General features: G+C 39.4%; 6 protein-coding genes and 1 long non-coding RNA gene across 15 annotated transcripts in view; 1 reads left to right on the top strand and 6 right to left on the bottom strand.

Moving 5' to 3' along the window:
- Positions 1-2,087: 2,087 nt before the first annotated feature.
- Positions 2,088-19,860, bottom strand: tpo (thyroid peroxidase). Of its 4 annotated transcripts, XR_007382169.1 has the most exons (15): positions 19,733-19,860; positions 19,350-19,449; positions 18,823-18,904; positions 18,557-18,723; positions 15,478-15,610; positions 13,770-13,899; positions 13,128-13,334; positions 10,731-11,240; positions 8,207-8,465; positions 7,890-8,060; positions 7,228-7,465; positions 6,557-6,765; positions 6,169-6,342; positions 2,615-3,060; positions 2,088-2,287 (listed from the first exon to the last, which is right to left on the bottom strand). XR_007382169.1 is itself a non-coding variant. In XM_048973935.1 (14 exons), the coding sequence occupies exons 1-14, from the start codon at positions 19,733-19,735 to the stop codon at positions 2,274-2,276; spliced, it is 2,397 nt and encodes a 798-aa protein (XP_048829892.1). In that variant the 5' UTR covers positions 19,736-19,860; the 3' UTR covers positions 2,088-2,273. The 4 variants fall into 4 exon arrangements, 3 of the variants coding, with proteins under 3 accessions (XP_048829892.1, XP_048829890.1, XP_048829891.1); XM_048973935.1 differs by lacking the exon at positions 2,615-3,060; XM_048973933.1 differs by lacking the exon at positions 2,088-2,287 and having other exon boundaries at positions 2,515-3,060.
- Positions 19,861-23,567: 3,707 nt separating this feature from the next.
- sntg2 (syntrophin, gamma 2) lies at positions 23,568-64,949 on the bottom strand. Of its 2 annotated transcripts, XM_048973941.1 has the most exons (17): positions 64,488-64,949; positions 52,376-52,513; positions 51,840-51,896; positions 50,757-50,814; positions 49,644-49,687; positions 49,369-49,410; positions 49,065-49,152; positions 45,947-46,038; positions 40,907-41,034; positions 37,754-37,883; positions 35,966-36,004; positions 35,495-35,608; positions 34,132-34,203; positions 30,720-30,929; positions 25,434-25,526; positions 24,123-24,233; positions 23,568-23,943 (listed from the first exon to the last, which is right to left on the bottom strand). In XM_048973941.1, the coding sequence occupies exons 1-17, from the start codon at positions 64,554-64,556 to the stop codon at positions 23,815-23,817; spliced, it is 1,614 nt and encodes a 537-aa protein (XP_048829898.1). In that variant the 5' UTR covers positions 64,557-64,949; the 3' UTR covers positions 23,568-23,814. The 2 variants fall into 2 exon arrangements, with proteins under 2 accessions (XP_048829898.1, XP_048829899.1); XM_048973942.1 differs by lacking the exon at positions 51,840-51,896.
- LOC125707079 (uncharacterized) lies at positions 37,014-38,411 on the top strand. Its single transcript, XR_007382171.1, has 3 exons — positions 37,014-37,075; positions 37,819-37,901; positions 38,327-38,411. It is a non-coding gene; the product is annotated as an uncharacterized LOC125707079 (long non-coding RNA).
- A 10,445-nt stretch (positions 64,950-75,394) lies between the features above and the next one.
- On the bottom strand, positions 75,395-81,782 carry LOC125707066 (alpha-1,6-mannosyl-glycoprotein 2-beta-N-acetylglucosaminyltransferase). Of its 4 annotated transcripts, XM_048973954.1 has the most exons (3): positions 81,713-81,767; positions 81,080-81,158; positions 75,395-80,063 (listed from the first exon to the last, which is right to left on the bottom strand). In XM_048973954.1, exon 3 carries the CDS (start codon positions 79,863-79,865, stop codon positions 78,627-78,629), a length of 1,239 nt encoding a protein of 412 aa, XP_048829911.1. In that variant the 5' UTR covers positions 79,866-80,063; positions 81,080-81,158; positions 81,713-81,767; the 3' UTR covers positions 75,395-78,626. The 4 variants fall into 4 exon arrangements, with proteins under 4 accessions (XP_048829911.1, XP_048829912.1, XP_048829913.1 ...); XM_048973955.1 differs by lacking the exon at positions 81,080-81,158 and having other exon boundaries at positions 81,713-81,782; XM_048973956.1 differs by lacking the exon at positions 81,713-81,767 and having other exon boundaries at positions 81,080-81,679.
- A 12,182-nt stretch (positions 81,783-93,964) lies between these two features.
- Positions 93,965-107,960, bottom strand: LOC125707055 (calpain-14-like). 2 transcript variants are annotated; one of them, XM_048973937.1, is made up of 22 exons: positions 107,809-107,960; positions 107,255-107,506; positions 106,508-106,577; positions 105,975-106,093; positions 105,741-105,874; positions 105,435-105,609; positions 104,832-104,906; positions 102,802-102,887; positions 102,035-102,109; positions 101,680-101,837; positions 100,958-101,121; positions 100,696-100,707; positions 100,056-100,264; positions 99,482-99,518; positions 98,628-98,690; positions 98,457-98,514; positions 97,963-98,021; positions 97,644-97,712; positions 97,467-97,545; positions 96,601-96,717; positions 94,793-94,845; positions 93,965-94,617 (listed from the first exon to the last, which is right to left on the bottom strand). In XM_048973937.1, the coding sequence occupies exons 2-22, from the start codon at positions 107,489-107,491 to the stop codon at positions 94,591-94,593; spliced, it is 2,076 nt and encodes a 691-aa protein (XP_048829894.1). In that variant the 5' UTR covers positions 107,492-107,506; positions 107,809-107,960; the 3' UTR covers positions 93,965-94,590. The 2 variants fall into 2 exon arrangements, with proteins under 2 accessions (XP_048829894.1, XP_048829895.1); XM_048973938.1 differs by lacking the exons at positions 106,508-106,577; positions 107,809-107,960 and having other exon boundaries at positions 107,255-107,403.
- A 10,208-nt stretch (positions 107,961-118,168) lies between these two features.
- LOC125707070 (complement component C1q receptor-like) lies at positions 118,169-120,768 on the bottom strand. Its single transcript, XM_048973960.1, has one exon. It carries the CDS (start codon positions 119,808-119,810, stop codon positions 118,776-118,778), a length of 1,035 nt encoding a protein of 344 aa, XP_048829917.1. The 5' UTR covers positions 119,811-120,768; the 3' UTR covers positions 118,169-118,775.
- A 144-nt stretch (positions 120,769-120,912) lies between these two features.
- The window catches only part of LOC125707058 (complement component C1q receptor), a 2,195-nt gene continuing 74 nt past the window's right edge, over positions 120,913-123,033 (bottom strand). Inside the window, exon 1 of the mRNA XM_048973940.1 lies at positions 120,913-123,033. This exon is cut by the window's right edge and continues 74 nt beyond it. Within this exon, the coding sequence (XP_048829897.1) occupies positions 121,147-122,877 (1,731 nt within the window). The 5' untranslated portion in view covers positions 122,878-123,033 and the 3' untranslated portion in view covers positions 120,913-121,146.

The raw sequence follows: 123,033 nt of genomic DNA, 5'->3' as shown, positions 1-123,033 counted from the left end.
AAAAGTTTTTGAAATATTCCTCTGCAATATTTGTTGGTGAGCAATGAAAAATGACTATGGAAAAAGGGAAATAGCTCAGTAGAACATTATTCATGATTTCTGAGAGCTTCATAACGCCTTTACGATGCAAAATAAACATGGATATAATGTGTTATGCCTTTTTTATAAATGTTTATAGCCATGTTTATAATGCTTTATGAATGCAAAATAATGTAATTTGAATGTTTATACAGAAGAGTATTTATAGATTTATAGTTCTGTCATTAATAGAAAGTTACCAGCTGTTCATTATTTTTACCTCAGAAAAGAAATAAAATCCACAAATTCATTTGCTGTACTTCCTCACATGACAGTTTTTTCAATATCCAACATATGAGTGTTATCATTTGTAGCTGTAAAGGCATTTTGGTGAGTTATTGATTGTCAAATAGGAAGTTTTTTTGCATGAAACTGAAAACATGGAATGTTCATATTTCTTATATATCCATTCATCCATCCATTTTCCAAACCGCTTATCCTACTGGGTCGCGGGGGGGTCCAGAGCCTATCCCAGAAGCAATGGGCACGAGGCAGGGAACAACCCAGGATGGGGGGGCATTCCTACGGGCAATTTAGCAAGTCCAATTAGCCTCAGCATGTTTTTGGACTGTGGGGGGAAACCGGAGTACCCAGAGGAAACCCCACGTCGACATGGGGAGAACATGCAAACTCTGCACACGTGTGACCCCGGCGGAGACTCGAACCCGCGTCTCAGAAGTGTGAGGCAACAGTGCTAACCACTGCTCCATTTCTTATATATATATATATATATATATATATATATATATATATATATATATAATTTGTTTTTATTATTATTTATTTATTTTTACACATGCACACACACACACACACATAACTTTGGGATTTCATGGGAGGTTAACCTTCAATCTTATATGCATACAGAAATTCAGTTCCTTTAAACTAAAGACTTTTGAATTAACGGCAACTTTCAGGGTTTAAAATCCTGGGTGTGAAAATAACAGTAAACCCCTCATTTAAGCTTTCAGTTGGCAGGATCAATATTCCCCCCTAAACCCCGTCTGTTTGACGGACAGCTTTCTAAGTCAGCTTTGCCTTATGGAGTGTTTAGCCTCTGATGGAATGCTTGAATCTGGCCTAAAAAACAGGAAACTCTATATGTTTGAATTTTTTCCCAAGTTTAAGCCTGAGGCAGTTAAGAAACAGTCATCAAAGTGAACAGATTGTCTTCTTGCTCATATTTAGTTACTGGTGAACTCATGATGAACTGAATTCCTTGATTTTGCCTTTGCTTTGTTATTTTTTCCAGGTTTTAAGGTTTCGTCCTACACTTTTTCTTAATCTTTTAATTCAGCCTTTCCCCTATTTTATATGCTTGTCATTTCACACTTGACTGATCAGTAGATTTCCTTGCAATTTCCCCAGTCAATCATACACAAAGACAATATTAAGTGTACTCCTTTTGTGCTCAAATTATTTTTGTCTTATCATATCAATACTGATTATAAATTTTTTTCTAATCTGCAATGCGTTTCTCTTCAAGAAGAATCTCTGAAATTAAATAATACATTTTTATTAATGATTAATCTACTAAATTGTACTTTGTACGATTGTCCTCTTATTATAAAGACAGCCTACCTTTGAGAATGATCATAGCGGTATGATTCAGTAGTGTGCTAGTATCTGAATATTACAAAGCATATTTTACATAATTTACGTATTGCAGATCTATCTGCCATAAGTCATTTCACTTTATAATAGCTAGAATGCATACACCCACCTCTGTCACAATGCACTTTTTTCATAATGAATATCCCTGTGATAAATATCCCTGTGAGCTCGATGAAGTTTAAAAATCAGGGTTATTTTGTATCAGTGTCCCTGGACACCTGTTTTCCATATAAGGAACTGAAATATTAAGGCAGTATAAATCAGCTGCAGAATGAAACCAAAAATAAATAGAATAACATGAAATTGCCACAAATAAGGAAAAGAAAATAAATGCACTTTATAGTGGGATTTGTAGTCTTTGATTCCATGGTTTAAGGGCTTATTTTATTAGCATGACATATAAACAGTGAAAACCTACTTTTACTGTTAGATTAAGAAGTACAGTAGCCGTTGAGATATGCATCATAGCTGTTGCATCAGCTATGCACAGAATCCATGTGCAGGGGAATCTTTCAGACGTCACATACTGTACGTCTTGATGCCGTTAAAGATGGTCTTAGTGTGGACATTACTGGATGTGGTCAAACATTTACATCTGTGGATAAAAGGAAATATTGTTGAAATGTTGTTGGAACACATACGATACTCTTTTATAATATAGTTGACCTACAATTAATAAACAATGGAATTCTTCTGACGTGTGAAATCAGGCATGGACTGGCCTTTGGGAAGTTGGGGAATCACATCATGGCCGCTCTTGCTCCCTCAGCACTGGCATTATGTAGCAGATCGCAAGATGTGCCCCCCCCCCCCCCCCAAATTACAAATAGGGGGCACGCGCAAATTCATGATCTGCTTTTTAATGCCAGTTCGTCCTCAGCGTTACTCTGGACACAGTGGACAGTTACTTTTCTTTACTTACCTTCTGAACTGAAAAGGTATCTGCTGCTGCTGTGCTCAGCCTCCATGGCCACACTCATCTGCATTTCATTCATAAGGCTATTTAAATTCATTCTGGTTAATACAACTGGCTCAGTCTTGAGCTTTAGTTATTTCTAATCACTGATTTTTGACATGAATTTTTCCTACAGTTTCCTATTGTTCCACTTAACCCAGACTCCAAGACTTGCAAGAAGTAGGAAACCTGCAAGTGGAGCAGTACTCCCAAGTAATTGTTCTACGTAGTTCCCGGTTCCTGTGTGCTTCATGATCACAGCTAAGATATTGTGTGTCTCAAGATCACAAGGCAATTGAGATTCCAGTTGAAGGTTTCATTCTGGTCCTTATGCAGATTTTAAAGAGGTTCTCAGTAAGAAGAGCACTTCAGATCCTTCTCCTCACAGACTGAATGACTGTGCGGTCGATCTCCTATCAAGGGATGTAAACACATGTCAAAAAGCTATGGAAGCCATAGTTCATCTGTCTGTCCACTGCTCCCATAATCGACAGCTTCTTTTTCTTGGGCAAAAAGAAGACTGTGGTCCTGTTTGAGTCATGAAGGCCATCATGAAATCACAATTAAAAACTGTTACCTCCTGCCACTTATCCATTGAGAAGGTTCATTTGCCCTATGCTAAACCTTCTCAGTGAATGCGATCACATGAGTGTGCATCAGCTCATGGAGCTGGTTTACCCTGGGGGGGGGATCATTTCTCTTTTCACAAGTTTCCTGCCATGAGTGTGGTGATCTTCCACATCCATACACACCCCCAGATTGCTTCCTTAATCAGCCCTACCTGCAGTCAATTTCTCAAAGTATTTCTCTCAGACTTCCTCTGACGTACCTTGTGCAGTCTTGGGTTTCTCTAATTCTTGCTAAGTGTATGTCTCTGGTTCTCTTGAATTCATTTCAATGAATGTCTGTCTGATTGTGTTTGGTTGTGTGACTTGGACTTGTTCGGTTTGCTCTCTAGTTTATTCCTACTTACCTACCAGTTACAACTTAGCACTTGAGTCCATCTTAGGCACAGGGTGTATATGAGGTGGCTAACAGGACTGATTACTTGGAAACTTGCCTGTCGAAGAGGACAGGACTGACAAGCAGTAGACTGGGTGATACAGGCAATTTAGGTAAATGTACCTTGTTAATTCAGTTGTGTATTCTTTAACTCTGTCCCAGTGACAGACCACAACATATTATGCATTAAATAGTTTGCTATTTAATTCATATGAGTAAAATTCCATGAGCCGGTATATTCCTTTCAAAATATAAGACAATTTAATGCTTGGCAATCACTTTAACTATCACGAACCTTCAGGAGTAATTCAAATCTGAAATACCAATTAGCTGCAGACAAATAGACACCCAGACCAAAATCTACATCGAGTTTGATGTCATGCTTGTCATTTTACATCTGTAATCATCCCCTTTGTTTCTGTGCGACCGGCAGCTGCAGAGTAGCCTGTTTGTCTGAGTCGTTTAACGTCAAGGCTCCCCTCTCCATCTGATCAGTAATGGGTGGTTTTCCCATGCAATAAGATGGTGTGGGACGTAGTAACAGGGTTCCTAGCTCTGGTGATGCGTTTCTTCGAACGAACTGCCACATGCATCCGGTTTCAGAAGCAAATGGAGCAAATTACAATCATGTTTTTTGTTTTTTTTCCATGTGTATCTGTCTTCAGGCTTTAATGTGCGCTCTAATGTAGTACACAGCATTGTTTTATAAACAGAACTAATATGCAGCCCCTGGAGCAGAGCTAAGCAGCACTGCAGGCCGCAGCCCTTCCTTAGCATGTACCTTCTGTGAAGCACCACACTGCACAGGAAACACCCGACAGGTCCTGCTTGACTTTTTAGCTAGTTTGCTGCTGTCCCCCAGACATCCCTTCATTCAGGAACCCATAACAATAGAATAAATAAAATTAAATTAATATAATAAAAAAGCCAATATATGGAAATATTTCTAAAGCAGTATTATAAATATTAATATAGTAGTATTGAATTATATTAGGTTAATATTAATAAAATATCCTGGTGAAATATTGTTTTTCACTATGGCTTTGGCAATGCTATATTATACTTTGCTTGAGTCTAAAGTAAAGAAAAAAAGGTTAAAAGCTAAGGCAGCATATTGTTACTATCTAACACCAGACACTACAGGCAAGAAAAGTAATATGCATCATTATAATGAGAACCAAGATAATTTTCACATTTTAACATCATGCTTTCGCATTAAAAATGAAAAGGATCTCATTATATCAAGAATTTTTCTCTTTATAATGATAAACTGGGCTTTTATTGTAATGGTGGCAACCAATTTGCTTCTGTAAAAAGCACCAGTAGTATGATACTTAATATCTATACAAGACAAAATTCATTATTGTCAGTTTGGTCATGAATACGTGAATGTCGTTACAATGCACCTGCATGTTTTTCATTATCTGTGACTTACAACACTGGGCCTGTCTCCAGTTTGACCTGCATTAAAACTGGTTTGGCACTGGATGCCCCTACATGTAGCTACCTCCAGGCAGATACACCAATTCTGATGTATTATCCTTGACGGGTAGTAGCCCTAAAGAGTCTGGTAAAATACCTCAGGACTATCTACTGTATGGACAATCATGTGTCAGTCTCCATAAACCCATGCCATTTACAGTATGAAAAATATAGATAGGTACAGTACACTATGAGCAAAAACAGTCATATATAATTGCTCATTCACAAAATTAGAGGATGAGGTTTGTTGTCTGGAATAGCTTTTGAGGATAATATAATGAAGACATTTGCCTTTTAGTTAGCGGACAGTTTTATCTAAACTGACATACATTTCTGATATAGCAGGGTCAACCAGTCCCTGGAGTCATTGGGGTTAAGGGTCTTGCTCAAGGGCCCAATGGTGACATCACTCTGCTGACCCTTGGATTTTAACCGGTGACCTTTCAATCAGACACAGCATCCTAACCTGCTGGTCGACACAATGCTCCCAAACAGCAGAAATATGGTATTATACAATACAGCAATAAGGGTGGTGCTACAATGGGAAGCAGTGTGGCTTCACAGCTCCAGCGTTGGGGGTTTGAATCCCACCTTTGCTGTGAGTGTGGAGCTTGCATGCTCTTGCACAGGGTTCCTCCTATAGTCCAAGGATATGCAGTTCGGCTAGCCGGCGTATGTAAATCGCCTATAGAGTATGAGTGTATGTTCCCTGTGATAGACTGACATCCCATCTAGAGTGTCCCTTAGCCTTGGGCCATATGCTGACTGGAATAGACCCCAGGTGACCCAGACCAGTATCAGTGGTTGAAAGACGAATTGGTGAATATTATTGAAGGCTTTTCCACAGCCCATCTTTAGACACCGAAGAATGATTCCTCATCTTATTTCAATCAGCTCAGAAATTTCCTGAGAAGATATTCAATTACTGCGATGCATTTTTATGGATCCTTAACGCCAGAGGAAGTGTCACCATCTTCTGAAGCACAGCAGTGAAAAGGGAAGCTGAAGAGGCTGAACCCAGTCGAGAGTCTCTTTACCTTTGCAGATGGGAGGTTGGCTGCTCCAGCCGCGTTCCGTGCAGAGAATTTCCTCCTGGCCTTCCAGGCGATACCCATGGCGACAGGAGTAAGCAGCCACCAATTTGCCAGATATGGAACAAAACACAAAATCCCCATTTTCTAGCTCAGCGGGAGAACCGCAGGGCATCAGCTCTGTAATTTCAAAAAAGAAACGGCAACATTTCCAACTCACACAAACATTTACTAATTACTATAGCTTTTAATGCCACATCTAGTGCAAATCAACCAATATTTGTGGTTCTTGTTCCGCATAATCTGTAATCATTTAAATCAAGAGAAGAAAAATATCATCACCATAGCAATATGCATGTGGGTAGATAGACAGTATAGCTGATGTTTATCTAACCTTTACTGAGATCTTCTTGCCAAGCCTTCAGATTCATGGTGGGTAAGTTCTTACAGGGCTGAAAGTCTTTTGGGTATTGTTTCAATCTAAAGGGGTCAGTGGGGACTTCGTTCAATCCACTGTTGTCACAAATTACCCGAGAAAGAGAGTGCCTTTGGATTTCTGCCCTCTGAGCATCTGTAAACATGCCCTCGTTCTCCCACCAGAACCTGTAAAAAAAAAAAACATGGAAAAATACAGCACTTCTGATCGTGTTCTTACTGAAACCTACCTTTCAAATAAGTGATTGCCTGTAGTTATTATACGATTTGTATTTGGTTAACAGTAGATGTGTAGCTTTTAAAGAGTGTTGATATGATTCCATATTTTTAGATATTGCGCAAAAAATCTAAACTTCATCGAATAAGATTTTCTTAGATGCTTGTTTATGGTGAACAGCCTATATTATAACAGTCTGTATTACTATAATGCTGTTTTCACACTATTTGATGCCACAAGGCTAAACATAAATTTTTGTTGTCCTTTATTAAGTTTCTTCAGAATATTTATTTTATCTTGGTGCATTTACAACAAGTTTAGCTTCGATAGAGCAGAACTCTTTCAAGAAAACTCAGAGACAACACTTCGAATGTTGTCTCTATGTTCAAGGTCGTCAGGCACAGTAGGCTGACCTGTCACCTTCTCGAAGCATTTTCAGCTGCTTCCCAATTAAACATGCAAAGAGCGGCCCTGTCCTGGCACCAGGCAAGAGGTCCTCCACCAGTCCGGCCAGCCACACGTCAATGTTCCTGGGATGTTGGTACAGCTCCATTATCTTCTGAACCAAACTAGCATCACTTATAACTCTGCTGAGTTCAGCTTGGGTCTGTATTCTTTCATATCCACAGAATTCCCTCCATTTATTGTAGCCTGAAAAATCATGCCAGTGTGCTTATGGGTGCAAAACTGAATACAATTAGCAATGCTTATTTTTAATAAAATTTGATTGAATTAATGATATATCAACGACAAATTAAAGAAATCTTAATGTCATTGAGGTGGACTACATTATTGAACCTTACGAATACAAATTAGGTACCTGAAGGTATATAAATTAAATTAACAAAATAAATAAATGCAACATATATTCATTTGACCCAAATCGAACTGCAGTACTAGAAGCGCAGTAGTAAATTTAGTACATTGTCAGGGGCGAGGTTGAGCTGCATTTAACTCATTTCATAGTTTATATTTAACAGTATATAAACTTGACTCTTCCACTAAACACCTGGTTATGTTTCTTTATTGTGTGGCGTTATTAAAATTTGGGCTTCATCCTCGTTCTTTAACTGACCAGGGAGCCCATGGTCGCGGCCACGTTGCAAATTAAGGGCTGTGAGGTCCAAATCTCCAGGGCTTGAAAGAACTATTAGCCTCTCTGTCAGCTCCTCTGTCATCAAGTGGTCTGTTGTCACTGCGATCGCTGGCCTTCCCAGCAGTCCTCTAAGAATAGGATCCAGTCCGCCTAGCAAACAGGACAAGTAAGCTGCATTGTAGTGATATCCAGTCTTTACATTGAAATTAATTTGACACCGTGGAATCTCCTTACAAGACGTGAAAAGGCATGAAGTTGATCATAGGCTAGAACCCGACAAAGCTAAAGATAAATACCTTCTTTAACAAGTCTCCATGGACTGAAGAATGTATCATGTAGACTCACAGGGGAGTGGCGCTCGTGCTCCTGAAAGCTCTCATTGAGCCTCAGCACCACCGCTGCAATGGTGGCATGGCCAAAGCGAAAGGCAGCTGTGGCAAATACGTTGGAAACCGTGGGGTTGATGGACCGATCGTATCCTTCGTAAACCCCAATGTATTTCTCAAAAGCCTCTCTTCCAAGGATCTTTGGGGCATAATCCCTGAAAGTTATGACCTTAAGAGAAACATACAATCAAATTAATAAACTCTGAAAGTTGCTGACGCAATTTTTATTATGCATTTTTATATATATAGTGATGACAGTAGCTTATGAATTGATTAATGCATTAATCGCCGTGGATAAGTACAGTTGTCGGTGGAATGGTCATACAGTATGCAGTAAATAACCCAAATTTTATATATTATTTATATAACAGTGCTTTATATATCAGTATTACGGCAATCTCTGCCTCAGGCCGAGTGTGTTTTGAGCTCCATGGTCACTGTATTGATGTACTACATAAGTAGTATTTATGATGTATGTATGGATAAGTGGATACACTACCTTTTTTCGCAAATAAAACTGTAATAAATCATCTTACAACCAATGTGCACATTTATAAACAAATTTCATACGTCTGACAACACACGGCAGAATAAGAGACATCTATGAAGTAGGATGTACAAAATGTCGTTAAAATATTCACTTCATGAAGGATTAAAGAAAATGGTATGAAAGGTTGAAGTAAAGTCGTAAGTGCAGTCGCGGTCACGCCTAGGCGACTGTGGTTTTCGCTTAGCGACCATTTTGCTTAACAACCTGAACATTGGAATGGAACTCGGTCGTTAAATGAGGAGTGGGTGTACTTCTTTATAATGGTCAAATATGACAGGTATAAAAAACACAGGACTGACCTTATCGACTCAGCCTTTACTTCTAGTTTCAAAAGCCTTGGTTTGACCATCTAATTTCTGATAGAATTATGTAATTACGTAAACCGACTCTTTACTCATCTTTAATGGTTACAATGTGTCATAAGAGCTCTAGCCACTCTGGATGGAATACAAGCACTTTTCATAGGAGTAACAAAAACCTTTCACTGGAGTATCTTCATTTGTGTTTTCTCTGTTGGGAAAACACAGAGCTTCACTTTGAAAACAACTGCATTAACTGCATAAATTCTGGCACTGGATTCATCTAATGGATAGAAATCTTCAGAATTCAGTTATAAATGATACAAAAAAAAACAATATCAGCAGACCCAAAATAACTTTATAATTATCATCTCAAGGTCTCAGATAAAGGTTATAATTATACATGTACTGTAGAATTACACTGCAGGTTCCTTAGTTGCGCAAGCAAATGAAGCCTTTTCTCTTTCTGTCTCTCTTCTCGATCCTACATGTTACCCTGATATTAACTGCTGTTCAGTTATTTTCTCCTTTTTTAAAAAATTTGCTTTCATGTATTTTTTATTCATACACCATCGTCTTCCCGTGCAGAGATTTACGAATTTATAAGGGAACATATCTGGTACAGGTCGTCCTCTTCAACTAACTATTTCAAAAGAAATAGATTTATTTATATATAACTATAATATCTTAACTCTCGTGCTGTTGAAGGCAGTTTTGGTGGCTGCCGCTGCCATGGACACTAACATTACAGTCAATGCCAAAGCTCATGCGGTAAGATTCTAACCTAAACCCCCAACACTGCATAGCAATTTTCTGCTCGCCCCACAGAGGGCGCTAGTGCTTATAGGGGTATGAGGAGTTTGGTGAAGTCTGCTGGTTTCACAGCAGGTCGCACCTGAGGTGGCCGCCTCTGGATTGGCTGGTACTGATTACAGCTATTGTGCAACTTATCTATACACCAGTCAGGATAAATTGGAGCAAATTATATAAGCTTTTAGGTAAGAGCCTGTTTGGGGTAAATGGTTACATTTTACTTGACAGGGCACAAATAATATATCATTCGCTTACTTGCATATTAATTAACCACAGACAAAGTCTAAGTTACGTACTGACCTCATGGTAATTCATCATTAATGAATAGTGATGTATCTTTTATCTCGTTACTATATTTGTCCATGATTTGTACTTCAGTAGTAACTGAGTTATTACTAAGTATTTGAGGCCCTTCAAGTAAAGTGTTGCTGAATAAATGAACCATCCTTAAACTATATTGAAAACTGTGAATATTTTTAATGAAGATATTATATAAAATAACAATAGCTAATAATTGTTAGCTAAAGTAATAATAGCTAATTTATTTTATATCGGTTCATCAACTTTACAGTTGAATAACTGGATTCTCCACCTATCTCCACCTATTCCACCGAAATATTAGTGTTCCATGACACTTGTATTTATTTATTTTTTTACCTCTTGTGCCGTTAAAGACACAGGTTAATTTTTATGCGGGGGGGGCATCAGGAGTACCTGGCAGGAGTAACTGCCGCTTCGGCAGTTGTCATGTATATTTATCATGTCGACTTGCCTGATGTAAAGCGCCGACAATTTTCCGGGCTTCTTGGTAGGTTTGCTCATGGCTCCAGTGAGCGTTGAGCTCTTTCAGGCCGGCGGCGATACGATTGTGCTCCCTCAGCCACAGCGTGTGCAGGGCAGACAGTGGCAGGATCTCGCTGACTCTGCTGTCTCCCGCCAAAAAGCACTCCACCCTCTCCCCCCGCAGGTCGCCCGGATCCTGGAGGCATCCCGAGGGGATGCTGGGGACAAAGGGTAAGTATGGGAAGCCCCCATCGGAGAAGCGGGTGTTGACAGCGAGCAGGCCCTCCGCGCTGGACAGGTCACGGAGCAGGCCCTCCAGGGCCGGCGTGTGACCGTAAACCGTGGAAGCATCTAGGAAGGACGTGATGGCGTTCATCTGCTGCCGCTGTGGCCTCGCTGGGGGGTCCTCACCATCCGTGTGCGGAGAAGGACAGGCCGGAGAAGAGCGGAAGAATGGCAGACAGCTTCTTTTCCCAGACAGTTTGTCATTCCGGGGAATCTGCGACGACAGGAAAACAGTGAAGGAATCACTTCAAATTGTAGGCTATGATTGTCTCTCACTGTCATTTGTATGTTTTTGATTTTTTTCTTATGTGCCAAACAATGTGAGAATATGGAATGTTTTATGGTTTAAAAATGGAATGAAATTGATAGCAATGCATTTCGTCTATGTGCATAATTAAATGTATTTTAGGTTTATATGTAATAGAGATGCGAGTGTTTTTACAGTCGCGGTTCTAGGGAACACGGTAAAAGCATTTACTCTGGGCCATGGTTGCACCGTGGTTCAGTGACTTATCCTGCTGTCTCTCACCTGCACGACTCTGGCTTTGAATGTGTAGAGCAGGGTTCCCCAATTCCGGTTCTGGAGGGCCAGTCCGCAACAGTTTGCAGATTTCCCTGCTAAAACACAACTACTAAACCTAGGACTTAACTGGTGAGCTGAATAAGGCGTGTAGAGTAGGGAAATCTGCAAACTGTGTTGTGGATTGGCCAAGCAGGACTGGAACTGGGTGACCCCGGTGTAGAGATTGTATTTGCCATGAATTTCTTCTGGCTACTCTGTGTTTCCCTTATAGTCCAAATGTGTAAATTGCTGCCTCAGCCCATAGGGTTTACAAGCAAGTGCCTTGTAATGGTGAATGGAATGTTGTGAAGAGTCTCCCCCTCTGCCTTGTACCCAGAACCCCCCCCCCCCCCCCCCCGAACCCTGTCCTGTGAATGGAAGATGGCTTGATCTGCAAGTGAAGTCCAATTTGGCTCTGTCGTAAAGCAGAAACGAAACGCAGAAAACTGCTAATAGTACAGAATAATTCTCAAATCTGCTTCTTCTCAACCAACAATGAACTCTGTCCGGGTCCGAGCAGGAAGAAATTTTGAAAATACAGAAAATCTAATAATTATCCCTGCATATTTAAATCAGAGTGTATATCTCCTTGACACTCGGGAGATATTCAAAACAGTTCACAATGAATTCTGACAATATATATATTTTTTTGAAACGGCTCATCCTGTGTGATTGAATGAATGGGAAATCCGGTCCAGCATTTGAGGCAGAAAGTTATTTTTCCCCCGTCAAACTCGTAACCTCAAAATGTGGGACGGTTTTAAGTTGCCTAGGCTGCCTTTTTTCTAGCCTAAATAATGCATCTATTATACTGTTTGACACCTTTTTGAGGGCCACCTGAGCGGCCGTGGAAGAAAAACAGGCACAGAACTTAGACAATGTCTTGTGGTGTGAATGGGAATTATTATACTTTTGTTATATTAATAATATGCCAAGTCTAAATACAATAAAGTGATAGATGCTGAGATGTCAAAATAAGTCATCTTTGTAAGTGCCTCATTCGTTTAGAACTAATGGTAACTGATCCTCCAGTGTCAGAATGCAACATAATACTGGGCCATTGGCACTCCCATGACGTCAGCCATTGTATGGCATTATTGCATTTCTACGATGGCGACAATCACGCATTGTCACGGATAACATGAATGAGTCACGTAAGCTTGAAGGAAACGGGAAAAATATTATACTTGTTGCAACATTATAATTCTATAATTTGTTTATTAATTTGTTTATTTTCGGTATTACTCACTATTATTCATGATGGCTCGTATGATTATTAATTTCCATTCATGATTTTGCGTTTAAAATGTAATAAAAGCGAAATTAAACACTGGCATAGGTTAAACGTATATATAAAAGACTGTATAGTGTGGAAAACAGAAACATATACAGTAGTTCTCCCCAGAGCGGTTTACACTTTCCCCTTAATATACAAAATGCTGAGGATCTGTGTCACCAGCTAACCCACAATGGGTACATCTGGCGATTTCCTAAAACTAAAAATAGCGAACGAGCTACCATTTCCAAACGAGCAAATACCTTAATCGGGAAGCAGGGATTAATGTTTTCACAGGTTTCTAAACAGTCCGGTCCTCCAAGAGAAGCAGCCTTGACTATACACTGTGGAGTGAATGAAATGTCATGGTCGATGTACTGGCCCCAGTCCACCAGCATCTGGGAATATGCATCATCCTCCGAGACATGCTTGCTTGATCTCTGCATAATTTTGTTGCTGACTTCCCGCACCTGTTTACATATTCATACATTCAGCTGTCAGAACCAGAAAATAAACAATCATATGTCATCTTCAAATTATTATTTAAATGTTTTCCTTTTGTAATAAGAGAAGCATATGTTAATTATTAATATATTTTTAGTAACCTTAAATATTTAATTATATATGTATATGCATATATACTGTATATATCCATCCATCCATCCTATACTGTGCGATATAGATACAGGAATATAAATACATTTACATATAGGCAAATATACTTGCAAGATTTTCCTGAAAGATTTTTCTAATTACATTACATTTTCGTGAGGATTTAGTTTGTTTGGTTCCCAGCACATACACTACTGTAGGTAAATTGTTGTGATGTAAACAATGTATTTTAAAAAGTTACTTGTATGCTTTTTCATTTATTTACTTATTTACCAGTGCACCATATCACTCACGAGAGGTAAGCGAAAGCCATTGTGTAAGTGCCCCGGGTTCCAGCCCTTGGGTTGACCCTGTTCATCCTCATACTCTGCTGGGAGCCACCGTGAGAATGCAGTGTTGGCTGCTCCCCATAATGGATTATGTCTGAAAAGAAGAAGAATTTTGAATGCTCATGAATTACAGAGCTTTACAAATATTGCAACATTACAGTACAATCAAATGCACTGGAATGTTTATTGTATTATGTGTGTATAATGGTCCAAACATCAAAACACTACAAATGAATCCTATCTTCCTACACATAAATAGATGCTCTTGAATTAAATATAAAAGCTGAATATTATTAATAAAAGTGAGAGCATTCCCTACGTAATGATGATTAGTCCAGTATAAGAGAAGAGATGTTGTGTTCTCATTATTGTGAAAGCATTAGTGATCATGTGACAGATGTAGATTTACCACCTGATCAAATGCTTTTCCGTGAAATTCAACTCTGCACGTCTTTGGTGACAAAGTTATAGAGAACAGGAGGAGTACAAATAGTGGTGGTGTGCATATAAACCAGAATTTGAAATTGAGTATCCTATATCTGACCTCCATTATGCAGAACATATGCAGCGCAACATATACATTATAGATGAGCTAAACCAGCACCTTGGTACCAGAGTCAGCATCACGTGACTCTCTAATCTTCCACAGAGAGAGAGTCAGCTAAAGACACAGCAGCTCTGGGATTTTCAAAGACCCATGAAATGATTCTTACAACTGTGCTGATTGTAAAGGTATCACCCCCTGAAGGAACAGACTTCCTTAGCAGTGAACGGTGTCCAATGTAAATCATCTCTGCCTGGGTCACACGTGTGCAGAGTTTGCATGTTCTCCCCATGTCGTTGTGGGGTTTCCTCCGGGTACTCCGGTTTCCCCCCCACAGTCCAAAAACATGCTGAGGCTAATTGGAGTTATGGGCTGCGATGGGCTGGCCCCCCACCTTGGGTTGTTCCCTGCCTCGTGCCCATTGCTTCCGGGATAGGCTCCGGACCCCCCGCGACCCAGTAGGATAAGCGGTTTGGAAAATGGATGGAAAGATGAACTAACACTTCGTTAATGGTGAATTGATGCATTAAGTAAGTATGTATTACTACATTATTTCTGTCCCAAAATGTTACCTACTTTACTTTTTCAAATAAAAGATGTGTCATGATTCATTAAAGATGCGGCTCAGCTTATGCGTTAAAAATCTGTGCCTTCGATCCGAAGGTCACTAGTTACACCTGTGGGTCATGTCTGAGCAAAGCCCATAACCCCCAGCTCCATGGGCACCGCTGCCCTTCACTGCTAAGCTACATATGTGTCTGTGTGTCATGGAGATTTCATGGCATAGGTAAACCAAGGATTTCCCCATGAGGAACACTGAAGTACCATTAACAAACTTTGTTTCTCTTTTGTCATTCATTACTTGTTCCTTAAGTAGTTACATATTTAACAGATATAGCAACAAATATAGTGTCTGCTGGAGATATAAGACATGTATCACTATTCATTAATGGTAAACAAACACAAAGGCAATATGTAACTAAGACTTAGTTTGTGGTTAATTAATACATAAGGGAATAATTCTATGTTATTCATGGTCCCTCAAGTGTTACCATAGACTTCACTGTTTACAGTCCATTGAAAATATTTTTTCCTTATTTTTCCAAAAGAACTTATTTACCTTCCTACCTGTTATTGCAGATTCCAGAAATTGTCCGGTACTTTTCAGATAGACAGCCGTTGGGGCAAATTTTTGACTTCGTTGGAGGAGGACAGCCGGACAGGTTGGCAATAGCCTCAATTTCCTCTAAAGTAGGATCATCTTGAAATAGTGATTTAGGTAAAAATACATTAAAAAAAAAAACTTTTCTTAATGAAATCATGAAATTCAGCTTTGTAAGTATCTTAGAATATTGCACTTCTTTTCAAAGACACGTAATGTTTTTTCCCCCATGACTTAGCTTATTACCCATCTTACTAACTGCTTAGCCTAGTAAGGGTCCTGGGTCTCCTACAGCCTTTTCCAGGCAGCACAGATCACTAGGCTGTGCTACACCTTACACAGGATACCAGTTCATCACAGGGCAGGAAATCACACTCTAGTCATACTCTATAGCTGGGGCAATTCTAGGATTTGAAAACTAGAGTGGCTCAGCCCCTTGAATAAATACAAGCTACACATAGTAGACGTATCAGTGGGTTTCAGTGAATTAATTTAGGTAAATATTAATATAAAATGTGTGTTTTTTTATTTTTTATTTATTTCTATGTTAACAGATAAAACTTATGAACAACGTAGCGTTAACCCAAGACTGAATTTCCCATAGCTTTATTTTGGTAAAATTGGGGTTATATTTCAAATATTTTTAGATATCCTGAGGTAATGGGAGAATCATCTACTATTTGTGTGTTTTGCCACATGTGTTCAGTATCATGTTACTGCATTGGCTACTTAAAAATATAGTTTTCTTTTTCATATTATCAAGTTTTTTAAAGCTTCATAAATTTCTCGCTTTGGCTAAAATTGTTGTATTAATATATATGGAGGGTGAAACGTGACATGATGTGGCGTTATCGTCATTGTTTGACTGCGTCGTTCTGCATGTCATCCCGATGTGTCGTCTGCCTGTGCTGTCCTGCGAGTCGTTTTCATATGTTGTTCTCTAAACGACTGAAGCCCCCCTAAAACAGACCTAACAATGCTCCTGCTCTTTAGTCAGTTTCGAAACACCAATCAGCCTAACGATTAGTCTTTGGACCGTGAGAATAAAGATATGAGGATGGTACATGCGCCTCATGCCACCTCAAGCCCACCTACGAAGAGTCATCCTGACTGGGCATCGATGGGAAGACCGCTTTGCTTCTTATGAAATATGTAATTCACCCATTATCCAGAAAAAAAAGTCAGTGTTCAGGTCACTTTGCTGTTAATCATCTTTTATGATAACGAAGAATCCTCAAGCAGCATCAACATCCATTCATTCGTGTTCTGTAACAATCTGTACTGTTCACAGTAGCGGGTCGAGGTTGTGTTACACTTCGGTTTCTCTCCTTTGCTTATTATTGCTAAATGACAAGTCTAAGGAATCACTTTTAGCTGCTCGGCATACAGGATCTTCCAAACAGCTCCAGCTTGACTATTCCCAGTGGGCATCTCATTTATCTGATTTTTATCTTGTGTTAATATTGATCTTGCACTGAAGCTGAAACAAGCGCAGCTTGCAGAGAGACTAAAGGGCAAGCAAACGCAAAATAAAGTTACAACTCAGATTGTAGCTGTGCCGCAAGCTGGAATAGACTGAGGGAATAATGCATAATTTTTTGATTTTCTATCCCTGAACAGAGCTGGCCGTCCTGCATGTACATTCCTATAAGCAAGCAAAAATGCGCTAAAAAATCCCATAAATAAACCTGGCAGCTGCATATATTTAAAACTTGAGGGCATCTCATTGCATGTAATTACAGATCATATCATTTTACTCAATCTAACCATCTGTTAAACTCCCAAATCCCTCATAGTGAGAGTGAGTACATAAAACTGTATTTAAAAGTTATGTTAATTTTATAATTGCTTCAGTTCTACACTGAATATGGGTTGGCGCTCCATCCTGGATTGTTCCCTGCCTTGTGCCCATAGCCTCCAGGATAGGCTCAAGAACCTGCAGGACCCTGCGTCGGACAAGTGTTTACGATGGATGGATGGATGGATGGATGGATGGATGGATTTTGAATTTCTGTGTAATCTTTGGTTAACTTTACCACTTACCCTACAGTATGCCCTGAGTACTGTATGTACTTAGCTGATTTCTAAGTCTGGCTAAATGAAATGGAAATATATAGATAGTGTAGCAAAAGTATATCATTGCAGTCACAAAAGTCATCTTTCAAACTAATATCTTTCTACAGCATCAAGCATAACAAACCGACCACAATGTTAACGTTTTCTACATCCTGCCCTTTCCGTAACATTTCAATTAGCTTAGGAACAGCAAGAAGCTTAATGTTATTTGAAATATTTCAGGGATCAAGACCTTTTTCTTTTCCTTAGGCCTAATAAACTGTCAAGAATTATAAGCTATCAACATTCACTTAACGATAAAAGTCATATATGGAAAATCCACAGTGGTCGCCCCAAAAATATATCCAACCTTGTGTACAGTATGTTACCAAATGTAATGATTCAAAGCGATTCATATATTAACCCAGTAGAGTTTTTAATATGTATGTAAATGTGTGTCTGTGCCCTGCGATAGACTGGCATCCCATCCAGGGTGTATCCCTGCTTTGTGCCCTTCTGTTGCCTGGAATAGCTTCTAGGCCCCTTTAGGACCCTGTACTGGATAAGCTTTGGATGGATGGATGGATGGATGGATACATTTTTCATTTATATTTCTTTACAGTATATTGGACTTATGCTGTCCCATCGAAGTGTATTGAGAGATGCATAACTAATTATTGATTGTTGACTTTGATTGCGTTGGATTGAAACATCGGTGCTATGAAAATTACCACTTTACAATAAGACTACCCTTCTAAAGCAATTACGAATGGTTTATAATCAGGTCATTAATTCGGTTGTAACACTGTGTAAGTTATTAATAGACAGTTATAAATAAGTTATAATGGTTTTCTTTTCTTAATGAGTTACTAGCTTTTATAAGTGACAAATGGGAGCCTTAATATAAAGTGGGCTTTTGAAGTCATGCCCTCACAGTTGTGTCCTTGGATATAATAATCTTGAACGCATGCTGCCCAAAGGGGCGTTTACCTGTTGATTTCAGGTCCTTCTTTACCCGTTTGGCTGCTTTCCCCTTTAATGACTGCAGAGCTATTTCCTGAGCTTCCGCAGCTCTCGCAATGGCTTGGGTCTCAGGCCCAGCCTGGCGGAGCAGCGTAAACATGTGCAGTGATGACTGGGGGATTCCCTCTCTGTCACTTTAAGAAGAGGCAGATTCAGTAACACAAGCTATATTAATAACACCCATCAAAGACGAAACAATTAAGAAGGACACAAAACGACTGGCCACCCTTTACCTGTTCAGAGGGTGAGGGGAAGATATGGGTCCGTTTTGAAGACTGTCTTGGAATGAAGAGTCCTTGTTCATTTTAATTTCTTCTGGAGATGATGAATATAGCACACATACCATCACATGATCATATGAAGATATGATTTGGCTTTGTATCATGGTTTGTTGTATATTTTGACAATAAAAAAAACACTCAACTCTGAACAAATATTGGAGGCTCTCAATAATGAATTTGGCCCCATATGGTGTGCCCTATATCCTAAACAGTAGAACGATAGACAAAACCAGCCAACCGGTCATCTTCAGTTGATATAGTCAGCATTACATTTATTTTTAAAAACCAAAAAATCAAGTAACCACTAATAATTTCCATTAAATATATACTGAAAGTATAAAATTACACAGCAAATAATTGCATAGTATAAACTGAGATTTTCGATGCCTGATTGAATTTATTTTCCACATGAATGAACAAACTGTATCAGCTTATGCCCACTGGGAATTACAGAATTATGAAAGATAGAGGAATCTTACTTTTGGCTTTTCCCACTTCATCCATTTGTAAAGATGTGAGGAGAACACAAGCTAGCAGGGCCGATGTAACAAACCTTAAATAACTGGGCATAACTGCTTTCTAAAAAAAAAAAATAATAATAAAAAACACAGCAGACATGTTTGTATCCTCTTGCATGTACAGCATCACTGCAGCAAACCAGAAGAAAAATACTAACAACTAAAAAAAATGTTTTTCCAGTTTAAAATGCAGCATAGAATCACAGAATGAAGACGAACAGCCCACACACAGTATATAAATATTTTGAAAACCACTTCTCACTCAACAGAAGAATTCTCCGCCTCAGATTCATCATCATAAATCTGCTGTACCGGATGTAAAGGCATCACACAGGATTTCTCACCATTAGATGAATTTGCCCACAAATTCCGATGTGCTTCTGCTGCAGTAACCCTGCTCACTGGAGGGATTTTCTCACTGGAGAGATTTTCTCTTAGAGATGCTAGCAGATCTGCCCTCAGTGGCCCTGCGCCTTTGATAGAGTGCACTTAAACCCTTATTTTAAATGGTTCCTGGGTCTTCTTTCACTGCCTCTCAGCACTGTAATGCCCCGGCATGCATGATTTTTTTTTTACTCGCGTGCTTTTACAGCGGAGGCATACAACTCCTCATGGTTCTTACGTTTTTATGCAAACTCATTTAAATTGCCTTCTGAAGTAATTTTGCTTTTGGTTAATTTGGTGTTTCAGTTCTAAATTAAAGGATGACTTAAGTTCATTGCGTAACATCATTTTATTAATTGAGCAAAGACTTTTGTCCAAAGTGACATATATATATATATATATATATATATATATATATATATATATAATTTTTTTTTTTTTTTTTTTTTTTTTTTTTGAGGCAGCAATTGAGGGTGTTGCTCAAGGACCTAATGGCAAAATCTCTATGCCGATCATAGAATGCGAGCCAGCGACCTTCTACTGACAACCACAGCATCCTAACCTGCTAAACCACACACCCCCATAAAGAGGTTTCTTTCTCAAACCCTGAAGCTCCAGGTTAAGGAGCCTGCACTCCACTCCCTGCTGCACTCTGCCACCTTAAGCTACCTTAAAGAGATGAAGCTGGGCAACATTCAATTAGAAGGGCCCTGAAAGTGCTTCTTGTTAATTCAGCTTAAGATAATGATGGTTACTTCGAATGGCTGTATGATTCTGACTAGTTAGAACATTGTTACGGGTTCAAGCTTCAGTTGGGACTGGGATCCCATCCAGGCTGTACCCCAGTGCTGCCTGGGATTGGATCCCGGCCACCCAGTCTCTGACCAGAAAAAGCATTGGGAATATGGATGGATGGATTTAACAGGTGGCTTTTCTATTGTTGATTAATCTTAATAATTACAATTACTTCTATTAACTCTCCAGGCATTAACATCTAAATAAGCAATGTAACGAAAGTAAACTCTCATAATTCCTAATTACATTAAAATTCAGCCATGCTAATTGTTCATAAATCAGCTAGCAGAAGTATCCAACACAGTGTATACCAGGGACCAGAGTGCTTCCAACAAGCAGATTTATATTATAAGTATCAATAACCAACACAAGAAAAAGCGTATCGACTTGTGGCTCATAATATGAATAAATACAATATTACAAGCATGAATATACAAATCTGGACATTTTAAATTGCTCTCTTCTGTTATGCTTTGCATTTTGCCTAGTAGGAATGTTTTGAGAGGTTAGAAGTTCATTGACGTCACTGGAGATGCTTGTGCAAGCTGGTCAGAGGAGCACATCCTCCTGATGTACATGACTGCAGTCTGAAGTGGATAAACAAGAAGCCTTTGTCAGGTCTCGACACATGCTATGATTCATCTGTGATTTAATGTACCTGGTAAATCTGAGGGCTTTTTTTCTTTCATAATCATCTGTATTTTTCTAATGCACTTAAACGTAAGATTATGGTCTAAAAATATGTATTTAGTCCTTTTCTCCTGCTCCCCTGATGTAATTCCTGAAAGCAATACATTTGCTTTGTAATTCTTCAAAAAAAAAATCTGCATGAAAACTGGGTGACCCTCTCCTGTGTAAAACAACTATTTTGACCTTGCCCATATAGGTGTGATAAGTGTGACACAAAATCTGATCACCTTAAGCAGACGACCGATTGGCATAAACGCTCAGCAGCACATTGAAAATTGTAAAACTATGGTAAAATGTTTGTGGTGCGTGACTCTATTGTATGATAAATAATGCAGGAAGGAAGAAAACGGCTTATTGACTGCTCCTACCTCGGAGGATGTGTGGGCTTTCATGACTTAGTTAAAGTTGCACTGATAACGGTTCCCGGGGAAGTACACCAAGGAATAGCCAGAGAAGAGTTTTGTGCTTGGAAAGTGATTCATACATTAACTCAGTTGAAGTGTGACAAGGTGAAAATCTAGAGAGGGCAGAGCAGTTGAAAAGGTTTGAATTTGAAGAAATTGCCAATAGATGCTGCAAGACTGATTATTAAGTTGTTTGTATTGTTTATGTATAAGAGATGCAAAAGAAATACTTTCAAGAAGCTAAATTCTTTAGAAGAAAAATAAACTTTTCACTACCAAGAGCAACAAATCATCTTTTTCAACAGACGTCACCTTTCTAAGAGTGAAAGCTCCTTGAGTTTCTTGGTATACCATGTCTATACTTAGGAACCTTATATTTCCAACACAATGGTAAAGTCTAAGTCGAACTCTAAGTCTAAGTCTAGTGGCTCATTGGTTTAGGGCTACAGTGTTACCTCACAGTCCCGGTGCTGGGGGGGTTTGAATTCCACCCCCACACTACTTGTGTGGAGTTTGCATGCTCTCCCCATACGGCATCCAAGTTTCCCATTGTGTGTCCATGTATCTGCTCTGTCATGAACGGGCTTCTTGTCCAGGGTGTGACCGAGGTCATATGCCCTACGCTGCCACACTGAGGACCCTTCCACGGGGAAAGAGGTGCAAGATATGGTCACCATGGCTTTTTTTTAAAGAATATGTTAAATCTTCACTGGTGCTGCATATGCATTGAAGACAAAACCTGAAGTCTTATAAAGTGCAAATGTCCCTGTTCAAACAGCTCTTAGGCTGTTGTGGTTTATTAACTGAGGAAGGGTATGATAAAAATGATCCAATACACGCGATCCCCTCTTATGATAGCTTAAGCAATCCTTATATATTTTATCCTCAGTATCTTGCAAAGAAAAATCAGCTCCTGTTTTGCAGTGTGATTTATTGCTGTGATTGGCCTTGACTTAGACCTCAATATGCTCTGGCTTGTACATCCAACAGTCTTCTCCTTTAAATCTCTTATAATGACCTTTAAAGTCTTTGCAAACATTACTCACCATTTTCCCCAGTACAACCACTTTGAAAAAAAAATAGTATATCAGTATAAAAAATCAGTATAATTTTCTTCCTTTATAGTGTCTGTTCCTTTCTAATTGTGTATGGGTGTGTACATAAATGTATTTACAATATATGAATGATACTAAATATATATTTTGCAAACCCATACTAAGAACTCACAATCAAGTGTGGCAATTATTGGGTTAAGATTAATGTCTGACAAGATTAGGATCCTTAATCTCTAATTAGGTTTGACCAGAAAGATTTTGATATTTCTAAAGACCCCACTTGATCTACTACGGGTGATTATCCTGTTAAAGTCCATTCATTTTTTTAATGAACTGAGTATTAAAGGGTGTTATTGCGTATTTTTTTTTCTAAAATCATACTATTACAAGCATTAATCACCAATCATTCAAAATAATTGAGATTAATCCCCTTCGTATCTTAGCCTTAGATGTCAAACTAATTTAATTCCTTTCTCTGGGAGCTACTTACCACTTTTGATAACTATTCATGTCACAGGACATATCCTTCACTCAGGTATGTAATTCAACTAAAATATCTGCTTTATTTATGTATTAGATAAGAGTTTTAACTGAGAAGTCATCATTTCACTGCTTAATCTGATAATTACATTTAAAAAATGCATAATTTAAAATATTTTGCATGTTTTATAACATTTTATAGTGTAAACTGAATAATGCAGAATAAGGAAATGAACATTTAGGCCAATGACAAATGCAGTCATTTAAATTTGCATAAACAGTAGTGGAAAGACTTTATTAATTGTTGTCTTTCGATGAGTTTTAAAACCTTTCAACACACATTCCACCCTCCCCCCCCCCACCCACACAGACAGATCCTAGGTAGCTCTACAGTTTTCTACAGGGTCATTGTGTAAAATGCAACCAGATTTTGAAATGATTCTTCAATCATCAATAAAAAAAACTCCCTATTGCCAAAATTCATTCATTTTAAACATTTTCTCCCTAATCTTTAAAGACTTATACAAAAATAAAAAGGAATAAATATATTTACAGACATAATATTAATAAAATAGCAGATCGGCTAGAAACAAGTGCAGAGGAAAAGTCTGCTGAGTCCTAGCTGTGTGTGTGCTTCCTGCTGACGTTCTGACTGTTGATGAAGACGGGGTCCATAGAGGCTACTTTGGCAGCGATGAAGGAGTGAACACAGTGCAAGACAGCAGTCAGGTTTGCAAACTCCAGCTCCTGTGGGGCAGGAGGCAAGCAAGGTGCAGGCAAAACAAGTGTTATCTAGTGTAGATGACAAACTGTTGCCTTTTTAATACTATATGGGCATTTTGTATAACCACAGTGCTGCTTTTTAAAATATGCAATGTTCTTTAAATCACTATATATAGAAAAACAGTTTAATCAGAATATTTTACCTTCATTTCTATTTGCTTGTTTTCTGAATTCTGGAAGAGGAGTTTCACGCGCGTCTTCCCGTCGTCGGAAGATCCCTTCAGTTGGGAAAATTTGTACTTCCAAACGATATTCTTCGAGAAGTTCAAGGCGAGGCGCAAAAGAGAAATCAGATTGTTAGAGGCAGAGCTGGTGCAAAACCAACATCCAATAGCGACTTAGGGAAATGCATAGTGGAATCAAACTACAGCTCCAGAATTAATGTGTAAAAGTTCCTAGCCTGTTAGTCATCCTTACAAAAGCCTCCTGATTGAGGCCCTCTGCCAAGGTTCTATTAAGATTTGAAGCTTTTATCCAAATGACATTTAACTGGAGATACAGGGAAAAAAAAACAACAGCTTGCAATCTAGAATATGAAATGGTCCATTGCAGGTTTCCCCCCACGACAGCCCTGCAGATCCAGCAGGCGTGCAGAGAGAAACGTCTCCTGTGATGTCTGTTCTGTCAGACACTCGCTAGCTTCTGCTCTGGAACTGCAGGCATCGTGAAGCAATGTAACACACTTAGGGACCAGTGCCATTTGCTCATTTCCCAAAGCAGGCAGTAGATGTCGGCGTAGGATGGCTGGAGCAAGAGCAACCAGCCGTCTCACCCAGCCAATGGAACACAACGCAATCTGTGTTCTCTGGGCCTCCTTTATATACAGAGCTGGACTTAATCCTGCCTCCTTCCTGCAGGTAGCACCAATCTCAATATTAAGAGTAAAAATCCACCTGAAAATAATATTGAAATGATTTCCTCATCAACCAGTAATTTTATCCAAATAAAAATGCATAATATGCACCGATAATTGTATTGTTTTGTCTTGAACAATCTAACCCTGTGATATATGCTGTATATTATATGGAAAATAAAATATGCGTGTTTTTATATAGGCAACTGGGGTCATACTGGGGGGTTTTAAAGAAGTTTTTGTCTTTCCGATTGTGAGCCCTGTACCCACAGAGGGATGTGATTAAAAAGGCTCAGATGTCATAGATAACTCTGCAGGAAGAGGAACAAACAGGGTCAGCTGGGTGGAAAACACAAAGGGGGCTGAGAGAAGGAGAGACCCGTGTGTCACACAGCAACCTCAGTGCCGGTGTGGGGTAGCACTCTTTCAAAATCACTTCGCAAAATCAAATTCATTTAGATGATGTCAGTGTGGATAATGATAACATTAAGAATTTACAAAGTACGGCACTCAGAGTGCTTAAACTAATGCAGAAAATTAACAGTGCCCTGAATACAAATATTTAAAATGAGCCTTTTACATTCTTATAAGTATCACTTACCTTTGTGCTACTTTCAGAGCATGTGAATCCAGACTCAAAATCTATAGTGAAACAGAGGATTTTTCCCTGGTTGCTACACAGGTAGGTCTTTGACTGTTAGAAAAAAGAAAACAAAATCCTTCTGTTAAGTACCAAGTGGGGCAAAATAAAATGTAACATCAGTCCATAATTTCCACTTAAAGATTCAGATACATAACCAGAAACCAGAGAACAGAGAGACTGAATTTCAGCCTAGCCAGAAGTAAGAGGGGTGTAAGCATGGAATCCGGGGACCGCTGAGGAAACGTCACCTTGCATCCCCTGACACATAGTATCTATCATGCCACTAAAACTACACGCGTGAAGTGGTCCTTACTCTAATTCTGGAGCAATTTGGTTCTCATGGAAACACATTATAACCCACCACAGCTGCCGTACATCACGATACAGTAACGCACGCTCTGCTAAGTGAATCCTCACCATTTTTAAAATGTTTCATTTTTGGGCCTATAAGTTTATCAAATACACCCGACTATCCATTCTCTCTGTAACTGCTTATTAAATCAGGGCTGCACTGATGGAAAACACACCGTGGGAAACACGAAAAATAAGCTAAAGTGCCTCCTGCAGGGGACCACAGTCCATCGGTAGAGTAAGTCAGATAAGAATCTTTATTGTCACAATAAAAAAAGCAATGTTATGCAGCAGCACTCCAGCCAGCGGTATAACATATACAATGGCAGTGAGGGGTGTCTGTGCGTCTCATGGAGGGCAAGGTGGGTTAGGCCGAGAGAAACACCGGAGTGTTCCTGTGCTCGTATGTTTAATTTCATCATATACAATATATGCAAATACGTGATCAACGTGGAAGAAGATGGGGATAGATATAGAAATGTACAAGGCTAAAAATACATGAAACTGGAAAAATGTGCACTGCATTTGTAGAATAGTGCAAACGGTAGCAGTGCAACATCAGAGACGCGCAAATCGTAGTTTGGTAACGGTCTCTGAGACGATACGGAGATGCCAGTTCTTAAACTGCATGTCGCTGGCCTGTGGGAAGATGCTGGCACTGTAAACTCACATCATGAGCTGAGGGCATATTTATGCTGGAGGTATGGCGCTCGCTGTCACACCCCTGGTATAAAACTGATGGCGATGGTAGCATGTGCTAACGCTCCTGATTACGGTCACTGCTCGGGGAGCCCGTGGCTCCCCCGCCAAGCTGTGCCGCTGTGAACAGAAGCAGGAAACCGAGTGGCGCGGTCGAGGTGGCACATCGTCTGCGTGTACGCCGAGCGACACGAAGCAGAGGAAGAGCCGCTCGGCAGAAAATGTGTTTGAGATCCGGGGAGAGAAAATCCCCAAGTAGGTGTGTGATTTTTCCATTTCCGAGTAAATGATGAAACAGAAAGTGCATAAGCTTCGGCTTAGGAAAGGTTTTCCAGGAACAAAATACTCTGCCTTCGGTGGATTTTGATAGTGCTTTTCCATTTCATTAAGCCCTTTTATTTTAGCGCTGTCTTCGGCTTGGTGGTAAGATTCTCGGTGCCTCGTATTCCAGCAAATGCAAACCTAATTTGACATTGTTTTGAGGTCTCCAGGTGATGCTGTGGAAGGAGGATGCCGACGTCAAACGGCCCATTCTGTACCACATACACTATTTTAGAGTTAGCCATGTAATGGTGTGTATTATATATAATTTTATATAGGCACTCGTGTAAAATACAGCAACAGGAAGCAGTAGTTTGATGTTCCCTTGTTGATACTCATACCAAAATGGGCTGTTAATTAACAGTGCTGATATGTTGTACATGTCCTGCCTAGACCTGACATCCCATCCAGGGTCTTCTGTTGCCTTATCCTGGGATAGACTCAAGGTTCTCTGCATCTGTGTATTAGAAGCAGCTGAAAGATGGATATAGACAGATGCTGTGTTGTATAGAGATTATTTTTGTTCCCTTAAATTCTACATACAGCCAGGATAGTGATACTTATTTGCAATTATGGCAAAGTTAATTAAGAAAACACGATTGCTTTCTAATTCTGGATTTATATGCTTCCACAAACCGTTAAAAGTTTCCATAGTGCAGAAACAGTAATTATAACACTGACAATGCATATAAGTAACAATAATAAAGAAGATCACTCAAGTAATAGTCAAATTTCAGAAAGTTTACTTTATGATTTTAGGATGAAGGTGGAGAAACACAAAACATCCAGATAATCATTTTCCAACTGAATTTTGATTTGTTCACTAATTATCTCTCCTCAACATTCTTTCAGAGCACACTGAAGGAGTTCTTCACACTAACAAATGCCAGACCCTAATAACCAGCACGAGAAGAACATTAATATGTTTGCATTTTAAATTAAAATATCTGTTGGCTTCTGTTTGTCGGCTTCATTTCTCATTGTGGGTTTCTTTCAGAGTTTCAAAGGATTAATTCCCATGTCTTTCACAAGCAGAATACTCATTAGGTTTTTCTGAAAACAAGCTATTGTGTCACATATTTCTTTAATGTTCCTCAGAGACCTCAGTTCAGTTGTGGAAAAAATGCAGTGGCATAGAGTACGTATTATTAAAAGGAAATAAAATATTCTGCCAGAAACATGCTTGATTGGTTTATAAATTCAAGCTGCTAGTAACAGTAACCGAGCTCAGCGCCGGTGATATGACAGCTCCTATGGCTGATGCTAGTGATTAATGTTCCATTAAATCTCCTCGTTATTTGGTAAGAGCCTCAAAATATTATAATATTAAACATTCTTATACTGCAGTGATATGTAGTCAGGAATGAACCTGCTTTTTTCATTGATTAAAAATGATCTTTTTATCAATCTTTTTTTAGTCTTTTTTATCCACTTATACATATCGTATGAGCCATAAACAACACTCATAATCCTTATCAGATCCAGTCAATGCTTTTAACTAATAGATTTTCATAAACTAGGAATACTGTACATGCTACTATAAAAAATTCCAATAAATGTACTTTCAGTTCTGTTCCTTTCAGTCACCAGGATTCATGTCCCGCTGGTGTTACCACTTCCGGAATTTGCTAATTCTAAAATTAATAATCAGAAATAATCCCGATCCTAGAATTACGAGCTTTGACATGTCATCACAGCTACTCATAATATATTACAAGAGGACAATTCATAGTACAACCAGGATTTAAATACCCATGGAGCATTCTGCCGGAACACAAGTCTGCCTCCTTCAATGTTAACTTTTTTGTTAATGTGCCAAAATGTAGCAGAAACTTAAGGTCAGTTCTGTGCTAAAAATCACATGTTGGATTTTGACTAATTTCATACACCGGTCACTCACACAAGCACATCTACAGACAATTTAGTAATTCCAGTTAAAGTCAGCATGTTTCGGACTGTGGGGGGAACCCGAAGGAAACCCCACGACAACACAGGGAGAACATGCCAACTCCACACACACAGACACATGCCCTGGTCCCAGAGGTGTGAGACAACAGTGCTAAGCACTGCACCACTGTGCTGGCCCTCGTTTGATGTGTGCAATACTCAAAAAAATAAACTGAGAAATCAAAAAGTTATTTGGTATTGCACAGAGCAGCTTATTAACAACCCCCCCCACCCCACCCCCACTATTTACCTGATGGGGCTCCCCCTGATTCAGATTTAACCCCTCTGTACAACAGTTCAAGGAATATAAAAATATTTAACCTATCCATAATATTTATGCTGCCTGGAAATGTTCTGAACTGCACTGCAAACATTTAGTACGTTGTGAAGCAGAATGGAATTGTCCAATCTAGGAAAATCATATTTTTTTCATTCTGCGTCTCAGCCCTGAGCTCATTTAATATACTGCAAAAATTTAGTACGTTGTGAAGCAGAATGGAATTGTCCAATCTAGGAAAATCATATTTTTTTTCTTGCTGAAATGAGTTAAATCTCATCTGACAGCTCCATTCCATTGTATTATTTATACTAGTTATGGGCTTGAAGTATAATTGCCCCAGGGCCTCCAGACTTTTATTGCCGTCTGTTCTGTTCACGTCCCTTCCCGCGCCGCCAGACCCCATCGGCACATCCAGCATGCGTCTCCCTGTCCGGCCCCCTCCCCAAGTAAGCACATGTCACTCCCTCCTCACCCCAACCCCACCTACCAGCTGCAGCTAAGATCAGAATTTCAGCCCCAGTTCTGGGCCCCCGCGCTAACAGACGGCCCCGCCGTATGCTCTGAGCAGGATGTCAGGGCTGCCTCTTTTACCGCCACACTTCATAAGAATTGGATGTTGCCCTAAATGATCTGCCTCAGTTGTCGGTGTGACCCTGAAAACACACACTGCCATCTGCGCGATTCCTGAACCAGAAAACTAAGGCACGACAAAATTAAGAAATACAATGCTATTGTTTACTGTTGCCATATTTTTCCTGTAATTCATCTTAATCTGTTGTATTTTGATGCACAGCAATACAAATATAATGACCAAGTAAATAAATTAAATTTACATTTTCATGCATCAGTATAAAGTTTAAAAGTAAAAGTAAAAAAGCAGTTTAAAACTCCCCATCTGTGTACGTAAATCCAAATAAATAATAAATAATATACCTCACCACTGGTGGTGCAGTGGTTAGTACTGTTGCCTCACACCTCTGGGACCCGGGTTCGAGTCTCCGCCTGGGTTACATGTGTGTGGAGTTTGTATGTTCTCCCCATGTCGTCGTGGGGTTTCCTACAGGTACTCCGGTTTCCCCCCACAGTCCAAAAACATGCTGAGGCTAATTGGAGTTGCTAAATTGCTCATAGGTGTGAGTGAATAGTGTGTGAGTGTGCCCTGGGATGGGCTGGCCCCCCATCCTGGGTTGTTCCCTGCCTCGTGTCCATTGCTTCCAGGATAGGCTCCAGATCCCCCGCGACCCAGTAGGATAAGCGGTTTGGAAAATGGATGGATGGGTGGATAATATATTGTATATGTAGGTAGTCCTGGATCTGGTCCACACCCCAAACTCAAATGGGTTGCGGAACACTGGGGACGGGTTTATTTGTGCATCCGAAAATCTTTAGGTGGAGAGGTTGGCTAATTTTTTCAATTTTTTTAAGACCCCTCAAATTTGTGTGTTTTGTTCACATCTTAAAAAAATGGAAATGGTCAAAATCCACCATCGATTTGCTGCCACCCCCCAGGTCGTTTTACCAGCTCACTGAATTTCTATATGACGTAGAGTCTGGTCTGCGAACGTCAGAAGTTTGAGAACCTAGTAAATGGCATATTCAAGTAAAAATCTCTCGCATCCTCATAGACAAAGTAAATTTGCACGTACCCTTGCTCTCTGTACCTCCATGAATACCGCTCTTTGGAAGGAGTTCTCCCATATGGTGAGATCACTGCCCAGCTCGACACTGAAGGAATGACTCTGGCCGTGCCCCAGCAGGACACTGAAGCTGTAAGGCTTACTATTCTGTGACTCACAATCGTGATGGTGACTCAGCTGAAGCTTTGACTGGATCCAACAGTCCTCTGCAATCCAGAGCTGTGGAAAAGGGTAAACAGAACGGCATGTAATTTAATATTCTGTTTAGCAGACTATTCAAACAATCATTTCTGAGAAGTCCTGATGGAAGGAACTCAAATTTACTATTCAGCATGTGGCCATGAAAGTAAGTAAATGTGCATCTATTTGTGTATTTATTAGATATATTAATCTGTCACAAATTACCTGCAATTTGATGTCTCACAGCCCACTGTCTAAAAAGTATGTTGGACAAGAGCAAGAGAGTGAGAAAAGTTTTAAATTTCTTAAACATTGTATTCCTGAGTTGCCCATGCACACCTCTTACAGGGGCGCCTTGCAGTCAGGTACACACATCATCTAAATTAAACAAGACACTCATATATCCTCAGCCATAAAAACTAGGCAGAATTGTACTTGTATTCTTCAAGTCAATACAGATCTCTTTATTCTCCCTGGGGAGGAGGTTCCTGTGCTTTCGCTCATAATTTATTTGGTGAGCAAACTGCACCACAACAGCTTGTCTTCCACCCAAGCCAGACACCCCTCCCTTCAGGACCTTCATGGGACATTAGAGAACCCTTCTTGATAACTTCCTGTAGTATAATATTGAACGAAATACTCTGGAAGAGCTTCAAACAATTTCCTGGCAGCAAACAATCAGTAGGTCACATGTTTCCCGTCTTTGTTCCTTCATGCCTCAGATATACACCAGGGCCTACAGCACAAAACCGTTAAAGATGTGCATCGTCCATCAGCGTGGAGTAAAGCCCATAGACTGTACGGACTTCACAGTTGCAATGACTATCAACAAGGAATTTCTATTGTTATGTCAGACGTTATAGTCAACAGGGTTATACACAATAGAATCTTTGTTTTCACTGTAAATATCTTAGCCACTAAAGCGTTTATTGTTTCATTTCCATGACAACGTCTTACATTGATCTAAGTACTAAGTATCGGTTTTCACAGAACAATGTCCGCCTTGTTGTTGTATCTCTATGGTAAAGATAAATCCATCGGCATTCTCAAAAACAAGCTTGACGTTACAAGCTACACACGTGGACAAAATTGTTGGTACCCTTCAGACAATGAAAGAAAAACTCACAATGGTCACAGAAATAACTTTAATCTGACAAAAGTAATAATAAATAAAAATTCTATGAAATTTAACTAATAAAAGTCAGACATTGATTTTTAACCATGCTTCAACAGAATTAATAAAAAAAAAAAACTCATGAAACAGGCCTGGACAAAAATGATGGTACCCCTAGAAAAGACTGAAAATAATGTGACCAAAGGGACATGTTAATCCAAGGTGTGTCCACTAATTAGCATCACAGGTGTCTACAATCTTGTAATCAGTCAGTGGACCTATATATAGGGCTCCAGGTAGTCACTGTGTTGTTTGGTGACATGGTGTGTACCACACTCAACATGGACCAGAGGAAGTGAAGGAAAGAGTTGTCTCAGGAGATTAGAAAGAAAATTATAGACAAGCATGTCAAAGGTAAAGGCTATAAGACCATCTCGAAGCAGCTTGATGTTCCTGTAACTACAGTTGCACATATTATTCAGAAATTTAAGATCCATGGGACTGTAGCCAACCTCCCTGGACGTGGCCGCAGGAGGAAAATTGATGACAAATCAAAGAGACGGATAATACGAATGGTAACAAAAGAGCCCAGAAAAACTTCTAAAGAGATCCAAGGTGAACTTCAAGCTCAAGGAACATCAGTGTCAGATCGCACCATCCGGCGTTGTTTGAGCCAAAGTGGACTTCATGGGAGACGACCAAGGAGGACACCATTGTTGAAAACAAGTCATAAAAAAGCCAAACTGGAATTTGCCAAACTACATGTGGACAAGCCACAAAGATTCTGGGAGAATGTCCTATGGACAGATGAGACAAAAATTGAACTTTTTGCCAAGGCACATCAGCTCTATGTTCACAGACGGAAAAATGAAGCATATCAAGAAAAGAACACTGTCCCTTCTGTGAAACATGGAGGAGGCTCTGTTATGTTCTGGGGCTGCTTTGCTGCATCTGGCACAGGGTGTCTTGAATCTGTGCAGGGTACAATGAAATCTCAAGACTATCAAGGGATTCTAGAGAGAAATGTGCTGGCCAGTGTCAGAAAGCTTGGTCTCAGTCGCAGGTCATGGGTCTTGCAACAGGACAATGACCCAAAACACACAGCTAAAAACACCCAAGAATGGCTACGAGGAAAACATTGGACTATTCTAAAGTGGCCTTCTATGAGCCCTGACCTCAATCTTTGGAAAGAGCTGAAACATGCTGTCTGGAAAAGGCACCCTTCAAACCTGAGACAACTGGAGCAGTTTGCTCATGAGGAGTGGGCCAAAATACCTGCTGAGAAGTGCAGAAGTCTCATTGACAGTTACAGGAATCGTTTGATTGCAGTGATTGCCTCAAAAGGTTGTGCAACAAAATATTAAGTTAGGGGTACCATCATTTTTGTCCAGGCCTGTTTCATGAGTTTTTTTTTTATTAATTCTGTTGAAGCATGGTTAAAAATCAATGTCTGACTTTTATTAGTTAAATTTTATAGAATTTTTATTTATTATTACTTTTGTCAGATTAAAGTTATTTCTGTGACCATTGTGAGTTTTTCTTTCATTGACTGAAGGGTACCAACAATTTTGTCCACGTGTGTATGTACAACTGACCAAGTTGACAAAGGATTATCAATATAGTTGATAATAAACAGAGTTTGACATATTGCCCTTATCGGAGATGTTTTCTAAGACTACAAAAATCCCTTTTCAATAAGTTTGCTTTTTGGAATTTATGTTATAAGCTATTTAACTGTAAACTATTCGGAATTTATTTTTAAAGTAGACAGTACACAGTAAAACAACTTCCTACACTGGATATCAACGTTAAATTGTACATATATAACTCACTGCCATCATATTTATCTCTAGGCAATAGAGGAAATGTGTACCTTCAAAACAGGTTATTCTGGGTCTGTGATGTAAAGTGTACTGCAATCAGGTTTGGGTTTAATAAGTTTTTTTTTTGTCCTGCAGCAAATCCCTGCTTTTCCCACACAGGTGAATACTCATATCATTTGACAATCAGGTCACTGGAATGTGCTTCCAAGGCAGGGCTGCTATTGTCTGCCCTTGTAAACTAATGCCCAAAACCTAATGCTTAAATCATTTAACCAATTGGAACAGGAAAACTGTTCTTTGTTACCTTGTGAGTCTTAAAGAGAACTTCACAGAGGTTGTGAATCGCCTCAGCTCGTCCCCACTCCAACGTGCTGACCTAAAAAGAAGTAAAAAAAAATATATACAGTATATATATATATATATATATATATATATATATTTGCACACACATTCAAAAAGTCAACAATTGCATTGATATGAGTAGTGCTCAGTATGCATTGACATATGTGGTATTGTTACTTAGTGCTAGAAGACAATTCTGAAAGCACATGGATTCCTGACCATGGAATATACTGAAATACAAGTGATTTTGTGGCACCCAGTGCAAAGTGCTGTGCATCACCAATCCCTGCTGTGAAATATGGCCGCCTTTCATACCCAGGGAAGTGGGAGCCCTGACAGGGCTATAAAGGGGCTAATCCTTGAGGAAGACCTGGGTCAGATTTGAAAAGATCTAACACTGGGATGAAAATGTACTTCTCAGCAGAAAAAGCACCCAAAGCGCAGAGCCAAAGCTGCAGCTTAAGGAGCAGGAAAAGACCCAGTTCCTGAAGGTCATTTACCCGCCAGCGATCTTCACCTGGCCTGAAAATGTTTGTTAAAGAGAATATGACATAATCCAGAGTTACAAAGCAACTGACCATTACTTTCATCTGCTGGTTCTACTGGCTACTGTCTATGGATGAAATGTTTATGTCATCTCAACTCACCTACTAGTTTCTAATGGCACTGTATGGGTCAAATGTATAGATAATAAGGGAAATGTGAGTTATCCTCTTTAGTTCTGTATTTTCATAGAAGTATATGATGTAGATGCCATTACTTATGTTGATGACAACTGCAATTTACATTCTAAGTTGCTGAACTATGAAAAGATGCTGTTTTGGTTGAATTTTTATATGCTGAATGGTCATTCTATATCACCATTCAATTACCTAAAATGCAATAATGATTTCATTCAGGATTATTATGAATTCTCTTTATTCAGTTAAACTAAAATTTTAAAAAGCCTTAAATGGTGTGATTTTCTTAGAAATATTGTTTAAATTTGCAATGAATAATGTCAACGTAATCAATAAATACTGGTAGCATACTCCCGGGTTTTTCATGAAACTATGTTAAGCAGAATGCCACGTACAGGAAAGATGGATTATCTTTAAAATATCACTGTGCTCTTAGCTAGTAATATATATTTCAGGTTCTTAAATTGCATTTGAGCTATTGGTATTCGGAAAGCATGTACTTTAAATGTTAAGCAGAGGGCACCTGGAGTGCCAGTAAAAGCCCTTGGGGAGCCCTAGGCAAATCTGCCCCCCCCCATCGAAAACGGCGCCCTAGGCAGCCGCCAATGTCACATACTGTAATGGGTTGACCGGCACTGATCTTACTGGGGGGGTCCTGAAGATGTAGAGAGAGGAGCCTTTTAATGCAAGAAACTTGAAGCAGTGAGGTGGGGAGTCGCTGGATTGTAAGTGGTCACACACCCATCCCATGTGGATGATCTGAAACGGAACATATTCAAAGGATGAAGATGAAATCCTCCTGGAAATGAAGGAGTTTAAGAAGATCTTTTCTCCATATTTCACAAGAAAATCAATAATTTATTCCAATTTGCCAGTTGCCGAAACAATGTAACAAACTATGCATGCACATTGAGATTCTGTATCAAAATGAATAGCTATATAATACTTTTACATTTGCCCAGTTTAGCAGATTTGCATTTTTTAAGATTTTATACTTTGTGTATCTCATAAGTATGAAACACTATTTTTTTTTTACAAACTAATGATCCAGCTAGCTGTCTTAAACAGCAACCTGCATATACACTGTTTTTTAATATGTTCTCGTAAGTTACATACCTGGTCATCAGGTGCAAAGCATTTGTTAATCGTTTTCATCTGTATAATAAATGAATAGAAGCAGATGAGCGGTATTTTCCTCAGTAATGTTTCTTAGACATTTATATCTAATTGAAAACATTTCACCAACTGAAACCTGACAGCTGAACATTTCAAAAGTGCTGGAATACAGTATCAAAGCAGAAGAGGGTGACAAATGCCTTGTGTGCCTTCACAGACCTGTAGTGTTTATAATGTCATGTGTTATACCCGTTTCTGTTAGTGTATCTCCATGCCTGTCTGCACTTCATAACTTCTGTAAGTCGACGTGTCTCAAATACTGTAGAACTAAAGGAAACCTTCTGATAAAGTACGGAAGTCTACCAAACAGCATACATTTAAGCTATCAAGCTGCAGACCAAATGTTTTCTATTTTTAGGTTTCAGGTCACCGAGATGTCCCAATTCTGTTCCTGGGGCTGACATATAATGATTTAATTGAACATTTAGCAATCAGAACCTGTAATTAAGTGATGCAAGTGAAATAATTAGCTTCTAAAAAAAACATCTGTATGCAAGTTCATGTTTGTATCTTTAATAAAGGAGTTTTGGCACCATCTCCACAAAACATCAAATGTAACCCATAAAGAGGAATCCTTTCACAGGGATCTCGTAAGATTCGTTTGCTAATTCTATGAACTGCAACCTGCAATTGCGACGTAATTACCAGTCCCCACAGTAATGCATTACCGTCATGGAAGGCAATGCATTTCACCATGACACTAACGTCATTCTGCATGCATCACACAAATTTCACAAGATTGTATAAAATCTACATAAATCATTTTAGCCACTTTAAGTTAAGGAAGTTATCAATTTTTCCCCCAAAATGCATTAGAGTATTGTTACAACCCCTCTCATTGTCAGCCTCCATATTCTAATTTTTAATAGCAGTAATGGAAATATGTTCAAGTATCAGTGCTATTTCATTTTATTTCTCTCTTTTTTTTAAATATGTAAAAACATTAATCTGCGATGCATGAAATGATAACACCTGCCTTTGTCACCAGTGCATCTTGCATTACCTCTCTGAAAGCGTGACCCGCAACCCAGTGGGGAATACTACCAATCTGTAAGTGACTGAATTTCATTCCTCAGAAAGGCTTCTGATTACTATGAGCTATATGTTACATGTCACCTCGATTTTAAAGCAGGCACAAGCAGGCAACTAGTTATCAACAACAAAATTAGAAAATATCTGAGGCAGTCCAGAATGTATTATATACAAATGTGCAAGAATAGTGTAGTTTATCATGTACAACTATAGTATTATAATAAATAAACATCTTAAAATTGGTCGTCTGTATTGTATAGCTAAATCCATCCATCCATCCATCCATTTTCCAAACCGCTTATCCTACTGGGTCGCAGGGGGTCCGGAGCCTAACCCGGAAGCAATGGGCACGAGGCAGGGAACAACCCAGGATGGGGGGGGCAGCCCATCGCAGGGCACACTCACACACCATGCAGTCACACATGCACACCTACGGGCAATTTAGCAACTCCAATTAGCCTCAGCATGTCTTTGGACTGTGGGGGGAAACCGGAGTACCTGGAGGAAATGTATAGCTAAATCTCCCATGAATAATGACATGCATTGAGTGTATTATATATATAAAATACATAATATGTGTATATATATGTGTGTGTGTGTATATATCTATAAACATATTATATACCACATATCAATATGGTATATATTATATAAATATATAAATGTGTAATATATAATATGTTTACATGCACTCACATTTTCGAGTGTTAAGTTGTTGATGTTATTCGATATTGACTGAATCCAGTCTGTGCTTTCAGCAGCCGTGCAAAACTGTAGAACACTGGAACGTTCCCCATTTAAGGCAAGAACTTCAAAGCAGTTGGACCTGGAACAAACGGGAAAAGTGAGTTATAACTGGAGAATATGCGCAAGGTGCCTTATTTGTAAAAAAAAAATCGTTACTGCGCTGATTATACAAAGATCAGTAAATGTATCCGTACGTCACAAATATCCTGCCATTCCCTTTCAGTGACTGGCCTGTTGGTCCACAGTGATTTTCTTGTTATCTGCCTTGTTATAATTGGTTTTCAGTCGTCACATTTCTCACACCGGCAAAATTTCAAGAGACTATAAAATGAATTACACCCATCCCACATTCATTTTCATGTGTTGATGGATAAGTCTGGCCTTTTCATGTTTCTTGTACGCCATGATGCCGCAGAAGCCCGTGGCAACGAGAATTTGTTATTAGCATCAATAAGCTAAGTGATTGATTCATAGTAGCAACCGTGCACCTTCATCTGCGTAATTTACACTATTATTCCCAAGCAGGACGCTCCTGTGAGAGTATTTCTTCTAAAACAGATGGGAGCCAGGAGAGCCAATCCTTCACCGTTGTTTTTAAAGAATCCATCAAGGGTAGGAATGAGATAAGAAAATAAAGCTTCGGTTTCACAATCCTATTTTTTCGCCATCATAAATCTGCCTGGAGAGGTTTAATCAGTTAGGCTTCATTACTGGCCTGGACCTTGACTATTATTTGCTCCTGTACTTCCGATATAAGAAGGAGTATCGGAAGATGCTCACAATACATTCTGGGGTTTAACACAATTTTATTGCTGCAGTATAGCACATAACTATAACTTTGAAGTAAATATTACATCTTAATTTATTTTGGAATTAAATGCGAAAGGATTTATGCTCATTTATCAATTTATTTGCATGCTTATAATTTTCACTTGCCTGTATGATTTTTTTTTTAGTTTTTGACACTTTACTAATAACAAAGTTTTGCAAGTTCTGTCATCTGTTCCATATAATAGAAGATAATTCACTGTTTTTACTTTCCTTTTAGGAAAATTACTTGAAATGGCCATGGAATGGATTTTAATCACAAAATATGTTAATAACCTGAGTGCTATGGAAAGGTTAGTACTGTACGTGTCAATCGTAAGTTTTACTAATTTAAAGTACAAATGTTTTTCACAACAGTGCCCTCCAGGATCCCCGCAACCCAGAAGGATAAGAGGTTTGGAAAATGGATGGATGGATGATCTCCAGGATAGGCCTAAATAGTGCAAGCAGTTACAGAAGATGGATGGATGGATGGATGAGAAACAAGCATAAATAAATGCCTACCCATCAATACATACATAATATAGCTACGGAAGCCATATTAAAGCTTTTTATTTGTTGTTCATTTCCTACAAGTGCTATTTCTTGTTTTAGCTGTATGATTAGTACATTTAATTGCATACATGATACTACATGTAATATATTTTTTAATGGAAAAGCCACATCCAGTCATTGTAGCCCAGACCAGTACCAACAAATATGTAAATGTTAATTTAAGTAAATATGATAATAAATGAGCCTGCACTTCCTATTCCGGCTCATCATCAGTCATATGCAACAGTACCTGCTAATGAGCAAGACTGAACAAAGGTGTGAAATACTGCCTTCACTGTAAGTGAATACAACCCTCCGATATATTCCAATGTCACAGCATGGCACGATGTAAATGAGAAAATAAGGGTGACGATCAGAGGTGGAGATTTCAGGTCCGGAAAGTACAAATCCAGTCCAGGATTTTGTTTCAACCAACCAGTTGAGTGCTCTGTGACTTGTGACTCTTTATGCTGAACTGGTTGGTTGAAACAAAATCCTGGTCTGGATTTATACTTTCTGGACCTGAAATCTCCACCTCTGGTGACGATCCATTGACGGATGCAAGACAAAAGTGGCTAATTAACAAAACTGAACACTGAGGAGGAAAGCACAAAATAAAAGGGACCAGGAGGGGTCAGAACTTAACACAAGAAAAAAAAATAACTAAAAAGAACAATAAACTAGCATACAACGGAACTGCGCAACACTGGGAATAGAGCTAGGAGAAACAGCAGAGTAACAAAGCACAATGACTCACTAAGGAAAGGAACAACCAATCAGCAGAGACACAGGACAGCAAGCAAAAGGTAAAGCAACTTACAATAAAGAAGTACCAAGCTACGGAACCTTAACAAACACAGTAACTAGGAAACATTAATCACACACTAGGAGTAACTCCAGGATAATAAAGGCAGAACAAACAGAACAAGCAAACTAAACAAAAGCAAACTAAAACAAGGAAACGACAAGCACTAGGGAAAAGAGAACCAAAAAATATGAAAAACAGGTGAGTTTGGCCTACAACCCGTGAGCTGAGGGTTCTCAGCCTCCAAGGCCACAGACTCAGCCCTTGGAGATATACAATGGCGTGGGGATCAGGAGAAAAACACTAGTAACTTAGGACTAAGACAGAGGAGGGAACGGGATGGCCAGCAACCCCTGCTGGCCAAACGGGGAAAGACGACCATGATATAATGTATGTGGTCCATAACCTAATAACAAAAACAAAGCAACAAATAAACTGCCTCAACATTTCATTACAGGTACATGGAGATGTTCTTCTGTACTTTTTTACCTGTAGGCCTATATGTAAACGTAAACATACATTGATTCCAAATCATTCAGGTCTATATGTTTTCCATATAGACACACAGTCAGATGGATAGACGGACGAAATAGCATGCAAAAATTGTAGAAACATCTAGCATTTTTGGAATTACGTTTTATTAATTACAATATAATGCTATTATAATGGCGATAATGTTTATAAACAAAGAATATATACAAATATCCTACATTGGACAATTAAGTTCAGCAATCTCTAAAAACTGAAAGCATTTCATTATCATACTACCTCGCCGGTCTGGACATAGTCAGTCACCTTTTAGGACAATGCATGTCTGTGCATAGATAGTGGGGTTAACATCTTCTTGCCCATTAAGAATTTTCCCACAAAACCAACAGTCAGCTACAAAAGAGTCTGTGTCTTGGAGGTAAATAGCATCACGCCGGATTAGCTACCTTAATTTATCGGTTCCAGCTCTACACCTGGAGACTCGGGCCATCAGCAGGGGTAGGGACACGGCACCCACCCAGCACTTCTTGTACTTTGGTTCATTAGCTGAGGGTGACGGAGGTGAAGATGGGACCTACACAGAATAAATGAGGAGCGTGGTTAACGGTGCCGAATGCGGCCGTCGATGAAATCAGCCAATCAGGTATCGATGGCAAACACGTCCCACTTCACAACAATGTTCAAAGATTCAAAAGTCAGTTTTTCATCCCAAAATGTTCTTTTTTATTATTATTATTATTTATATATATATTTTTTTTGCCAGACTCCCTTGCTTTCCTCATTCAACATGCTACTGAAAAGTAAGCCATGCCTTGGTGACAGTGATGAGCTTAGTCACACATTCAAATGATATTCGATGATTTTTATCCTTTGTTTTCTCAACCACCTTTTTCAAAGACAAAGGGGAATAAAACAGGCCACAGTGCATTGTACTGTTTACTAAAACTCACTATTCTACATTTATTTCAGCATGTATTCATTTTGCATTTGACCAGCGGCATCCTGTAATTTGAGCAATTCTATCACGGACAACTCGGAATTAAACGGAAAGAAAAGGTAATTTTGTTAATGAGGTAAACCAAATAAATAGCTCCGTAAGAGATAGTGTAAATAGGATAATGAACCATAAAGGAAAGAGTGCTTCTCTGGGGGGTGAACTGGTTCTACACCACATTCAATTGTTCAGACTTCAAGGGTCACACATTACATGATGTACATCACATCACCAAGGTGATCTAAGTGCCCATCAGAATTTGTCAGGAAATTCATGGCTCGAAAATGGGAAGATGTTCCTCAAAAAAACGCCATTGAATAGTTACCGACTGGAGCATTTAAATGAAAGACAGAGGGCTTTTTTTTCCTTAAGTGCTCTTTTTTCACATAAGATAAAGAAGAAATGTCTGTACGTATCTTTCAGGACAGCTGAACATAACTCCAGACAATGTATTTCAAGTTTAAGTATAGTACTGAGGCGGCAAAATGGTTCACTGAGTAGCACTAAAACATCGCTCTTCCAGTAATCTTTTTCTTTTTAGTGCAAAGGAAATATAATGTTATAACTTTTAAAAACTTAACTTTCCAAACAGAAATGCAGGAACATGAGTCCTACGCTATAAAAATCTGTCTTTATTGTTTCCTAATCATATACGCATTCTTGTAAACTGAATTTATTGCCTTGATAAACAGACTTAATTACAATAGAATAAGTTTGTCTCACCACATTAAATTGTTCCTTAATGTAAAAAATTAATTATATTATTTAACTAATTATGTAAAGACAAATGCAGTTATAGTGACATCTACAATGTGTTATCCGGGGTCTGCAGGGTTGCAGGATTAGCCTGGAGTACAAGACTCACAGGCATATTTTCAGATGCACAAATAAACTCAAACCCAGAATCCAAGGCAGTATTCACACCCCTACTGTGGGTGTCTATCCACTGAGCCACTCTGGACAAGCATGAGTAACTTTTCAAAAAAATACCGTTCACAGTCAAATTATCATCCCGAAAATACATAGATAGCACAAATAAAAGCAAGGCTTTCATTATTGCACAAAACAATAACAGGAGCATGACACAGTGCAATATCATATATTGTGATGATATGACAGGACTGGAACTTTAATCCGGAGCTGCAATAAGTATGCAGACTGATATTCAGTAATTAAACTTGATTTGACTCCGAGGTCATGCTGTGCCAGATAAAGACTGAGATGACAAGGAATAAAATATTGTCCACATGTCAGAATTGATTAGAGAGACAAGGTGTCCATTTTCACACAGGTATCTCGCCACACAATAATTGAGGAGGCAATATTGTCCTTCATGCCATTTACCCTTTCTGCACCTCAGCTGGTGGGAGATTTGGGTCATGTAAATGAATCAATAAGGATGGTCTCTTATGTGGCTTGAAATGAAAGCCCTGCCTGGCCTTAGGAACTAGTCAGGATTTCTGCATTTGAAACTTGTGAATTCTAGGTATAAGAATAATCAGAGGACAAATCTCTATTGTGCTTAATTAAAGGATACAATAATCACCACATGAACTGCTTAAGTATCCAGTGCAAAAGACAAGGAACTGTGACCACATCATGTCCTAGGATTAAACTCATCCAAAAATGTCTAAGATGCCCAGAATAATGTGTCTTGCTCTTCTACAGTATGTTCTGTATAGGATTTTGGTAAATTTTTGAAGTGTAACTATAGACCAAGACTGCTGAAACCATGACAGGAATTTCTGCTCTTATCAACTGCACTTTGGTCCATTCCTGTCAATTCAAGCTCCTTCTCTCTAGCTGAATGACTATAGTCTAGCTGAAATTACTATTTTATGAGCACTAGAAATCATTCATCTGCTATTAGGCAACAAATGACCTACCCTCTCCATACCTTTTGCTCTTCATGCCTCCATCCAGCCCAGATGTCTTCCATTAACTGATCGACGTCAGCACCAGTGAGATACATCTTGAGATGCCTTTATGTAGTCATTGCAATCATCCACAACTTCAATTCTGTCATCCAGACAGTCCATTCTAAGGCAATTCTGGATCAGTGTACTTTGGAATGATTTGTCGGAGACAGTACAGACCTGAAGTTATCTCCATATTTTGAAAAGTTTTATTAGATGCTATTAATAAACATTATCCCTCTGAAGTTTCACAACCATTTTTCAAAGTAACATTGCGTGAAACCTTTTATATTGCATCGGTCTAGATTATCTCCTTCCCCTGTCATCTCAAGGTCTTAAAAAGTGCGTTTGGTTTTAGAACTACACAAACAAGCACATTGCCTTATTTCGCTTGCCTCAGCAGAAATCAAATTTAAGATTTGCCAGCAAAGGTACAGTATGCCCCCATTCAAAACCAGCAATCACAATTGTTCAGTTTTACTTATTTTAAAATCTCAAGACAAACAGCCAACTTGAAAACAACCGAGTCAAACTCCGTATTTACTTAGGATTGTAAATTCTTGAAGTGACATCTACAATGGCAGCTGCTAATGGTATAATTTATGCTTATTCACTACAACCACTGAAGCCTGTTTAATCAAACCAGTAACGCTTCTTATGCATTTACTGTATGCAGTCTCTAAATATGGTAAATGCTGCTAATGTTATTGATTTGTATTATTTGCATGGAATGCATCAAATTACAGCAAAGACATACATTGTGAATCACATAAATAATTTGTGTCACGCCCAGCTCGTCCGATCCTCGTGTGTGCCACACCCCCCTCATCATCCACGTGTGCTTCCCTGATTGTACCCAGCTGTTCCCTGTTATTTCGCCCTGTCTTGTCTGTATCAGTGCACGTCTTGCCCTGTCTGATGTCCGTCATTAACGTTATGATATGTTGCCTCGCCGTTGTGTACCCGGTCTCCCCGATAAATCCCCAGTTTTCTCCGTCTTTTGCCTGCCTGCCTCGTCCTTCCCTGCCTCCTGCCTGCCAGCCTGCCCGTCCAAACCCGCAGTTCATAACAATTTGAGCTTTTATTTATGTCACCGCTTACAAAAAACTGAACTAAAACTATAAGGTGGCAGACAAACGGCGCATTGGATAAGTATGCTGCAGTATGCTGTAGTATGCTATTGATTTACTATGTGTGTGTTTTGTTTTTGTTTTTTTTTAGAGGACGAGAACATAAATAGTGCAAACATTGGCTGCCATCAAAATGTCACTTGCGATGTAAATTTTTGCCTTCGTAGTGACTCCATATGGAAACAATCCAAGGTTTAAGTCCAATAAATCCTCATCACCCAAATCTGTAGGCCAAACGCTGGCAGGAAGGGCAAAGGCAGAAGATTGCCCAGAATGGCACCCTCTGAACGGGCACCAATGTAGCAAACTGCTTGTGCCCCCCCCCCCCCCCCACCCCACTCTAACTTTCGCTGTCACCTTGACGCAAACACAGAAACACAGATCACAAGACAAAGATTAAAGAAATCCAGAAACCAAACAGCTGTCATGCATGAAAAAAGTAGATCCTAAAACAATGACTGATACTCAGACTTCTAGTGTGACTGAATGAGTAGATGCCTTGGCTGAAGCAGTGACACACACTGCGAAACCTAAATGTGAAAGGCGCAATTTAAGGGGGACATTCTAGAACTCTAGAATCTGGATTTAAAACCTTAATGCGTTCACATATTTCATATATTCAAAACGAATTTGTTAGCCTCCTGTGCCCCTAATTTTATAATTAAATTGAATTGTACTTTATAATCCGCTGTTATGCCTCAGCTTAATTTACCGCTGTCAGACGGTAGCCAAACAGACAGGAAATTCAGCCTGTATTTGCCCTTTATAGCGGCAGTCCAAATGAATGTGCTTCGAGATATTTCCCCTGTGCCAAACCAAAGCTACAGGGTTAGAAGGTTCCCTGTAATCTCCAGGCAGACCTCCATCAGCTACCGAAGCGAATGAAAATGTCACCGCAAAAGGAACGCTGAGCCAATCTAAGTGCGGTTTTGGCGAGCAGATTGATATGCTCGTCAGCCATGCGTCTGTCACCTTTCTTGTCAATTCACCCCGCTATGAGTCCAACGTCCAAATCGAAGACAAGTGACACTGGGGCTGCATCATCCCAGAGCACCTGTGCCGAATTGTCAGTGTCTTCTTCAGGGTCTTACTCAACTTTATTAGTCCTTCAGAATTCTCGTTTGCGCAAACATTCCATACATATTCTGGATATTTTTTTAATTTTAACTCCAGGGTACAGCTGACTGATATAACGAAATAATAGCATGGGTTACAAAACATGTCCAATTTTAAAATCCAGTCCACAACTACCACTTGTCAAGAAAACCAAACATGCTGAATATCTTAGATGTTTATTGTTAAGTCTGTGTGTCAGCTTTTTCACTTGGGATTTGTTTGTGTATATGGATCCTGGCTTTTATCGATGTAAATAAAACTGTTTTATGCAGCACTTTATTTCAATGAATTCCACACAAATATTTGATATGACAAATGTAAAAAGCTTACTCTGTGATTTGAATTTCCATTTAGATGAAAACCACTGTCGGACAGTGGAGATGATGTTCTGCTACTGTGATCACTGCGTGGTTCAGGAGAGCCTGGAACATAAAAAGCAAATGGGAAATGCTGCAAAGGTGTGTTTCCTGCTAAGATCTACAATTAATCATGTTGCATTTCATCACTTGTTTAATTCAGGGGGCTGAAAACTCCTGAATGATGTTCTCAGAATGTTTTGGGGTCTTTTTATTTTGTCTGCCAGGAAATTGATGCGATCCAGGTTGCAGCCATGTTTAGCGTATTCAAAAGGGACACATCCATCGATCCATCTGCTAACCGTTCATTCATTAAAGGATCGACGAAAGTGTTAAGCTCATTCCAGGAAGCACAGGCCACCAGTCAGAGAGTATTCAGTGAACCGGACGTCAGTCTGTCACTGGTTACGCTAAGTTGCATTATTGATATGTCTAACTACATGTCTTAGGACTGTATGTGGAAAGGGAAGGAAATCATGCAGACTTCTCAAGAAGCAGGGATTTGATTCAAACCACCATCCGTGAAGATGTGAAGAGACAGTGCCACCCACTGTGCCGCTTTGCCACTCCAAATGGTGAACATCCATCTATTCATCTATCCATTAACCCATCCATCATCCATCCATCCATCTTCAATAACTGCTTATTCACTGAAAACTCATGTGGAAATATACTGTTAGGTTTAATTATTTAGATGTAATTCAGAAATGGAGAAGAGACGTAACCTGTGGCATTTTGAAATACCGCTGGTTAAAAATAAAGGCACAAAAATATAATCTTTGAATAAAGATTTGTTTTTACCTGTGATATTTTTGTAAGCGGTTTTAGAAAAATTCTTAAAATATTTTGTAATACAGCAAAGAAATAAACTAAAATCGGAATCATCAATGTAGCTGTTTCTGCATGAATATATTTGTGAAACAAGTACTATGAAGGGGTGGCGTGGTGTCTCACACCTCTGAGACCCGGGTTTGAGTGTCCGCCATTTCTCTATGTCTGTGGAGTTCCAGTGTTCTCCCAGTGTTGTCGTGGGGTTTCCTCCAGGTACCGTGTATCAACAGTATTCCACAGAACATGCTAAGGTGAACTGGGGTTACCAAATTGCCCACATGTGTGCGTGTGCCCTGCGATGGGTTGGCACCCCATCCTGGGTTGTTCCCTGCCTTGTGCCCATAGCCTCTGGGATAAGCTCCGGACCCCCTGTGACCCTGCATATAACAAGTGGGAGCAGAAGATGGATGAATGGATGGATGAAAATACTATGAAGATATTAAATTGTATAATTGTGTGTACATACCTTACTGATATTTTAAGACTAGAATATCCACCCATCATCCAAGGCACAAGCAGAAGTACACCCTGGAGAGATCTTGAGTCCTTCACAGGGCACACACTCAGACAACCACATGCTATGGACAAATTATAGCTGCCAAACATGCAAACTCCAAGAACCCAGCATGGCAGCAGGATTCAAACCATCACCTCAGAGGTATGAGATGCAACTGTGCCATCCATAGGAATGTCACGTTCCCAGAAAAAGCTTTATTGCCTGCCTGTCTGGATTATCATAGTTCATAATAAAATTCAGATTTTGTTTGCTGTTATTACAGGTACACAATCAGTGCCTTAGTTAGTCTCTTAAAAATGCACGTCGTGACCTGTGTGTCTTATCTGTTTCTCAATTTAGTATTAAGTGGGATCTCAAACTACTCGTAGTCCTGCATGAGATATTACTTGTTTGTCTAGAAACTTTAAGCATTTTCCATATCCCCTTAGTCATTATCAAATTATCTCCAGGGATGGAAGCCTGAATCCTGTCGCTGACTCTGTGCGCATCTTTCAGTCATTTTGTTTCCTCCCACAGTACGACACACATGTATTTAGCTGAAATACTGCCACATTTAAGTGTGTGAGTGGGTGGGTGCCTTGTCATGGACTGGTACCCAGAGTATCCCCTGCCCTGTGTTTCCTGGGATAGGCTCCAAGTAGTGATGGGCAAATGAAGCTTCATGAACCGTTTGCTGTATTTTTTTACCCCACTAGATGGTGCTCTTTGCTTGCTTTGAGGCATGCTTTGAGCCCTTTTATGAAGAGAGAGCACCATCTACTGGGGTCAGAAAATATAGCAAATGGTTCATGACGCTTCATTTGTCCATCATTAGCTCCAAGCTATCACAACCCCATACTGGATTACAGGTTATGGAATATGGATAAATATCAAAATGGATTTACCTATTATGATTGAGCAAACAGTATCAAATATAACTTGGTTGACCATAGTACAGAGGAATCTACTAGTTTATTTTTAGAGCTACTTTTACACAGCACCCCCAACTAACAGGGAACACTCCCAGAACTTGAGCCAACATTATGTGAAAGTCTTCTCCAAGTTGGCAGAGAACTTTCTTACTGTAACATTAATGGGAATGTTATATGCATGTTTGACAGAGCCTTTGTTAAAATGTAAGTGTCAGCATGATAACATTACTTGAAAATCCTTTTAATGAAATTAATGAAAATATTAGTTTATAATAAATAAAATATTTAGTAAAAGTGGTATATGTGTACATGCCATCCTTCCTTGTTCCCATGACCTCTGAGACTAGTGTTACATACTGCTCTGTCACGCCCTTCATATGTTTCCGAACCTTTACTTTACTCCTTTACTTTCACCTACATTCATTTTTGAAACAGGTGGAAAATGCAGGCAGGTTCTCAAAAGGCACCAAGTGAGAACCAGCCCAGCACCGGCTCTGCCTTGGTGGAAATGAGGCATATGTGATGGTTTTTAGATGCACCTGTAGAGCGGAGTGATACAGCTGATAGCTGAGTGCGGTTAAACTCTAATAGCTGTACTCACAGAAAGCCTCTTGTCCAATCAGATTTCTTGAGTGGAACTAAGCGTTGTATAAATGCTTTTATATTATTCATATTAGTTGTAGTAGCAGTGGTATAACGTTCTGGGAACATCAGGAACACTAGACACTTTGAATGTTTCCATACCTTAATCATAACATTCAGTAAACGTTCCTAGAACGAAACATTTTCAGTGGTGCTGTAGACTCAAGGACATCAATATTACCTAGTCTTACCTAGTGGAAGCTTTAGAAATGATGGTGCATCCCTGAAGTACTGAACAGTAATTGTGACTTCGTCTCCAGCATTGCGCAATAGATGCACCTGCCATAGTAGTAAATTAGTGACAGCTCATCTCAATACATGAAAGACTATGTTCTCGTCCAAATTTTAATAATTTTTTGCGTTTTATTAATAATGCTTATAAACTGGTAAGTCATTACACTTTTCAAATGCTTATTTGCTATTGTTTCAGACAGAGTCTATTTCTGACCCAAGAAATGTTAGACAGCTAGACAGCTATATATTATTAATACTCACAACTTCTTCATGTGTAGAGTTTTCAACACTGATGCCATTGATCTAAAAAGACATAGTAGGTAGGTAAAAGATTGTGTTTTCTTCAAAATCAAGCTCAGTTGAACGAAGATTTTTTTATTACAAATGCAACAGAGCCTAAGAGACCAGATTCTGACCATAGCTCACTTTCGATAAAAGATGCAGCCATCGTGTTTCGTACGGTAATGCAGCCACCTGGTTTTGCTGGCCATATAACCGCGAGAGTGTAACAGCAGAAAGGAAATGAACACACTGACCTGTAACACTGCGTCTCCAACGAACAGCATTCCTGTTTGATCGGCTGTTGAACAGAAGCAGGTTAATGGAATCTATAGAATATAATTACACAATTCATGAATAGTAATGGGTTTCTGTTATTAATCAAGGGTCACATCTGCCTATCTTCCATTGATACCCAGGGCAGGTGGATACCTTTGAGTACGGCTGTGTTGAATTTACGAAATGGCCAGATAAAAGGTGCCAAAAAGCCAGGGTTCATTTTCCTGCATCAAAGAACCTAAACTAATTCAGTATCTCCATTTAGCATGTGCCCTTCTTATTGCACCTGGCATTACTGCCGCCCATTTACAGGTGAGTCAGAATAAATTCACTGGAATTTATTCTTATATATGTTACATATGCATGTAAATGATTTATATATGGTAAGACAAAAATACCTATGGTGGACAGAAATGAAAAACAGTCGACTGGTTGATATAAACAATACAATTATTAAATTGTGCATTAGGCGTAGTCTGCTTGAAACATACCATTATTGCAGAATCACGTAAGTCTTTCATAATTTGATTGCATTGTTGAGAGTGAGTGGTGAACGGTTCAAGTCTTAAGTTCACCAAACATAATCTATTCTTAAAAACTTGCAGTAATCTGAAGGCATACTGAAAAAAGTGATTCTTTCTTTTTGTAATCTTGTACATGCTTGACATGTTGAAGCATTATTCGAAGCATTATATTCAATATAATGCTGTACTCAAAGTTTGCAAAGTGCAAAGGTTATAGTTTTTTTTTCTGTTTTTCAGCCAGTACTTTGCATGACACCACTGTACAAATTCAGAAAATAAAATATGCTGTTTCATACAGGATACTATCCGGTACCCTTTAACTGAAAAACAGATGCAATTACAATAATAAACATTATGGAAACATTATAAAGTTCAAAATATACAAATTGACAGTGTATGAATTATAATTAATGACTGTCATTACTTAATACCATATATGACTGGGTAATGATGTACAGTGCATATATACGATAAAACTGAATAAACATCATAAATATAAAACTTATTCACATCTGTGTGGATAAGTTGATTGATTAATGGATTACTCCACCAGTGTCATCACCTTACCAACTTGATCTTTAAATATCTTTGAAATGACCACGGACACTTTGTGTTCTGACCCTCCCTGTAAGACACAAAGAGAGAGATGAGGAGCCTGCAGTACATCGCCGCACCCACCACAAGCCAAACAAACGTCTGCACTCAGGTTCTCATCCCTGAGGTGGTTTTCTTGTCAAGACACAAAGTTCACCATTAATGCAAGAGACTTTTTTTCTAGCAATGAAGCTCAATGTGCCTTCCGGTGCATTGAAACTCAGGTACATGCATTCAAACCTTCTGATAAGAGGTGCTACGATTTTTGGAAAATAATGATGAATACACTAAGGGGATAATATGAATAGGGATTTTTAAATAGATTTTCTCAAAAAATAAATGTTTTATATGCATAACATGCTTTGAACAAAAAGAAAAGAAAATCATACACATAAAAATGACCAGCTACATTACTCTGCTCTCAAAGGTGTATATATTCTAGAAGCAAATACCCTTTCACTATGATTAAGTGGGAGTTAAGTTTCCAACAATATTCTCCATTGATTCCTTATCCTGACTGCCAATTGAGCAGAGCTCTCTGGCCCATCGAAAGCCTACCGGCTGCACTCCAGCATATATTAAGAAAATCAACATAACCTGACCACAATTCTTCGATTGGAGACAGCCACATTTTAAAAGTTGACTGACTACTTCCATCCATGCAATAATGAGCTTAAATGAACAACCTTTGACTGGAAGCTTTTAACTGGCAAAGGACAATTACATCATAAATTGATATACAGTCCTTACATCGATGCTGACTAAATAGTATTTCACCTATGATGCATTAAGCTTAACTGAACCATTTGTGCTAACGACAACACACTAAGGATCTTCGGATGACCATGCTGCATGCTCAAAGCTGTAAAGATATATTTTTGCTTCAAAAATGTAGATAATAAATTTTAGACAGGGTTACCACTATAATAACGAATAATATTAAAATCGAACAATTGCTTGGAGTGAGCTTGTTTTCTATATATTCATATATAAGCTGAACTGAATAATCAATGAGCAAAAAATTATGCATTTGTGTAACAAAACAATCAAACCTACTTTGATGCTTAGACCCAAGCCCCCAACAGCTTGCCTCCGAAGTACAACGGTTCTGTGCTTTAAAAATGGAAATTTAGTATGTAAAACAATAAAGAGTTTTCAAAGCATTATGACAGCATTTATGACATGGCCAAGACTTAGCATGCGGAGCTAGCATTAGTTTGTTTCATTATATTATACATTGTATCATTTAACGCTAAATGTATTTACACTATATTTGCACAACTGTTAGCAAGACACCTCTTTGCCCCTTTCCTTCCAGCTTTAATGTGCGACCTTTGGTTCATTGATAGTCTTCCATTTAGTTCTGGAGAGTTAATCCTGATGTCTTTGTGCAATGCTTTCTGTTATTATATGCCCGAATCCTCTATGCTAGTCCCGGCCACAATATAGAAATTACCATTTGAAAAAAGGACTAAAGTTTAAATTACCTGCTATTTTAATATCCGACAACACAGAGAACAATTCACTTTGTAAAACAGAAGCTGGTTCCATGTACACATGCTTGGTGTATTATTTAAAGTCCCGGTACTTACATCTGAATGGGATTCGGCTCCGCCGATTCGGATCACATCCTGTTTTTGTATGGTTAATACTTCTTTTGTTAGCTTTAGACGAATATCACAGGTATTATCGGTGTCTTTGTTGTACAGCAAGGCTATTCCAGTTTTAGTCTGTTGATAGAAGATAAAAAATATGTAGCATTAATTTAAATATTAAGTGGATTTATGAAGACCCTCACATATAAGTTAATCCTTATATTTGATTATTGGGGTTTTCCTTATATTTAAATTTCAGTTTAATATTTAGCTCAGTGACCTTTTTGTTTGAAGATACCAGTAGACTTGGACCATAGTGAAACAGTCTCTGATGATCGAATGATCAATACCTCAAATGATAACTTTTGACAAGAAAAGTATTAAACAGAGTACACAGTATATGTGCTTAAGACTCCAGATCACATTAGCAAAGCATCCTGTCGTTATTATTACAATTATTATTATCACCACACCATTATGTAAAAACTGTCACACCCTTGTAATCAGGTAATTGAGTCCCGTCTGTGTGATTGTGTGATTGGTAGTTAGCTCTGAATTTAATTTAACACGGCACTGAGCAACGCTTGCTGCTCAGTCAACATCTCTGCTCTTGGAGGGTAGGGCTTAGAGCGTTATTTGGTACAGATTCCAGTTTGTGGGCTCTGAACCCCAGTTTATGGGATTTGTATCTGTTTCTCCTGGGTTTCGGTCAGAATTGCCAGCACCGTCACTGGATTCATGCTTCAGGGTGCTGGTATTTATGTTCCATGCCCGTGGTTCTGGATGGCTAGCATCTCATCTTGAGTTTCTTCATCCTGTTTAGCTGGCGTCCTGTTTCTGGGGTTCCTAGTCATAAGTAGCCAGAGCTGGGGCCTGTATCATGAAGCAGGATTCCTAACTTAGCCGGATAACTTGTCGGATTTAAGGTAGTCTGGGCTAAATGTAAGTGAACAAATATAAAGTCCATTTAAATTGTGGTACTTTAAATCTGACAAGTTATCTGACTAAGAAAGAAAATTGGCTTTGTGATACAGGCCCCTGCAGGGCTGGGGAACAGGCACCGTGTTTTTAAGTTTGTTGTAAATATCCTGTTTATGTGATTCGGCCCCACTTCCTGTTTCCTGGGTCCTGTTTCCTGTTTTCCATCCCTTCCTTGGCACCTCAGCTTAAAGCCGCCCCGCCAGGCATCTGTCCCAAGTCCCGCAGCGTGCTGTTCATTTGTCTCAGGGAGCAGCAGGAAGAAAGCCTGGCTTTGAGGATCGAGGGCCAAATCCGTGCTGCTTCATCTTTGGAGTCCGGTTATGAAAGTCAATACATGTATTTCAATTTAGCAATTGAAAAAAAACCTGCTAATGACTAATTTTGATGCTCATCATGTCTGTAAAATAAGCCCAAAGAACAAAAAAAAAAAAGAATAAAACAGTTTAAATGACCCTTGATTTATTAATGCACAAATAAAACTGCATGGGAATATGGACAAGAAGCACATAGCTCATAACAATTTTTATTTTAATTACCCTTCCAAACTTAATTATTATTAATCATACAGCCAGAGGCATTTGGGGGGGGGGGGTACCTATCCAGAATAAGGTGGCCAGCACTCAACAAAATTCCCGTTGAAAATCTGCAGATAACCCCCACCCACCCCACTACCAAAATTTACAACTAAATGAAAACTATAAATACTGCTTCAAAAACTAACTATCAACTACTTCCCATTACCATTTTTTATTACTACTTAGCTACGGTGATTATTCGTTTATCTTTAATTAGCATTATTAATACCTGGAACATGTCTCGCCCATTTTCAGGACATTAGTACAAAATGTTCACTGCATATTCATGTTGGATTCTCTAAAGACTAGGCACATATAATACTCTACAACTTTCACTGTAAACCTAGGAATAAAATTACTAAAACCTAAACTAGAAGCAAAATTCAAACAGAACATACATTTAAAATAAAAACAAAAAAAATAATAATATAATCACACTGAAAACACTAAACTGGATTTCAAATGAAAATTGAAAGTCATATAAAAAATTAAAGCTAAATTAAAAAATAAAAATCTAAACTATAATAACACTATGTGGGACTTGTAATTCATTAAACTGAAGGTGGGGGGGGGGGGGTGGGCAAGCTGACATTTTGTCAAGGGGCTCGGAAATTGCACTCCCCTGCAAACAGACGGACAGAAAAAATAGAGAATTCCGAAAGACACAGGAAACAGGTAGGAAATGCAGGGTGTGTTTGTCGCATGTCTGACTGCAACATTCTGGAAGGATCCCACCCAGCATATGATCTCTCATATGAATATAATAATGCTGGAGACTGAGATGGGGTGGAAGGTCATTCATGCATTGGTAACTTTGGGAAACCATGAAGGTTTGTAGCTGCTTCCTTTTCCTTCCTCTTTTTTTGTGGGTTTAGAACATATGAAATGTCAGGAGTGAAGAGAGCAGTGCTACAGATATTCAAATACCACAGAAAACTGTCCACCCTTCCCATGCAGTACGAGGCACAAGTAGGGGGGCTGTAAAGGGTGGGCAAGTTCAGACGATTCCTTCTGCCCCTAAGTGACGGTGGCCCAAAAAAATCTGGAACATAATTGGATTGATCAGAGGTGGGGGGGGGCTCAAAATTATATGATTTCATGGGGTTCAAAACCTCTAGTGGCCCCCAAGGGCCCAAGGGTGGGTTATAGCCTGAATGAGATGCCATTCCATTGTAGAGCATATACACTCACACAGAGACAGACACACACAGACACACACAGACAGACACACACACAAACGCACATACATACGCTTCCATACATTATAAGCAATTTATAGACACCAGATACCCTAACCGCATACCTTTGGACTGCAGAAGAACCTGCGCAACATAGCCAGAGCATGCAAACTTTGCACACACACACACCGCATGCAGCATTCGAACATTACAAGAATTGCCTGTAAGCTTTTCCATTTCTTGTATGTCCAGGTCGTACGATATCTGATAATGATTTTATCAGGTATTTAACCCTGGAGGAGATATACTGATCCTGAATATGATTCTTTTTTTATTTTCATTTAACACTTAGAACATTAATACTAGACACCATTAATACTTAAATAGTTACGGATAAGAGGAATGACATCAGAGGTTCAAAGTTTACGTTCCGGTCACTGCTTAAATTTTCATTCACATTCACAACTTCGTCTCGCTTCCTGGATGACGCGTGATATCCTGGGATTTTCAGGTCAGCTGCAGTCCAGTGCCAGTAAACGCAAACTTCATTTTAGCACCCTTCCTGCCTTAATGTGGTACACAATAGTCATTAAACTTCATTTTAGCACCCTTCCTGCCTTAATGTGGTACACAATAATCACCAAACTTCATTTTAGCACCCTTCCTGCCTTAATGTGGTACACAATAGTCACAAAACTTCATTTTAGCACCCTTCCTGCCTTAATGTGGTACACAATAGTCACCAAACTTCATTTTAGCACCCTTCCTGCCTTAATGTGGTACACAATAGTCACCAAACTTCATTTTAGCACCCTTCCTGCCTTAATGTGGTACACAATAGTCACCAAACTTCATTTTAGCACCCTTCCTGCCTTAATGTGGTACACAATAGTCACTAAACTTCATTTAGTTCGGGAAGGTGCTTATGTCTGTCATGAGAAAGCATGGTGAGGAATCCATGCCCATCCATTTCCCAGAATTCTTTGCATGCCAGTCTCTGAATCACCAAGACGGATAGAAGCTTCTTTTAAAAAATAAATGTATGGTGGACACCTCATACATACATAACTGGTCATGAGACAAACTTAATTATCCATATATAATTGCCAGTCGAGTCAATCATCTGCAGACATCTGGAACAGCATCAATTTAGCATCAACATTAATTCGATACTATTAATTAATTCAGTGAATGATAATGAATACGGAATAATCACGATTGCAGATATCGACAGCAGCAGGAAAAGAACTCTGCATCCACAGCCACGAAAGATAAGTTATGATGCTCCTGAAAAAGGCAAACTGCAGTGGATTAGTCCAGATTAAAATGCAGGACCTGACATTAAAATTCCTACCTGCCTCGCATCTGAATGGAAATGGAAGAGGGCCTGGAGGTAAGAGGTAATGAAGCAGAGCTGAGTAGCTTTATTGGGAAAGTAAACACATCAGGACAGGATTAATACAATATCATCTGTCTGATTTCTGGAATAATTGAATAATCATTTACCGGGTCGGGATTGCATTATAAGCTCAGGTCCATGCAAAGCGATGTTAAATGGCTTGGTGGGGAGGGGGGGGGGGGGGGGGGTCTTGTGAGCAGATAAAGGAAAGCCCAGGAAGACTAGCTCGTTTTTACATTAAAGCTGATCAATGGCCACAGCTCCAAGTCCTCTGACAGTCCCACTCTGTCGGGTGTAATTAAGTTTGTAACTGAAACAGGGCAGCCTGCGAGCACTTTCGAACCGGGGAACCGGACAAGTTTAAAATATATACGCTCGATAAAATGAAGTTATAATAATCCTTTGGGCGGATTTTTCAAGCGCGGGAAGTATGTGGGCAAACGTTTTATCATCGCCAATGAATCGAACAACGGGTAGTTTCAAAGACAATATGATGCTTTTCTTTACAGCCTCAAGCACAAAACCAGGATCATACCTTAGCTCGGCATGGCATATCTAAGAGAAAACCTGCATATTTTTCATATTCATATACAATTCATAGCCACCATACCCACTGGGCAAAGTAGCATGTATTAATTTATTGTCTGATTGCTAGATGAAAGAGTTAAAAAAAATGGACGGTTTAGTAATTTCTATACATTTATTCCATAATAGTTTTATATTAACATATGTTATTGATTGCGTCCTTTCAGACGTTTGCTGGTCTCAAATAAATTCAGTGTTAACACTGCTACTTCTCATTTTGGTAGTTATATGTAATTTTAGAACTTCTGTCTAGCTACAGGAAGTGTGTTATACATATTAAACCTTTAGGGGTATCGATTTTGTCTGTATTGTTGTACATACCTGGTGGTCGTTTGCTGCCCGAGATCCAGAATTATGGCTCTTCCCTTGCAAGTTTATGTTTAATTGAATCTGAACTGAAATACTAAGCACATCAGGAGTTTGGGGCGGTGTTGCTAAAGGGATTCTTTCTGGAGATGATTTTTTTTTTGCTTTAGCCAGAGGTTATAGAAGCTGTTGCCCTTAAGCTCAGGGTAACATTTACACACAGCACGTATACTCTCACACCCATGATGCTGAGGCTTCATGTCTGAATTTAAGAGTATACCTCAGAGCAAGGCGAGTGAATCCTGCCTTCCAGTAATAAACACTGAGAGATGTACCCAGATCATTTCAGCAGGTCCAGTACAGAATGTCAGAGCTGTACATTGTCAATAATCTTAAAATTGGCTTCTGCCAGCCCTGTACTTTGTTTAGTTTTTTTTCCCCCCGTGAATTGTGCTTTGTAGGTAATGTCCTGCATATAAATGTGCCTCATCTGCATGCATCCACTCATGCAGCTTCACAATAAATAAGTATCCGTCTTCTAACCACTTATCCTGGTCCCTGTCACGGGAGGTTCCGCTGCCTATCCCAGGACACACGGGGGCACACCCTAGATGCCCGTCCATCTCAGGGTCTACACCCAGGCAATTTAGAGACACCAGTTAACATCACTGTATGTTTTTGGACTGCAGGAAGACAGCGGCAGAACATGGAAGGAATAATAACATAAGACATTTACAAACGAGAGGAGGCCATTCGGCCCATCAAGCTCGTTTGGGGAAAACTTCACAGGTACAGACTGGGGGTGGGATTCCAGCTCCCAGTACTAGAGGTGTGAGGAAGCAGTGCACCCCACTGAGGCATGCTGACCCCTCATTTAAACTTTAATTCAAAATATCTATGTTTTATCCATCCATCTTCCATAACTTCTTCTCCAGTGTTGAGGTTAGCCTGGGGCTTCTCTCAGAGAGCACAGAGAATGAATGCCAGTCTCTCACGGGGCACACACACACACACACACGCACACACACACACACACACACACACACACACACACACACACACACATCCCAACAATAACAACCGTAACCCCTACCCAGCCCTAACCTTAACCATGATAATATAAGATTGTTGTACATTTTTAGTTTTTTGATTGTAGTCGTAGATTTATATTATAAAATTGAGCTTCCCCAAGGGGCGGCATGGTGGTGCAGTGGTTAGCACTGTTGCCTCACACCTCTGGGACCTGGGTTCGAGTCTCTGCCTGGGTTACATGTGTGCGGAGTTTGCATGTTCTCCCCATGTCGTCGTGGGGTTTCCCCCAGGTACTCCGGTTTCCCCCCACAGTCCAAAAACATGCTGAGCCTAATTGGACTTGCTAAATTGCCCGTAGGAGTGCATGTGTGAGTGCATGGTATGTGAGTGTGCCCTGCGATGGGCTGGCCCCCCATCCTGGGTTGTTCCCTGCCTCGTGCCCATTGCTTCCGGGATAGGCTCCAGACCCCCCGCGACCCAGTAGGATAAGCGGTTTGGAAAATGGATGGATGGAGCTTCCCCTTGTGGGGACCAAAAAAAATGTCCCAACAAAGTAAAAATAACAGGTTTTTGTCACACACCTGTAAACACATATATAAAAGTTCAGAAAACATTTAGTTTGAAAAATGTAATTAGTCATATTGCTCCTGAGTGCTCTAGCCAAACATCAACATTTCAAACTCTGCATTGTGCTTTATTCCATGTCCAGTACTCCTCACGTAACTAAAATACCCATGAATAAAAAATGACCCGTAACACTGCAGAAGAAAAGCTATGATAAGCGCCTGTATTAGTCCGAACCCTCTTGGTGCCTCAGTTCGAATAGGGAGAGTCTATTTAGCTGGACCTCTTATTTATATGTTTATTTACTACGTGAATGAAAAAGTTTGAACGGGGAGCAACTGGGTACTGTGCCAACAGTGGTAACAGCAGGGAATGCCGAAGCAGAATTGAGAGCTATTAGAGCGTAACTCTGCAGGGCAACAGGAAGCATAACACTGTCAGTGGCCAGCCTTAGCATTTTAGCATCATTACTGCTAATGGCCATAAGCCAAAATGGTCATCGCAGCTCCAGTGAAATCTGTTTGGTAAAGACAGAAGCACACACATCTGGAACTGGGTGGTTCAGAATGTAGCCTTCTACCCTCGAGTTATTTTGTGACCTTCTTGTGTCTGTGCTGGTTTCCTCTGAGAGTGTGTCTGTGCCCTACAATGCACTGGCATCCCATTCATGGTGCTCCCTACCCTGTGGTGCCGGATATAGCCCCCCCACCCCTATGTCAAATAAACAATAATAAAAGATGGTTTATCAAGTAAAATATGGAGAGAATGATCAAAATAATGTGCAGAAATTCTGATTTAAAAATATATTCAGATATCTGAGGTGAGCTGCCCGGTCTATGGAATATTTTATTTGCTTTGCTCTTGGGGGTAGAGTGGTAGTGAAGTAGTTGACACTGTTCCCCCACATGTATGGAGTCCAGATTTCAAGTCCCTGCCCAGGGTCTGGTTGTGTGGAGTTAGCATGTTCTCCCAGTGTCATCGTGGGGTTTTGTCTGTGGTTTGCTGACCCCCCCACCCCCACCCCCACCCCCACCCCCACCCCCACCCCAGCCCCTCTCCTGGGTTGTTCTGGGCCAGGAGCTTTAGGCAAAGGCTCTGGATCTCCGCGAACCTGCATAGGACAAGCAGTTATGGATAGATGAACGTTTTGCTCTCACAGTAATTATTAGTGTCTACATCGTTTGCAGGTACTGCAAAGAACCCAGGATTTCCAGAAAGCTTAGGCAGAGATTTAAGTACTTGCTCTTCATTCAAGCCTGAGGTAATGAATCGATTGACCCAAGAGGCACTGTCTCATCTGTGAATCAAGCAGCGGCAGTCTTTTAAGACTGAAACCTCACGTATGCTTGATGAGCCTGTGCTGTCCCTTCAAATGATGTCTGGAGTCACAGTTCACAGTCAAAGACAGATTTGACACGTTATTGTATTTGATAGACTCAACCAGATGAGCTGAAGTGTACAAAAAGAAACAAATTACAGTACGTAAGTAGTATTGATGTGGCTGAATAAGAGTCAATGAAGCCTCACAATGACAGATCCGATCTCTCTGAATATCTCCAGATACTGGCAAATGATTAACCTTGGAAGGCGATGACATGCAATAGTTGCATGTTTTTTGAGCACTTCGGTTTGCGTGAAGGTCCAGTTCACATCAGTTGAATCTGAGCAGGCTTAAGCAATACTGTGGATTACAATGGTCTAGTAGATCCAAAATATCTCAAATATCCAGAACAGCCAATGACTGACTTGCCATTTGTAACAGAAGAAAAACAATTAAGCTGTAAATTGCTGGGAAAACACTGTCAGACTGCAAAAACAGATGGAAGCGAGACATTTAGCATAAACGATTTGAGAAAAAATAAAATTCAGACAAAGACAATCCCTGTCAAGAAAATGCAAAGGTCAGGCACGCCTTTACTCAATTATGAATCTATTTTGTTGCTGTATTCATCAAAGCTAAGTGTGATTTCCATTTTCGTTTTATTCCATTTTGTGGAAATGAGTGTGTGTGATCGTTCCCCCTAAATGGCTGTTCTTCTAACTTAGAGCATGTAGCATGTGAAAATGGTCTCTTCTAGATGCCAAGGTTCATTCATTCTAAATGGCAGAGTTTAGCGACTAAATGCGGAACGACATTTTTAAGCTATAGCTGTAGGCTACATTAGATGAACGCAGCATTGTTATCTTTTTGACTTTCCTAGATAATATCACATTACTACCAAAGACCGAAATGCACATGATGCACTGCATATTCAGCAACACCTAGTGGAGTCACTTGCTATAACGAAACGGCTGTGCTTGAGAAAACTTTAATGAATTAACCTTTCTACTATAAGGGCCCTCTAACTGGCAAATCCTATAAAACCAGTTAAACCTCCCCAAATGAATGCTTAGAAAAGAGCACCCGTTTCCCCTACAATAATGTGAAGGAATCCAACAGTAAAACAAATAATAAAATCCGACATTTAATCAGTCAAACACCCAGCCCAAATTGACTAAAAATTAGATCAAGATGATTTCATTACAGTTGTTACAGAAAAATCTACAGGAAAAAAATAAATAACAGTGCTTTGATGATGAAACCTTGGGTGTCCTCGTCGAATTCGTCAAAGGCGATAATTTTAAGGGATAAAATCCCTTTAGGGGATGAGAACAGAAGAAAACTTGCACAGTCATGTTGGTAGTGGGGGTGTGTTTTATGCCCACTTCTCATCCCTGAAGAAATGCGTGAATCCTGGATTCTCATAGGATGAGTCAAGCGTAATTTGTTGCATAAATCATTCACTACACGACGTTTATAATTTTTGCATACAACACGCAATAGTATCCACAGACATTTAGCATCCATTGTCCACCGAAATATGTGCCTTAATCAACTTTGTTAAGCCGCATTTCCCACTATATGCATGCCGCTCACATTCGTCCACACGGCTCTGGAGATAAGGTAATTTAAATGAATGATTTAACATATAGCGCACGGAGCCGAAGGACCAAGTGATTGATGTGAAAGGAATGCAGCTAGACAGCGGCAAAACTGACAGGGGCTTAGCGTCGTGACAGGCGTTAAAGGCATCCGGCCTCACTCAAGAGACTAATAACGGCCCTCTAGAGTTAAGGAGCACCGCTGGTAGGGAGCAGAGCTCTCTGAAACAAAACAGCCCAAAGAGCAGAGCATATTTTATATACCTTACAGTGCAAATTTATCCAGACTATGTTTCAGAATTCTCTTCTGTCCATCCTTTCCAGCTGCCTAGCTAGTCAGCGTCAACTGAAACTACTGCAGACTTACCAAATAAACTCATTTTTTATACATGTTAGTTGGGCGACACTATTAATCACCCAGGTTAATGCTTGCGCATCTTTTCAGGTCACTACACTAGAAAGCAAAGATGGATTTGATATGTCCCATATATATGATTAATCTCTAATCTTTATCCATATGTAGTTCATATGCTGCTAGCTCATTATTATATATGAAGCTACCTGTAATTAGCAGGACATTAAGTTGCACATTGACCACTTTCTGAAGAGATACTCCGAAAAATGGTTTCTGGTTTGCAGAAATTAAGCTAAAATCCAATATACTAACAAAGCAGCTTCAGTAAATTAAAATGTCTGTTTTGCGAATGTAGTCATCAAAGTACAAATACCTGAAATGAAATACCACTAACTGTCCCTGTACCCTAATATCTTATTCCAAATTATATATTACAAAAGCTACTGATTTTGCGTCTTCCGGTACGTCACAGGTCGTCGTTGATGTGGATGTGTTACAGAGAAAACAAACCAAACATCCACACATCTGTGAGCTCAGAGGTAATTAAAAGAATGATTAAAATGGACTGAGCATCTTACATTTTAGTTTGCAGTCTTATATCTTATGGGCTGATCTGTATTTTGTTCTATGCAGTGACAATATATCCAGAAAACAATATAAGCAGAAAGGGTTTAATTTTTCCTGTGACTGAGCATAATTTTCCTGATTATGTTTTGCTTACTGAAGTCCGTAAATTACTAAGCACTGCGTTATTTCCTCTGCTTTCCATCTCTTTCCATCTCCATCCTCCACATGTGCGATCTATGAGGAGAAGCTTGGGCATTTATACCTTGTCACTTGGATAACTTTACTAAATTTACTTGAAAAATATTCTAATCTGCATCTTGGTATTTTCACGAAAGGCTAAAATCCCCGGATAGAGTGCAGCCCCGAATCGTGTAGCTGTTCAGTGCATTCTTCCTTTTTATAAGAACGTGTAACCCTGCCAAGTATGACAGTAAGAGGAGTTAACACTATTAAATATTTACTCAATGAAAGACGACGCCACACCAATGTAAAGACGAAGAATTTGATGATAAATTGAAAAAATATGCTCATGAGATGAGCATTATTTCAGAATTTTGAGGCTGTGTGTGTTGGAATTGTGAGAGATGTGTGGTTCAACTGCATTTGCAGTCGTATTAATGATGTATCATACGGCTTGGTGAAATCAATGATGTATCATACGGCTGTAGCACAAGCAAGATGAGCACTACAAAGGAGTAGCTCTTTCAGAACAAAGCACCTTGCACAGAATGAAGCGTAGCTGCAAAGTTGTAGGTGTTCTCCTTTATAGAACAATGCGCTCGCATTAAGAGACCTTTTCCAAAGATGTTGCACATTCATTGTGCTCAACTTTTCACTGGAAATCGATGCATATTTCGCCCAGAGAATCAATCCCAAGCTGGAAAGTTTCAATCCCTGTTTGGAGAGATTTGCATTAAGAGCATGTCTAAATCGCGTATGGAGGAAAGCTTCTCCGCACCTTTTACATATTCAATATGTGCAACTTCCCTGTGGCCAAAGATCCCAGTGCCTTCTGCAAGGTCACAAGGAGATTCCACTGTTGACTATATTTCTATTCAATAATTCTCTTGCTACATAAAAACTGGATCCCTAACCTGTGAATGAATAAATGCCTTTTATTGTCACTATACACATATATTCCATGTGTGAAGTCTAAATTAACACCCTACGGAAACTGTAACCTGTCAATATAGCATGTGTATCTTGTGGCAACTATTGCACTACAAAAAAGCACTGAAATATATGTATGTATATTATAGAAATATAAATATCCTACAAAGGCCAAGATTAATACTGGGAATATGCAGATATGTTTAATTTTGAACTGAAAAAAAACAAATTTAAGAATAATTATTAGTAGTAGTAGTAGTAGTAGTAGTCAGGGTATAATATTAGAACTGTATTAGTACAGTAGTATTACTGCTACTACTACTGTAAATCCCCTACTATGTAGATCCAAATTATACATCAATTATACCATTATCTACTTTTCTGGGTAAACCTCAGCTGCACTTTCAGAATGCATTTTCTTATTTTTAATAAATTCCACTTCACCTTTTACAACCCCCCCCCCCAAAAAAAATTCTCCTTTCAGTCTCTCCCTCCTTCGCAGCTGTAGCAAAAGTGAAATAAGGCTTCTACTTGCCCAAGTTGGCACCGGGAGGCTGACTGGTCGCTCAATGACTTCAGCTGGCTGATTCCCGGCCACGTTCATCTCCCATGCAAGCCCTTACTGGTGAACTCGGAAGGGGGATTTGTCACTCATTCATCCCGGAAAAAAACCCCAGAAAAAGCCAGGTTCTGCCTACAAATGATCCCGTCTTGAGCGCCGCGGAAGGCAGGCAGAAAGATCTGAAGCATGCTGCTCCGCTCGCTGACGGAGAGCGATCGAAGGCAGCTGAGTCCCGCTCTCCACCACCACTTTGTGACGGGAGGGGCTCTTTCTTCCACCTTTATATATTTTGTTTGTTTTATTCCCCGTAGGCAGAAGAGAGACTCTCCCTGGCGAAGTCTTCCCTCCTCGGGGCTTCAGAGCGGAGTACGCTCCGCGATGCCGTTACCAGCTGCACTGCGCAGTGCCGATGCGAGCGCCGAGACGCTCAGTTCAATCTGTACAGCATGTTTCTCCTCCACCTGCTGGCTCTTCCGTTGGCTTCCTTTTCCCCCACTGGCGACATCACATTCAAATGTCCCCTTGGCCGTAACAGTTTCTTTTTTTTAAGAGATATGACGAAGGTTTATGACATTTTATTGGTCATAACCATAGTATCAGAAGTATGATATTTTAATGGTCATAACCATAGTATCAGAACACTATATCATGGGTTGACCAACATATACAGAGGTTTTTTTTGTTCTTTTCATTTTTTTTTATCAAAGCAACACCCAAGAGCAATACAATTTAATAACAAATACTTGTTGACTCTGGATGGGACACAATTTCATGACACTGAAACATGATGTTACACAATTAGGGTGATTATGTAATAGCAGGCTACCATTGGCTTTATTGGCTGGAGTGAGGTTTTTATAATGAGGTAAGTTTATGCTAAAACTGTAATGTTTTGCAAATGACCCTTCATGGAAAACCAAGTGAGAAAATATGTGGATTGTGGTGTCACCATGCAGAACAAAGGTTATGAGATTGATACCACAGACTAAGATCATAGAAGATCATTGTTACCAAACAATATTCAATAGCATATCATCTACCCATTCTAACTGCTAATCCCTCTCAGGGTTATGGAGGGTCTACTGCCTCCATAATATATTATGCAATTTCAGTAAATATTTCATAGATATACTTCATATTTCATCATTTTAATTTAAATATTAAAATCATATTATTAAAAATAAACATACCAGAGCATCAAATATATGCAAAAAGCTGTTACTGTATATAACAAAGAGGAACTTCTCTAATGCAATCGTTTTTTTATTAAATATCTTGTATCGCCATCATTAATACGATTAGAGATTAAATCATACATGAGCTGTACATATTGCTTGTACGACAATTTATCTTTATTAATGCTGGACTGAAATCCACCAGCACGTTTTTTTCCCTGACTATACGATCATGTATTTCATTTTGCACACTATGTGTGAAGTATCTAATGTGCTAAGTAAAAGGCACCCAGACAGTTTACCGGTAGCATTAGCTACAAGGATCGCATGTGGAGGCTCTGCGAAATTGTTAAATTGTACTGAAGTCGTAGAAGTCATGCCGATAAGGATTTTGCATAATGAAAATTTGCCCGTGCCTGTAGTGGGTGCACAACCTCTTGTAGCTACGAATAAATTTAAACTCGGGGCTATCACGCAGAATTAAGCAGCCAAGGTTGCTTGGGACAGCTTTTGAGTTGATTCCCTCGAATTACTGCTGCCAGGAGGATTGATTCTGAAATTATGTGAAGGAACAACAAATTGCGAAAAAGAAATCGCCGATACAGGTTCCTCTTGTTGTGCTTTGTGGAGGATACTGGTGAGGGTGAGACCGGGCGTGCGACCAACGTCACATCTGGCAGGGAACACTGAGCCACTTGTCATCCCGGCTGGAGCCGAAGTCGCGGAGGATAGCGGATAGCTATGGTGGACATCGCTTAAATGGACTCTCTAACGAGCCTTCATTTACATAGGCATCTGCTGGGATGGGGGCTTCCCGCACATCGGGCGGCCTGCAGGGACAGCTGGAGGCCTGACGAGTTCGCAGGAACGAGGCATAACAAAGCGGTTACCTGACAAAGAAGGGGGCAAATTCACCACCGACCGGGAGCTGAGCGGGCTATAAATTAAAGGATGGGATACCAAGAGTAGATGGAGACCACTTGCTTGCATAGTAGCATATGGACACATGGATACTTCGAGACTGCGATGTGCACGTTCTCGGGCCACAGACCATAGTTCTGAGCTCTCAGTACCCCAGGGCTTACTGCATCAAGATAGAAACTAGCCAATTTAAAGCAAAATTAGTTTTCATATAAAAATGAGCAGTGCATTACCAGATTCCATGTTTCCATTAATTTAAAGCTTTTTTTTTTAGAGCCCCATGTGAGAGATCGGCAATCGGGTCTGATCAAACGTAGCAGCACGCTCAGGAGATCTCAATTATTAGTTTGTTTAAAATAACAAGGTCTGGATGGGATTCTGGGTTTCACACGTTCTGTTTAAGCGACACGCTTTTTAATCCCTTAAGCATTCCGAGCATTTAATGCAGGGCCAAGTCTAGTGGGTGTTTGGGACGTTAACCTGCGATCACAGCTCAGCAACCAAGTATGAAAAAATAAAGCCCAGCTAGGAGGGAGTTAGTTATTTGACCTTCATGTGGCTCACCCTGAACAGTTTCCTTCATTGCCTCAAGCCTACATACGTTTGCCTTCTGTTACAGTGAAACTGCTACGAAGGTTTGCATAAAGATAGCACCGTGCTAGCCTACAAAAAAAGCACACTTTCCGCTATATACAAATGACATTTTCTTAAGAATTATGAATTATGTTTTCTGAAGGCTCTGGTATGGTGGACACACTGGATAGCCTCACACCAACAAGACTGAGCTTCAAATTCTGCCCCAAGCTGAGTTTCTGTAGAGTTTTCATTGTTTTCTTATTGGTGCGTTTCCACTGGGTACTCCAGGTTCCTCCCACAGTCTAAAGGCATGCAGTCAGGCAACCTGGCCTCTGTAAATTGCCCATACTGAGTTTGCCTTATGCCCTGTTCTGCTTGGGATAGCCTACAGGGTCCCTGTGATCCTGGATGGATAATATGCGATTGAATATTGTTTGGTAACGATAATTTTCTATTATCTTATTGTGTGATATATTTATGAGGCTCACAGCCTTTGTCCCGGTGACACTATGACCCATCTTTACGCTTGTATAAGATTACAAATGAGCACAAACCTCGTTATAAAAATCTCACTCAAACATTTGACCCCCCACCCCCCCCCCCTCCAAAGATTTTTGAAAATATGGGGAATGGATCTGTGTGCTCACGGTGGACAGTGTGGGCCAGCTATTTGTCAACAAAACTGGAAGATACAGTGATACTGGGTCGGTAGCTGGAAGCAGGAAAACCGGCTTGCAGCCAGCTGCCAGACACTGTGTGGAGGAAGCAGTACTCTGAAAGTCCAGACGGCCCCCCAGGAGCATGCCTATGTTATGGGGGGGGCAGCGGTCTTACTGGAGTGCTGCTGCGGGACTCGTCAGCCAGAAGAGATCATTAGGCTACACTCTTGGTGGTACGATAAAAAAAAAACTGCAGAACAGCAAGCATTCAAAGGAAAACTGCACTGCTCTCTCATTTATACTTTTCGTGAGCACAAATTTTACAGTCCTGTAATGGCAAATATATAGCCATTATATATAGAAAAAATTATTGCTGCCTTGTTACATATTGTCAGTGTTGTGCAGTATGTAATAAAGCATGTATCTTTATATAACTGCTATGTCAAAAACTGAAATACTGCCAGTGATGTCATTGTCACTCAAATTTAATTTTTTTTTCACCTCATATTTTTAGAAACCTTCTACAGATTCATTTCATCCAAGTATTTATTTCTAGGACATTTTAGAGAAACTAATATTACAGAACTTAGTTCTTCAATACATTCAGTACAAAACGATTACATTACATTCGTGAGAAATTATGTTTCTGTCTCGTAATCTCAGAGAGCTTAGACAAGGAGGCAATTTCCTTACAAAGACTGTTTTTATTAGATTTCTATTCATACATCAGAAGTTATTCCATACAAAAAGAAAGTTAGTCTGTCATGTCGACAAGTTGTCATTTTACAAACTGCTAGCGAGGGGTACATTGGAACACAAAGATGTCGACTGAATTTTCAAACTGCATGAGCAATAAATGAACTTCGTTAATTGTCTGTATTGGGTACATACATCCATCTTCCATTACTGCTATGTAAGCCGACACAGCCAGAGGAAACCTACATGAGCACAGACTCCACACACCCAAAGCCGAGGACAGGAATCAAATCCACGAAATCTTGACACGTCAGCCTACAGTGCTACCCACTAAGCTAATGTGCTATTTAGCTATAAAAATACATCAAAAAACATTAAAGGTATTCACCCGAAACAATTAAAAATGTTCTGTTGTGTGCTCTTAGAGATGGCGTAGTTGTTTTCCCCCCTAATACGTTCTGTGAAATTGGTATGACAGGCACCAAGGTTGGACACATCTACTCTTTCCTGCAACGATATATTCCTAATCCCTGGGAACTGTCAGGCTAAGCAGTAATTATTATTTGGAGGGAAAGTACTTGGGGCTGGTAAGAAATTCACTTGCCCACTACTACGCATTGATGCTGACAGTAATTTTAAGTGACATTCCTTACAGTGATGGGTAACAGAGTGGGCTTTACTGTAGGAGTTTTTATTATTAAGGCATTTAACTCACATGATGAGTAACAAAAAGGATCATATTTACTCAACTTTATATAACTTCCTGAGGTGTCACACTGTACATTTCTGAGATGCATTTTAAGATGAGAAAATGAAAAGGGTTCTGGTTGTGCTACGAAGGCAAAGAAGCACTCGTATAAACTGATTTTTTTTTATTGTGTCAAGCCTGAGAACCAGATTCAATACCTACATTCTTCCTGCTTCAGTCAATCCACAGACACTGTGGGAAAGCTACCAAATACAATATATTATTTATCACAAAGGGGCTCCTGCAAATATCTCACTCTGGTCAGAAAAAAGTGCTTGCATAATTCATACCGGTAATTGCCATAGGGACAACTTAGAAAATGGCACCAAGCTAGCTAAAAAAGAGTAAAAACAATTAAATATCTGTCATAACTGAATGAAAAATTAAGACCTCTGAGGGAATTAAAATATCACTCCTCAAGCTCATATTTTTATTTTAGCAGCCATTATTCAGCATTTGTTGTTTAAATAATTGTTTTTAAATCAGAATGAAACGCTTCTGGAGGTGGCATACTGGCTCTGTGGGCACCGCTATCATCTTATCGCTCCAGGGTAGGGAGTTTGAATCCGGCCTGTGCTTAGCGTGTACAGAATTTGGATGCTCAGCTTGTGTGTCCTTTGCAATGGACTCACATCACATCCACAGCGTACTCCATTTTTAGGCCTTAGTAGGGTGTAATGGTTCTGAAACCGAAACCCGCGATACAAACGTTTACAAACATCTCGTATCGTGGTTCCAGAAGACAGAACCGTGATATCCCCCCCCAACCCACTGCTGCAGATGCAGCCTGTTGAGCTCTCATTACCTTACTAATGTTATGAAAATTGTATATCATGATTACATGACCAAAATTATCACAGATATCAATATTATATGGTGGCACAGGAGGTAGTGCTAACGTTCGGCAACTAGAGGGTTGGAGGGTCGAGCCCTGGGTCCTTCTGTTCCTATCGAAGTGTCCTTGAGCAAGACGCTGAACCCCAAATTGCTCCCGGTGAGCAGGTTGGCACCTTGCATGGCAGCCCGCGCCACCGGTGTATGAATGTGTGAATGCGAGGCATGAAATGTAGAGCGCTTTGAGTACTCGTAGGAGTAGAAAAGCGCTATATAAATGCATTCCATTTACCATTCATAACAGTATTGTTAAAATGTGCTGAAACTGTTCAAAGTACTGACACACAAACTGAAATAATTTCACCAAGTTTTATATGGAAATCCACAAATAAAATTAGAAGCATTAATTTGATAGCATAAACATTAAAATAATAAGATAGCCAACACCTAATGTAAACATATGAAAACTGTATCAAATGTGCATTAACGTTAAAAAATCTCCAGAGATGGATAATAACCCTCTGTAGTGTTCAGATTGTTGGTGATTAATAAATCCCAGACATTTTTCCTACAATTTTTCTTATCCCCCCCCTCCCCCCCCCCAAAAAAAAAAGAGGTATAAACCAAACCAAGAATCAAGGTCTTGAATCAAATCATGGATTTGGAGAATCTTTACATACCTATTGTCTCGTACTGCCCAGGTTAGGCTCCAGGTGCCCTATGACTGAGTTGCCTATGGTCGGTGACACTGTAGTCTCACATGACCAGTGTTGCGGGATCCCTACCTGTCCATGTTCTCCGTTCAGAGGTTGCATGTCCCAGGATCCCCCTGGGCACTATAGTTCCCTTTGCCATCTAAAAGCATGAGGTTAGCTGAATCAGTATCTCTGAGTTGGCTTTACTGTGTGTGGCTGTGTGTATTAGCATCCTACCCCGTTCATGCCGAAATAGACTCCAGTCTTATTATAAAAAACAAGCAAGCAGCAATTTTACAAACTACAAGAGCCGTCAGTATAAATAAAAACTTCAAATTATGATCAGCCAGCCTGAAATGTGTTATTAACGAAACATCTTGCCTTCACACTTAGATGAACAATCAGAATCACTTCATAGTTTACAGGATGATTTTGTTTCAGTATGTATGCCTGACTACATTTAAATCTTCAATGATAGATGATTTTTTTCCTACTGGGAATAAAATATAATGATGTGTAATCTTCGTGGCCAACTTTTTTTTTGGCAACCAACCATCAATAGAACAAACCGGTCAATAGATCGGAAATGTGGGAAAAAAAGTCGATTGCAATTATTTGCTATTCGGAACATTTTACAGCACAATGAACCCAACAGCAGCATGAACTCCAGCTACCTGATGCCGGTTACTCACGCCAGGCTGCCAGACGGACTGCTATTTTCACCTTTGCAGCACTTTAGCCACAGACACTGACGTCTCTGACGTTTCAAACGTCTCTGAAAATAATCTCATGAGAAACATAAAAAGGAACAGATTTTTACTCTCAGACACTCATGATCACCCTCAACAGAATAGTACATGAACTATTTGGGTTCCTGGTTACATACCCGTATATAATCAAGTATCCCTTGTGTGCTTTAACCAGTTAAACTCTCAGAATTTCACCCATCTGGTCTCTCCTTTGAGCTACAGTCTGAGCATTTGATTTGATTTGATTCCTGATTCTTCATGGATAGTGATGACACTCTTGGGAAACAAACTCTGCACAGAGATCACTTTGTGAGTTTCTTGTTTCTGTGACACAGAGCAGCAGCAAGAAAATAATGCGTCAAAGAACAATGTGCAGAAAAACAGGATATAATAAAACGTACCACGGTCATGAACGCTCTAGCGGTCCTGGAAGTAACACCGTCAAGTAGTATCCACAAGCACAACTCAGGTCCATTTTTCCCATTAAGTAACCTAATACAATGCCCAGCATCAAAAGGCAATATGTTAAGGAAATATCACGTGCTATTGATACAAATATATTAGCAGTATACATGTAGAATATTAGTTCAAAATCCATCTGACAACTGAGAAAAAGAGCAACGCACAGTAAAGAAAAAAATAAATCTTCAGCGTGTAAATGGGATTTTAAGCATTTTTACGCAAAAATACGAATCAAAATTATATATAGTGGGTATTGTGCTTTCTTCTATTCCAGTACCATACATTTGTAGTAGATATATATTTCTTGGGGCATTTTATTTAAATAAGCTAATGGCTAAATTTTGAAATAACTTCGCTAGCACATTTCAAGTCGACATTTAGGTCAATTTCAATTCCTTTTTTGTTCCCTCGATACCTGCATATGTGATGTTTTGAGGGTTAAAATAAATCTGACTAGGTTTTACTGCCACTGAGTTTCCTTTGAAGAAGACGTTACATTTTCTGAATAAACATCCCCGTAGTGACACTTCCTGCATATGTCCCGAGTTAAATGAAAGAGGTTATCATCATGTGAACTTGACAACAGGTGACATTACACGCTGGCGTAAACAGACCCAGAAACAGGAACTTTCATGTGTCAAACCAAATCAACGCTGGCACCGATTTCTTGTCAGTTAAAAGGCAACTTGATTGATTTTTATTTGCAAATGAAAACACCATGGCACAAATAACGTAAGCAAAATAATTAAATGAAAAATTAACCAATAAAAATACAAATTAGGCTTTAAATTGCATTATTGTGATGATTACTGCTTACAGAATAGGTCCATCTTTCATTGCGATTATCCAGTGAAGAGTAATGCTGACTCTGGTGCTAAACCCATCCCAGGGAGCAGAGGGAAGACACATAACATGGATAGGTTACCAGTCCATCAAAGGACACACACACACAGACACACACCAGGTACATAGCCAAATAGTGAAATAACAGAGGGGCACCCCTCCCTTCCTGTTGGTGAAAACCTACCGAGGGGGACCCACCCTCCTGTCCGTGTTAGGGTCGCGAATTTTATTTCTGGATTCAGGTCTGCCACACACACATAGACAGTATGAGCAATTTACGGAACGGCCTGTGGACTGTGGGAGGACAGTTCTCGGTACCCAGAAGAAACCCACACAAAATTCACAGGGTGAACATGAAAATACAGACACACACAAACACACACACATAGGACCAGGGGCAGGATTTGACCCTCAGACAGATACACACTATCGACCATTTAGAGGGACAAAAGAATCAGAACAGGGGCACAAACACAGGAAAATGTGCAAAATCCACAATTCGGGTTGTTTCTCAGTCCAGCTGGTAACCTGGTCCTTGTGTCCCAGCAAATTAGCTTCACATGCTAATTTCTCCACGTCTTGCATACCAGATAAAGGCACACCGAGAAGGCCTCCAGTCACTGAAGTTTTAGACGGCGAACCTTACAACACCGATCTGCACAATGGCTCATTCGCAGCACTGACGAGATGAGTTAGCGTTAATAATACAGGAAATGGCCGTATATCTGTAATGGGGTTTCGCTTCCACCTAAACAGACCAAGATAAAAATATTTAAGAACTGGAAATACAACACCTTGTCTCGATGCTTCATGCCTCAGAAGATGTTTATCTTTATTGTCATCCAATAATTATATTCTGGATAATAAAGATTGCTGTGTGTAGTCAACTGATTGAAATACGATATGGTCATATCATAAAAGCAACAAAATGTATTTGCTAACCCATCCATGCTCTCTTTAAAGAAGGAAAGTTATAATAAGTGAAATGATTGTAAGACTGCATTTACAGTGTTGCTCTGATTTGATGTAAAATCGGAATGTAATACCATTTTTTCAGACGGATTATCTTAAATTGGTAATTTGCTAATCTGCTCTTTCTATTGCCTCGCAGTTACATAATGTAACATTTTACTGGTTTTGAATGAAACAAGATTTCTCAGGCTAATTTAATGTGGTGAAACTTCAAACGAAATCTGTTTCTTAACGCAGTTGCCCTACTTACTGCTGAATCAAATATCAGTGTTTCTTGTCTGAAAAATCAATTACTTCAGGTGCGTGCAATAAATAGGGGGGAAAATAACACACACACACATATTTTGAAACTATATATATATATATTTTCTCAATTTCCCAGACATGTAAAAAAAAGACCTTCAGGTTAGATAGACTCAAACCAAGCTATGTGACAGTGAGTCATGGGTATCGCTTTGTGCAAATGAAACCCTCTAGACTCGGAGCTGGGAGGGAGCAACAATGTGGACCGTCTGGGGGTCCCCATGGACTGGGATGAGAAACGCTGCCCTGCCCCCTAGTTTCTCTAGTTTTTATGACCACAGCATGGAGCTTTACTTAAGGTTGTGTGCATGAAAACATCTGAGAGAATGGCCAGATCCAGCGAGAGCGTGAATGGAATTCCATTATTTTTCACTGCTTTGTCCTCAATTAGAGCTTCTCTATTCTTCACATCTCTATTGTTTCACATAACAACCCCAAACGACAGCCATTCTTCTCATAACAGTCCAATTCTTGTTAATATATCTCAAATTAATAGAAGGCAAAAAAAATTACTGCTCATATGTATTCTTTTTTTGTTACATGCAGGCCCTCCAGGTAGAATCTCATTCGGTTGGCTACCCTTGAGAATAATGTTAGGCCTTTGGCAGCATATATAATTGACTGAAGTGTTAATGAAAGGTAAACACACAAGAACTGCATTGCAAATTTATATAAAACGTAGACACGACTTCAGTGATTTGTAACATATGCATGAAAGCAATCTACTATGCACCTTTATCGAGATGAGATGATAATAACAGTGATGACACCTGGTTTAATGTATGTATTTTTGTAAAGTTGCTAATAAACACGTAGCATTAAACAATGGCTACACCTATCCATTTATTTGGTAACGCAAAACCTTTTCAGTATTCAGTATTGCGTGACTGTCAATGAAAATTTGGGTGAGTCCAAGTTTTCTAAATGATATAAAAAAAGCCTGAGTATTTTGTTTCAACCTGCAGGCCCCATTTCTAAGTTTGAGTTGGATGTATCAAACATAATTCATATGAAAAACATTTTTAACATGGGTATATCCTATCATAATAGTCAACTTCAGTGCTTGCTGGGAGGGTTTTAGCTAATAGAGCTTTCTGGTGCTGTACAGCTATTTCGTTTCAATCAATGGATATTTTATAAATAAGAGTTTTTAAATAAATATTTTTAAACAATAAAAAGTCCCTCATCTACTACAAACGTAGAATTTAAATAAAAAGCATTAACTGTAATTATCAGTCCACCACAAATGTAGAACATATATGCATTTAACATACTGTAAGTACATAACATATAACTGATACAAAGTATTTGAAGTCGTACTGCGTCTGACATCACAGGTAGTAAGAACACGTTACATAAGCTGCTTCATCAACAGCAAGGATGCCCAACAGTGGCTCCTAGAGGTCACAGGCGAAAGGTGCCAGTCAGGAGCTACAGAGAATCTTTTTTTCCCCCAACTACAGACGTCCATACAATGCAGGATAACTGGCAAAACAATTACACAAAAATAAATAATGTTTTTTTTTATGAGAAAATGGAGCATAACATTATAATGTGTATATCAAGAACTTTCTTAAAGTAAACAATCAGGGGATTTTATTGAGGTATAAATTATATAAACATGGTATATCATTAACATCTCAACATCCTAACATTGATAACTTCCATAATAAGATAGATTCAAATTTTAAACATGTAGGAATTAGATTTTTGAGAACTTTTTTCTCAGCATATTTAGAGCACTCAGTTTTAGTATTTCCCTTTTTCTGTGAGTCTTGAAACACAAAATTCAAGAAAATAGCGAAAGAAAATAGCCAACACTTATCTGATGATCTCCTTTGACGAATGCAGCAGGTAATCAAGTGTAAGTATGAGTTTTTAAAAAAGTCAAGAACTTCCTTTACCAATCTGCCAAACTTCTGCAGACGTCTCTCTGAAGTTCATGTTTCTCCAAAACAAAAACTTATTTAATTACCGAAGTACAACATCATTTGATGCACAATTCCAAATATTGTTTCCTTTTCTATAACCTACATACGAAATTACACACACACGCAAACATTCTTTTTCGACACAAAAACAGACAATAACAGAAATGAATCTGAAACGTCAGTGTAGCTGTCAGTGTCGTACCGATACACAGTATGTGGCATGAGCAGGTGCGAGGTGATGAGAAACTTCCCTCGTGAGAACAGCCATGGAGAAATGAAACGCAGAAACACTACATTTACATTAAATAGTCTAGTTTCTGTGACACGTGGAAGCATGAAACCGTACGATGTCCCAAAATCGTAATACGAACAGCAGTCTACACAGACGGACCTTAATTTAAATAATTACATACAGGATAACAGAGAAATAATTGAACTTATATCTGAACCCAGACTGGTATGTCTGATAAATATGGGACAGTCATTAATGTCTGTGTTTGCTAATGCCCCATTTTTGGTTGTACATACATTCAGGTTTGCCATGCTATACTTAGGGTCTGGATATGCTCTTCACACAAATTTTGTGCACATCCTACATGTTGAAAATATAAAATTTAAATCAAAGGATAAAGTATTACATTCTTAATGCAGTCTCAGTAGTCTTTGTAATCTCTGTCACTAGGAAGTTGACTTGTTTCAATCGTAATCATAAAGTAATTAACATGTAACTCTGAGTCTGGTAATGTCAAATCATAACAATCAAACAATGGCTATCTGCATGTCATACACCCTCCTGATTTTAGTTGGAGTTCTGCAATTTGCAAAAAAAAAAAAAAAAAACATAACAATCAGTTGTCATTTTTAATATTCACATTACTTCTACAAAACTACAAACATAACATCCTACAGAGTTTAAGTGCCATGGAAAGACCTGGATTGACTCAAATGCTTAACCATAACAAACTTGGCCATCCATTAGTATGCTTCTGGAGGGTGTCGCATCTAACCAGTTAATCAAGAATGTTAAGGATTCCAGTTGAGCTTTCACTGATGTTAAATATGGTAAAACACAGTTTGCAGTTTTGCATCATAAGAATGTTCTCAATGAAAGTGATTAAGCCCAAAAGCTCAGTTGTTCCCCCTATAATGCCACAATAAAAAGATTCTGCACATATGAACAATTAAATTCACTAGCAATTATTTATAAAACAGTTGGCTCACTGGTTAGTTTCATTGTTAATGTCAAACATTATATAAATGATACATTAAACCTATTGATTTAGCGTGACTGTGTATCCACATGGAAAGCAATACATATTTTAGTCAATGAGCTCTGGGATAGCAGAGCTGTTAATATTGATAAGAAGGACAAATTAAAGCCACCAATGAACCTAAAAACTGTATGGGCAATGTGAGGAGGAAAAAAATACTAAATTGAAAAAAAATGTCAGTAAACACAATGACAATGACATAGTGTCCTTGCAAAGGTTTTCAATCTATTTTTGTACAAAAAAATACATTTTTCTCCATCCGTTACAAATTATCATCATTCAAACATCGGATTCTTTTAATAATGGTCATTGTTTCTTTACATAGAGCTGAACAAGGCTCAGCTGTACATCAACAGTCATCTTGCCTTTTTTGGCTTATCTTTAAAAGACACAATACGACAGTAAACATATTCTGCTGTCTAAAGGTATCCAAAGGCACATACATCTAATTTGCAATGAAATGACGATCTAGCTGTACAAATTAGCATTCAGTCCAACAAGATTGATGGCAGACTATACAGACATTAAAAAAAAAAGGTTAGAATGAATGCTAGATACAGAAAGCAAGCCTGGTCTTTGCTCCAAAAAATGAAATCTCTCCCTAAAGCTTGTCTTTATATACATTCACTATACAGTTACAAATTCATATGTTGCAACCTTCAATATTGCACAGATTTAAAGTTCTCATGGTGCAGTCATCTGTTTGAAGTGCTGGACAGAATGTATTACAATGTAAAGAACCTCATTGCCACCAAAAATGTTACACTATTATATGAATGAAGACTATTATCCTATGAACACCAGCAATATTCAATAAACTACATGAAAATGGGAGCTTTACATTATTGCATTACTCAACTAATGTTACTGGCTGATTAAGTATGTTGAACCCATTTGAGATCATATTTGGTTAACAGATACTGTTTCTTGTGCAATGCAGTATCATAAAACACAGTAAGTACTCAGTGTGACAAAAAAAAAACATCTTTGGCAATTTTTTATATTAAAATTAATGTTTAAATACATTTTTCAAAAGTGCAACGATATCAAAGGCTGACTCCAAAAATGACTTGATTGTTGTATTTATATAATAATTCTTTTAAAAATGTAAAGATCCAACCCTTACTGGGCCTAAGTAAACATCAATCCTGAGATAACATTTAAGGGTAAAGGTCATGAGGTAATCCAGTTACCTGTGACTGCTGGAACCTTATGGTGGTGACCCCTGATTTAACCCTGATATCACGGTGACCCAATAGCTACCAGAAAGAAAATATTCACAAAATATTTGCATAGTTTTTACACAGTATGTGATCTCGAATGTCTCCCCACCCGCCGTTTATCATATGATTCTTGTGTTCCACCGGCTGCTGACTGTTCACGATGAAAGAACTAGGGAATAGGAATTTTTGTGACGAATCCAAGAGCCCCTTAATCTCCTGACGAGCCACCTCCGGCTGGCAGCCTTGGTTATGGTGCAGTCCGCAGTTACCCGTGTGCAGAACTCGAGAGGCCCTGGCTGCCAGCACCTTAAGCGGCTTCGCGATGCATGATCCCGACAGATGCTGCAGCGTCCAGTCCCAGTTGTAATCGTCGTAAGTGCAGAACTCCGCGTTGCAGCCCATCAGCTTGTAGTATGTCTCCCTAGGCATGGCCATGCCGATGTTGTGCCTGGTGGACATCCACCCGGAAGTCTCAACCTTGTCGGCGAACTCCTCAAACTGCGTGGCGCCGTCATGGTTACCGAGCGCGAGCATGTCGCAGTCGGGGCATTCCTTCTTCTTAAGTGCGACCATTCCCTCGAAGACATGATAAAAGTCTGGCAGCAGGTAGTTATCCTCCTCGATGAAAAGCACATGCCCTGTATAGCCCTGCAGGACTCTCACTCGCTCCCACACGAAATGCAACTTCCACCACCAGTGATGCTTTGCCTGCGTGAAAGCGGATTCTCTGTAGTGTCCGTAAGAATCAGGATAGTCTGCGTTGTTGCAATTCATTTTGATAGCGCTGTCCTTTGAAATGTCCCTCGGGCAGTCTTTGGGGTCCTGTCCAGGAAATTCAGCAGGATACAGCTGCGAACTGTATGGAAAGTAAATCTGCAAGACTCGGCAGAAATCTATCCTTTCGATTTCACTGGCTATTTCCTCCGAAAAATAATCCTGGCTAAAAATTAAGAGTATGTTGTGAACACCCAGAACTTTTTCCAAAGAGTCCACCAGCAATCTGAGGTAGGCGGGTCGCTTATGGACCTGAACCACTATGACCAACTGAGGATCTGCCGAGAATTTGTCTGCATTATGAATGAATTGTCTGTAGTTACTTCCGTACACGGACTTCTTCATATTAAAAACAGTGTCGTATTGAAACTTACTCGTTGCGCTTGCAGGCGAGGCGACGTCTTTATTAATTTCTTGGTGAACATTCTCATTTTTACGCAGCCTGATCACTACACAGAGAGCAATGAGTGCAACCAGTACGAATACCAGCGCATTCCTCTTGTGAATTTTAAATCTCATTTTCCTGGATGGCAGGTTACCGAAGTTCACTTACTCAATGTACACTGACCCTCCCGATCACTCATATTTTTAAAATCTGACCGATCGAATGTTCTCATATTTGTAATTCTGTCGCCGTCATAACTACACAGGGCGTTCAGTTCAGGAAGTTGCCAGATTTTTTAGGTCACACGCAACAGGCATTCACAGCAAACTCATCTGAAAAGGGGGGAAAAATCAAAAAGGTTGTAACTTCGTAACAAGCGATCGTCAGCCGAAAGCACAATCAGACAAGCTTTACCTGTAAATAAATACTATCCGTCTTAATGCACTTACCTTGCAAAAGTGTGATATGTAGACAGAACAGAGGAAACAGGAAGAAAAGAATAGTAAAGTTTGCATACGCTTTTCCGTGAATGGTGAAAGGAGGGGGTGTTGACTTAATTGACTGCTGACGTGGACTATTCAAACCAACAGGAGCAGGCAAAATGTGGGTTAACGAATGGTTAATCTGTCCCGGGTTACTGTAATATGAGAGGAAACCAAATCCGATGAGAAACCAGGGGAACACAGAATTGTCAATACTCAAATTATTTAAAAAGCTTTAAGCATTTTCTATAAGTGACAGATCTTATCATATCATATTTGTAATTTTTACGGCAGTTTTTTTTTTATATCCCAGCCAGTTTGTCTGCGATTGCTTTTATAGAAGCTTAGCCGTAACGCGGGAAAAGGTCTCAACTATTCTGTAAACTATATGAGTTGTGAATATAGCCTATTGGTGTGTTTTTTGTTGTATGCCACAATCATCCTGTTGCTTATTTACTAAAGTCCACAAGCTGCTGATCTCCTGACATGGTTGCACAATGAGTTAGCAAAGCAAGCAAAGAGGAAATAAGCAGGTTTAGGCATTAAAGGCAGTTCTTTACATTTTACATTACCGTTTTTTTAAAAAAAAAACACCATACAACTACTGATTAATGAAAACAAGGTAAAAATAAGTAAATGTTGTCTTTAGTAGACCTGATTTATGTTTTTTTTTTTTTTAACGAAGCTGATGTGGAATAGCAAGCAGCCCTTCCTAACCAGACGTACTTGCTGCCATAATAAAGGTGTATAAGAAATATAACAGTATGAGCAAAAAAAACGTCATTTAGATGAAGCCGTTGCAAAAACAGTATCCCCAGACCCACAACATTAATACAAAACATTGAAATTGTAAAGGTAACTTTTACCTGCAGCGTGCTTCTGTCCTCTCTATACTCACTTCATTATAATATTATGCGATGCCTCAGACCTGTTTACTGCATAAATCTGTATAAGATGTAAATGAGGACCTTGTTGAATATCGAAGTTGAGATATTTTTTTCTCAAGGTTTTTTTTTTATTTCATTTTATTTGGTTCTTAATTCTTTAAAAACAGTAGGCCTCTCTTGCTAAGAAGCAAATGTTTCGCAATATGGCTGTATTTTAATGGTCCAAACACCATAATATTTACATCTGAATCAGTATTTACATCAAGAACCCTAAATAAAAGCGGAAGGGAAAACGTGAAGGTGAAAAATAAAAATTAACTGTTTTTTTTTTTAGCAAAACAAATATTGTCGTTACATGCCACTGAACAATACAACATAAATCCACTGTCTATTGTCCATGCAATATTTAAAGCTTGTTAGATACAACAACCTGCACTTCAGCTCAGTCAGAAGTTATATGTATATATTATGTGTCATTCTCTGCTGCCCTACTGCAGGATTTATGATCAATCTCTCAGAGTTTCTACGTTAGTCCTACGCATTATATTGCTTTTTATTTTCAGATACTTCCTGCAAGTGAAATACTCATAATACAATTATACTTAGATTTACCTTCAACGCTTTTATCCAAAGTGACATACATTTGAGAAGCAAATGCAGATTGTTCCTGGAGCAATTGGGGTTGAAGGTCCAATTGGGGTTGAAGGTCCAATGTTGAAATCATCCTGCCAACCGCAGCATCTGACCGGGCAACATTCCAAGCAGGGTTCTGACTGAAAGAAACATCTTTGGCAGCAGAGGGAAAAGTACGTGAAATAAACTCTTAAGTTGTTCTTTTCCCATCAATAGATTGGTGTAAGCACTAGATAACTGGGAAGGAACTGAGGTGGCATAAAGTCAAGTCCTTTATTTGTGATGTGCATAATGCACAAACGCAGCCATACACTGAAATGCTTGCGTGAACATTCTTCAAATATGGACACCTAAAATTTTAACTAAAAAATATGAAAGTAGGGGGCGGCATGGTGGTGCAGTGGTTAGCACTGTTGCCTCACACCTCTGGGACCCGGGTTCGAGTCTCCGCCTGGGTTACGTGTGTGCGGAGTTTGCATGTTCTCCCCATGTTGTTGTGGGGTTTCCTCCGGGTACTCCAGTTTCCCCCCACAGTCCAAAGACATGATGAGACTAGTTGCCCATAGGAGTGCATGTGTGCGTGAATGGTGTGTGAGTGTGCCCTGCGATGGACTGGCCCCCCACCCTGGGTTGTTCCGTGCCTCGTGCCCATTGCTTCCGGGATAGGCTCCGGACCCCCAGTGACCCAGTAGGATAAGCGGTTTTGAAAATGGATGGATGGATATGAAAGTATAAAAAGTTCCCCCAACCCCACCAAGCAGTAATATGCACATATCGAGTTGTTAAATCACTGAATACCAATGAATAGAAGGAGTCTTATGCACTGTCAGAACAACAACTAGGTGAATAGGTAAATAAACAACAAACAAAGATCACTAATTGTCCAAATGTGAGACCAGTAGGACCTTGGGACTATGCAAGTGGCCCTGAAGAGGATTCATACATACTATTATAGGCCCAACTGCATCTTTTGTTTATGCATAATTAATAATAATAATAAAATACAAAACCATGCCCCTGTGAAGGACTGACTGCTCACTGAGGGTGTCCTTGTGCCTGCGCTTCCTAGAGATAGCTTATAGAACATGGATGGTTAGATGCACAAACAAATTTGTACTGCAGGTGTAACAGATAAATTTCCATTTTACTGTTACATTTATGCATTTAGCACAAACTCTTACTGAGCGTCACTTGCAAGTGAGGATATAAAGATGGTAAATGAATACAATTTAACACAAGCATAAAAAATAGATTTATTGTTGCTCTCAAGAACTGCCAATTGGCATAGTAAGTATAAAAAGATATGTAAAAGTTTACAAGAACATATGAGTTGGCTCGAGACTCACCTTGTCCCTGCACTACATGAATAGTTGGAATTAGTTATGGTGGAATTAGTACAGGATTGTATTTTTACTCAGTTTTTTAAGCCTCTTTTGCAGCTATTAGTTAATTTCTCCCCAAACGAGCTTGATGGGCCGAATGGCCTCCTCTCGTTTGTAGATTTCTTATGTTTTTATGTAGTCATGGAAAACAGATGGTTGGCTATAGAAAATGCCACTGACAGAAGGTACTCTGGTTGTGATAAGATGGATGCCTCATTTCCCAGACTGGGGAGATTGTGCAGCCCTAAATGATGTGGAGAAGATGCAATTTTGAGCCTTTTGAACAGGGGACACCGTAAAACCCTCATTATGCGAACACTAGTAACCATGAATCCCACTTGGGTTCAGAGATGCTCATAACTAATTACAGCCCTTAACTGGTAGCCTGAGACATTAGACCAAGAGGACTCAAACATGGGAAGGTCAAAAGCACAAAGTACAGCTGGGTTTCGGGCAAACAGGAAGTGACTTTGTGGCACAGGCAGGCTGCACTGGCAGCGTGCAGCTGATACGATCACAGACTGAAAGAGCAGCTGAGTGCAGGTGTCAGGATCTGTCGCGGTCATGTTCCTATTTGGCCAGCAGATGTCGCTGGCCATCTCATATTTCCCCACTGTTCAGTTGTCTCTAGCCCTAATGTGTTAATCGCTCACACCTGTCTTTTGTTGATTACTTGTTATCTGTGTGTATAGGTGACTGGCCTTGTCCTGTTCCTTAGTTCAGTCATTATAGTTGATGTGAATATTAATGTGGCTAGTGTCTTAGTTACTGCCTTATTGTTCCCTATGCGTCGATTCACCCGATCCGTCTTAGTCGATTCCCCTGTTTGACCCCTTGAAGTTCTTTTGTTTTTAGCAGTATCTATTATACTTAAACAAATGAAACCTTTGAGTCCTGGAAGGCTGCATTTGAAGTGTCCCTCCTTTTCCATTGTGACAGTAGGGTGTTGGAAAGGAGAAGATGGGGCTACCAATGATCATGTCACAGACAATTTAAATTGATTAGGAATGTAACAATATATCAAATTTCACTATATCAGAATAAAAAATGTCTTGTCATGGAACTGTGACAATATCTGCCAAGATATTGTTTGGTTATTTCGGTAGGACAGCTGTGTTCTATTATCTCTTCTTGGCTAAAATTGCATTATTTTTTTAACAGCATAGGGCACAATCATACTAAAAACAATGATGTTCCACTGCTGCAATGCTACAATGACTCCAACTGCTGCAATAATATATAATTTTATAAAAGGACTGCTACTAGTTACTGCCTCATTGTATTTGTTTTGCAATTATACGATCATAGTCTAGTCATCCATTGCCAAAGACAATTCATTTCATTTTAAACCCAGTGATAAAAAAAGTTAAGCACCCAGAAGGAGTGGTGGAAATGAAATGAATCATGTGGTGAAAGGTCATGTGACTGTATCGCAATGATTATAATATCATATTTAACGGACAACAGAGTTGGCAGTATGGGCACAGTGCTGGTCCCATGTCAGTAGAGTGTGGCACCCCCCCCCGGGCCTGGATACATGTGGCAATACAGTGTGGAAGCCGTACAGCCGTTGTATCCTCTCCTGCAGCAAGTCAGCCCACAATTGTGGTAACTGGCCTTCGAGCTCCTGCAGATTGGCACTGGGTGTGAGTTGAAGCCAGAGCTGATCCCACACATATTCAATAGGGGAAAGATGGGGGAACCTGGCTGGCCACAGGAGGACCTCAACGTGACACAGGCAGTCCATAGACACACGTGCCATGTGTGGATGGGCATGATCTTGTTGAAAGACTGTACCAAGGTGCTGTCTCAGGAGGGGTAATACGTGGACACATGATGTCACTGATGTAGCGCTGTACCATCAGGGTCCCCCGAATCACTACCAGAGATGACCTGAAGTCATACCCTATGGCTCCCCACACCATGATGTCATACTCTATGGCTCCCCACACCATGATGTCATGCCCTATGGCTCCCCACACCATGATGTCATACCCTATGGCTCCCCACACCATGATGTCATACCCTATGGCTCCCCACACCATGATGTCATACCCTATGGCTCCCCAGTCCATGATGTCATATCCTATGGCTCCCCACACCATGATGTCATACCCTATGACTCCCCACACCAAAATGGCAGGAGTAATGCCAGTGTTTCTCTCCACAACATTGGCAGGATTGATCCTCTCCCCTCGGCACCACCATACACACACACAATGGTCATCCGTGATAATGCAGAACCGAGATTCATCTTTACGGCGCCACTCCAAACGCAGCCATCTTGCCGCTGGTTTTAACGGCAGCCTACGCATGGGATAGTGAACCCTTAGTCTGGCTGACGCCAGTCATCGAGACATAGTGCGGGATAACATGGGCTGATGTAGAGAGTCTAAAACCTGTATCCGGATGGCAGGCGCAGATGTCTTGGGGTTCTGTAATGCTTGGCGTGGTCTGTCTTAGGCGACCAGAACCTTCACGACGTGTGTGGGTGCCTCACGTGCCCATTGGTTCCAACATCAGCCGCCTGTGACGTCTGCATGCTCCACATACCGGGCACCTGCACGATACGACCCCCCAGCCTCATGCAAACCCACAATGCCCCCCTATCAAACTTCCTCAAGTGCTGGTAAAGCTGTTTAATGCATCTAGGAGGCGTCCTCAGTGTCTGGTGACTAGACTTACCAGCTCCTTGCAAATCTAGTCATTTATATACCCATCGCTGGTCTCCACGTAAACCAAATTGCATCCAAATCAGGCCATTACATCTAGGTGCTTAACTTTTTTTATCACTGAGTGTATTTGCACCTGCTGAAGTCATGGCTGACACCTTTTTTATTTCATTTTTATTAAAGAAGGAAAGTAGAAACCTTGATACATTATTTAATTAACATTTGTATTGTACTTCAACCCTCCTCCTCCCCCAACAATATATGTTGAAAAAATATTAGTTATAATGTTTAATAAAGTTGGTATGGGCATCTGCAAGTTAGGCCCCGGTGCCGAGGACTGGCAAGTCACGGGTTCAAAGCCTGTGCTCACCACTGGGCTATTGAGCAAGGCGCTTTACACCAATTGCTCCAGAAACTGGTTGACTCTGCCGTCTCAGTTGTACGTCGCCTTCGATAAAGCTTCTGATAAATAACTGTAAGCTCAGCCAAGTCGAACTTCTGGCTTGTTGACTCTTTGACAGTATGATTGCTCGAAACGTGCTATTCTCCTTACTTATATGTTACTTTGAATGAAAGCATCTGCTAAATATGTAAATATAATGTAAATAGGTTTGTGCTGCTGCTGTGGTCAGCATGGCTGCCTTTCCCTTCTGAAGGGACGCGCCACTCTCGGCTCTCTGTGTGTGTGTGTGTGTGTGTGTGTGTGGAGTTTGCATCCTCTCCCTATCATCATAGGGTTTCCTTCAGGTCCTCTGGTCTTTAAGGTGATTTTTAGTTAATTGCTCGTGGGTGTGAATGGTTTGATTTCAATCAATTGAACGCATACCCTGAATTATGCCTGTATCTGTGACATGGTGATTTGATATATGACAGTTATTCCTACCGTTCCTCTAGCTTATGCAAATTTTGCATAAGCTAGAGGAACGGTATGAATAACTGTCATACATCAAATCACCATGTCACAGATACAGCCATAATTTAATTAATTTAACACTTAATGTTGAATTCAGCCTAATATTTCACACAGATATTTTAGGTATTATCACTTTCAAAGGTAGATTGTTGCACTTTTTCACTGGCATCAGCTGTATCTATCTTCAGTACGTATGTTTTTTTTATTTGAAAGTTTTTAAATTAACTATGACATTTTTTCTTCTGTTAAAAGCAGTTTAGCATGTTAACACTGGATTAAATAAAATTAAACTGGAATTGTAGCACTATGCAAAGTTTTATATTACATGATATATATATATATATATATATATATATATATATATATATATATATATATATATATATATATATATATATATATATATATAATATGCTGCTTGAATCTTTATAGCAAGAATAGATTTTTACTGGGATTTGTTAAGGTTTTTTCAAAATCCCCACAAAGTTATACATTAAATAATTATTTAATGACTCATTGCTTCCTTCCTGATATATAATGGGCAGGGACGGGGAACCTGATGCATGGAGGGCAGGTGTGGGCGTGGGTTTTTGGAATGGCCTCTCAGTAAGCCAATAATGAAGCAGTATTTGACAACTCCAGTTCTGCGGACTTACTATTATTGGCTGATTGAGAGGTCATTCCAAAAACCACCCCCACACTTGCCCTCCCTGCATCAGGTTCGCCACCGCTGATATAAAGCAACTAACTAATAAGATACAGTATACATCTTATGATAATATGTAAAAACGAAATATATTAAAAAATTAAAAGCACAACTAAGATATAGAGTGATGCGAGCATGCAATGTTCATGATGGCTTAAACATTTTTACGTTAGTTTTAAATGTTAGAACTGTCAAATATCGGACCAATCTACACTAGCGCACGGTTACTTCTCTTTGGCTGCCCCCTCGCGTATTTTCTTAGTAATTACAAACAGAATGTATTTTTGAGAGATTGTCCAATAGAGGGCAGAAAGTGTTCATACATCAATAAATGCATGCATTGTATTCATTTTGTATTATATGTAGACATTACATTAACCCGTCAAATCAAAGTTTTAAATGATTTGAAAAAGACTAATGCAATCGAGAGAGAATTTGGACGTCATCAAGATCATCATAATGTGTGATTGTGCAGTTGTGCTTGACAATATCTGACTCTGTGGAACCCAAAATATTCAAGTGTACTCATCTTAGTATCAATGTATAATTTGCAATACTATTATAACATAGCCTGAATCAATGAGAAAGCAAGGAGGGCGATAAAGTCGGCTATAAAGTTTGAGCCTGGTCCTGCAGGTCAGTGTAGGATATAGGAAATGAGAGAAATGTACTCAGTTTATTGCTCTATTTAAAGTGTCATCAAAGATTTCTGATAGTCCTCCAACCTTGCGTGAACTACAGGGTTTCTGTAACAAGGTAGGGTTGTTTTGGTGAGCCTGGAATTATGGGTATGAAAGGTAAAGGTATTTTCACATACAGAGACTAAAGAAGTGTCTTTCATATTTTCCATACCAGCAGTGTCAATGGAAGTAATGTCTGGAAGAAACACACCAACAGTTAATCACTTTTTCTTCTGCAGAAGCTCCGGGTTCAATTGCTTAGATTCCCAGACTCAGAGGCACGCTTGTGTTTGATGTTTGGCCATGTAGATCTGCTTTCAGAAACAGATGTTAGGGAGCCTGCTTAACTCACTGCAACCTCCCTGTATTACATGAAAACGCCGAGTGTCAGAAATATAGTTATGTTAGTATCTATATTTCTGAAGAAAAGGACGGCAAAGTAGCTCACATCCGCCGAAAATGAAATACTTTTAACGATGTACATTAAAAATGGAGTTTGTAGATTTACCCTTAATTTTCAGTGGCAACCAGGTTGTAGGGGCTGTGAAATTGTCCGTAATAAATGCTTAGGGTGAGTGTTAGCTTAAAAAGACTTTGCAACCTTGTAGTTTTTGAATACTGCATGCTCCGGCCTGCATAATCACCTGACAGTGGTTTTATCAGATAAAGTTACTCTGAAAGTCACATAAGGACGCACTTGTTGCATTTCAAGTACAAATACCATTCTCACATATTTTGCCAGTAACACAATAGAATAGAATAGAATAGAATAGAATAGAATATCTTTATTGTTATTGTTCACATACAGACTCTATGTGCTCACCCACCAGTGCTACATATTATAAATAAATATAGATATATATAATAAAATAAAAATGAATTATATATACAATATATATGTACAGAATAGTTGAATAGTGATTCAAATGATTCGAGTATTGTAGTTCTGCAATAATACAGTATATTCTTTTTAGCAGTACTGTAAACAGGCAGTTGTTTGGGGGGGGCATACAGAATGTCCCTGGGGTGCAGTGGGGAGACCTGATTTCAGATTGTCGTTTCTTGTTGCCTGGTGAAGATGATTTATGTCTTTACGAATTAGTAGGAATAAATGTTGTTAATGGAACTGACTCACATTTCTTCTGTCTCTCCTTTATCTCCTCATTATCTCCCCTGCCATCTCCCCCTTTTTCCTTTCCTTCTGTAAATATTTACAATAAAATATTCATCCTGTTTCTTTTCCATATTGACTATAAGAAATTTCTTGCCATACAGCCATTATTAGTTGAGACCAAAGCTGGAAACATGATTATTAAGTTTTAAGTTACAATTTTTAGTTTGTGGCACTGGCATTTTGATTAAACAAACAAAAAAATGCTGAGACTGTAATAAATATACCACTATATAATGCTATAGGAAAACTCAGGCCTCTAGCCTGGGGGGCTCAAAAAGTCAAACACATTGTTGTACTATGCATCCAGGTCTCTGGGAAAATTACACTAAACGTTTATTCCATGCAGTGCCAGTGGGAATCCCTGTGGTGTCTTAGGCAAGCATCGCTATCAGTGACACACCCCCCCCAGAAGATGGTGGTCTAGGCAGCTACCTATGTCACCTTATTGGTTGACTGCCAATGCTTCTGTGACATTGCATCACAAATGTTGTTTCATGAAAGAAAAAAGCACCTTGTTCAATCAAAGAAAAGGTTAGCTGTTAATATCCCTCCACACCCGTCTGTACAGCCCGCAGGCTTTAATTACACATACTCTTTCATCGGGACATTTGTGCCTTCTACTTAGTGTAGCAGTAGCATTTTCTGGGCTGTTTTCCAAAGCAAAGACAGATTTTAAGATCTAGTTAAATTCATGTCACATGATACATTTAGTAAATGCTTTCTCATGATGAGAAACCATACACCACAAGAGGTTTTTTTTTTTTATTCTGACCAATTTTAAATGTCAAATGGGTGGGTGAATATAACGTGTCACAATGAATTGTTATACGTTAACTTATTTTATTGGTGATCATGTGCAAAGATACTGTGTTCTACACTAGTGGCGAACATTGTGGAAATTTCTTATTTAATCACACATTAGGGGGCGGCATGGTGGTGCAGTGGTTAGCACTGTTGCCTCACACCTCTGGGACCCGGGTTCGAGTCTCCGCCTGGGTCACATGTGTGTGGAGTTTGCATGTTCTCCCCATGTCGTCGTGGGGTTTCCTCCGGGTACTCCGGTTTCCCCCCACAGTCCAAAAACATGCTGAGGCTAATTGGAGTCGCTAAGAATTGCCCATAGGTATGCATGTGTGAGTGAATGGTGTGTGAGTGTGCCCTGCGATGGGCTGGCCCCCCATCCTGGGTTGTTCCCTGCCTCGTGCCCATTGCTTCCGGGATAGGCTCCGGACCCCCCACGACCCAATGGGATGAGCGGTTCGGAAAATGGATGGAAATCACACATTAATGTTATTTAATTAGTTTCTTATTTAATCATCCACCGTATGATATTTGTAAGCATTATTTTGATTGTTTATAAACATTACCGCCAATATTCGTGCATTAAGTTTCAAAGCGTAATGCCAAAAATGGTACATTTCCATCATTTTGCCCACTAGTGTAAATATTTATAGTAATATAAACATCTTTTTAAATTGTCCTGCTGTCATTGAGAAAGCACGGGGTATCAGTAGCAAGATGCATCAGTAAATAACACTTAAAAGTTTTGCTTAGCTTGTATTAAAGTTATTGCTCCTCTGAGGGACAGTTTCCTTCATAGATCTACAAAAGTGTTTGGGTGATATACAGATGTAGTGAAGTCCTTATGAAGCTACATTAACTATTGTTTTGTTTCAAAAAGTAATCGGTCATGCTTCGGGGGCGATGCTAAGATTTTAAAAAATGTTTGGAGGAATCAGTTGTGCGGTCCAGATTAAATTGTATATTGGTCCATATGTCAAGATACAGGGAAAATCACGTCCCATATTAGGACACAGCATATTAATTCAAAACAAGACAATCCCATAAAATACAGGATGGGTGGCAACTCTAAAAAATTCAAAAAACATGGTTGATCGAGGCCCCTTTTTAATTAGTTATATAAATAATATAATGTTTGTACAAACATGCATTAAGGCACCCCGGGATAGAAACTGTCATTCAAAATAAACTTATGAATCTTGAAATTCTCCCCATTCCAGTTAGCCTCTGCTGTGACATGGGTGACGCGAGGAGGTGATTATTGCCTTTATTGTTGTTCTTAATGCCTGTTAATGCAGATTAAGTTAAATCCCTTTTGGGCGGGAAAGATGGGCATTCCTCTCCTCGGGTAGGGCTTTTTCAGCCCAAGAGAAACAATGTTACGCAATATTGTTTGAGTTGTCCTGGCACTTTGTATTTGCACTGTTTTCATTTCTGTGCATTTTATTCATCTCACTGCAGTATGAGTGAGAATTCTCCCCTACAACAACAGTGCATATCTTACTAATCCTCTGTTTCCCAAAGCTCTCATTAGTAAGTTTTTGTTCGATTGTACGGTTCAAACTCCGTAAATTGCTAACATTGTTGCTGTTCGGTGTTCAGATTTTCAGTTCATTCTTATGGTTGCAGTGATTGACTCAACAGCTTTAGGCAGAACTGCCCTGTAAAAGCAAAACATATTAACTGTGTATTTCATTCAAATTGTCTTATGAAATCATAAAATACCATTGGAGCCTAAAAGGATACAGTTGTTGGATTTAGTTGGTAACAACCAACTCTGGAGACAATTGAGTTCTGTAGTGATTAACTTCAAAGTATAATAGCTTTATGAATCAAAAAATAATGAAAATGAGGAATCGTCTTTGATCTGTGAAAATATGTTTTCTGAGACCCTCCACAAAGATAATGCATTCTTATTTTCTACACCTTCCTAAAGTTTTTCTAGAAAACTGTCTTTGCTTACAACAACAACAAAAAAATCTGATGGCACCATACGAGTATTATTAAATATACATAATTTCCCACAACCCCTCCATTCATCATTAATTAAACACATTGCATGCTCGATAAAGCAAGGAATCAATCAAACCCCCTCAAAACCAACTAGTTCGCAAGGAGCTAGTTCATACGCTGCCTACTAACAGATAACAGATCTGCAGGTCTAACACTTCAGTCAATGTACGGCGTCTGTCAGACGAAAAACATCAGGGCAGTGTTCTTCAACAGTCCCTCTGAAAAAGCCTGTAGATCTGGAGGAATCAACAGGATCCTGTAAGCACTGCTAGGGATGGATGAGGCATGAGGCTGTTCCCTCCAATACATGTTCACACATATCATCTTCTGTCTCGCATACACGACCATGGCTGTATGGAATTCACAAATTAAGCCCAGACTTGTTTATCAGCAATCTCTCTGATCATTGGATAAATGTGATGCATTTCTTTAGACGCCTCTTTTCAAACTTAATCAACAGGCCAGGTTAGGTTGAGCAGTATGCGTTGCCCACTTCAGAGATCTTGGTTGGCAACCCTCCGGCCCAACATATGGTCCAGTCCCACCCTCCAGAAATAGCCGTCTATCTGCTGCAGCCTGATGTTATGTGGGTGTCCCCTTGGCCTGGTCCATCCGCTTGGGTCCTCAGCAATGAGGATCCTTGCGAGCTGGATCACAGGGAATCGAGCCACATGGCTGTAGTGCCGTAACTGACGTTCCCTCACAATGCAGGTAATGTGTCTCATTCGGGACTCCTGTAGCAACCGCTCATTCGACACAAAGTCAAACTAGTGGTACCCAAAGATTCTCCGAAGAGACACAGTACCGAAGGAGTCCAGTCTTTGTCTTGGATCACTGGGTAGCGTTCATGTCTCACAGCCATACAGCAAAAAAGGGAGCACCAGGATTCAACTGCTTGGATTTTCATCTATTTACAAACATATATATAAACATATATGTTTGTAAATGAATGCCACACGCCGCTTTCCAGTGACCTCATGACCCCCCCATGCTCTCCCAATGATTTGGTGTCCCTGTGTTGTCTGTAATGTGAAGCTGTGTGACCTTGGATCTTCCTTGGATCCCAGGATGGTTATAGACCAATTACTGTCCTCTGAGGTAAATCGGTAATCTGACTTCTTTTCAAAACGTCCATTGTCGGAAGTATTAAAGTTTTTAAAATGGGGTTAAATCGGTAAAAAGTAAACCATGTCACCTTTGTTTTACCTGCATCGGGGGCGTGTAGAACCGCTCTCACCTGAAGATCACTATTCGCATTATAAATAGCTGCATTAGCGCGTATTCAAATCACATTCGCATGGTAATTTGATGAACAACGCAACAGTGAAAAGCGATCCAGATACATCCCCATCAGTGCTATAAAAGGGGGGGGGGGTGTGGCCATATGTGAATGGCTCATGTATACACTTGAAAGTTGTTTGAGTAAGTGACATGAGTTAGGTTTTTCTTATTTATTTATCAAACTGAATGTTGCAATTACACAATTTAGTCATATTCATGTAGCCAAGACTTTGGTGATCAGATATTTGGGATCAAAACGGTCACCTTGCTTATTATGTACTTTTATAATGTTTCTGCAAGTGTTTTAACTGCATTTTGCAATGTCTATACTTTGATATCAAATTACAAACTTAACATAAATATATGACATATTATATAAGTACATTAAGATATAGATGAGTCTAATGCCAAAACAAATATATAAGAAATTATTTATTTGCCATGAATTAAGTTTATTATATTGAAAGAAATGTGTGATCATGCCCCAGTCAGTGAAAGTGTGTTTCCTACCCCTGGACTCCAGAGGGTTATGGGATATAAAGCATAATATATATGTTCAATTGCTGTTTCCAACCACAGAGTATCAGACAGAAATGCCTACAGCGAGGATGATTGTTAATTGTTGTGAAGTTTATTTTAAAAAATCATCCAAACATTGAACAGACTATCCTTGTACACAGTATCTGAAAAACACATTAAGATGTCAAAAAGTAACTATGTCTTGACATCCCAGAGCAGGACTGGCAATTAAAAGATTATAATGTCATCTGTCATCAGTGGAAATAATATTAAATTTATATATCAAAAAGAATTTATATCTTGGCAAACCTGGCCTGGACAGACAGTTTAGAGATGGATGATGTCATCTGTCTTCAGTGGAATTTATACAAAAATATACATTAGCACAATAATTAGTCTCTATAACAATAATAAAAATATGATTAATTAATTTAATTGAAGGACGAATTTCCAAAATTCACTCAGTCCATTTTTGTGGTGAGACCACCGACCACCAATAACCTAAAGTCAGGCTTCCTCATCTTATGTTACAATATTGAGAACCAAAACTCACTCAGACCTTCAAGAAAAAAACAGAACTTTCATTACATTTCCAAATAAATTCACTATGTCCACAGAAATTTCCTCCAAAATATATCCTATGGACTGAGTGAGTTTTGGGAATTTGCCCTTCACTTAGATCTTAATTCCACACTGTCTGCTTTTTAAAAGACTGCTCAGGAGTAGATGCTGAGATACAACCACTGAAAATAGAGGAAAAAAAATCAGTTAAAGTTTAGCAGATATTTAAACTTTCTTTTGTTGTTTTTATTTTTGATCTCAGTAAGAAATATACTGCCCCCTCGTTCAGATCTAAACACAATGCATTATCTTAGTAACCAATACTGACAACTAGTAAGCCCCCAAAAATAGCATTACCTCTCTTTCTTTAAGGTACATTCCCTTCCCATCTGACAGGTTCTTGAATATTTCTGTGAGGAGATGAATCCACATATTATGTCATATTCACCAAAATTACATGCATACATACAAGTTCTAGTATTTACTAAGTATTAGTAAATGTGTCATCCTAGAGAACCTCAGTACTGGATATTCCACCAGACAAAAGGTAAAGGTGCTCGTCTTTGATATAGGAAGGTCTTAACAAACAAGAAAATTGCCATACTTCTGTCAAACTATTGCCATACTATTTTCAAGAAAACCAAAGCAAATATATATGCTTTGTATAAAATAAAAATTCTTTTAAAGTCATGGTACCACGTATTACAATATAGCCTTTATGAACTCAAAAGTAGTACTGATGTAATGCACTTGTAGTCCAGTCATACTTTACAGTTCTGCTTAACCTGCTTAAACAAGATTGTATGCTAGTCTGGTTTTAATAATCAGTAAATATGTCTGGTTTTACCCATAATGGAGCTGAACACGTGTGAATACTTTACATATTTAACTTCCAAAACTGGTCATAACCTTTCCATTGATGTTTGGGCCCTTGTGATAGTGATTAATGACTAAACAGATACTTGATCAATCCCTGGAGCGAGATTTGGGCTTTACGGCAAGAAACAGAAAGACAATGGGACAAAAAATAGTCAGTGACATGCTTAAATTATAAATGAAGAAATAAACATTAGAAATCAGGTCTTACTATGTACCAGAAATAAATACAATTATGAGGAAAGGCTGTAATGCGCCAACAGGCTCTGTCAGACTCAGGAGAAACCCAGGTGGCTGTAATGCGCCAACAGGCTCTGTCAGACTCAGGAGAAACCCAGGTGGCTGTAATGCGCCAACAGGCTCTGTCAGACTCAGAAGAAACCCTGGTGGCTGTAATGCGCCAACAGGCTCTGTCAGACTCAGGAGAAACCCTGGTGGGTCGCTTAGCTGCTGTGCCGGTCAGAAACAAAGCAATTTGTCTAGTCTAAAACTGCAACAAACACAGAAACAAAACACTTTTGTGTTGAAGATTTTCCAACAATACTTCAAAATGTTATCCAGCAAGTTCCGCCCCCACACATACACATACACACACAATAGACCACGATTGCATGGTCACCAACTGTCACGCATCTTCCGTGACACTCCGGCTTTCAGACTCTCACGCAAGAAATCTTACGGCAAACCTGTATTATTCCATTATAAACCTAAAATTAGCTGCATCGACGGCATTGGGGTAGTTTGCAAATCCTACAGACTAATAACAAGATGATAAAACTGTTACATACATGTAAATGTGTGTGCATGTGTGTGCAGACCTGTCCTGGATTAAAAATCTCACTCCAGCCAGCTGACAAAAGATGGCAACCGTGCGATTGCTTTGCATAGAGAAACGTATAAATACGCTGATGCACACACATCAGTTTGATTGTCATTTTGAACTGAGTGACCGCAGTGCAAAAGTGCCACAACTAATCACTTGCTGAAAGTTTCTCAAACGATGGATGTTAGACAGAGACCAGACGGGGCTGAATAAGTCAGACTGCTTGAACAGTTCAATACGCTACCTATTCTTCATTTTCTTCTTGAAATGTCAGTAATAAAATTATCAGGATAAGACTTGAACTGCGTCATCCTTTATAGAAGTTCCCCAGAACTAAGATAAAATGGGCTGATCTTGGCCATAAAAGTCACTGGCTGGGGCTTAGTATGAATGTTAAAGAAGTAACAAGAGTAAATAATGGGGGGGGGGGGAAATGCATATGTTGCCGTTCTGAGGAGGGACTCACTCTTCAAGCTGTCCAGACGCAGCATGAGGAAGACGAAACTCTCCATGGTGATTTCTCTGGAAGAGCTGCCATGGCGCAAGGCCATGAGGTTCAGCAGGTCGTCGCTGATGGTCGCGCCTGGCAAAGCAAGGCAGAAATGCTAATGATAAAAGCACAGGGTGTTGACATGAGCAAACTACAAAGAGATGGCTTTCATAGGTGGAGTTTGGGGGGGGGGGCATCGCCTGAATCAAAATTGCAATTAATTGGCAGTTTGGACACCTATGCCAGTCTGGAAAAGGATGGCTAAATTGCGATTTAAGTGTTTTACCAAATTTAATAGATTTAGCAGTTGTCTGTTTTGGTTAGTTGTTTGAATGCGATGGTTTACAAACAAGGGTCAGTAAATCGAGGGAGTTGTGAGGTTGTAATTGTGCCCTATTCTGGCACTTCGCGCCTCTGCATTAGAGGTTTGTTGGTACCCTATTGGTAGACAAAATAATAGGTTATGTGTGCATCAGATACGTGCGTTAAATCATAAGATAACCAAGAAGCATCAGATACGTGCGTTAAATCATAAGATAACCAAGAAGCAGGTTTGTTTCACTCCCACCAAGTGTAAACATCAAACTCTGCCTACGATGGCCTTCAAGTCAGAAAGTAAATGGAATTATGGGAGGTGCTCTAGCAGTTTCAGGTCACGCTATCTGAAGTGGTTGGGCTTGTGCCCAGGCCCTCTGGCTGTCTCTGCACTCTGACCCCAACCTGTACTAGTATAAATGCAAATAAAGTACCATGTATTTAAACAAAACAAAAAAAAACAAGAAACATAAGTAGATTTCCTGAAATTTAAACACAGTCTCAATTCGATTAGGTGTGGGGGGCACCTGCGGCTTCAATGGCACTCCGCAGTTCCTGCAAGGACAGCTTTCCGGCGTGAGAAGCATTCGTCCTGATGAAAATGTCCTGTGAAGCATTAAAGATATTAATACACAGCAGCTGTGCATGCAAAATGCAAGGCTGGTGTTTGCGTGAGATATGTGGTTCTACGGAGGATTACATACCTTGTAAGCCTGAACACGTTTCCACAAACGTGAAAACTCTGCGTCTTTCAGTGTTCCAGTGACTGAAAGCTGTGGAAGAACCAGTTAAGGGAATATTCCCAACAAGCTTGACATAGTGGTTTGAAACATCTACAGGCCCACACTTAAAATTATGATTTAATGAGTGCACGGGTTAGTTCTTACAGCATGATAAAAATCAGTACAATAATTAGAATTCAGTTATAAACTAGCTATAAAGCAATTTACTTACAGGAGTATGAATAGGAAGAGGGATTAGAAATAGCTATGGATGTTTTCATACTACAGAGATAAAGGATACATCCATCATCGCTACAATACTTCTGCACATTTCCAAGCCAAAGCCTCCTGATGACATGTCTGGAAAAAATAAAGCATTGTATCATGATTACTTTAACAACGTATCTTCACTGACATGTTAAGTTTCTTGAAGTACAACACAGGATAACGCCACAGGATACGCTACACCCAGATCAGAGACACAATTACTATCATACAAAAAAATATTACTATACAAAAAGCTTCACTTTATATTTGTCTGATTTACTCTGGTTCTGAAGCCCCTTTTCTAGGGGGAAATATCACAATGATAAATTCATGGTTGTTCACTTGTGCTCCTGCAAGCCCAAGTCGTCTATCACTCAATACATAATTAAGAGCCTAGACAGGGTTTTAACAGACAAAAAAACAACCAATGGCTTGAGTAACTGGCTGAAAGTAAATCCTACTGTACTTAGCTCTCTGGAGCTGCAATTTAATAGCGCTGCCGTTTGCCGTAGTCGATTAAGGTCGTACCTGTGACCACATTCTCATTCAGGAGTTTCTGTAGTTGTTCCGCATTAACTTCCTTGAGCTTGTTCGATCAAAGAACAAAGAGAAACGCGTTATTTTTATATATAAGCTACATTTAATTACATTTGAATTTCACACAATCTAATTGCATGCTTATGGACTTAAATACAGTACCTGATCAGAGTATTGAGCAAACACTGATTTGTGCTCACTTGCAGCATAATCAGAATAGATTTCCTGAAAAAAATAATAGAAAGTTTCAGTTATAGGTAGAATTAATGCACAATTAACTGTCAGGAAACACTAGGTACCAACCAGTGGGGACAATGACAGGGACACGACTGGGATTCACTGATCCCATATTTCCATGTCAATAAATCACCAAGGATCTGTGTCCCCAAATTTGTCAATTAATGTAAACCAGCTGGCCTTTATTAATGTGGCATTTCTCTTAATAAACTCCTCCTGCTGCCTTAAACTCTGTTGTTCATCTACACCTTCTATCTATGCAGTAGATCTCTATTCCTGGAAAATGTACATTTTGAACGGTGAGAAACAGAACCAGTGAATGTTGGATTAGCCGTAATGAAAGATAAAGAAGCAGGAAAAACGTGCAAGTATGCAAAACAAAAAACCCACAGGCAAAGAAAACAGCCTATTTAATTAAAAAGCAAGGCTGTGAACCTCTCTCCCTCTGGCTGACTGAATCTCCCTTCGTGAATTTGGTTAGCCTGCATGTTGTTCTATAAGCACTTGGTCAGGTGCATCAGCCAGCCTACATAAAAAACTGCAGAAGTCCATTTGCCCCCAGAACTTTTGGCCCAAGCGCATTAGCGCCTGACAACCTGGCAGTTTGCCCTTGGCCGGTAATGTTGGATTTGGCATAGTAATCACCAAACTGGTCTAGCCACATCAAAGCCACAGGACATGGCAAGCAGTAAGCAGGTAAGCCTCATGCCCCAGGCTCAGCAGGAGCGTGTTTGACAAAGGATTAACTGATGCATTGCAGCATAAAACTGCAGCTGTACCTTGTTGATGGTCATGTGGTTCTCAGCTGAGTTGTCACTAAAAAAACAAAAAGAAATGAAACATTATGGATACCATCTGAGAAATTGTCATTTATTTGCAAAAAAAAAAATAACCTGATTAATGCATTTTTCACAGCCATAAACTGATTCTGTTCTCGACAAGCGGCAACAGAGGTTTTCTTTGTCTAAAGGATGTTAAATGTCTCACTTTTATCAATATGCAATAAAGCGAGCTTGATATGAATCAAAGCAATCTTTGTAAATCAATATTATCTTTATGTATGCTATCTATTATGCAGTATCAATTATAAAATAAGCGCAATATTTTCAGCGTCGTAAATCAAACAAATTCAAAGTCCATGGAGAATTTAATCTTTCATGTTCAGTCATACTTTCAATGAAGTCCAGCTGACACAGTTTGCCTGACAAACATTTATTATTTGCTCAATCACAAAGTGCAGCCCAGTAGTTATTATGATATACTGTACACCTTCAGTATGGTGTAGACCGAAACCAAATTATTACCGTTTCTTAATGGACGCAGTTTAAATTCAAGTCACAAAAGGAAACTCACCCAACAGAGGTCTGCAAATTTGAGAAAATCATCAAGAAGTAGGAGGCAGCTTCTTCTGGCTTGTACGTCGAGGGCACGATGACATAGTCCCCGGGAGGTAAGTGGAAGACTTGGGTAGTTTCTCGAACATTCATGAAGGCTTTCGTTTCTGTTATTGGCCTGCTGTTGTTGAAGAATGATGCTGAAAATTTCCCTTTGGCATCCCGCAACTGTAGAGTAAATAAAAATGCATAGAATGTATAACATACAAACATAGGTTAGGTGGTACATATACTCAGGGACGGATTATGGTTGTGTGGGCCCCTGGGCAAAACGTTCGGGGAGGGCCCCCCCCCCCCCACCCCCACCACCACCACCACCACAATTCAAGGGCCCTTGGAAGCCAAACGCCCTCCCTATAGGGTCAGGGGCCCTTGTAGGCAGAGGATCAAAGAATGTAGGCCCTCTAAAATAGACAAACGAAAATACATTGTTGATAAGCGTTGCAAATTGTTTTGGGCTAGGGGCCCCACGGGCCCCCAGCACCCCAAGGGCCCCTGGGCAGCGGCCCCGCTGGCCCGGTCCGTAATCCGTCCCTGCATATACTTGCAGTATAAACATGGAAACATTTTGCCAACATGACAAAAAAAAGCTTACTTACCTCTGGCGGTACCTGTACAGTAAAGAGATATTACAGTGATGTCAGTGTAAAATCAGAGCATCAGCACAATAATGAAAGTACATAATGATTACTTTTAATTTTGCATCCTTTAAAAATAAATTGCTACAATACAAGCTACGATGAACTACATCGTAGTACCTGAAGCATAAATTACTTGGAATTTGGAATAAAAGTTATGCACATTTTTGTCTGGTAATAGTTAGGAGTAAAATTAAACATTGCAAGGAAGAAAATTACTAACCGCATACAAAGTGAACCCGATAAAATGATGGGGTGAAAGGGACCGACGCCCATTGTCTGGTTTCTGCAGGAGAGACACCACCATGTTGCTAGAGCCAGGACGATCACTGCCCTTGGGTCCAGATGTCACTCTGACTTGATACTGTGGATTCATCCAGAATGTCTCTGTACAGCAGTTGAAGGTAATATTTTAGGAAATGCCCAGAAACAGCTACACCAAATGTGTACGTTCTTTAGATCTGGCCAATTAATTTACATTACAATTTTGTTTGTTTCCAACGATTTTCAAAACAAAATAATATAGATAAAACGATTATTATGTCACATTTCGTTCCCACTGATGTTTCTATTTTGTGTTATTGTTTTGCTATAAATGCAGAGCAGCCCTTTCCAGACCATTTTATTTGTTTCTCAGTTTCATTATATTTTTGAGTTCAATGAAAACCATTTTTTTCAATAAACGCAGGATATTTCCAATGTCAATGAGTAATCATGTTAAATAATCGCGATCTGTATATTAACCAAATTAATCGTGACTATGATTTTCACCATAACTGAGCAGCCTTCATATCCTTGTCATTATTATGAAACTATACAGTATAAATCAATTGTCATGCAATGTTCATGATCCTGGCGTAATCTCAATGTAAAGGTCTTTGTGGTTGCTTTGGTTTTTCAAGAAGTCAAGTAAGTTGAGTAGAGCAATGTGTTCATATCAGGTACCTCTATATTTCATGCATCCACCTGCTGTCGCCCCGGCAACCCATTTGCCCACATGACAGGAGGAACCCCACTGATTGGGGGAATCGTCAAGAAACTCCGGGGTGAGACAGCAAATATCCACATCTTCAAAGTTCATTGTAAAATCCTTCATAGACATCCTGGAAAATGTACAACCATCTCATTCATCTGTTCAGGTAACAGGTAACAAGATCATTTATTGTTAATTAAGTTTCTCCTTTTTAAAATTTACATTGTAACTCTTATTAGAAAAAGTGATAGTTGACGCATTTATGTACGAGTCATATTACACAATTAGATTTTTAGATCAGTGCCATTTTCTTTCAGAACGTTTTACCAGAATTCCCCATTGTCACAGATCTGCAAGCAGCTCATTCTATCTTCCTCAGTGACTGTCTGCCATGATGAAGATCTGATATATAAACACAGAATGCACTATTTAATACAACTATAAGGCTCTATTATTTGCATCATAATTTTGTAATTATGAATTAAAAAAATGAGAATAATTCAGAATCAAAGAAACTAATTAATAATATTAGATAGTTAGGAAATCATGGCTGCAACCTTGTTTTTACAGTGAGAGGTACTACAACAAAAAAATAATCTGGTGAGGCACCTGTGCAGATGCCGATGGTTAAACTGGTCCACTGGGGAGGGGGGGGGGGCAGGGAGGGGTGAAATAAATAATCGTATGACAGCATGGTGCTCATCGCCCAAGACAAAATCAAATACATACAATCCATCCATTTTCCAAACCGCTTATCCTACAGGTCACACTCACACACCACTCACGCACACATGCACGCACACATGCACTCCTATGGGCGATTTAGCAACTCCAATTAGCCTCAGCGTGTTTTTGGGCTGTGGGGGGAAACCGGAGTACCTGGAGGAAACCCCACGACAACATGGGGAGAACATGCAAACTCCACACACATGTAACCCAGGCGGAGACTTGAACCCGGGTCCCAGAGGTGTGAGGCAATAGTGCTAACCACTACACCACCATGCCGCCCCGAAATACATACCACTGATGTATAATAATAATTATATAATAATATATGTTATAGCTTTATCTTATGTTTATATATACACACTGACCTGTCACTCCAGTCTCCTTTCCATTCTCCTTTACCCCATGGATTCCAGATTCGAACCAGATTCACAGGTCTTCCACGGCTCATGACCTGCATTTGTTAGACATATGATATATCCACCCATTTCTACAAGAAAACACGCGCAAACAGACACAGACAATAAGGAGGAAATGCACTCATAACGAACCGGGGCAGTAACTATGTGAAGTTATGTGAGGCTATAATGCTACCAACTAAGCCACCACTGCTGTGTGTGCGTGCGTGCGGGCGTGTGTGTGTATAATCCTCCTACAACACGACTAACGCGTTCCTGGAAAAACCTCGTGTTCACTTAAACCAAAACATCCAATGGGAAACAAAGGGTAGGGGATGCGAAACTTAATAGCTTAAGCAAAACAAAGTGAATTAGATAATAAAAACAGTGATATCAGTGGTCAGTAAGAAATCATAATAATGCATCGTCAAATTATTTCACAAACACCTCCTACGGGGTTTTATGAGATTCGCCGATTCTCTAATTCGCATGAACACAGAATGGGGGCGGCACTGAAAGTTACATGGGTATAGACAGTCTGCATTTACATGTTTATAATTTATTATTAAACATTGCTAGCAGGTTGAGATTTCGAATAAAAAATGATAACGTTATTCCGCTAAAAAGCGCTGGATACTTTCACCGACATCGGCGAAAAGAAGTACATCGGTTATCGATTGAAATTTTCAGTGCAGAAATATGGAGATGTATGCAAAAAATGTATTCATCAATGCATTTAATGTAACTGACATACAAAAATAATTACAACAGCTATTTTTTCTATACCAAGGGAAAGTCTACATTTTGCAAAGTAAGGATGCTGTAGTGACGAATTTCGGCTTTCGTTTTTTATCTATATTTGTCCGAGGAATACGTCATTAACGCATATTTCAATCGTGTTTTTGTTTTAGTTGTCGTCACGCAAAAAAACAGGCTATATTTTCGTCCACGAAACTAACACTGGGGGCAATAACAGGTATCACAAGCAGGCGTCAATGAAATCAGACAATCAAGCTCCATGGAAACTGTACAATTCTGCTAATGTAAAATCTCTTTAAATGCAGTAAGTCCCTTAAGGTTTTTCCTTAACTAAGGAAACATTTTAAGGAATCCTGTGCAACACCCTTAAATAAATCTCTCAGCTAAAGAGAAATGCAACGCCAGGTGTCATACTTAAGTTGTTCAATACAACTGGGCCCAGAGCTGATCTGTAATGTTTGGAGAAGGAGAGCTGGCGTCACGGAGCAGCTCTCAACATGGGGGAGACTCCCGCAGCTTCTAGCCAGGTGGGATTATCTGCGATTTGAATACCGGTTTGACCGATACACTGAAAAGATCTAGAACCATTCGTTCGAAAATCGGATCCACTTCTATAGCTGGTCTTGCGAGAAAGTACTGTTTCTCGCTAAGGCCATTTCGTGTAGTGCGTTTATATCTGACTGAAAATCGCGGAAATACAAATGCGATTCCGCGTTGTGTTGGACATGGGTGCTAATACATCAGTCGCGTTAGAACAGATTCGTGGTGTAACAATAATAACTGTATTGTTAAAAAATATGCATAATATACGAACACACACGCACATTTAATAAATCGCCCTTTACTTGCACAAATAATATAGTATTATACTATTGCTTATGTATTGATTAACCTCAAACTAAGTCTTAGTTACATACTGATCTGATGTTAATTCATCATTAATGAATAGTGACGCATCTTTTATCTCAAGCAGTTACTGTATTTGTTACTATATCTGTTAATTCTGTAATTCTGAAGCAGCACGTAATGAATAACTCAAGTGAAATACTTATTTCATGCTTGTTCATCATTAATGAACCGTGATGCATCTTTAATCTCAAGTAGCCACTATATTTGTTCATGATTTGTTCATTATTTGTACTTCAGTAGTGAGTGCCTGTGTGCACTGTCAAGTAAAGTGTTACCAATAAATCATTAATAACAAGTTATTCATTTTTCCTGCATTTTCCATACCAACATACCTGCTGAACTCCAGTGATAGCATACGCATGGCCCTGCACGATCCCATTGGGCAATTCCACATTTTCATCAGTTTCCTGAAATCAATAACAGGATTTTATACATCCATCCATTTTCCAAACCGCTTATCCTATTGGGTCGTGGGGGGTCTGGAGCCTATCCCGGAAGCAATGGGCACGAGGCAGGGAACAACCCAGGATGGGGGGCCAGCCCATCACAGGGCACACTCACACACCATTCACTCTCACATACACACCTACGGGCAATTTAGCAACTCCAATTAGCCTCAGCGTGTTTTTGGACTGTGGGGGGAAACCGGAGTACCCGGAGGAAACCCCACGACGACATGGGGAGAACATGCAAACTCCACACACATGTGACCCAGGCGGAGACTCGAACCCGGGTCTCAGAGGTGTGAGACAACAGTGCTAACCACTGCACCACCATGCCGCCCCGGATTTTACGCAATGTATTAAAATAAAATGAGCATGCTTTGATAAACGGGAGGGGAGCATTTCATCTTTGCATTATAAACATGGCAGGCTGGGTGTGATCCTGCGTTTATAACAGAGACAAATAAAAAATAGCTTAACTTGAACACTCACCCCTTTAGGAGTCCCACACCCCATTAGGGACTTATGTTTCACAGCCCTGTTCATGAGATCCCAAAGGTCTGGAGGTGCTTCCTTCAGCTTATACATCACATGGACCCCTCCACTGAAGTCCATCATTGCTTCTGACACGCTCCCAGCTTTCAGGTCTGAGTATGACCCACACACTCTGAGACAAATGCATGCAAACTCAAAGGTTAGAACTTACTTAGCCGGTATTTAGTCATTGCCAACTCTTTTCAGGGTGGCTTTCTGTGATATAGATAGGATTCGAGTGGTACGGAGTCTAAGGTGACGTACTTGGCGTAGGCCTTTTCCAGCAAGGCAACCCAGAACTCATGTTTATTTGTTGGATGAACAAAGATTAATTGTCCATCGATTGTTGGCAGCTTATCGTCAATCACGACATCCACCCACTTTCCAAATCTCCAGAACTGAATACAAAAGTGAGTAATAATAGACATGAAGGACATTTCTTTTAACAAGATCATCTTGATGTAATATGAGCGAACAGTATGACTTTAAGCCTGTTACCCTGAAGTGAAATATCCCAGCATAATCTCTGCCAAATCCTTGGTCAATCGGCACCACCTGATTCAGCAGCTGCTTTTGAAACGTCAGCGCTCCGACAGACGCCAGAAACCAGCAGTCACCTGCAAACAAACAGAGGCCCAAACGATGTTCGTTAGTAAATACATAAGCATTCAATCGCAGCATTGTCTGTTCTGCCAAGCCTGTAGCCAGACATGAATATCGGGAGGGGGAGTGCAGCAAATTTCTGGGGGGGGTGGGGGGGGTTCAGACTTATTTTACTACATGGATACATGTCTGGTGGTTGGGAGGGAACAGATTCCCGGGTGTGATACAAACCCCTAACTGATACATGTACGCTCAGTGTGATCCTGTACTGACAGAGTGCCGGGAAGAGGAATGAATTTATGTGTTGTTATTTATAGATAAGTAACTGTAGCAGATATTAATTCTAATTATTACTACTGATGAAATACTAATTTCTACTGCACTCATTCCACTGAACAATAATAGTAATAATAACAAAATCTTATTACCCAAATATCCTTGAACGATGTCAAATATTGATTCTCCGTCCACAAATAAACATGGAGATTCTACCATTTTCTGAAAAATCAACCCTTTTTATCAGTAAGAATCTAAGTAAAAACACAAATTGCTGTACAGTTAAGACAAACAGTCATGGCATTTGACAGTACATGAAGTCTTTGATTAACATCATACTCACATCTTTTCTAATAAAAATTTCTATTTTTATTAGAGCACTGGCTAGCATACAGTTGTGTTACTTCCAGACATTGTAGCCGCTAGAACATTGTGCTAAATTGGTTGTAGTTTATAAACAGGAAATTAATACAGATATTAAACTGACTTTATTTAAGCAGGCAGATGGTGCTGTGACTCAATGTTTATTTTGTTGTCTGAAATAAAACTTATGTAATAATTTTGATTTTCATTTGGTACAATATGAGTTAGTGGTGGCGGGTAGCTAAAGCAATGAGACGGTAAGAAGACAATAAGTTTTTTTTTTACAATTTTACAATAATGATTTTTTTTTCCCAAAGAATAGAAATAATGTTTTTAAATGACAATAAAATGTTAGCAATGAATTGTCCAAAGTTATTTGTATTTTCTTTGGAATTAAAAGCAAAATCGCCAGTATTTTACTGTGTCCTCCTTACTATTATAGATAAAGAACTTGCAGTGTACCGTCTGGTCTGTTGCTATAGTTCTTACTCTTGAAACAGATGATATCACACTTTTCTAAGAAAGACTTTACTTACATGTGGTCTTAACCATTTCACTCTTGCCATCATGTCGGGTAACAGCAGTTTATGGCCAATAATACTATTGTCTGGGGGGAATGTGCCGTCAATAAACCTCTGTCTGTTCTTCAGACACTGGTCCCGTATCCAGTAGAAGTCTTGGCCGCGAAATTTCACAGGGTCAGTCGCAGTACCCATGCCATCCTCCTGGTTCCGCTCCTTGATTATGTCCAAACACACACCGGGGGGAGGCATCTTTGCATACAAAATCTGTTAAAAACATTAGAATATGGGTCACACTAACAATTCAAGTGCAATTTAGCTATCAATAATCTCCATTTCGTACATATAAATGCACGAAATCTTAAACTAGCTATTTGAAAAGATCACAAGCAAATACAAATACTACTAAAAGTTTTCAAAATAAACATTTGATAAAACTCTTCTAAATACATATTAAATAGATTTCTTTTTATCAAGACTCGCAAAGGTGTATACATTTTTTTTTTTTACAAAATATACTTTTTACAAAAATATGTATAATCCTGAACAGAGGTTCTCCTCTTACTTACATTTTATGCAAGTTTGGTTTTCTGATAAAAAAAAAATGGACTGTAGTTGGGCTTCCTTCAAACCTTAAAGGAAAACACAAGGAAAAGCTCCTCGCTTCTGTGTCCTCGTCTGAAGCTACACCTGAGCTTGAGGGAGTGTTTTATAGCACCTTTGACAAACAGACTTTAGCTTGCAGAACTTGCTCCGCCTCTCAGGTGATGTGTCAGGTTTTCTACGTCAGCCTTAGTGTTTATACTGTGTAATTGTGTCAGATCTCCAGTCTTACTCAATTACAGCTACACAGTTTCAGCCCAAGGATTTTACTGAACTAATCACTAATTGTTTCCTGTGCTAGCTAAGACGGGAAGGTTAAAAATAACTGTGACCTAGCCAATTGGTTTTAACTGTAAATTGCAAATTGCACTGTAAATTTGTGTATTTATTTGTGCATATGGTAACAGTATAGTTTAAGGTCTGGCTCCTTTCCTATAACTATCACTAATCATTTGATAATAAACAGTGGCAAAAATATGTGTAAACGCTTTGCAATGACCTAGTTTTCTGATTAGTAATAAAATGTCATATGATCTTCATATAACTTATAATAATTAACGAACGTGATCAGTTTAACCCAATAACACACTAGCTAATTCCAAGGGACTCCCATACTGTATCTTGCCACTGTATTAGTAAATAAGAAGATTCTCTTGCCATTAAATTTAGAAATATATCTAGTGCCTGTCTCACGCCAGGGCATAACGCGGGTGGGGAGAAGGTGACGATACACATATGGCTCCGAGGCAAAAGGGTTAATTAAACAAACTAAAACAAACATTGGGAGAAATTACAAAACAGGCCACGAGGGGTCAAAAATAAACTGGGACAAATAAGAATTCAGTAAACAAACCACTAAGAAACAAACAAAAGGAACTGAGCTAGACAGGGATGCTTAATAACACACTGTCCTTATGCATATTTCCAAGCTGTTTTGCAAATTCCAGGTGCAAAATGTAATTTTAGTACATTTCTGAATTTATGAATAAATCCTTATATATATTAATATGTTATCAAATGATTACTAACACTTTATTAATAGTTAAGTAGCTGACTTTAAAGTAAAGTGTTATGTATAGATAGATAGATAGATAGATAGATAGATAGATAGATAGATAGATAAATAGATAGATAGATAGATAGATAGATAGATAGATAGATAGATAGATAGATAGATAGATAGATAGATAGATAGATAGGGAGGGAGGGAAATTTGAATTACAAAACAGAAATTAAATCTTGTACACTCACCAGTCAATACCAATATCAAAACCAAATGTCAGTTGAGCATCGTTTAAATGCCACAGCCTGAGTATTATTGCTGACCATGTTCATCCCTTTATTACTGCAGTTAACCCATGATCTAATCACTACGTCCAGTAGGATAATACACCATCTCGCAATGCACAAGTCCTCTCAGTCTGGTTCTGTGAATGAGTTCAGTGTACTGCAACCGCCTCCCCAGTCACTACATCGGAATACAATGGGCTGCCTTTAGGGTACGGTGGAAAGGAAGATCCGCAGCGTGAATGTGCCGCTTTGCAAATCTGCAGAGGTGATGTGATGCAGTCATGTCAGGATCTCTGGTCTAAGCAGTGTGACGGGTGTTCTTTGTTGGGCGCCTGCCATGAAGAATTCAGACCGCCAGGCTCAGGTGACCCCAGGTATCGGTGCTCCTAATAAAGTGGCTGGCGAGTGTGTATGTCCAGAATACATGGCTGTGAAAAGGATTGATACAGGTAAATAAAAAGTGAAAAAAGCAATACATATTATCTCAGTTAAGCTGTAAACGCTGGATCCTACAGTGCTCACGGAAAGTCTTGGGACACTTGCTTAATTCAGTAAAAATACTGCAAATATATTTCGGTTTATAACAAAAATCATGACTTCATTCATTTTTAAAAACTATATATCACATTAGACATGGTGAAGAGTTCATTATATGTTTATGTTAATTCTTTGTTGCATTCTAAAATTATATACCAGTTAACAGGAAGTACACAAAATAAATAGACAAGTGAGTGTATTACAATGCATCAAAACTAATTTCGCAGTTACTCATTTCCTGTTCAATTAAGGAATGACAGGAAAGGACAGATAGGTTTCCCATGTTTACCCAAGACTTTCACGTTTGAATGACTCGTGTATGACAGGTTGATGCTGAGCTATACACCCACAGGTAAAAGGCATGATAACCTGCAGTTTCAATTCAACTTTGATCTCAAAACATTTGACTTTACTTATTTATTTTGACTTTTATTTTTTTTGTCCTTTTCGGCGGCCCTAGTGCTCTTCCCTAAACCTCAGACTGGTTCTACAGGTTTTTGCTGGTTGCTATACTGAACTCTGTAAATAGTTTCCAAATGCCAGGCAATGGTGTTGCATGGTATTGTAACTAAATAGACCCTAAAATGGAAATCACTGTTTCATGTTAGTCTAGTTTTTCAAAATCCATCAGTCATCTTTGTGTCTTTATTAAAAGAGATGAGTATGCAATATTACAGTACTGTTTCCTCTAGGCACATTTTTTCAGTACCTGTTGCAAACCCTCCAGGTCCTTGACTGGTATAGACCTGCCTTGGTTTCTGTTGTGTCATATCCATAGAAAAGCTATGAATCAGTCCTGGCATCACACTCTCAGGGAATCCTGATACCATTTCCAGACAGATTATGTCCAGTAACGTGCAATAATCACCTCTTGTAGCAACAGGCCGAACTCCATAAGATATACAAGGTTCAGAATGGTATAGTAGAAAACTTTCAGGGAACCAAGTTCTTTGACAGTTATAACCAGTAGAAAACGAAAAGCAACATTGTGATTGCAGATTAGAAATTATTGCTACAAAGCGTAGCAATGTTTTTAGAGAAGATATTTCCTCTATATGTGTGACACCCTTACCTCTTCCCAAGAGGATGGGCCAAACTTCCATTGTAGTGTAGACATTGTCTATAGGAATTTGTAATATAATATGCACAATAGAATGGTTATCATTGTAAAGAAACAAAACAGCCATTACAAAAATAAATTCTTACAAGATAGAACAATGGGACAGTATTCTCGGAGAAGTATGCACAATTGATTGCACTACTTGGACGTATTTGACCTTCTGATCCATATAATCACATGATAAATTCAATGTAACTGAGGTCATGTGATCATCGTGAAGAACATGTCATCATTTTCAGCTTTCCTTCACCTTTTTTTCTGCAAGTACTTCAGACATGAAGTGACATAAAATACAAGGTGTATATTTTCTGGAAAATGGATTATATAAATGCATGCAAAGCTTTTCCATCCAAATGAGGGAAATGAAGCACATCTGCTAAATGTCGATTACATGTTAAAGATATGAAATGTTCTAAATATCTAAGTACCAAGTACAGGTATTCATGAAGTTATGTCCGGGACACATCCTGGAAGTAAGGATGCAAGTCAATCTGTACATACAGTATCTCTTATCCTTATAGTGGAGGGTTTTGACGTTGTGAAAACATAGCGTGTACTTACACAAACCTAGATGGTACAGCCTGCTTCACACCTAGGATATATGGTATAACTTAAGTAACGATAAAAAGTACAATATAGCAAATACATAAACGAGTATTATAGTTATTATTATCAAGCATCATGTACTGTCCATAAATGTATGTGCTATAGTTTTATCAGGGTTGCCAGCTTTGGTCAGCTGGCTCCTGTGAGATTTTCAATTCGACACAAGTCTGCACACTTATGCACACACATTAACACACGTTGACATATCTGTAAACAGTGTGCATGGTTTGCACACTACCCCAACGATTTTGATAAACCTAATTTAAAATGGAATAATATAGATTTGCTGTGAGATTTCTTGTGCAACCACGACAGTCTGAAAGCCCGAGTGTCACGCCAGATGCGGAGAGTTTGGCAGACGTGGTTTTATACGATTAGTGCAGTAGGTTTGTTTACACCAGCATCATCACAAACACGTGAGTATTGCATTATGGTATAATATGGAAGAGCAAAATGGTCAAAGCTTGCTAGCTCAAAATTGACGTTCGCATTTTGTACATGTTAACACGTGCAAATGTTAGGAATGTGCCCTTTTGGCCTTCCATAGATGCAGTCATAGGGTGCACCTGCCCACCTCGCCCCCTTACCATCAAGACGAATGCGACATAGGAGCTGCATTTCACTGGGGGAGTATTCAGACTTTCCTGCAAGCAAATGTTAGGTATATTTCAGAGCCATGTGGTCCGTACATACTGCCTACGTTACCGCTTGCAGTTTTGTTTCATTGCATGAGTTTATAGACGTAACAGTGGCATGAATTGGCAAATAGCATTAAGGTCATATAGAAAATGTCCCTAGTGAGTGACTCATTTTGTTTGTGTTAACACATTGTTACTCATTACACGTGCAAAAGGTGCATGTTTACGTGTTAACTTTGAGCGTGAAACCATGAGTAAGTTATGCTAAATCCTTTTTAAAGACTCATCCAGTTGTTTCACATTATTGTTAGTGGCATATGCATGATTGTAGGAGAGTGATCAAGTAGCACGCAACAAGAGCTCAGTGTTTCACAGGGCCCTTTGATTGAAATGGTAGTTTACTCCTCTTGTCCTAGCTCAAAGTGTCCTCCCTGGCATGGATTAGGTGGTAACCCAAATTTGGCTATATAATTCATTTTCAACTCCCAAATATCATGAAAACCTCATATATCTCAAGGTGATATTGTTCTCAAAAAATAATATTATATAACTATTACATATAGACTCCGGGACCTCTGTTGGGGTTAGGTGTTTACGATGATGGATGGATGGATGGATGGATAGATGGCCATTACGTATCATATTATTTAAGAGTATGCCACTAAGGCAAAGATCTAATCTGCATTTATTTGGAAATACAGGAATCGTAGAAAGTAAATTAAGCAAAATTATTTAAGTCAAAGAGATGAGAGATAGTCTAGGCTACTTAGGCTAAATGACAAATGTCTGTGTCTAACTTCACATTATTTGGTAAGTCTGTATTGTATTTGCATTGCAGTCATGCTGTGTTGATATTTAAATTCTGCTTTGCAATACCGACAGACGACTGCATTTTCATTCCCTTTTAATGTGCAGCCCTTCCACACTAATTGTATTAGGATCCTGCACCATGTTCCTTTTGCCATGTTGCTGTGTAATTGAGAAGGAAATTTTTAATCATTCAATATCTGCAAAGGTTAACAGGGGCAACAAACTTTTCTTTAGAGTCAAGAATAAGTGAATTAGTCTGTGTATAGGTCTACTGTTCACAAATGCTTTAAATTAAATTAACTGGTACAAATCCGTGAAAACATTAATGAAGTGTGTATTTTCTTTTTGCATTAAGTTTACAAATGTAACACTAAGGCAACACCGTTTTCCACTGACACATAAATTTGTCTAGTTGAATGGCACTGATACTCAGATACAAGTGACCCTGAAAAGGATAACAAGAAGAACCAAAAGGAGATGACAGGTTAGAGCTGAGAGAGCAGGTGACAGATATACAATCTGTTCTGTTTATTTAATGAAGAGCTGTAAAAATGCAACTGATTCTCTCATGCCAAATCACTTCTGCACCTGTCATGTCTCAGCTTGCAACCTTCATTACACAAAGAATTTACATTAAATTAGCAGATACATGAAAGAACAAAGTACCAGCCACTCCTTGGAGTCCTTGGGGGTCAAGCACAAAGGGGTCAAAGGGTGTATCTACTCTGCTGCCTCTAGTATTTGAACTAATGACCAGCAACCAAACCCACGGAGCCACACAACACCCTCAGGGCACCCCTGCACTCAGATCTTTGCACCCACAAAATACTTTTCTCTTCGACACAAAGCAGTGTACAAACATTTAATAATATATTCTTTGTATTCCTGTAAGGCCTCCAGTTTTCAGTCTCCAGGGACTGAACCACAAACAGCAGTAAAAATAAATGAGGCTATGAAAAGAACAGCAAACCAGAATAAATATCTAGAACTAGTTGAGTATTAACTCTAGTGCTTCTTTAGATATCAGTTACACACTCTACTCCAACACACTTGGCACTGAACAATAACCTCCTGAGGTCCAGCAATTCATCTTTTTCCCCTGTAGAGGACGTCGGTTTTGCTCATATATCTCATACTGCATATGCCACTCTGTAAATTCCTGTTGCTTCTTAAACAGGACTGTTAGAGTATTAAGATGATATTACACGTCTGCAGATGTGACCATGATAATCTCCTCTTCCTTTCAAATCAAAATGTTTAAATCAATATGATTTATTTCTCCCCTGGATCTCAATAGGCTACAAGAATAAGAGCCAAGATAGTTGCACTTGTAAAACCTAAGCATGTTATTTCTTTAACCAGTATGAATAGAGGCAATCAATTACTTGTATATACACACTGTTTAATAGCCAGCAGAAAGTGCATGCATTTTCCATAAGCGTTTTCCAATCACAACGAGCCTGCGGTCGATTAATGAGCTGAAAACATCAGTCTCTGGATGTCCCCCACCCCCCCCCCCCCCCCCCACATGCTACCCCCCCTTAAACACCTCCTCTGTTTCCTCAGTCACCGAAAAGGAAATGTGTGTTATAGTCATTCATCGGACATTTACACAATTATATTCTGAATGCAAAGTTTTTTTCTACTTTGAAATGGACGATATGCAAACTGCTGCCTTCGAATAATATTTAAATGATGTTCATTGTAAATAATGTGTATTCCAGATTAGAACTGATCTAGGGACTGGCTGACCCTGCTTTGGATAAAAGTATCTCCTAAATGGATAAAAGGGGGCAATTGTAGGAGCTCGACACACATATTTCGTTGCATTATGCTTGGATGAGAGTACCGGAGAAGAACAATGGGTGTCGCTGTAGTACAGCGTGAACGAGGTAAACCCAGCTGGAAGACAAGGGTGTGTGTGCACGTTGTGTGCAACTTTTGAAACTCTGGACTTTATTTTTCTGTATTTACACATTATTCCTTTTGCATAAACAGTTGTAAATTTTGTAATCGTGATGAATCCATTTGTCTAAACAAACTAACAAATAGATAAGCAAACCATGAAACGTATGCGCCATCTTCTGAAGGGGCAGACCCCCTCACCTCACACGAGGCAAAATGTGTATGGGTATATTGCTAAAACTACAGCCACGATTTAATTAGCCAGATACCTTCAGCAGTAGCACCTGTACCAAACTGACCAGTTTATATTGTTATTGTTTTACAATAATGGTGATGGTAGGGGAAATAATTATACTACGGTGGGTAATAATTGTACTAATCGTTATCTCCCGAGTGACGTAAATGGTGCAACTAAAGTGACCAGTAAAATTTGGTTTATCCCATAGAGCGTTTCTCACAAAATTTAAAAGTATCGAAAAAGCAAAACATCAGTTTCATATACGAGACAGATTTTAATTGACTGATGCATCTGTCTCAGTTTTTATGTTGATTTTGTATATTTTAATTGGTATAAATTACTGCATTCGCTGTATATATTTTATACTACGTTATTATGGTCTGCGGCACAGAAAAAATAGTAATCGTCGGTGAAAAGAAATTTCAATTATGCTGTTACTCGATCGTTAATCACATTTAACGGTCACAAAGAATGCATTTTATCTCCTTAAACCATCCAGGGAAGTAGCCTGTTAAAAGGCTTCGAGGACACCGGAAGGAAAGGGAGTAACCTGACCATCATCTGACCCTTTCCTGTTACTGAAGCTGAGTGGCGTTTTTTACGCATATTCGCTGGTTAAGCAAGAGGAAAAAATAGCAATATAATGAACTAAACTTGGCTGTAATAGTCATATATCAGTAACCCTGCTCGAGATAAGCAGCTGGATTGATGAGCAGATGGTTGTAATAGTCATTTGCATCATATCTGTTCATTTATACTCTAGCCATGGTGGATAATTTATTTTAAGTTTAGTTTAAGTTTGGAAAAGCTGTTTGTGTTGTATCTGTTCAATTAAATTCTAGCCATGGTAAATCCTTTAATTTTGTTCAAATTTAAGTTTTGAATAGCTGTGATGTATCTGGTCAGTTATATTCTAACCATGGCTAAAAGTTTAATAGTTTAGTTTGCTTTAAGGGTGGTGCAGATGGTAACACAGATGCCTTATATCTCCAGGGTGGAGTCCTACTTACCAAACCCCAATTGCAACCCTGTGCCTGTAGTTTGCATTTTGTTCTCAAGCTGAATGGGTATCCACCAGGCTCTCCAGTTTCTCCTCACAGTTCAAAAACATGCAGGTGGGTAAATTGGTGTTTGTGCTCTGTGATGGTCAAGCAACCTTCCAGGATGTCCCCTGCCCTGTTCTTCCTGGGATATATTATAGAACAGCGATTCTCAACTCCTGTGTCACGACCCAGCAATTTCTGAAAGGGTCGTTAGCCAGCAAACTTCTAAGCTGATCCATGATCAGATTTCCCAGCCCTGATTTTAGGATTAACTTATAAAAACAGGTCTCAGGTCTGCCAATGCTTAAGGCAAAACTAGCAAACACTCAACTAATCCAAGAAGCCAAACCGCAGATGCTAAATTTAACATTCACTGCCACATCCAATCAGGTTTGTGCGACAGGCATTGATTGATGTAAACTGCAGAGTACACTACATTGGTCATAGCGTTAATTTAAACCTGTACTTGATACATGGTAAAAATAGGTCGCGGTGCAAAAAAAGTTGGGAACCGCTCTTCTAGGATGTCTGTAACCTTATATTGCATAAATGATGGAAATATTGGTGGATAAGACTGTTGAAGTTAGTCTTACACCTCTTTGACTGTGGATTCCATTCCTTTTGCTTCAGTATGTGTTGAATTTGTATTTTCTCCCTGCAGTTAGCTGAAGTACTGTCTCTAGGTGCTCTTGTGTGTGCCATCATGCTATATTTGGCTGATAGTAGCCCTGTATTGAGCAAGCAGTGAGAGAATTAATGACACTGGTGGATGAATAATACTTGTGGGATGTGTGGGACAAAAATCAGCACCTGAAGAACAGCAAGCGTGGTTTAACCGAAGAACGAGGGTCATTTCTGGAGGCATCTTGGTCTAGTACCAAAGTGAGAGGAACGTGAGATCTGATATATGGCCACTTGTTAATTTGGGCTTTGGGTGGAAATTCAGGGTTGAGGTAGTCTGGGTCACATCAAGTCATTACAGTATGAGTTTTCTAGTACAATAATAATAATCATAATAATGACACTTTATTGATCCCCAGGGGGAAATTCTCTTTTCGCCTACCCCATCTTGCTCTCTATGACACACTCACACATATGCAGGTGAGATTAAGCTTGGCAGCGTAAGGGAACCACCCGCAGCGGTGCCAATGGAGCTGGGGATTAAGGGCTGTGCTCAAGGGCCCACAGACGTGTGATTATTTTGGCAAAGCCAGCAGAGTCTTTTGGGAAATGAGTCAGCCGCTTGACTCCTTACTCAATTCTGATGAGTCTACAGATTAATATCTTAAAATTGAGCTCAGGTATTAATCATCAGATTTCTTTTTAATGGTTTGTTTTGAAAACAACTAAATTATTTGCATCTAGAATGACTGATGGTATAGGGCGGTGGCTCAGTAAATACCACTGTAAGTTCATATATATATATATATATATATATATATATATGATATATATAAGTATGTATGTGTGTGTATGTGTAATATATATATATATATATATATATATATATATATGTGTATATGTATGTATACAATCAAAAAAACTAACAATGTGAAAAGTCTTGAATTTTGTTTGTTTACTTGTTGTTTGTTAAGGTTAGGGCTTGATTGGGGTTACAGTCGTTATACTTGGGATTATGGTTTTTCCTCTGTGTGTGTGTGTGTGTGTGTGTGTGTGTGTGTGTGTGTGTGTGTGTGTGTGGGTATACCTATCCTTATGGGGACACAATGTCCCCATAACGTGATAAATATCCATTTTTTTTTCCCTTATGGGGACTGGTTTCCTAGTCCCCATAAAGGAAAACCCTATTTTATAAAAATCAGTGACTGCTATGACAAAGTTAAAAATGCACAAACTCTTGTATTTTGCTTGGTTACTTATGGTTATGGTTAGGGCAGGGTGGGGGTTAAGGTTGTCATAGTTAGTGTTAGCATTTTTCCCATAGAAGTGAATGAGTGGGCCCCATAAGGATAGGTATACCCTACATGTGTGTGTGTGTGTGTGCGTGTGTGTGTGTGTGTATGTGGACAGGGATCCCATCCAGGGTGTCCCCTACCTAATCAGGCCATCAATTTGCTCAACAGCTCAATCAAAAAATTTAAGATCTAGGGCAACCACAGACATTACAGTAAACTGAAATTAGGATTACAGTTACATTTATTTTTAGCAGACCATAGCAGCATTCAGGTTAGCCAAATGATGCATCACAAGCATAAAACTGTCAAGGAATCAATGTCAGACTATTAAGCCCTAATAAAGTAAGTAAGTGAACTTTATTGTCATTCACAACAGTACAACAACGGATGCATAGCTGAACGAAATTGCGTATATCCAGGCTCAATGTCCAGACATAACAGGACAAGAGCACTTAGATAACATACAGAGATTACAACAAAATCCCAACTTTTACACAAAAGTAAGACTGTGTAAGGCAGCACAGGACAGACACTAAATATACAAAACAATATACATATACTGAAATGTAGAACCAGACAGTATTTACGCAGAAGTCCAACGCTGAGGGCCACTTATCATTCTGTAGCAGTCAGTAATTGCCCGTGATTAGGCGATTTCTCCAAACTAAGTAACTTTGATTGTAGTGAGAAGATCTCGATAGACTGGAAGATATCAACATATACATCATAATCGATGTAAGCAATAAAAAGCCAAATAATAACGGGTTCTATATTTAAACGTTCTAAACAAAGGTATAAGTCAATCCAACACGAATATTCTACGAATTATGTTAGAAAAAAACAATAGCTACTATGGAGAACAAAGGGAGTGTCAGGAAGTTTGGCTTAAGCTTTAGGAAAGGTGAGCTGCTTCTGATATCCTGAGTGAAAAAGGGAGTCGACGTGTTATCCATGAAGGTGCTGTCTGCGTCGTTAAAAATTAAGCATAACGATTCCTCCGAAGAGTCAAGTATATATCCTGCCGGGCAGGTACATTCTGGTAGCTTGCCTGGCTTATGTTTGCAAACAGCGGGGCATACACTTGTAGCGCAATGTTGTTCACACTTCGTTTGGTCATTCTTCTTTGGAACAAACCCATCCCGACACTTGCAGATATAGCTGCCTGGTGTATTTAAACACATATGTTGGCATGGAGACTGAAGGCATTCGTCGATGTCCGTACATTTACCAGCAGCAATTTTATGGCCATCTTTGCACCGGCACAGAAAAGACGTCGTTTTATTCGTGGGATTTGGACAGATGCATGTTGATTGGAGTTTCGCAGACTTATTCTGGTGCTCGCAGTCGGCATTTTTCACAACGCAAGTAGGCGAGATTTTGGTACTCTGATGGGGTACAGATGCACATGTGACGTAGCTGTTCTCGCATATGAATCCATTCACTTTATCCTGACAGGGTCTCTCAGTCCATTTCAGATCGCTGGAGACAGAGACGCAATGTAGGGAGCAGACTGAGATGTTGCCCTTCCAGTTGGTGAATTGTGTGCTCGTATCTCTTGTTTTCCACTCGTATCCACGCAGTGTAGACGAGATGTTGCTGCATTTCTTCTCTGGTAGCCGCAAACCAATCCAGAAGTCCCCTGTAACTCCGTGCAGTAGATCTCGTAGTGCTTCATTGGCCAAAGTAGATTTAATTGACATTAAGTTTCCTTTATCGTTTTTGCATGCTTTCAGCGACATCCCAAAATCTAATTTCTCTTTAAATAACGTATAGCAGCTATTTCCAACACACGAGATGGGCTGGGCTATTTTCCCGTCTGTGTACAAAAGGAAAACAAAAGCAACAAATGCTCGAATTACGGACATAGTTAATGCTTCACACGGTTCGCATCCGTAGAGAATAATTCTTCATTCAGTCATTCAGTTCAACCAACCTTAAAATGTCCCGTTCGTGTTTATATAATTGGTGAAAGGAAGGAAATGTTTCGTGTAGGAATTTTGACGTTTTTTCTTTGATCCGTCTTTTTAAGCGTGTACCTATAACTGCCTGAGCAGAAGAGCACTGGACGGACACAGATTACTGTAGGACAGTTTTAATAACTAAAAAGCAGTACAGACCAAGTACTTACTATAGGTTCCCCCAGGGGCGGTGTTAGAGCTGTTTAGATGGGCTTCAATATACACCGATTAATTTAAATAATGTAGGGCATTTCCTTGACCCCCCTTCCTTATGGTAAATCTCGTATCTTACGATCCCTCTTTTGCTTTTATTAAAAACCCATGAGGACTTAAAAAACGACTAGCTAGATCAGTTCATTAACCACAGCGACAGGTTGCATGTTACAGTACCCCCCCAAAAAATCATAAAAATTCAAGCAAAAAAAACTTAATAATTATTAAAATAAAATTTCCATTCAAAACCATGAAGACGGTTTTTTGTGTAAATTTGCGTATACTTGCCGTAATAATCATTTAAAGGAAGAATATGGGCTACTGTGTAGGCTAGAATGGCTTGACACCCAGCTTGTGTAGTGGGATTTGGTCTTTAATTAAAATAACATTTAAAATAAAGTAACATTTACAGATTGATAATCATCATTTGAAAATCATTATTGGGCCTATAATTTGCTGTAATAGGCCTATTTAAAAAAATTCCTACTCAGAATCTAGAATATCTCAGATAAAAATATACACACAGAGATACATTTACACTCAATGTAAAAAAGTGACACAATGTCTACCCAAAGCGGTGTATATCTTCATATTTACACAGTGTTACTAATTCGCATGAACTGCCCGTGTTTGAATTGTACATAGAAATCAAAGTGGACCTTCCCAGAAATTACTACTCGATCAAAATACTTAAAAGCTGTGTCCTTACAGGAGTGTTAACTTTATGTTTTGCGGTGGACATCGATATTACCGATATAAAAAGTGACACTAGAGCGAACCAGATAAAGTAGGCCTATTGTGATCATACAGAACATGGTTTATTTTGCAGATGACACTGTGATGACATAATACAAAAATGCACAAAATATTTAACATCGGTTCAGCCATGATTCAGTCAGAGTAACTTCCCTTTGTAACCCAATTAGACCATTTTGATTTAAAAATGAATTAACAGGACACATTCTGATCACTGGCTGACATTTCCGTTGTGTACCTTGTTTTTTATTGCTGTATGTATTGTGTGTTTCCTTCAGTCTGATGACACCCAGCAGTAGTTATCTGGAGTTAGGTTTTTCTTCTTTTTGCCTTTCTCACGATTATAAAAGCAGGCTACCACAATCAAAATGACAATGATTAATATTACAAGCCCAGCCACTGAGCTCGCAATGCCGACAAACATCCACGTATCAGTAAATGCGTTTTTCCCCAGCACACTTCTGTTTGAAGAAGGTGCTTCCAGCGTCGGTGAGAACAAACTGTTATTAGCTGTGTAACTGGATTTCACTTCGTATGTAATAGTCGTGGATTCGTCGTACATGCCAAAAGAATGAGTGTCTTTAAATAACTCATGGTCTGTTGTAACCTTTAAATTCACACTATCTTGACTTTCTTTCGCCTCCGTTGACACCTTCGTGGGAATCGTGTTCAAGCCTTGAATAGGTATGCAGGTGATTCCGTTGGCTGCCAGTCTATAATTCCCTTCGCAAAAGCATTTATAACTACCAATAGTATTGATGCAGTTTCCTTCGCAAGGACTGTTAATGCACTCATCAATATCCACGCAGCTCAGTCCGTTATTTAACCTAGTATAGCCTACAACGCATTGACACGAGAAAGACCCTTCTGAATTTAAACATTGCTGAGGGCACCTGTGTTCAATGCATTCATCTATATCTTGACATTTTCCATCAACCATCTTATATCCATTTTTACAAATGCAATCGTAACTTCCATTAATATTCATGCAGATATGTTCACAGACACGTGATTCGCCGGTATCGGCGCACTCGTCGATGTCAGTGCAACTGATTTCGTCCTCGGCTAGTTTAAATCCAGATTCACAAGTGCATTTATAACTTGTAGGACCCGAAACGCAGCCGAATTTACAGAGAGAGTCCTTGCACAAATCTTTCTGGACGCATGTCACTTTGTCTTCACCAAGCTCATAACCTTCTCTGCATCCACAGGTAACTTCACCTTGGTCGCTTTCCAAACAGTGATGATCGCAGCTTCCGTTTGCATGTTTACAGCCCTGTAAAATGGATTCGCAAAACGGACCCGGGTTGGTCCAGTCAAAAACACCATTAACGTCTTTACAAACGGAGTATGTTTTTTCACCCTGACATGTAATCGCCACGGAAGTTCCGTATGGGAGCATAGTCAACGCATTTCCATCGCTCAGTGGTTTAGTGACAAAAGGGGTTGTGTATGTAATTTCTCCAGGTCCTGCCAGAACAAGAGAGTTACACATGCCCTTGAAATTAAATTTACACACAAAACCAACGCCGTCTTTGCACGAACGGTCTCTCCATCTGAGATCAGCAGTCTCTGATGGATATGAGGCATGATTAATTGCGACACAGCGATCTTCGATACAGGTGAATTTAGGTTCACGATCCCAGTTTGCGTATTTTGTATCCGTCATTCCGTTAATCCATTTAAAACCCCTGAATTCGTCTTTGAGTACTGCACAGTTCCCCTTTCGTAATGTAAGTCCAATCCAAAACTGGAAATGCTTTCCCTGATGCCTTTTGCCAATCCGCGAAAGAGCCGAGTGGATCTCTGCAGCTTCGTTGCCATCCGTTATTACTGCTAAATTGCCCCCATTATCCTGGCAGTTATTCTGAGCGTCTTCAAACGCCAGCGGCGTAAGGGCAAAAGTGAAGCAGGCAGTGGCGGTACAGATCGTCTCGGCTGGCTCAGTGTTTGTTCCTTCAGTCCCACGGAGAAAGTGAAATAGCACAAAAAACAAGAACATCATTCCTTCTTTATTATTATTTTGTTTTTGTATTTTTTTACATTTATTCGCTTACATATACCAAGGGTGTATGTGAAATGTCATCTGGTCCAGCAAATGGAAGCGTTCGCGTACAGCTATTGTGACTTTGGATTGTATATTTTAACATCTGCATCCTGT

Source organism: Brienomyrus brachyistius, chromosome 14 (genome assembly GCF_023856365.1).
Source record: "Brienomyrus brachyistius isolate T26 chromosome 14, BBRACH_0.4, whole genome shotgun sequence".
Lineage (NCBI taxonomy): Eukaryota > Metazoa > Chordata > Actinopteri > Osteoglossiformes > Mormyridae > Brienomyrus > Brienomyrus brachyistius.
The sequence above is the reverse complement of the archived record's forward strand: the minus strand, read 5'-3'. Positions and strand labels throughout refer to the sequence as shown.

Excerpts from the sequence above, each read along its gene's own strand:
- LOC125707066 (XM_048973955.1), bottom strand. The coding sequence starts at position 79,865 with ATGAGATTTAAAATTCACAAGAGGAATGCGCTGGTATTCGTACTGGTT.
- tpo (XM_048973933.1), bottom strand. Across the intron at positions 18,905-19,349 it reads TGAAGTGGGAAAAGCCAAAA|AAGAAATTAAAATGAACAAG; the intron begins GTAAGATTCCTC and ends CATCATCTCCAG. Across the intron at positions 7,466-7,889 it reads CCGCGACCATGGGCTCCCTG|GCTACAATAAATGGAGGGAA; the intron begins GTCAGTTAAAGA and ends ATGATTTTTCAG.
- LOC125707055 (XM_048973937.1), bottom strand. The coding sequence starts at position 107,491 with ATGCCTCCCCCCGGTGTGTGTTTGGACATAATCAAGGAGCGGAACCAG. Across the intron at positions 106,094-106,507 it reads CATCGTTCAAGGATATTTGG|GTGACTGCTGGTTTCTGGCG; the intron begins GTAATAAGATTT and ends GTTTGTTTGCAG. Across the intron at positions 97,546-97,643 it reads AACGTGTTCAGGCTTACAAG|GACATTTTCATCAGGACGAA; the intron begins GTATGTAATCCT and ends AATGCTTCACAG.
- sntg2 (XM_048973941.1), bottom strand. The coding sequence starts at position 64,556 with ATGAACGTGGCCGGGAATCAGCCAGCTGAAGTCATTGAGCGACCAGTC. Across the intron at positions 52,514-64,487 it reads GCCTCCCGGTGCCAACTTGG|ACTAAAACTGGAATAGCCTT; the intron begins GCAAGTAGAAGC and ends TTCTATCAACAG. Across the intron at positions 49,153-49,368 it reads ACTCTACACATGAAGAAGTT|GTGCATCTATTGCGCAATGC; the intron begins GTGAGTATTAAT and ends CTACTATGGCAG.
- LOC125707070 (XM_048973960.1), bottom strand. The coding sequence starts at position 119,810 with ATGTCCGTAATTCGAGCATTTGTTGCTTTTGTTTTCCTTTTGTACACA.